We start from the raw sequence: 144,179 nt of genomic DNA, 5'->3' as shown, positions 1-144,179 counted from the left end.
AAATATTAAAGAGCACCTGGGGGTTATTTCTGTTTTTGTTAACTAGGTCGGAGATATATTGTATTTTTGCTGATTTTACTGCTCTGAGATAATCAGACAGACTATTGCGTAAAATGTCCAAGGAAACATGGAGCCGGTCCTTGCACCATTTCCTCTCTGCGCGCCTACACGTGCGCCTGAGAGTGCGCGTGGTGTCATTTAACCATGGCTCAGGGATGGCTTTGGTGCGCCGGTCCCCGAGCGGCGCAATAGAGTCTAATATGTCGGTGCATTTGGAATTAAACATACTGAGAAGTGTGTCGACGTTGGAAATGCAGGGAGAATCCAGAGCAAAAATAGGGGAGGCATTGAAACTGTGGGAAAATAATGATGCGGTTAATGGGTTTATTTTGCGCGTGCGGCGAAGGCGAGGAGCAGGTTTAATTGCGGAGCAGGGAATTGTGGCAGTAAATAAGATGGGGAAATGATCAGAAATACAGGGGATGGGGAAAACATCAGTAACAGAGACAGTTAAGCCATATGACAGTATAAGGTCCAGTGTGTGTCCTTTCTCATGGGTAGCGCCAGTTTTGGCTAAGGTGAGTTTAAAAGAGTCAATTAAATTTAAAAAGTCCTTGCCAAGGCGGTTAGTGTCACAGCAAACATGGACATTTACATCACCCCCAATGTAAACATAATCATATTTTACCATAATTCCAGATAAAAACTCTGCAAAGTCATTTATAAAGTTCTTATTGTATTTCGGGGGGCGATAAACCAGTGCGCACAGGACTGGAGAGGACAGGCTTATTTCGAGCAGCTGGAGTTCGAAGCTGGAGAAGCTAACCTCAGGTTGGATTTGTCGGCATTGAATGTGAGATTTGTATACTAGGGCCAGGCCCCCGCCAGTGCTGGAGGTCCTAGGGGAATTGAAAAAAGAGCAGTGGGGGGGGGAGGAGATCAGTGAATGATGTGAGATCACCAGGAGTAGCCCATGTTTCAGTTAGAAAAAATAAATCGAGGTCGCGGGTGGTGGCGAAATCTTTCAGCCATGGTGCTTTGTGTGGTGGGCCTATGGATCTGGTATTAAAAAGGGCCATCCGAAAGTTGGTGTCCGAGGCAGGGCTGGTTGATGCAGGTGGAGTGGCGCGTCTCAGGGGGCGTAGGTAGGCATGACCAACACCACGTCTGATAGACGGCGGGTAGTTGCGTGGTCTGTTTAAGACTGGAATATGAGAGGGAGGAGCGGTCTGGGTTGAAAGAACAGAATGAACACGACTATTACCAACACAACTAAATAGATTAATTGTGCTAGTAATAGGAGCTGTGAGTGATGTGGTTATAGGTCCAAGCCTGATGGAAACTGGACTGGAATTGAAAAAGGAGGCGGAACTGTATAGGCTGGGGGACGTCAGACAGTGAGGGACGTATCCGGGCTGGACAATGTTATGATACTTCGCTCCAAGCATGGAGCGAGGTAGTGGAGGCTGATGGCTATGTTGGATGCCAGAGCATCGCTTCCCCGTCTGCTCGGGTGTAATCCATCTTTATAAAAGAAGGACGGACGTTCCCAGAACAGGTTAAAATTGTCAACGTAGTCTAGGTTGAAAGAGCGACAGACGCGATGGAGCCAGGCATTGAGACTAAGGAGTCTACTAAATTGTTCATCACTCCGACCAAATGTCGGGATAGGACCGGAGAGGAGGAGTGGTATTCCGTGGCTGCGTACGAGATCTATTAAATGTAAAAAATGGTCTCTTAGTTGCTCGGATGTGCGATGAGCTGCATCGTTGGTACCAACATGGACTATGATACGCTTAATGGAGGATGGGAGGGTCGGGAGCAGATCTTGGAGGGCTTTGGAAACTGACATTATCGTGGCACCGGGGAGACAAACAGTGGTGCAGTTAAAATATCGGACCCGTTTAATAATACTATCTCCAATTAAAAGTGAGGTTGGCTTGAAAAGTGGCCGGGGGGGCTGAGTGGATTTGACTGGGGCCTCTGTGCTGGGGGGCTGAGTGGATTTTACTGGGGCCTCTGTGCTGGAACAGGGGGGAGAGGGCAGCTGAATGGAGTGATCCACAGGGCTGTTTACAGCAGCCTGCAGCATCTGGTGTCGGGCAGATGTAGGCTTTCGCCCCGACCCATCGGCAGCTGCAAGCTGGGTGGACGGAGCTAACGCCTGTGAGCGATCGGTGACCGGAGCGGACAAAGTGGCAGTGGGAGACGAGCCTCCTGGGATCGAGGGCACGGGGGGGACATTATGACCAGGGAGCATGGGGAACTCGCGCTCGTCGAGAGTGGAGCGATGATTTCTGGAGGAGATCAACGGGGCAGGACGAGGATTATTGGCGTGGGACTGGGACTTTTTTCCTGTGATTCTGTTTTTCCGAGAGACCACCCGGGGGCCGGGGGTAGAGCTTGACTGGGGTCGGGTTTTTGGCTTGGCTCCCCTTAAAGCCCACTGGTCGAGCCGCAGCGGCTCCATGGGGACAGTGTCGTCCAGGTCTCGCCTGATCTCGGTTGGGGCGGCGGGGCTTGTGAGCACCGCCACCGACAACAGGACAGCGGGGTCCAGGTCACCAGCTGCTTGGGAGGAGATGGCAGAGACTGTGCCCACTTCTGGATCGTAGTCCATTTCCAGGGCTGGGAGGACGGGGTCGGGACATAAGGAGTCGAGCAGCAGCTCGTCATCTTTAATTTGTTGCAGAGTAGTTATTCTTCGTTCCAGATCAGCTATACGTCGGGACAGGAGGAGGCATCCGTCACAGTTGGAGGTAAGAGGCGGCATGATGATGGTGGTGCTGGGGAAGAGAGAAATCTTTGGCCGGTGTTGTATTATAGTGTTCTGATACTTGGTACTGTGTTCGGATACTCGGTACTGATACGTGCAATGTACTTGTATGTATGGTGTACTGCCTGCCCTAATGGTAACATAAGAGTTAGAGCACGCTGAAGGCCGCGGCTGGCAGGCAGTGATTGTGATGTCTAGTCTGTGACGTCATTAGGACATGAAGTATCCAAGATATATATGCTGCTGTAAGTGGAATAAACCTTGTGAACGTTTTGATGTGACCAAGTCTCGTGTCATGTTAATCTTCTCCCGGGCCGGCCTGTCTGTCTGTCCGCCGCCGAACCATGGAAATGCCAACCGGGTCGTCACACACCAGAACCAGACGAGGGTCCAATACGTAGAATACAGTTGATCATAACAGCCGGTAACAGAGTAATGGTAATGGGCAGGTATTGTTTACAGGCAGGGTGAGAGGTGGCCAGCCGGGCAGCAGTAGTATTAAATGTAAGAGCCTGTGCTAAATGCCAGAAACTTTCTCTTACTGTTCCTATTGCACATACAATATCTAATGTTACGTAATGCATTGTAATGCATAAATGCACTGTTCCCTGCATTAATAAAAAAATATATATATATTTGCATGGATCAAATTGTGTTGGACTAATATGATCACATCATGTAGCTAGAATAATTAATATGACTGAATCATGTTGCCATAATGTATTTGAAACATTTAATAGTAAATTGAATGAAGTTAACTGAATCATGTTGCCCCAACTTGATTGAAACATGTACTAGTAAATTGAATGACCTTAAGTAAATCATGTTGACCCAACGTGATTGAAACATGTATAAGTAACACTGTTCAATTGCATTAGGGTAAGTTCATATAGATGTGTTTAACCTAGACAATTGGAGCTAGTGCTGCCAAAGCAAACCATTCATGTGGAACCAATGTCCATATTTCATTCATGTTAAACCAACGTTTTTTTTTCTTTCAGTGCAAAGTTTGTAAAAATGTCACCTTTGCATCCAAAAACAACATATTTCCTGTGATTTTTTCTAATCAAGGGGCATGTATTCTCACATACTTTTTTGCCCCGATTCCAACGGTGGTGGTCTTATCTCTCTATGACGTCAGGAAGTGGGTGTAAACGCCTACTTCCTGTCCCCAGCCCCCCCCCGAAATGTTGTGGAAAAAACCGAGACCATTTTCGGACTCAGCACAGCACGACGAGCTGAACACGCTGATATCCAGCACAGGGACTTACGGTTCTCTTAATTGGCTAAATCTAGGGTTAGTGGGTTAGAACTGGTCATCCATATATGGGCGTCTTGTGGGATATATGGGCTAAGTGTGCATGGGTTAGAACTGGTCACCCATTTCTGGGTCCTTTATGTTATTTATGGGGTTAGTGGGCATGTGTTAGAACTGGTCACCTATGTATGGGTCCCTTGTGGGATATATTGTAACGTGCCGCTCACTCACACAACAAGTAGACAGTCTTCAGGCGTGCTGCATTTTCAAGTAGAATGTATTTATTTTGTAATCATGGCTTGCGCGCCAACCGGGAGCTCCACCGCTGCCCACAATAACAGAGTAAATCTGACAGCTTACACTTCCTGTGTCCGCTTCTATAACCAGTCGTGTCGCCTCCTAATGTGTCCGGCCGGGCACACACATTACACTACTCCCTTCTAAGACTGAACACACAGTCTGCGATAACATCACTTGGCATCAGACAGAAATACAACAAAACACATTTCCATGACACTAAAATACACATTTTTCCATGACACAAAAATACACATTTTTCACATTTTCTTTACACAAAAATACACATTTTCATTACACAAAAATACACATTTTTATGAAACACAGTATTCTTCACCTCAGTACAAAATCTTCTTGCCAAACTGGCCGTCTGACATTTCTCTGTGGCCTAGCCACCTGACTCCTGGTCATGTCACACGTACTTTCCTTTACCATTACATTGGGAGACTCATCAGGGCCCTGTGTTACTATTGTCCCTCTCCCCACACCCTGTTGGACCACGTTTTCATCCCCTAAATCCCCAGGGTACACATCCTCTTCTTGGGTTGCTGCTAACTCTATTTCCCTTGCTACAGGCCTCCCCCAAAGTGGCAGCCTGGTGTGCACCCCTCGGGCACATTGCCTCCTGCCTCTCCCTGGTGCATCCTGACCTATCTGTGAATCATTAGTTAACACAAAATCAGGATTCTCATCATCATCTCTTGTCATTGGGTTATCCCTTGATCTTATGTTCTGTGTATTTCCCATGTATGGCTTGAGTCTGTTATAATGTACCACAGCTTTGTAAGGACCATCACACTGTACCACCTCATACAGTACATCCGACAGTTTTCTCATTATCTTGAAGGGTCCCTTGAACTTCTTTCTGAGCTTCGGTGATAGGCCCTTCTTCTTTTGATAATCACGAAGCCACACAAACTCATTCTCCTCATATCTTTGAGGGGTTACCTTCAAATCAAAGTACTCTTTTTGTTTATTTGTGGCCCTTTGGTGATTTTTCTTTACAGCCTCCCTCACTGTGCTTAAGTAACCCTGTATCTTTTGCACATATTCACTCACATATTGGGCCTCCTGCTTTTGTGTTCCCATAACTACATCAACAGGTAGAGTAATCTCGTTACCAAACAGCACCTTATATGGCGTGAACCCTGTGGAAGACTGAACACTGCTTCTATATGCCATCATGACATATGGGAGCATCTCATCCCAGTTGCCCTGATTATCTTCCACAAAAACTTTAAGCATGCTGATTAAGGTTTTATTTAGCCTTTCCACTAACCCGTCTGATTGAGGATTATATGGAGTGGTCCTTGTTTTATTCATTTGTAGCATTTTGCACATTTCCTGAAAGACTTTTGATTCAAAGTTGGCACCCTGGTCGCTGTGCAGAGTGCGTGCGACCCCTAATCTCAACACCCATTCCTCCACCAGTTTCTTGGCCACTGTCACAGCCTCTTGGTTAGGTATGGCATAAGATTCTGCCCATCTAGAAAAGTAGTCTGCTACAACCATGATGTACTTGTTACCTCGCACTGAGCAAGGGAAGGGACCCATTAAATCTATGGCTATCCTTTCAAAAGGACGGCCTGTTACAGAGCTCGTCATTGGTGCTCTGGGGGACGGACCTTTACATTTGTAAGCACCACAGGCCTCACATGTCTTACACCACTGTTTTATGGCCCTCTGCCAGCCTGGCCAGTAAAATCTAGCTCTGATTTTGCCTGTGAGCTTTTCTATTCCTAGATGACCAGCAGTTTTGTCATTGTGCATAAAGGTTAGTATCTCATTGACTAGTTCCTCTGGAACCACCCCCCTCCACATAGTTTCATCCGTCCCATAATCTTGACTCTTTAAGCACAATACACCATTTCTCATGTGTAATGCACCCCAGACCTGCCTAAATGGCTTGAAAGTAGGTCCTGCAAGTAATTCAGCAGGAGGTTCAGTGTTATTCCCCTGTTTCCACTCCTTCAACTGATAAATCACAGGATCCCTATTCTGCGCTTCTATGAGGAAGTCCATGTTTGTTTGACAATCAGCACTTGCTACAGGTGCCATAGTGACCTCATGTGGCCCATCTAAGTCCACTGACGGTGTGACTGCCATATCATCTTGCCCTGTGCTATCTGACTGAGTATAGCGCCTGGACACCCCATCTGCATTACTGTGCAGTTTCCCGGGACGGTGAACTATATCATAGTGATATTGGTCGAGCTGCTCCAACCACCTGGCTAATTGGCCCTCTGGTTGTTTGAAGTTACTGAGCCAACGCAGTGAGCTGTGATCTGTCCTCAGTAAAAACTTCCTTCCTAACAGGTAATGTCTGAAATGTTTCAAGAACACAACCATTGCCAGCAGCTCTTTCTTAGTTGTAGAATACCTCTTTTCTTGTTTCGACAGGGCACGGCTGGCATACGCTACAACTCTCTCTCCACTGTCATACTTTTGTGATAGGACAGCGCCAATACCTGTGTCACAAGCATCGGTATCCAAAATAAACCCCAATTTCGGGTCAGGGAAGGCCAATATAGGAGCTGCGGTTAATCTTGATTTCAGCTCCTCAAAAGCAGACTCACATTCCAGAGTCCACTGAAACACCTTCCCCTTGTCTGTCAACCGATATAGTGGCTCAGCTATTCGCGCAAAGTCGTCTATGTAACGGCGATAGTATGATGCAAGCCCTAGAAAGCTTCTAGTCTCCGTCACTGACTTAAGTGTAGGCCAAGACCTTATACTCTCCGTCTTGGAGGGGTCAGTAGCCACCCCCTCTGCCGAAATAATATGCCCCAAATAGTTGACCTGGGATCTGAACAGGTGGCATTTCGATGGCTTCACTTTAAGGCCTGCCTGCTGCAACCTGCTCAGAACCCCCTCTAACCGTGACATATGTTCCTGAAATGACCGGCCCACCACTATAATGTCATCTAAGTACACCAGGCATGTTGTCCATTGCATGTCAGCCAAAACCAGGTCCATGAGGCGCTGAAAAGTACTCGGTGCATTGCACAATCCAAAACCCATGACGTTGAACTCAAAAAGCCCCCTCTTGGTCAAAAATGCTGTTTTACAGCGCTCCTCAGGATGCATGTCCACTTGCCAGTACCCGCTGGCCAGGTCCAAAGTGGAAAACCACTTGGCACCAGCCAGAGAGTCTAGCGTCTCATCGATTCTAGGAAGAGGATATGCATCCTTCACTGTGTTCTCATTAAGTTTTCTGTAATCGACACAGAACCGCATTGTATTGTCTTTTTTTCTCACTAACACCACAGGTGCCCCCCATGGACTGGTAGATGGCTGAATGATGCTCCTATCTAACATGCTCTGCAAATGGCTGTCAAACTCTGCTTGCAGATGGACAGGAACCCGCCTCAGAGCTTGCTTAATTGGCCTGGTGTTCCCTGTATCTATCCTGTGCTGGACCAGCTTTGTGCGGCCCAAATCAAAATCCCCAGTACTAAACACACCAGCATGTGCCCTTAGCATTTCTATCACCATCCTGAGCTGGGTTCTGTCCAACTGCTCACCACCAACATCGAGGACTTTTAGTAATGACTCTATTTCCCACTTGGGTTGCTGAGTGGGTGTTCGGGATTGCTTATCATTGCTTAAACAAGTAATAATTGCCGTTTCACAGCCCTCTGCAAAAATGGAATACCCACCCAGTTTTGTACCCTCTCTGAGACATTGGGGGTCAGGTGATAAATTAATCACACGCACAGGTAGTTTCCCTTTATCAGACCTGCCCAGGCTACGGGCTACCATGACACTGTTTTTCTCTGTGACCTCATTACATGGTTCCATGATACCCTCTGTGCATTCAATGTTAAGAGTACCCTCCACTTTACCCGGAATGAACATTTCAGACCTGGCAGGAATTACAACATCACTCATTACAACCACCCTGCAAACACTTCCCGTCCCTCCCCGTGAGATCAAAGGTACATGCTTACCCAGGATGGTGCAAACACGTTTCTGCATGTCAATCACTGCTCCGTATTTGACTAGGAAATCAGTTCCTACCAGCGCACGTTGGTCAGCGTCGCTGGCAACCACAAAGTCAGCAGCAAGGTTCAGTCCATCAATGTTCATGACAGTAGACCACCTCCCCATCACAGTGAGAGGCTGTCCGTTGGCCGCTGTGATAGGTTTGTAATAAGGTCTCAGCAAGTCCATCCTGCCTCCTGTCGCCTCTCTCCATATCCTTTCCTGCACCATCGACACCTGGGCCCCAGAATCCACCATCACCTCGTATTCCACATCTGCGATGCCGGCCTGTATGTAGAATCCCTCTCCTACCACACCCGAGGCTACTGTGGCATGATGATCCTGTGTGGCCACCTGGGCATCCTTGGCCACATATGGGCAGTCTCTTTTCATGTGCATGGTGCATCCACAGTGCCAACATGCTCTACTGGGCGCAGATGAAGACTGCGTCCGGTCACTCCCCGGGAAACGAGATCTTCCTCTCCCCTGTGTCTGCTCACCGGCAGGTCGGCGTCCGCCTCCTCCAGTGGGTCCTGTCGGTCCTCCCATCACTTGTCGTCCATCCCTGTCAGTTAGGTTTCTCACCTCGGTCCGTAACTGTGCAACGCTCTCACACAGTGACTCCAACAGTTCTTTAGGGACAGTCATTTTGTCATCTTCAGCAGCACCACACACATTAATCTTGTGGTGGGGGACCTGCTGGCCCTCAAGCTGCCTTATCTGCTCCAATTCACCTGCCACGGCCATAGCCTCTTCCATTGATTTGGGTTTGCTGCTGCGCAGGTGTACACGGATGTCAGTATTCCCAATATTAGCAATAAAATGATCACGGGCAAGGGAATCACGAGTAGCCCTACTGTAATCTGGATACGCCTTATCAGCCAGTCGACACACATCATAGCCGAAATCCCTCAGCTCCTCACCTGCTTTGCGTCTGCGGTCCATAAAAGCTGCACGGTTCCAGTCAGCATGCACAGGTGGTTCAAAGTGCCTCCGCAGAGCCTCAGTCAGATCTGCAAAGTTCCCTTTCAGATGCTGTGGTAAATTGCTGCAGAAGATCCTGGCCGATCCCCTCAGTGACAGGATTAGAAAGTTCAGACACTCGGCGGATCTCCAACCATTAACCTCGGCAGCTAACTCAAACTGCTCCATCCAGGCAGTCCACTCGCCCACTTTTCCATCAAAAGGTTCTGGCATAATAACCGGGCGTCGATCCCGCGCCGGTGCCGTTGAAGAGGCTGTGCTCTCCGGTGCCTCATTATCCCCCGTACCCGTTGGCATTGTACGTACCGGTACGTTGTTATCAAGTTGCCTTGAAGACGTGAGTGGCTCGCTAGCCGTTTAGCTTCTTAGCTTCTAGCTAGAGCCTGTGTAGTGCGTAGATTAGAACGTCCCGTCGCTGCCACCAATTTGTAACGTGCCGCTCACTCACACAACAAGTAGACAGTCTTCAGGCGTGCTGCATTTTCAAGTAGAATGTATTTATTTTGTAATCATGGCTTGCGCGCCAACCGGGAGCTCCACCGCTGCCCACAATAACAGAGTAAATCTGACAGCTTACACTTCCTGTGTCCGCTTCTATAACCAGTCGTGTCGCCTCCTAATGTGTCCGGCCGGGCACACACATTACAATATATTGGCTAAGTGGGCATGGGTTAGAACTGGTCACCAATGTCTGGGTCCTATATAGGTTTTGCATGGGCTTAGTGGGCATGGGTTAGAACTGGTCACCCATGTTTGTGTCCTATGTAGGTTATGTATGGGCTAAGTGGGCATGGGCTAGACCATGTCACCCGCCCATGTCTGGGTCGTGTATAGGTTTCGTATATTGGTATATAGTAACAAATAGTAACAGTTAGAACATATATTGGTAAAGAACTGCAGAAAGTATGCAATTGACAGCAAGCTATCATAAAGGAAATCTGTACCAGCTTTTTCTTGAATGCAATGGTAAGTTACAATAAGTGCACATGGTCCTTTGATGATCTTGGATGTGAACAACAGTGTATAAGTCTAGATGGATATGGATGGACGAACAGTCAGACGGACGGACAAATAGAGAGAGAGGACCTGGCCATTGTATAACATTTATAAAATTGTGTTGCAGATGGAAGCTTTTCATTGATTTCATGAGCTTGTAGATCTGCTATTCTGGGCAAAATGGGAGGATATTTCCCTAGGGAGGGAATTATGTATAAAATTATTATCTGAAGTAGGCAGCCCATGCACACACGTCAACTAGTGAATAGCAGTTAGGCGTGCACATTGTGTATAGTGGGACTAATGCCTATGTCCAGCGATGTGCTGTGGATATTTCAACTATAGGGGCTATGTCGCGATCACCGATTGAAATAACCTCTTAAATGTAGACCTAATATACCCACATACTGTATATCAACTGTATGGGAAAACTTTTGTGTTAGTGTTTTAGTGTTTAATTGTGCATTTACCTTGCAAACGTCATCTCTGAAATTGAATTGGTGGTTTATCAATCCATCAGCCATACAGTCGACTCGATCGACCAATATGGACCTGGCATCACCATTGATATGCATCCAAGGTCGGTCATTCCTATTGTTTCAAGCTGTGACAAACGTTAGAAAACTCTGAATGGCTGTGCAGCGGGCAACGTGCGTCTTCAAACTACTAGGGCGGCCTCCAGGGCAGCCCTACGTACGTCATTACATTGAGTGCATGCCGCAACATCGAGCAGAAAAAGAAGTGTGCATGTATATTAAGGGTGCGTTCGGAAATGCGCCCTGAACGCACTGGTGTGCTCTCTTGTCGTTCGTTTATTCAGTGCACTCAGTGCGTTGTCGTTCTAAAATCCAGTGCACTGCACACCGGGTGTGCCGAGTGCACGCACCCTGAGCAACCCTACCCTACCCGTGTTGTAACTGCATGGTCGTTCGTAAATAAGGCACACTGAACGCACTCTGTGACATCAACAAACTGACCACATTGCGCACGGTGCGTATAGCCAAACGCGCCCAGGGAGGGAGGGAGGGAGAGAGAGGAGGGAGGGACGGAGAGAGAGAGAGAGAGAGAGAAAGAGAGAGAGACAGGAGGGAGGGACGGAGAGAGAGAGAGAGAGAGAGAGAGAGGAGGGAGGGAGGGACGGAGAGAGAGTGAGAGAGAAGGGGGAGAGAGAGAGAGAGGGATTTACACCTTTATGTTATTGTTTCATAAAGTTGTTTTTATTCCACTTTTGCTTTGGCAATGTAAACGTATGTTTATTATGCCCATACATGGTCGTTCGCCAACAAGAAAAAAGGGGGGGAAAAAGTCCAGTACGTCACACACACACACACACACACACACACACACAATTGCTACCTGTGGTAGCTCAGTGTGAATGGTGTGTTAATTGTAACTGGTCGTTCGTAAATAATTAAGGCACACGTTCGCACTCTGTGACATCAACAAACTGACCACATTGCGCACGGTGCGCATATCCGAACGCGCCCTGCAGGGAGGGAGGGAGGGAGAGAGAGAGAGAGAGAGAGAGAGCTAGAGAGAGAGAGAGAGAGAGAGAGAGAGAGAGAGAAGGGGGAGGGGGAGGGAGAGAGAGAGAGAGGGGGGGAGTGACGGAGAGAGAGAGAGAGAGAGAGAGAGAGAGAGAGAGGGAGGGACGGACGGACGGAGACAGACAGACAGACAGATCTGTCTGTCTGTCTGTCATCTGTCTGTCCGATTTGGGATGGGGGAGGAAGGGAGAGAGGGGGCCGGGCGAGAGAGAGAGATGGATGTATAACGATCTCTGACAGAAAATGCATACTCTTTATAGTTTCATAAACTCAAGTGTTAATGTAACAGCTCTGGTGCACCCAATTTGTTTCATAATAAAGTTGTTTTTATTCCACTTTTGCTTTGGCAATGTAAACGTACGTTTATTATGCCGAACAAGAAAAAAGGGGGAAAAAAAGTCTAGTAGGCTACATGCACACACACACACACACACACACACACACACACAATTGCAGATTGCTACCTGTGGAACCAGCTGCAACTAATTATAATTAAGCCTATATAGGCAAGATCATTATTGCGCTTGCTTCATTCATCTCAAATCATTCGCTGCGACACCACGTACAAAGACAAAGACAAAGATATCATGGACAACGCCAGCTGCATCAAAGAACTCCACGAGGAGCTCATTAAAATTAGGGTCGACATGGACTTTTTGCTAAGCGTCGCCCTAAAATCAGCCCAGACCATTAGTGAAATGGAGAAAAAACTCGCTGCACTGAAGCTGCAGGAGCAGGAGCCGGCGAAAGCCTGCACATCCGTGCAGGCTTGCACACGCGACCAGGCCACGCAGACGGACCAGCTGGCCACGTGCGATGTCACCTGCACGGCCCGCATTCCAGCGCTGGGGCAGGGGGAGAGAAACCGCCGCTCTTGGCCAGACCTGGCCACAGAGCGGCTGATTGCCCGGGCCCGCAGCTGTGACATTTCGAGTTTGATCAGTTTCGAGTTTATTTTTATTTTTATTAAATTACGAGGCTACGAGCTAGTGATTTGTATATTATTTGTATTTTTCATTTGTGTGTTTAAAAAATAAATAAAAAAGTACATGTAGTACTTTTCTTGTTTAACATGAAGTTTGCTTCCACGTCTATTTATTTAATGCAATGTTTTTAATTGTGTGCAAAATATCGATGCTGTTCCGTCGAGCTGTTTAAGCTGAAGTACATCTGATTGGGATATGGGATAATTAAATATATATTTGTTTAAAAATATAGTATCTCTCCATATGTAAATCATTAACTATAAAGGCATGGCAAATGAATGGGTTAATTAAAAAATAAGTGTGAAATGTATAAACGTATATGGTCTGTTAAAAAACTAATATATTATAAAATATCGCTTATTAGTTAATTTTGTCAGGCATTTTTTGTCAGGCATTTCACAAGTCAGCTAATCATATGATGGAAGGGTCCTAGCCAGCCATTTTCTTGGATTGAACGCTACACACGTTGTTTCCTGAGAGCTCAGAAAACGGCGCTGCATGCTGGTTGTTGGAGGAAGGAGTGACGTCGGACGCCGGTTTGACAGCTAGCTGTCAGAGAGCGAACGCTAAGTCGAACCCTTTCATGAACTGTATTCTGGCCGTTTGCTATAACGGAGCTGCTATATCTGATCAGGGTAGAAATAAGCTGCATTGTAGGAGGAGGACAAGTGTGAGAATTGTTCATGGCTTACGGCCAGGGGAGGGGAGGGGGGGGTGAGAACTGGAAGTAAGCGAAGCGCCTCATTAGAGAGCGCAACTGGAGGGAAAATGAGGAAGACTGACAGTGCCGAGTTTAAAGTAATATTTAAACTGAGCGACCCAAAGGGAACGGGGGGGTTTAGAGCATTGCATCCTCTTAAAATTGCAGATTCCCTGAAAGGTGTTGAAATACATGTAGAGGCAAGAATACTAGGTGATGGCACGCTCATGGCAAAGTGCACGAGTGCGGAAACGCAAAAGAAAACCCTTAGTATCAGAAAGATAGCAGGGCAAAAAGTAGAGGCGGCTATCGGGAACAGAAATGAGGGAGTCAAAGGAGTGATATATGATGTCAGTATCGCCATAACCGAGGAAGAAGTGATCAAGCTAATGAAGGGGGGGAAAATCAAAGAAGTGAAGAGATTCAAAGCACGGGTCGGGGGTAATCCGGACACCCCGATTATGATAACGTTTGAAGGTGACAGCCTGCCGCCCAGAGTGTTTATTGGGTGCTTATCATTTCAAGTGAGAAAATATGAGAGGCCCCCGCTAAGATGCTTTAAATGCCAGAGATTTGGCCACATTGCTGCGTCGTGTCGCGGCAATCAGAGATGCTCAAAATGTGGAGGGGGGCATGATCTGCTAAAATGCGAAGCAACGGATGGCGAGCCGAAATGTTGCAACTGCGGGGGCACGCATATGGCATCCTTTAGGGGATGCCCACACTCTGAGAGGGCAAAACGTGTGCAGGACGTTAAAGAACAGCATAATATCTCGTATGCGGAGGCGCTAAGGAAGGTGACGGGAAAGGTGACAACAAGTCTGTGTATGTTGGCTCTGCTCAGGGGTCCCCGGGAGCAATCCCATGCTCCCCACAACCTGCAGTACCTGCGGATTCAATTGTGATAAAAAAAGAAACCCTAATGGCATTTATAACTGATGTGGTGGTGGCTACTGTGGGTACAAAGGATAAGGTAATCAAGGATCTAAGCAGGTCTGACATCCTGAGGGCGGTGGCTGAGGCAGCTGGGAGATACTTGGGAGGAGAAGCATGTGATCCTTCAGCGCTGCATAAATACATGCAGGAGAGGGGGTGTCCTATGACAGAAAGTAACAACCGCAGCAGGTCTAGGACAGGCAGCCAGGCAAGGGTGCAGCCTCCGCCTAAAACGTGGCAGAGGGAGGAAGAAGCAATGAATGACGATGACCTCCTACGTGGTGTTGATGGAGATGATGATTAAATGAATTATCATGTTTAGTATTTTGCAATGGAATGCAAGGAGCCTTATTGCAAATGGACAAGAGCTTAAGAAATGTGTGGACATTGGAGAGGATAAGCCTGATTTAATATGTATTCAAGAGACCTGGCTGAAGCCATGTCTTGACTTCGTAATGCCAGGCTATGAAGGTGTAAGGAAGGATAGGGAAGAAGGAACAGGTGGAGGGTGTGCAGTGTATATCAAAACAGGGACCCAGTACAAGGCAGTAGACATACAGACCAACCTTGAATGTGTGTTAACAGAGATATGGAGCTCGCAGGGGAAAATCACGGTAGTCAACTTCTACAACCCATGCAAGGTGTTAACCCTTGAGGAGCTAGACGCTATCATGGAGCAAGTCAGCTCCCCAGTCATATGGGTGGGGGACTTCAACGCCCACAACCCACTGTGGGGGAGTGAAAAGAGGGATAGGAATGGAAACACGTTGGAGGAGTTTCTAGAAAGGCACGGATTGATAGTCATGAACGACGGTAGGCCCACTAGAATCCAGATAGAGACAGGAAAACTGACATGCTTGGATCTAACACTAGCATCCCCAGCTCTGGCCAGAGTTGGGGGATGGGAAACCATAGAGGAATACACAATGGGCAGTGACCATTTCCCTATAATGAGTGGGTTTGGCAGGGCTCTGACAATAGAAGTGGAGGGCAGGCCCAAAGTGTTTAATTTCGCCCGTGCAGATTGGGAAAAGTTTGAAGCAGAGACAGCAGCCCTAGTGGGGGAAGTCGAAAGCCTTTAATGAGTCATTAAGCTCATTTATACTAACGGCAGCACAAAACTCAATCCCCATAAGGCAGAGTCCTAAAGACAGAGTAGCTGTCCCGTGGTGGAACAAGGACTGTGATGTAGCGCTAAAGGATAGGAATAGGGCCTACCGAAAGCTAAGGAAACTTCATCTGCAAAGTAATGCAATTGAATACAAAAGGCTAAGAGCAGTTGCAAGAAAAGTTATTAAGGAAGCTAAGAGGAATTGTTGGAGGAAGTATTGTGGCACAATAGGACCTGACACCCCCCTTAGGGAAGTATGGTCAAGAGTCCACAGAATGGCAGGGACATTTAAGAGGTACACAATGCCAGTTCTGAATGACGGGGTAAGGGAGGCAGTAAGCAGCGGAGAGAAGGCGAGCATGTGTGTCAGAGTATTCCAGGCTGTGCACAACTCAACAGCCTTGGGAGAAGAAGGGGTGAGGAAAAGAGCGGAGGTGTTGAGGAACGAGCAATGGAAGCTTAACCACTGCCACGAAAATAGCGACCCTTTTAATCTGCATTTTTCACTCAAGGAATTGAGAGATGCTATTCAGGACGGGGCCAACACTGCCCCAGGAAGAGATAGGCTGTGCTATGGCATGTTTAAGCATTTAAATGACCTTGTGCTTGATGAGGTGTTAGCACTGTTTAATGAGGTATGGGAGGCAGGTAGACTGCCAGCAGAATGGAAGCGCGCAGTCATAATTCCAATACTGAAGCCAGGTAAAAATGCATCAAGGCCTGATTCATATCGCCCTATAGCGTTGACGTCAGTAGTGTGCAAAATACTGGAACGCATGGTAACGAACAGGCTGGTGTACTATCTAGAAACAAGAGGAGTGTTTGTGGACTACCAAAATGGGTTCAGAATAGGAAGAGGCACAATGGACTCTGTAGCAGTCTTGGACTTGGAGATTAGAAAGGCAATAGCTAATAAGGAAGCTATGGTAGGAGTATTTCTAGACATTGAAAAAGCCTACGACTCCATGTGGAAGGAAGGGGTACTAATTAAGCTGCATGATGCAGGGGTAAAGGGGAGGATGCTCAACTGGATCAAGGATTTTCTCATGGGTAGAACAATCCAGGTTAGAGTGGGCGGGGCGTTCTCCGAAACAGTCCATATAGAGAATGGTACCCCCCAGGGCTCAGTAATCAGCCCAGTACTATTCAATGTTATGATTAATGACATCTTTAAAAATATAGGGCAAGGATTTGGCAGGTCCCTATTTGCAGACGATGGGGCCATTTGGAGAAGAGGCAGGAATGTGGAGTTCCTATTTAAGAAAATGCAAGAAGGGCTAAAGGCGATAGAAGAGTGGGCAGACAGGTGGAGGTGTTTGGGCTAAAACGGAAAGTACCGCAAGTACAGCTAAAGCTATACGGGGCGCCCTTAGAGCGAGTCAAGGAATTGAAATTCCTTGGAATGTGGCTGGATGAAAGGCTAACATGGAAAGTCCACATAGGGAAAGTGAGAAACAAATGTGAAAAAGTAATAAACGTCCTCCGGAGCCTGGCTGGGTGTGAATGGGGAGCTGAGAGGGGGACAATGGTAATGATCTATCAGGCAATGGTCAGGTCAGCAATCGACTATGGGAGCTTTGTCTATGGATCCGCTGCAAAATCCACTTTGGACAAACTAGACGCAGTGCAGTCAAGAGCGCTAAGAACCTGCTGCGGGGCGTTTAGAACGACCCCCATCCCAGCCCTTCTGGTGGAAACGGGAGAGTGGCCACTCAGAATTAGACGCAGCAAGCTAGGACTGCACTATTGGGCCAAACTGAAAGGATCTAGCCTGAGTCTGTCAGCCAAGTGCCTAGTGAACAAGAGTTGGGAGTTTGCCGATGGGAAGAAGAAGGGAAACTTCCTAGCTGGTGCTGGAGAGTTGGCTGAAAGAGTGGGAGTAGATAAAGACAAAGTAGGTCTAGTGCATGCGTTCTGGTCAGCGGTGCCAGTGTGGCTACTCCCAGAGCCCACTGTAGACCTAACGCTGTTAGACTGGAAGCAGGAGGGGGGCATCACGAGCTCCCAGGTAGAAGGATACATAAATGTGGCATGGGGGACACACATGCAGATCTTCACAGATGGGTCTAAGGACCCAGATAGCCAAAGGGCAGGGTGTGGAATCTACATGGTGGGGCCCCGAGTCCAGCAAAGCTTACGAGTCACAGACGGAGCATCTGTTTTTGCCACAGAGCTAATGGCAATCATTTGGGCACTTTGGTGGATTGAACAAGTTAAGCCAAACAGAGTTATAATCTGCTCTGACTCAGCTGCTGCCCTGATGACCTTGAGGAGTGGGACATCTAGAGCCAGAGCCGACCTGGTGAATGAGGCCATGATAAGCATGTATAGGATGCAGAAAGTGGGGGTGGATATAGGTTTCCTTTGGGTCCCGGGGCACGCAGGGGTAGAGGGGAACGAAATAGCTGATAAATTGGCCAGAATGTCACTCAAGAGGCAGCACATAGACGTAGGCATTCTGCTGGGCAAACCTGAGTTTTACTGTGCCATAAAGGAGGGGCTTGAGAAACAGTGGCAAGAGGAGTGGAATAATGAAGAGAGAGGGAGACTGTATTTCTCAGCACAGGCATCTGTCAAAAGGAGGAGTGTGTGTACGGGAGGTGAAAGAAGAGACTCAGTCAAGCTGACTCGGCTAAGGCTTGGGCACTGCGGGCTAGCCAGTTGCCTGAGAATAGTGGGAAAGCACCCGGACGGCCTTTGTGAGTGCGGAAGAGCAGAGACTGTTGTCCACGCCCTATTTGAGTGTGAGAGGTACAGGGCAGAAAGAGCCCAGCTATGTGAGGAACTAGCCAATATTGGAATACCCACTGTGGAGTACAACACCCTGTTCAGCCGGGGAAAGGAGCAACATGCTGTGGAGAGGAGTGTCTTAGCCTTCCTCCACAATACAGACCTCTATAAGAGGATATAGAGCACAGAGCGGAGTATCATCATGAACGGTGGAGGGCAGTAATACGCGAAAGCGTCTACACTGCCGGAAATCCCAACAGAAGAAGAAGAACAGCCATTTTCTTCCAGTCTGAAATTCATGTGTCGATCGAAAGCACGTACGTACCCCGGCACCGGCAAGGAAGTCAGTTTCTTCTTATTAAATCAAGTAAGTTCTACATGGTTCATTGTACAGCACTGGCTTGTGTTTTTCTGCATTTATGTGCGTCATGTCGGCACATGAGCGGTTTTATAGAGAGGATGTAAATATAGTATAGCTAGCTATAGCTATAGATATAGATATAAAAGTTCCCGCGTCCCCCCTCTCTCATCTCATCTTATTGCTACCGGCATTCGTGCTAACCTTTTTTTGTCTAATTTTTTTGGTTCCTAACACCATTAAACGCATGGTGTGTGTTTTTAGTGCATTTATGGGGTTCATGTCAACACACGAGATGTTTTATATGTGCGTGTTTTATATGTGCGTGTTTTAAACCTAGGACCTAATGAAATGTAAGCATGCAAAATTGCTAATGGTAGCTAGCACAGGTCTAATGGTGACACACTAGCCAAACGCTAGCATAGCAAAACGCTAGCATAGCATTATTAGATCTCCAAGACCACATTGGCTTAGCATAGCCATTTGCTTTGGACTTGTAGCTTTGCATTTTTGTGCCAGCGAAACAGCTAGCAGGGTCTGCCCGCGGGGTCCGCGGCTGTCCCCAGGCGTATCTCGGCCGTCTGTGGTCCGTTTCGGACGGGGAGAATCTCGTTCGGAATGGGACAAAATTAAGCTAAAATTGTGAACAAAGGAATTCTTATGCCGTGTTTATGTAACTCTGGGAGTGTACAAATGGAACCAAGTGCACCCCACAAAGTGTCCATTTGGTTCCTTTTACACTGAGTTATTATCTTTAATAATTATTTGCTCATTATAAATCAAGCTAAAACATGTTTTATCTCTCTGCTCTCGCTCTCTCTCTCTCTCTCTCTCTTTGTGTGTGCGCGCGCGAAACAGATAGCATTGTTTTCCGGCTACCTCGTGGCAGCACAAATGTTACCCAGAGACATATAGGGGTGCAGTACTTAGTTTAGACAGTTTTTGGTTTAGACTAGTCATTGGTTAGACCATTCATTAGTCCTACAAGTTAACCTATCTCAAACCCTCACCCTAAACCTAACCTCCCACGGGGCCAAAATGGGGGACCAAAATGGGGCTTTTTGGGTATTGAACCCTTATTGGGTGTTGTTTTGATAAGTTATTGGGTCTAGGGGTTGGTGGGTTATTGGGTTAGGTTGATACGAATTTGGGTATTGCCCTATTCATTTATTTTCACATGTTTAATCATGTTATAAAAAATCATTGACAGGTGAGATATTATGTTCCCACCCCTGTCTATCCCCTAAAAATACAGAGGGGTCTTTATCTCATTTCTAGCCAGAGATATGATTTTTTTAAACCTTTTTGGTTAGGGAAAGTTAGGGGTGCACTACCCATTTTACAACACACTGTTGAGGGGGGCGTAACGGCTGGATTTGAGCACCCAATGTCCCCCGAATGCCCCCTGACCCAATCCTTATTAATTGTCCCTAAACCCTAACTAGACCCCCACCCCAAAACACATCAAGGACCACCCCCCAATGCATATTAATTGTCCCTAAACCCTAACCTAGACCCCCACCCCAAAACCCATCAAGGACCACCCCCCAATGCATATTAATTGTCCCTAAACCCTAAGCTAGACCCCCACCCCAAAACCCATCAACGACCACCCCCAATGCATATTAATTGTCCCTAAACCCTAACCTAGACCCCCAGCCCAAAACCCATCAAGGACCACCCCCCAATGCATATTAATTGTCCCTAAACCCTAACCTGCTCCTTAATTGTCAACAACAACATTACAACAACAACAACACCATTACAACAACAACATTACAACAACAACAACAACAACAACAACAACATTACAACAACAACAACAACCACGACCTCCTGAGGGACCGCGGACAGCAGGTTGAAACTCGCGACCTCTTGAGGGACCGCGGACCGCAGGTTGGAAACAGAGACCTCTTGATTTACATTAATTTTTCACCCAATAAGTACATACATTACAACAACAACATAACAACAACATTACTACAACAACAACAACAACAACAACATTACAACAACAACAACAACATTACAACAACATTACAACAACAACAACATTACAACATTACAACAACAACATAACAACAACAGTGCCTCCCCAGACACTGGTTTCAGATTTCAGAACAACATAACAACATTACAACAACAACAACCACGACCTCCTGAGGGACCGCGGACCGCAGGTTGAAACTCGCGACCTCTTGAGGGACCGCGGACCGCAGGTTGGAAACAGAGACCTCTTGAGGGACCGCGGACCACATGTTGGAAACAGTTGGGGTTACCCAATATCTTATCATTTACATTCATTTTTCACCCAATAAGTACATACATTACAACAACAACATAACAACAACATTACAACAACAACAACAACAACATTACAACAGCATTACAACAACAACAACAACAACATTACAACAACAACAACAACAACAACATAACAACAACAGTGCCTCCCCAGACACTGTTTTCAGATTTCAGAACAACATAACAACATTACAACAACAACAACCACGACCTCCTGAGGGACCGCGGACCGCAGGTTGGAAACAGAGACCTCTTGAGGGACCGCGGACCACATGTTGGAAACAGTTGGGGTTACCCAATATCTTATCATTTACATTCATTTTTCACCCAATAAGTATGACTTCTGGTATTAGATATTGGGTGAAAAATGAATGGAAGTGATACGGAATTGGGCCCCCAATATCTTATCATTTACATTCATTTTTCACCTAATAAGTATGACTTCGAAGGTATTAGATATTGGGTGAAAAATGAATGGAAGTGATACGGAATTGGGCCCCCAATATCTTATCATTTACATTCATTTTTCACCCAATAAGTACATACATTACAACAACAACATAACAACAACATTACAACAACAACAACAACAACAACAACACATTACAACAACATTACAACAACAACAACAACAACATTACAACAGCATTACAACAACAACAACAAAAACAACATTACAACATTACAACATTACAACATTACAACAACAACAACAACAACAGTGCCTCCCCAGACACTGGTTTCAGATTTCAGAACAACATAACAACATTACAACAACAACAACCACGACCTCCTGAGGGACCGCGGACCGCAGGTTGGAAACAGAGACCTCTTGAGGGACCGCGGACCACATGTTGGAAACAGTTGGGGTTACCCAATATCTTATCATTTACATTCATTTTTCACCCAATAAGTATGACTTCTGGTATTAGATATTGGGTGAAAAATGAATGGAAGTGATACGGAATTGGGCCCCCAATATCTTATCATTTACATTAATTTTTCACCCAATAAGTAGACTTCGAAGGTATTAGATATTGGGTGAAAAATGAATGGAAGTGATACGGAATTGGGCCCCCAATATCTTATCATTTACATTCATTTTTCACCCAATAAGTATGACTTCTGGTATTAGATATTGGGTGAAAAAATGAATGGAAGTGATACGGAACTGGGCCCACAATATCTTATCATTTACATTAATTTTTCACCCAATAACAGCAACATAACAACAACAACATTACAACAACAACAACAACATTACAACAACAACAACAACAACAACAACATTACAACATTACAACAACATTACAACAACAACAACCACGACCTCTTGAGGGACCGTGGACCGCAGGTTGGAAACAGAGACCTCTTGAGGGACCGCGGACCACATGTTGGAAACAGAGACCTAACCCTAACCTTTAAAGCGCGATAGCTCCTCCCACAAAGGTCGACACGGTCCCATCTTTTAGTATGTTATATAGCTTGTCAAGACGAACATTTTGATATGTGTCTCTCCGCACACGGTCGCACGGTCGCTAACCCTAGGGTTACCCTTTGAAGCGCGATAGCTCCTCCTACAAAGGTCAGAAATAAAGGGGTTAACCCTAACCCTAACCCTAACAACATTACAACAACAACAACATTACAACAACAACCACGACCTCTTGAGGGACCGCGGATCGCAGGTTGGAAACAGAGACCTCTTGAGGGACCGCAGACCACATGTTGGAAACAGAGACCTCTTGAGGGACCGCGGACCACGTGTTGGAAACAGAAACCTCTTGAGGGACCGCGGACCACATGTTGGAAACAGAGACCTCTTGAGGGACCGCGGACCGCATGTTGAAACTCGTGACCTCTTGAGGGACCGCGGACCACATGTTGAAACTCGCGACCTCTTGAGGGACCGCGGACCGCATGTTGAAACTCGCGACCTCTTGAGGGACCGCGGACCGCAGGTTCAGAATCAGAATCAAACTTTATTGTCACATCACATTACAGGTAACATGGGTGAAATTCTTGTTTGTGCAGGCTCATCATTGCAGTTCAAAAGAAAGAAAGTGCATATTACATGGTTTGGGCCCCAATATCTTATAATTTCCATTCATTTTTTCACCCAAAAAAGATCACCTCCGGGTTTCAGATATTGGGTGAAAAATGAATGGAATTGATATGAAATTATCTGCATGTCAATGCAAACAATAAACAATAAAACATAATGAATAAAAGGCCCAATAAGTGCAATAAGCCCCTTACCCTACCCTTCCCCTCCCCCGATGAAAATTCCTTGAGGGGGATCTGAAACAGATATTCACTGGATGCCCTGGAGCTAGTTTGGGAGAAATTATGGGTATTTGCTGGGTTATTGGGCTTTTCCATGTTAATTGTCCCTAAACCCTAACCCTAGTTCAAACTCCTCTTCTTCATCATCGTCCTCCTCATCCTCCTACACCTTTAGGGGATTAGGTGCAACCTCAGGAGGGGGGTTAGGCTGGGATGTTGGGGTAACCCCTCCTCCTCATCCTCTTCCTCTTGGTCATCAGGTTAGGGTGGTAACTTGTAATTGGGTGAACAGTAAAGGGAAGTTGATAGTTAGCTGGGTGGGGGCCTCAAATGAAGCCTTACTAAATTTCCGTGATCGTAAGTACTTTGATTGACCTCTCGTGAACCGTACATTCTAGGATCATAATGAAGATGTCTACGCGTTCAGCAGAGAATTCTGCAAAGAATGGATGGTGATTGAACACGCCTAAGGTCAAGCGTTGACCTTTAAGGCTTTTTTGCGGCCTTCCAGCTTTAAAATTCAAAAAGAAAATTCCTGTCTTCACAAACAAGACTGTTCCTAAATGTTTGAAGTATGCCGATTCCGATGAAAGTGGTTTCGTAGCTCTACGACACTTCTAACTTGCCACCAAATCAAAAGAGACACGTTTTTTCAGCCCCAAAAGCTCAATTCCTTTTTTTGTTTTTCAAACAACACTTTTTCTGACTGACTTTTTCACACTGGATGTAATGAAATTGGTCCCGTTCAAAAAAGAAGTTTCGTTATTTGTCTAACATCTTTAAGGCTTATAAGTCAAAAAACGTTGGATATTACGGGCCCATCTTTTAGTATGTTATATAGCTTGTCGAGACGAACATTTTGATATGTGTCTCTCCGCACACGGTCGCACGGTTCCTAACCCTAGGGTTAGCCTTTAAAGTGCGATAGCTCCTCCCACAAACGTCAGAAATAAAAGTTAGTCGCGTCCACGCGTAGCTATCGATAAGACGAACGCGATGATATGTGGCTCGCTTCTGGTACTCAATTTTAAATTTAGCATTTCAACCAAAAACACATTCTTAGCATCGGTAACCCTATAAGCCTTGCGATCAGGTAAAACTAGGGTTATCTAGGGTTAGGATTAGGGGCTACGGGGGTCGCACGACAATGGCGGACATATCAGATCGTAGGCCTCGGAAAGCTGGAAACGCCAACGTCAATTACTTGTCTGACGGACGTATCGTTCAAGAGCTATCGCGCGTTGAAAACTAACCCTAACCCTAGCCAATTAAGAGAACCGTAAGTCCGTGTGCTGGGAAACACATATCAGCGCGTTCGCCTCGTCGTCCTGAGTCGGAAAATGGTCTCGGTTTTTCCCAGAAGATTTCTGGGGGCTAGGGACAGGAAGTAGGCTTTTACACCCACTTCCTGACATCTGTGTGCGCAGCAACACACATGGGTGCGTTCGGCTCTTCACACTGAGTCGGAAAATGTTCTTGGTTTTGCCGAGACGTGTGGGGAGTCTTGAACCTTTTTGGTTACGATCATAAAAAGGTTAGGGTTGTAACTAGAAATTGGGCGAAAAGTAAAGGGAGGTTGATAATTAGCTGGGCGGAGGCCTCGGATGAAGCCTTACTAAAGTTTTGGGGTCATACGTATTTTGCTAGGGGGTGGTGTCTGGTTTCTAGGGGGTTGTGTCTGGTTGCTAGGGGGTGGTGTCTGGTTGCTAGGGCGTGGTGTCTGGTTGCTCCACCCCTAGCAACCAGACACCACCCCCAGACACCACAACAGACACCACCCCCTAGCAACCAGACACCACCCCCTATCAACCAGACACCACCCCCTAGAAACCACCCCCTAGCAACCAGACACCACCCCCAGACACAACCTCCTAGCAACCAGACACAACCTCCAAGCAACCAGACACCACCCCTTCTAGCAACCAGACACCACCCCCTAGCAACCAGACACCACCCCCTAGCAACCAGACCACCCCCTAGCAACCAGACACCACCCCCAGTGCTAGTAGGATCCCCTCCAGTGTCCCCCCAGTGCCTCCCCAGACATTGACCCACCAAGTTCCCCCCCAGTGTCCCCCCAGTGCCTCCCCAGACAGTGCCACCCAAGTGCCTCCCCAGACAGTGCCAGCCAGTGTCCCCCCAGTGCCTCCCAAGACAGTGCCCACCCCCCAAGTGCCCCCCAGTGCCTCCCCAGACAGTGCCCCCCCAGTGTCCCCCACTGGCCCCCAGTGCCTCCCCAGACAGTGCCCCCCAAGTGCCCCCCTGTGTCTGGGGACAGGAAGTAGGCGTTTACACCCACTTCCTGACATCTGTGTGCGCAGCAACACACATGGGTGGGAAACAAACTTTATTGTCACATCACATTACAGGTAACATGGGTGAAATTCTTGTTTGTGCAGGCTCATCATTGCAGTTAAAAAGAAAGAAAGTGCATAGTACATGGTTTGGGCCCCCAATATCTTATAATTTCCATTCATTTTTTCACCCAAAAAAGATCACCCCCGGGTTTCAGATATTGGCTGAAAAATGAATGGAATTGATATGGAATTATATGCATGTCAATGCAAACAATAAAAAATAAAACATAATGAATAAAAGGCCCAATAAGTGGAATAAGCCCCTTACCCTACCCTTCCCCTCCCCCGATGAAAATTCCTTGAGGGGGATCTGAAACAGATATTCACTGGATGCCCTGGAGCAAGTTTGGATGAAATTATGGGTATTTGCTGGGTTATTGGGCTTTTCCATGTTAATTGTCCCTAAACCCTAACCCTAGTTCAAACTCCTCTTCTTCATCATCGTCCTCCTCATCCTCCTAGACCTTTAGGGGATTAGGTGCAACCTCAGGAGGGGGGTTAGGCTGGGATGTTGGGGTAACCCCTCCTCCTCATCCTCTTCCTCTTGGTCATCAGGTTAGGGTGGTGACTTGTAATTGGGTGAACAGTAAAGGGAGGTTGATAGTTAGCTGGGTGGGGGCCTCAAATGAAGCCTTACTAAATTTCCGTGATCGTAAGTACTTTGATTGACCTCTCATTTACCGTACATGCTAGGATCATAATGCAGATGTCTATGTGTGCAGCAGAGAATACCCGAAAAGAATGGATTGGGATGAACAACTGCGGGACCCCATGACCTGACATATGGCAGGCCAAAGGTCAGGGTCAAGGTCCTGTTATGTAGACAGCACTATAATTGCATTGTATGTAGTCATAGCACGTCATAGTACATATTTATAGCATAGTAGTATATATGTATAGTTTATATGTATAGTTTCATTATATAGATATTCCACTGTTACTTTCTTAGATTACGCAAGTTTCATGATACATGCTTTTATGTGATGTATTCCCATGCTTGTTTTGTTCTTGCCTAATGTAAGTCGCTCTGGATTAAGAGCGTCTGCTAAATGCCTAAATTGTAAATTGTAAACTGACATTGCCTCACACATATCCCTGGCCAACCCAAGTCCAACCCCAGTCTTGAAAGAAACAACCATAGCTCAAAGTTCAAACATTTATTAATTGCACACACACACACACACACACACACACACACACACACACACACACACACACACAGGGGCGCTCAGGGTGTTGAATCTGTAGGGGGGGCTTCCTCAGCCTCAGAGGCCTCTTCCCTTGTGATCGGGGAGGTAGTGGGAGGAAGGGGGGGAGCTTCCTCAGCCTCAGAGGCCTCTTCCAATGTGATCGGGGAGGTAGTGGGAGGAAGGGGGCGGGGCTGGATCTTCATGAGGAGCTGATTTAAACGGGATCGGGGAGGTATTCTGTTGAAGTGGTGAGCCTTTTCAGCCTCATATCGTTCACCGTGGATGGGCGATGGAAAGTAGTTGGCTTCATCCTCTTGGTGGATGGGAGAGGTAGGGAAGAGGTAGGGGAAGGTTGTGCTCCAGTGGTTCCCTCCACTGCTGGGGGAGCTGTATCTGTTGAAATAAAGATTATTGATTTAGTTTTACACACACACACACGCACACGCACACACACACACACACACACACACACACACACACACACACACACACACACACAATTATTCATCAATTCCCCTTGAGCTATTGTTCTCACCTTGTGGCTCTGCTGGGGGACACTCATGCGACATCCGTTCTTCTGGAGGTGTTGAAACAAATAGAACATATAGGTATTTAGGACCAATTTCACATCAAGTCCAATTAATCTAGTCACACACAAGTATTCTTACAATTTGAAGAGTAATTGTAAATGTCTTACCTAAGCCTTTGAACAGGCGAATTTTGGGATTAAGATTCCCTTGCGGCATCCTTCGGAGGGCCCTTTTCGTTTCCGGGGTGAATATTATTTTGGGAATTAAGACTGTTACAGGGGAGGAGGGAGAGCGTTGCCGCTTTCGCCCTTTCACCTGTTCCACCTCCTGTTCCTCCTCCTCCTGTTCCTCCTCAGACAAAGTTGAAGACTCTGTAATCACATCAAACAAAACATAAATAGTCTGATAGTGTGTTGTCTTTAACTGGTCAACGGAATTGCTGAATATCTTGGTTCATGAGAATCTTGCATACTGTACGTGTACAGCATTGGCACTCACCGGAGTGATCATCCAAATGGACACTGCAGTCACTGTTGCTGGTGTCTAATTCCTCCTCTTCGTCCTCGTCTTCCTCCTCCCGTTCCTTCTTTTTCTTTTCTTCCTGGAACTTTTTATACCCCTCCATGAGGAGGACCCGGGCAGCCATAACCTCCTCCTCACCTGGGATGCTCACGTAGAATTTGTTGGCTGTCTCCTCGGAGTGTTTCATCGCTGCGCTGACCTTTGCCCGGCTGGTCACATCCAGGGTCTTCCGTGACTGTGAATGGAAGGGAAAGGATCTAAATAATACTACTTAGCAGCTTTCTGAGTAAAGCTCAAGGTAAAATGAAGGCATGGTTTGACAGGAAGGCTGTGCATAGAGTGTTTGCTGTGGGTCAGAGGGTGTTGGTGCTGCTCCCACTGCAAAGCTCAGCCTTCCAGGCCAAATTCAGTGGTCCTTATGTGATTGACAAAAAAATAAGTGAAACGGATTATGTGATTTCGACGCCCGATCGTCGCAAGAAGACAAGGGTTTGTCATGTGAATATGCTCAAGCCGTATCTGGCTCGCACCGAGTCAGATACTCCTGTTATTCCCGCAGTTGTCGCCTCACTTTCTGCAGCAGCGCCGTCACTTTATTCCCCTGAGAGTGATGGGCTGCGTGTAAAAGGTTCGTCTGGGTCACGTATACAGAACTCTGAAATATTGAATGATTTACCGGGGTATTTAAAACATTTGGGTCCCCAGGCGCAAGCAGACATTATTGATTTGATGGAAAATAATGTGAATCTGTTTTCAGATAACCCATCATGCACATCAGCCCTTTCTCATGATGTAATTGTACAGAAGGATTGCCCTCCTATTAAGCAACATGCCTATCGGGTTAATCCAACCAAGCGTGCTTTACTACGAAAAGAGGTTGACTACTTGTTAGAGAACGGGCTGGCTGTTCATAGCAGCAGTGCGTGGTCTAGTCCCTGCTTGCTGGTGCCTAAGGCTGACGGGAGCCAGCGGTTTTGTACAGATTTTCGTAAGGTTAACAATATAACGCAGGCTGACAGTTATCCGCTCCCGAGGATGTTGGATTGCGTGGATCGGGTGGGGTCTGCTAAATTTGTAACTAAATTGGATTTGCTAAAGGGTTATTGGCAAGTGGCTTTGACACCCCGTGCATCAGAGATCAGTGCATTCGTGACACCAGACGGTTTATACCAATATACAGTGATGCCATTTGGCTTAAGAAATGCACCAGCGACATTTCAAAGATTAATGAATAATGTACTAAGAGGCGTGGACAATACAGAGACTTATTTGGACGATGTTGTGGCATATAATGATACTTGGCTTGAGCATATACACACTTTGAGACAGATTTTTCAGCGGTTAGGAGAGGCTAACCTGACATTAAATTTGTCAAAATGTGAATTTGGTTGTGCGACCGTAACGTATCTTGGGAAGCAGGTTGGTCAGGGCCAGGTACGTGCTATTAATGCAAAAATCCAGGCTATTCTAGAATATCCTGTGCCAAGGACTAGGCGTGAGCTCTGCCGGTTTTTGGGCATGGCAGGTTACTACCGGGGGTTTTGCAAAATTTTTGCTGCCGTCACTGCGCCGCTGACTACGCTGACTAGCGTCAAAAGAGTATTTATCTGGTCGCCTGCCTGTCAGTTAGCGTTCGAATCCTGCAAGGCTCTCCTCTGCAGCACTCCAGTCCTGGCTGCGCCCGACTTCACCAAACCGTTCAAGCTGGAGGTGGATGCCAGCGCCTGTGGGGCCGGTGCTGTCCTGCTCCAGGAGGATCTTCAGGATATCGATCATCCCATCTGTTACTATTCAAAGAAATTTAATTCAGCGCAGGGTAACTATAGTACCGTTGAGAAGGAAGCTCTCGCCCTGTTACTTGCATTACAATTTTTCGAGGTATATGTTGGCTCAAGCCCGTTGCCTATTGTTGTCTATACTGACCATAATCCCCTTGTGTTCCTAAGGCAAATGCAAAATTCAAATCAAAGACTGATGAGATGGTCCTTGATGCTACAGGACTTTGAAGTGGAAATTCGCCACAAGAAGGGGACGGACAATGTCCTTGCGGATGCCCTTTCCCGGGTTTAAGGTGCTCTCTTCTGTGAGAAGAAGTTATTTGGGGATATAACTTCTTTTCGGGAAGGGGGGTGTCACGACTATGGTCGTGTGTGGTTATGATTAATTATGAGTGTTATGATTTATGAGTGTTATTTTGGATTATAAATATATATATATATGTTTATTGCTAATAGTATATATATATTTATATGGTGGTATATTGTTATAGTATATATATATGTATGTGGATTATCTTAGGCCTAGATGTCTTCTAATATATATCTATATCTGTGCAGCAGTTGTTATGAACCTGTATTAGACTAACTCTCCTCCCATGCAGAGTATACTAATGGGTCTTCAGACAGACTGATTGTCATCAGCTGTGTGTCTGGCTTAACCCTGTCGGTCATGACCATGGAGGTCTGATCAACCTCCCTGATTGGCTGACGGTCACGTGAGGGAGCGAACGGCCGTAGCTCCCACACTACTAAGCCCATTCATGCCCAGCCCGGCGCTGGGGAAACACTTCTAAGGTCTTTCCCCCATCCGCCGTACTGCTACATTATGCCAACTGTTTTCGTTTGTTCTTTAGTTTGTGAAGTTGAACCTTTGTGTTGTTAGCCGTTATTCCCTTCGGAAAGGTATAACGTGCTATAGTTTTGTTTTGGTAATCCGAGTTTGTATTTAATTTGAAGTTGAAGAGCCATTTATTTGTACTATTGTTAATTATTATATTTATTCCCTATACTACTGAATAAATACTTGCATTAAGGCCTTGGTTTCCGTTTCTCCTATCTATCTTACATTACCTTTTACCCCTAGACATATGGTTTTGTAACATATTTGGGTCTGCTTATGAGTCTGTTAAACGTGCTTGGTCTGAAAGATTTACCTTGCTGGATGCTGATGACCTTGAAGGTAGGCTTCCCTTCCAGGTCATGTCCTACCCACACCCTCTCAACCCTTTTTCCAAGGTTCCGCAAGGCCTTCCCCCCGCCAGTGCAAAATCCAAGGTTTGAGCTGATGCCCTGTGCCTTTGTGACACTTGATAGATCAAGTAGCCACTGCAGCTCCTCCTTCTCCAATGCCAGGGGGGCAGGGCCGTGGCTGCTGCACGACTTGTGATCTTTAACCTACCACAGGTGGATATCATTGTTTGATGTTAGGCTTGATAAGAAGTTGGGAAAACCATTTCTTATCAAATCAATTAAGTTTTCCACCCAAAAAAGTGTCGCCATACTAACCCTGATCACAGAAACCTCTTTAGTTTAATGAAATGTGGAACAGGGACCCCAATAATTCTACCAATATAATGGTAACACAAAAATACACATTGATAATGGAATCGTTAGAAGTCTTGACTCACATAGATCACAAATCCGCCCTTGCAAGCTTTTGCTGCATGGACCTCGGACACCTGCATGTTTTTGAACACACCGGCCCGATGGCCGTGTGTGATTGCGAGGTATCCGGCCAGGAGCCGATGTATCTCCTTCAACGTGGTTATTTGGAAACAGGCCTGGAGTTGTTCTAAAAAGAAAATAGAGTTTAAACTTGGCATTTGTTTAACAAGCGGTACACATATCAACTTGTGTTGAATATTCCTTTTGTTGCAGGTCCACTGGTAAGTATCATTATTTCTTTCTTCGAAGGCATATTTCTTTACAAGTTTACTTACCGAGCAGCACCGGCAGCTTGTCCTTTGCGATTTTCAGGAACCGCAGCTCAGAGTAAACATCGAGTTCCTCGTCTGTATAGAAATGCATACAATTAGTTTAAGATAAAGGTCTTACTGTGTGCTGTGGCATTGTGTTTCATAGTTTTTTGGTTTGTCCAAGACACAGTATTCTCTATGACTTTACGGTCTGTAAATACACTCACTCGAAGACAATATATGAGTTAAAAACTAAGGAGTTAGTCTTTGGTGGAAACTCTGTGAACTCTACCTACTTTCTGATCTTGTCCAGATCAAGGAGGGGGCGGAGGTGGCCTTTCCCCAGACAACCCAGGCTGTTGCACACCTTCGCTGCACGCCTGCCTCTCTGCTGCTGGTTGTCCCGGTGTTTCGGGTCATTCTGTCTCAATGAGATTAGGTGTTCCACCCAATCCTCAATGATGACGGCTGTTGACAGAAACACATTTGTGAGTGAATACAGGATTATTTTTTTTCCATATCAAAAGGACACACGTCAAGATGTCGTAAATCGTCAAAGTTACTAACAAATTCCAGTTAAAAAAATGTAAAAATGAAAAGGATACTTACAAGAGAGGCCCTCCCCCTGTATGTTCTTATTCTTCTCTGTGGCCTTTCTGCCTGCCAGCCCCTTGACCGGGGTGAGGTGGACCTTTTTAAATGTTTCCAGCACATCTAACCTCCTCCTCATCTCCACGTTCTCCCCTAAAATCCGCTGAAACTCGGCCCGCATTTCTACGCAGGCCGACTGCGAGCAGACTGGGGTTGAGTTTGAAGAAACATAATTAATATAGATAGATATCTTAGCTGTCAAACATCCTTATTATTCAATATTGATTTTGTCAGGCACAACTTCTATCTGGGCCTGGGCCTGGGCGCTGGGTGCTGGGCCTGGTTTCTGGGCCTGGGCGCTGGGTGCTGGGCCTGGTTTCTGGGCCTGTAGCTGAGCTGCAGCTGTTAAAAAAAGCATTATTAATGTAGTTGACCTTAAACAACACAAGTATACATACAATTGGAACGGTAATTGGACCTACCTCCTTCAAATATGTCTATCCGGCTGACCATGTCCACACCAGTGGCCCGTAGGTCACTCAGTTTGGACATGGTCAGGCTGCGCTTGGCTGCTGTCGCCAAGCGCTTTTTTTCGTCCCCCTGTTGAAAAGCAACAGGTTAAAATTGGCCCAATAACAGTGCAATGTACCCTAACCATAACATAGCAGACGTTTTTCAGCTTTCTTCGCAAAACCAATGGTAAGGTTTAAGTGGCAAGCACACATAATTAACTTACTTCTACACCTACCTCCTTCAAATATGTCTATCCGGCTGACCATGTCCACACCAGTGGCCCGTAGGTCACTCAGTTTGGACATGGTCAGGCTGCGCTTGGCTGCTGTCGCCAAGCGCTTTTTTTCGTCCCCCTGTTGAAAAGCAACAGGTTAAAATTGGCCCAATAACAGTGCAATGTACCCTAACCATAACATAGCAGACGTTTTTCAGCTTTCTTCGCAAAACCAATGGTAAGGTTTAAGTGGCAAGCACACATAATTAACTTACTTCTATCTGGTGTACATCGGCCAGGTGCTTGTCAATCCTGCTGACCTTCTTCTTATCACATATTGGGCATGTGGTGTAGTCCTTGTAATGGACTCTACAGTTGCAATATAAATGTATACAAGGTAAGCAAAACCAGTGTAGAAAGCGTATTACACCATTACACAATATTAATTTTCTCATTAAACAATAACACTGCAGGAGTCAACTTTACCTTCCATATGCGTAGTCTTGAAGGAGAAGCCTCTCCTCAGTATTGACAATTTTGTGTCCTTTTTTGAGGTGGGAGGTGAGAAACACCACCTTCTCACATGTTGGACATGCAACTTTATCCACGGAAGCCTAAAACAAAAGTAAAAAATTGGGATTAGTACAGTTAATTGAAAGGTTTTCCATTGTTGAATTCTTCTTCCAGAAATCCATCCCCTTTTAAAACCATTTATAATATAATTATTATCTGCTCCCCAAAATGTACACACATGTTGAAACTGAAAATCAGTTCTACTTGTAAATACAGCACCATCCAAGAAACCAAGAAGTTGCTAAGCAAAAACCTAACCATGGCCCCAAAAATATAGAATATTAACTCACAGGCATGTCGATGAGTTGATGCAGTTGATTCAATTGTTTGTACGTTGAGTTTGTATGTATCTAGCTCTCACTTGCAGCTCTGTCTCTCTCTCTCTCTCTCTCTCTCTCAGTGCAGACAATGAATGAAGCACATGGCACTTCCCCCCCCTTATATACTCTTCCAGCAGGTGAAACAAATTAGGTTTAATTGTTTATAATATGGTTAGGGTTGGTGTCAGTAATTGGGCTATATTAAAAAGGGAATTGATAAGATGTTGGGAGAAGGCAAGTGTTTGGATTGGTGTGGTCGACGTGGAAGAATGCATGGATTTGATATGGAATTGGGTACCCATGATCTTATCAAATCCTAACCCTAACCCATGATATCACTACATGATATTACCATTTCTTTGGAGAGGAAAAAACAGACTAATCCTAAATGGACGACTCAGATTTAGGTGTAAAAGGAACAACATTTATTTAACAAAAGCAAAAGAAAACAAAAAAACAGAAATTTCATATTTTTTTAGGCTGCTCCAGATCCTCCGGAGGCAGCACGTTGACGGCGTCTCCTCAGGGCTCGCTGTCTGGCCTCCAGAAATCGGAGGTATATGAGGAGTACCTCATACCTCCTCCTGCCTCTGACCTGGAGTTCAAATTCCTCATTGTCGTCCTCATCGTCCTCCTCATCGTCAGGGTTAGGTATGGGGGCTGGGAGAGGGTCGGGTATTGGGGCTGGGAGAGGATCGGGTATGGGGACTGGGAGAGACTCGACCGCTTCCTCCTCGTGCTCCGGGGGATCTGGGCGCGTGGCGGGGGGAGCCAACTGCTCAGGAGGGGGGTTGGAGTGGGTTCGGGGGCGGCGTGGTGGTGGGGGTGGTGGTGGTGTAGGTTCCATTCTGTAAAGTTATTATAAAGATAAAGATTTCAGATTGCAAATAAGACACTTTTTATAGTGCATTTGAAACATAACATAATTAACATAAACATAATTTTACCAAAAACTAACCTCTCGATTGGTAGCTCTCTCCTCTCAAGATGATCGAAAAGAACACCATGTGCTCCCTGCTTTCCTTAAATACCCTAACCACAGGTGTACCCAATCAGTCTTGACGAGTAAGGGGAATGTCTTGGTTTTGATAGGTTGATCGGGTTAGGATAAAATGAATGGATTTGATATGGAATTATATGCATGTCAATGCAAACAATAAACTATCAAACATAATGAATCAAAGGCCCAATAAGCAGAATAAGCCCAGTCCCCCCAGTGGCTCCCCAGACATTGACCCCCCAAGTGCCCCTCCAGTGTCCCCCCAGTGCCTCCCCAGACAGTGCCACCCAAGTGCCTCCCCAGACAGTGCCAGCCAGTGTCCCCCCAGTGCCTCCCAAGACAGTGCCCACCCCCCAAGTGCCCCCCAGTGCCTCCCCAGACAGTGCCCCCCCAGTGTCCCCCACTGGCCCCCAGTGCCTCCCCAGACAGTGCCCCCCAAGTGCCCCCATGTGTCTGCGGACAGGAAGTAGGCGTTTACACCCACTTCCTGACATCTGTGTGCGCAGCAACACACATGGGTGTGAATCAAACTTTATTGTCACATCACATTACAGGTAACATGGGTGAAATTCTTGTTTGTGCAGGCTCATCATTGCAGTTAAAAAGAAAGAAAGTGCATAGTACTTGGTTTGGGCCCCCAATATCTTATAATTTCCATTCATTTTTTCACCCAAAAAAGATCACCCCCGGGTTTCAGATATTGGGTGAAAAATGAATGGAATTGATATGGAATTATATGCATGTCAATGCAAACAATAAAAAATAAAACATAATGAATAAAAGGCCCAATAAGTGGAATAAGCCCCTTACCCTACCCTTCCCCTCCCCCGATGAAAATTCCTTGAGGGGGATCTGAAACAGATATTCACTGGATGCCCTGGAGCAAGTTTGGATGAAATTATGGGTATTTGCTGGGTTATTGGGCTTTTCCATGTTAATTGTCCCTAAACCCTAACCCTAGTTCAAACTCCTCTTCTTCATCATCGTCCTCCTCATCCTCCTACATCTTTAGGGGATTAGGTGCAACCTCAGGAGGGGGGTTAGGCTGGGATGTTGGGGTAACCCCCCCTCCTCCTCATCCTCTTCCTCTTGGTCATCAGGTTAGGGTTGTAACTAGAAATTGGGAGAAAAGTAAAGGGAGGTTGATAATTAGCTGGGCGGAGGCCTCGGATGAATTCTTATCAAATTTTGGTGGACAGGAAGTAGGCTTTTACACCCACTTCCTGACATCTGTGTGCGCAGCAACACACATGGGTGCGTTCGGCTCTTCACACTGAGTCGGAAAATGTTCTTGGTTTTGCCGAGACGTGTCCGGGGGGAGTCTTGAACCTTTTTGGTTAGGATCATAAAAAGATTAGGGTTGTAACTAGATATTGGGCGAAAAGTAAAGGGAGGTTGATAATTAGCTGGGCGGAGGCCTCGGATGAATTCTTATCAAACTTTGGTGGTCATACGTACTTTGATTGACCTCTCGTGAACCGTACATTCTAGGATCATAATGAAGATGTCTACGCGTTCAGCAGAGAATTCTGCAAAGAATGGATGGTGATTGAACACGCCTAAGGTCAAGCGTTGACCTTTAAGGCTTTTTTTTGCGGCCTTCCAGCTTTAAAATTCAATAAGAAAATTCCTGTCTTCACAAACAAGACTGTTCCTAAATGTTTGAAGTATGCCGAATCCGATGAAAGTGGTTTCGTAGCTCTACGACACTTCTAACTTGCCACCAAATCAAAAGAGACACGTTTTTTCAGCCCCAAAAGCTCAATTACTTTTTTTGTTTTTCAAACAACACTTTTTCTGACTGACTTTTTCACACTGGATGTAATGAAATTGGTCCCGTTCAAAAAAGAAGTTTCATTATTTGTCTAACATCTTTAAGGCTTATAAGTCAAAAACCGTTGGATATTACGGGCCCATCTTTTAGTATGTTATATAGCTTGTCGAGACGAACATTTTGATATGTGTTTCTCCGCACACGGTCGCACGGTTGCTAACCCTAGGGTTACGCTTTGAAGCGCGATAGCTCCTCCCACAAAGGTCAGAAATAAAAGTTAGTCGCGTCCACGCGTAGCTATCGATAAGACGAACGCGAAGATATGTGGCTCGCTTCTGGTACTCAATTTTAAATTTAGCATTTCAACCAAAAACACATTCCTAGCATCGGTATGTCTATAAGCCTTTCGATCAGGTAACACTAGGGTTTTCTAGGGTTAGGGTTAGGGGCTATGGGGGTCGCACGACAATGGCGGAAATATCGGATCGTAGGCCTCGGAAAGCTGGCCTGACGCCAACGTCAATTACTTGTCTGACGGACGTATCGTTCAAGAGCTATCGCGTGTTGAAAACTAACCCTAGGGTTAGCCAATTAAGAGAACCGTAAGTCCGTGTGCTGGCAAACACATATCAGCGCGTTCGCCTCGTCGTTCTGAGTCGGAAAATGGTCTCGGTTTTTCCCAGAAGATTTCTGGGGGCTAGGGACAGGAAGTAGGCTTTTACACCCACTTCCTGACATCTGTGTGCGCAGCAACACACATGGGTGCGTTCGGCTCTTCACACTGAGTCGGAAAATGTTCTTGGTTTTGCCGAGACGTGTCCGGGGGGAGTCTTGAACCTTTTTGGTTACGATCATAAAAAGGTTAGGGTTGTAACTAGAAATTGGGCGAAAAGTAAAGGGAGGTTGATAATTAGCTGGGCGGAGGCCTCGGATGAAGCCTTACTAAAGTTTGGGGGTCATACGTATTTTGCTAGGAGGTGGTGTCTGGGGGTGGTGTCTGGTTTCTAGGGGGTTGTGTCTGGTTGCTAGGGGGTGGTGTCTGGTTGCTAGGGGGTGGTGTCTGGTTGCTAGGGGGTGGTGTCTGGTTGCTCCACCCCTAGCAACCAGACACCACCCCCAGACACCACAACAGACACCACCCCCTAGCAACCAGACACCACCCCCTAGAAACCACCCCCTAGCAACCAGACACCACCCCCAGACACAACCTCCTAGCAACCAGACACCACCCCCAGACACAACCTCCAAGCAACCAGACACCACCCCTTCTAGCAACCAGACACCACCCCCTAGCAACCAGACACCACCCCCTAGCAACCAGACCACCCCCTAGCAACCAGACACCACCCCCAGTGCTAGTAGGATCCCCTCCAGTGTCCCCCCAGTGCCTCCCCAGACATTGACCCACCAAGTTCCCCCCCAGTGTCCCCCCAGTGCCTCCCCAGACAGTGCCACCCAAGTGCCTCCCCAGACAGTGCCAGCCAGTGTCCCCCCAGTGCCTCCCAAGACAGTGCCCACCCCCCAAGTGCCCCCCAGTGCCTCCCCAGACAGTGCCCCCCCAGTGTCCCCCACTGGCTCCCAGTCCCCCAGACAGTGCCCCCCAAGTGCCCCGTGTCTGGGGACAGGAAGTAGGCGTTTACACCCACTTCCTGACATCTGTGTGCGCAGCAACACACATGGGTGCGTTCGGCTCTTCACACTGAGTCGGAAAATGTTCTTGGTTTTGCCGAGACGTGTCCGGGGGGAAGGGTTATGGTCTTAAACCTTTTTGGTTAGGATCATAAAAAGGTTAGGGTTGTAACTTGAAATTGGGCGAAAAGTAAAGGGAGGTTGATAATTAGCTGGGCGGAGGCCTCGAATGAAGGCTTATCAAACGTTGGGGGTCATATCTACTTTGATTGACCTCTCGTGAACCGCACATGCTAGGATCATAATGCAGATGTCTACGCGTTCAGCAGAGAATTCTGCAAAGAATGGATGGTGATTGAACACCTGCGGGACCCCATGACCTGACATATGGCAGGCCAAAGGTCAGGGTTAGGGTTTCGAAACTAAAATGGGTGGCATCTTTGTGATACTTGGGGGCCTCTGAATACCACCTGGATGGCGTCTATGGTCTGTTTTTCGGATCAAACGTACCCAGGGCTGTGATCTCTGCTATATTCTGAGCACTAGGCCCGGGGCCCTGCACAACCGGCCTGAGCCCTCAAAACATAGGAGCTTGGTTAGCGTTATATGTTAATGTGTCAATCCCTTTTTTATAACCATTGGAGATAGAATCAATCTCTGCTCAACAACCTTTATACACTTGTTTGCTGAACCCCAGGGAACGTGCCCTTCGAAGGACGGGCCCCTTGGACCCTCGCCCCCTGAGTTCTGAGCTCTTAGACAGCAGAAGGCCGTAATCAAAGCGTTGGTTAGGAGAGGGGCTTGCTCTTTCGAAACCACGCGACAACCGTGCCCAAACCGGCTCGAGGCCGGTACCGACGGATTGGGCTCGGCTTCACGATTCAGAACACGTCCTGTCTGTGCGAAAAGGTTCCCCCCATTTATGATATATCTTTGTTCAATCTTTGTCAATCTCCATGATAATCACGCCCAAAAGACCCCTGACACACTAACCCGTCTATAAACGGGACGACAAAGGTCGAAAGTGGAAGTGCTTTACATCCACGCATAGCTGGCCCCCGTGTCCGGGGGGCAGGGTTATGGTCTTGAACCGTTTTGGTTAGGATCATAAAAAGGTTAGGGTGGGAACTAGAAATTGGGCGAAAAGTAAAGGGAGGTTGATAATTAGCTGGGCGGAGGCCTCGGATGAATTCTTATCAAACTTTGGTGGTCATACGTACTTTTATTGACCTCTCGTGAACCGTACATTCTAGGATCATAATGCAGATGTCTACGTGTTCAGCAGAGAATTCTGCAAAGAATGGATGGTGATTGAACACGCCTAAGGTCAAGCGTTGACCTTTAAGGCTTTTTTTTGCGGCCTTCCAGCTTTAAAATTCAATAAGAAAATTCCTGTCTTCACAAACAAGACTGTTCCTAAATGTTTGAAGTATGCCGAATCCGATGAAAGTGGTTTCGTAGCTCTACGACACTTCTAACTTGCCACCAAATCAAAAGAGACACGTTTTTTCAGCCCCAAAAGCTCAATTACTTTTTTTGTTTTTCAAACAACACTTTTTCTGACTGACTTTTTCACACTGGATGTAATGAAATTGGTCCCGTTCAAAAAAGAAGTTTCGTTATTTGTCTAACATCTTTAAGGCTTATAAGTCAAAAATCGTTGGATATTACGGGCCCATCTTTTAGTATGTTATATAGCTTGTCGAGAAGAACATTTTGATATGTGTTTCTCCGCACACGGTCGCACGGTTGCTAACCCTAGGGTTACGCTTTGAAGCGCGATAGCTCCTCCCACAAAGGTCAGAAATAAAAGTTAGTCACGTCCACACGTAGCTATCGATAAGACGAACGCGATGATATGTGGCTCGCTTCTGGTACTCAATTTTAAATTTAGCATTTCAACCAAAAACACATTCCTAGCATCGGTATGTCTATAAGCCTTTCGATCAGGTAACACTAGGGTTTTCTAGGGTTAGGGTTAGGGGCTATGGGGGTCGCACGACAATGGCGGACATATCGGATCGTAGGCCTCGGAAAGCTGGACACGCCAACGTCAATTACTTGTCTGACGGACGTATCGTTCAAGAGCTATCGCGCATTGAAAACTAACCCTAGGGTTAGCCAATTAAGAGAACCTTAAGTCCGTGTGCTGGCAAACACATATCAGCGCGTTCGCCTCGTCGTTCTGAGTCGGAAAATGGTCTCGGTTTTCCCCAGAAGATTTCTGGGGGCTGGTGACAGGAAGTAGGCTTTTACACCCACTTCCTGACATCTGTGTGCGCAGCAACACACATGGGTGCGTTCGGCTCTTCACACTGAGTCGGAAAATGTTCTTGGTTTTGCCGAGACGTGTCCGGGGGGAAGGGTTATGGTCTTGAAACTTTTTGGTTAGGATCATAAAAAGGTTAGGGTGGGAACTAGAAATTGGGCGAAAAGTAAAGGGAGGTTGATAATTAGCTGGGCGGAGGCCTCGAATGAAGGCTTGTCAAACGTTGGGGGTCATACGTACTTTGATTGACCTCTCGTGAACCGCACATTCTAGGATCATAATGCAGATGTCTACGCGTTCAGCAGAGAATTCTGCAAAGAATGGATGGTGATTGAACACCTGCGGGACCCCATGACCTGACATATGGCAGGCCAAAGGTCAGGGTTAGGGTTTCGAAACTAAAATGGGTGGCATCTTTGTGATACTTGGGGGCCTCTGAATACCACCTGGATGGCGTCTATGGTCTGTTTTTCGGATCAAACGTACCCAGGGCTGTGATCTCTGCTATATTCTAAGCACTAGTCCCGGAGCCCTGCACAACTGGCCTGAGCCCTCAAAACATAGGAGCTTGGTTAGCTTTACATGTTATTGTGTCAATCCCTTTTTTAAAACCATTGGAGATAGAATCAATCTCTGCTCAACAACCTTCATACACTTGTTTGCTGAACAACAGGGGACGTGCCCTTCGAAGGACGGGCCCCTTGGACCCTCCCCCTGAGTTCTGAGCTCTTAGACAGCAGAAGGCCGTAATCGAAGCCTTGGTTAGGAGAGGGGCTTGCTCTTTCGAAACCACGTGACAGCCGTGCACAGCACCGGCTCGACGCTGGTACCGACAGATTGGGCTCGGCTTCACGATTCAGAAAACGTCCTGTCTGTGCGAAAAGGACCCCCCATTTACGATATATCTTTGTTCAATCTTTGTCAATCTCCATGATAATCACGCCCAAAAGACCCCTGCAACACTAACCCATCTATAAAATTACACTTTGACGCACGATAACTCCGCCCACAAAGGTCAAAAAGGGGCATGCCACACGTCCACGTGTAGCTCTCGATCAGACGAACGCACACAGACTCATGGTTCTCAAAATTAGGGTTAGCATTTTCACATTCACTATGGTGTTAGAGGGTATACCTCTATGTACCATTCGAATGACAGGCCATAGCTCCCCGAAATGTATACACGTGTTCTGCAAACCCTAGGGGACGTGACCGTGAAGGACGGACCGTTTGGACCACCCTTCCCCGAAATTAGACAGGAGTAGGCCTGCAAACACAACTTTGGTCAGGGGTCGAGCTCTCTCTTTCGATTCCACCAGTCCCATGACCATGGAGGTCAGCAGTGAGGTGCCACACATGTGAGAGCTTGATTCCTGACTCATGTAGAAAAAGGTTTGGGTGGTAACTTGTAATTGGGTGAACAGTAAAGGGAGGTTGATAGTTAGCTGGGCGGAGGCCTCGAATGAAGCCTTACTAAAGTTTGGGGGTCATACGTATTTTGCTAGGGGGTGGTGTCTGGGGGTGGTGTCTGGTTTCTAGGGGGTTGTGTCTGGTTGCTAGGGGGTGGTGTCTGGTTGCTAGGGGGTGGTGTCTGGTTGCTCCACCCCTAGCAACCAGACACCACCCCCAGACACCACAACAGACACCACCCCTAGCAACCAGACGCCACCCCCTAGCAACCAGACACCACCCCCTAGAAACCACCCCCTAGCAACCAGACACCACCCCCTAGAAACCAGACACCACCCCTAGCAACCAGACACCACCTGGGGTGGGTGTCATAGGTTAGGGGGTTAGGGATAATTTATGTGGAATTAATATGTAATTGGTTAGGCTCTTGATGGGTTTTGGGGTGGGGGTCATAGGTTAGAGGGGTTAGGAATAGTTAGGGATAATTGATGTGGAATTGATATATCATTGGTTAGGCTCTTTAGGGTTTTTGGGGTGGGGTCATAGGGTTAGGGGGTTAGGGAAAAGTTGACTGTTATTGATAGTATATTGGTATATTGGGTGGATATTGGGTGAATTATAGCGCCCCCTACTGGATTGGGGTGAAACAGGGTGAAAAAACAGCACCCCCTGGTGGCGGTTTGGGGAAATTGGGTGAAGACCCAACAACGTATCACCCAACACATCCACAGACATATCAATTCCATTAATCCGGGATCTCATCACCTTGATAAGAAAATGGATTTGTTGGGGGGAAATGGGGTCTTCCACCGTTTCTCATCAATGTTACATCACCCAATTACCCCCGAACGGTATCTAACCCTAACCCTAAACCTAACCCTAACCCATTAGGTGCAACGAAACACGCTCTTCTGCTTACTCGTTTCTCCATGATGTGAATGTCTCTATACGTCTCTCCACTCCCTTCCGTGACTCCATATTCTCATCACACAGCAAGTCCCGACGACGGACAATTAACAACCAGAAAACAACTTTCTCTTACAGCCCTATCGCTACTGATATGACGATTACCACCGACTAACGGTGACCTGCGTCGGGTCTGATTTGAATAATTTTGATGACCCCTCCGACTATCTCACCCATGTCTCATCATATCTCCACTTTACTCACCTGCTAGCCCCCCCTCTGCGAACATAATGAAGCAACTCAAAGTATTCTCACAACTAGGACTTTTCACTTTGGCCCCCTTGTGGCGGGTCACCAAACTCATTTCACTCTATTCAAGGCACCCGCTTTAAATTAAATCAATCTGAAAAAGAAAAGGACTCGCAGACTCTCGAACTGGACCCGGGACTCCAACTGTACTGAGTGGGATGAGGCTACGTGTCGCTGCGCGACACCTCAGATTATATAAAACTAACATAGAAAAGAAAGGAGAGCCGACCTACCCTTGTTGGATTTCATTTGATTTCATTTGACTCACCTCTCAATTCACTCATTTCACTCTATTCAAGGCACCCGCTTTAAATTAAATCAATCTGAAAAAGAAAAGGACTCGCAGACTCTCGAACTGGACCCGGGACTCCCACTGTACTGAGTGGGATGAGGCTACGTGTCGCTGCGCGACACCTCAGATTATATATAAAACTGCCCTGTCGGACCGTTTCGATCTCATAGAAAAGAAAGGAGAGCTAGGATTTCATTTCATTTCATTTGACTCACCTCTCAATTCACTCATTTCACCCTATTCAAGGCACCCGCTTTAAATTAAATCAATCTGAAAAAGAAAAGGACTCGCAGACTCTCGAACTGGACCCGGGACTCCCACTGTACTGAGTGGGATGAGGCTACGTGTCGCTGCGCGACACCTCAGATTAGATATTATATATACATATACATATAATTATTTCCCTACTCATTCTGGTTTCTAGGCATTGACAGGCAGGCGGGCTCTCTGTCAGTAATCATGTGTATCGCAGCGCGTTCTAGCTCCGTTTCCATTTAGATCGGTGGCCGGTTGGTCTCAACTGCCACCTTTCTGTTTTTCCCCCGGTTTCCCTACGGAACAACTCTCTGAACAAAAACCTACCCAGCCCAACGATGACATGATGAGCGCAGAGCGCCCCCTCCGTCGGTTCCTCTTTACCCTTTTGAGACCCTTGTTTTACTCACACATATTAATTTTCCCACAGATACACCACTACCGTCCTCCTCCTCCTCCTCTCTCCTTCCCCCCCCGTGACTACTAGTCCCGTCAGATCGCAGGGCGCCGCCCACGGGACACAAAGTTGGTATACCGTCCGACCGATTGACTGATGTGCCACTAAAAATGCCGGCCGCCGCCTCTACTCTTAGATTTGAATGCTTTAAATCTAAACTCTAACAGGAAACAGTCACTCAGTCTCCTTGTTAATTGCCTCAGGATCCCCCCCGCTGTAATTTGACATTATTGCCCCTGAAATATTATCGCCGTGAACTTTCATCGACTGAACCTAACATCACACATGCCGTTGCTAGGATCTGCTCCCATTCTGATAGGCTTTTCCATACAGCATTGATTTAATGTGACTGTCTCAGAACCACATAACTGTAATACCCACACCTGCCAGCAAGAGGTCACTCTAGTGCCACTTTTGGATCTCTGACACCCTCTCTGCATGAGCACTAACTGTTTAGCTCCTTCACACACATGTCATTCTGTCCTGCGCCCCTGAGTAACTAACGTTTCAGACTCCGTGCTCGTATACCCCCTGGGGACTTCTGTGACTCCGTCTCTGTGATAAATAAACCTCCCCCCTCCTCCTATCTTCTCTCCCTTTCCCCACACTCTCAGCGGTCATCACAAGAATACACGCACAAACTCGGGCGACGGGACCGTGGAACCATAAAACCCGCGGGCGGTGGACCTCATCGATGCTCACACCCGCACGCGCACGCGGCTTCCTGCGTCTGTGTCTCTCTCTCTCACACACACCTTCCCCCCATTTTCATCAGAATAAGTTCAATAAATAAATATACATCATTCTCCAGGACGGCCTTACGTCCTTAAGCAACGGCCTCCCGATGAGGTAGATTGATTTGAGTCCTAGTCCTTTTCTTATTCTCTTAAGTGCCCGCAGACATGGGACCGGCGGAATTGCGTTTGCTGCCTTAGTGAAAGTTTAAGATGTTCCTGATCTTTAATGGATATATATATATATATATGTGTGTCCTGACACTTCTCTGCAGAAATGCCTGGCAAGTGAGGCTTGGCCCAGTGTGCCACTTTGGATTTTCTCCTAATTTGGATTATAATTAGTAAATATTTGGACTGTGGCCCACAGCACAATGACCGCTGGTCTGGTGCTTTTCAGTTGATGCACACATGTGGGCTTTTCCTGGTGCGACCTGTAGGATGGAGCCTTTTTTGATTGACCTGTTTGTTTATTTGTCTACATGTATACACATATGTGCAAAAAAAAAATATTATAATAAAGCCTGACTGCTGCTGTTTCTTACAGGGACATTTGGACTGTCCCCTCCCATGTGTTTTTTGTAAGGACCCCTGTATCTCTCTAGAAGTGCTTCTGTCAAGTGCATTTGTGTATGTACCACATCATTCCCTGACTCCACATAAGACAGTGTGGCGCTGATCCGACTCTCCTGTCTCCGCTTACTAGTGACATGCCACTCGTGTACCTTTCTATCACCTTTGCCTGATGTCTTTCCCCATGCAAGCAACCTTGCTGATACTCTCCCTAATTGATGGTGACGCCCCCTTGCCCTCACTGGACCAATGGAGGCCTGAATAGCCCTGACAGCCACTCCCCCTCCTCCCCCCTCCTCTGATTCCACCTCATTCGGTGGGAGACTGTTGCCAGAGCAGGACAGGCAGAGAGATCCAATACTTGCGTGCTTTTTCCCTGCTGTGACTTTGTCACCACATTATCACTGATAGACTTCGGGGTGGCTTGCTTTTTCCACACTCCAGGTATGCTATAACTGAGAATAAAACAGAAGACTAGTTCCTGACTAGCTTTTATTTGTCTAAACTAACTGAGCAGACTGATGTCGCGCCGTGTGCGCTGGTCCTCTCTCAACTATATTCTGCATAAGACTCTAGGACTAGCCATGTGCTTTGCCTGTGCGCGCGACGTTGTTCATCTTTGACATGTTTCACGGGGATAGTTGTGACATCCTAGGGACCGCATGAGAATGACATTAATGCGCTTCTCTGGAGGCACTTTCGGCTGTAACTTGGACCGACAACTGTCTAAATAGACCTTAATGTTAAACTAATGACTGCATCACTACTGGGAGAATTCTGACAGTTTTGTCGACCGTATGGGAAATGCATTGAATATATCCCTTGGAGTTTTCAACTTTAGACAGTAGCATGCTTGAAACCTTAATTAACTCAGCCAACTGACGACAGATGGCCCAAATTGAACCACTGAGTGGACTGAGTCCAGTGGACATGAACACATGCTTCCACATGCATCCATGTGTAGTCTTTCCAACAACTATGCTCGTCGTGTCTTAAACTTGTATCACATTTATATAACTTTATGACTGCCTTCCTCAGAAGTATCCTTGGCCACGTGTGGATTAATGATATATATATGTATATTGGATTTAAAACAGAATAAAACAAGAACATTTTTGAACTCTACTCTACTCTACCCTGTCCTAACCACTGTGCTCTTAAAGGCGCAGTGAAACGGAAATGGTGAACAACATGAAAATGGTATTTCCACATGAAACACCGGTCTGAAGTTTCTGAACCAATCAGAGTGTCGCATCCCTTCAGGCGATGGGACGGTAGCTAGGGACGGCAGCTATGCTATGCGCTACAGCGTGGTATGTGTTTGTTTACAAATCAGACGGTCGCCCAGCACAACCAGTTTACTGTTATGTGGCTTATTTCTACCCTATAATGTTTTCAGAAACATATTTTAGCGTGATGATTAAGTTGAAACCGAGTAATACACTGTCTGAATGTTATCTTGAATGGAAATAAAAACGGAGTAATCTGTAATCAGAAGCAGCTGTGTTGCATGGATGCGCAGACATGGGGAATTAAACTGGTGAGCTTCATTTTTATTGCCTTTTATTGATGTGTATCTCTACACGTCATCACGCAGCACGTTTTCGTTTTAATAAATAAATAATACAATCGTTTTTATGGACCTTTGATATAAACACACAGAAATGAGAATTTTCCCATTTTTTTGGCATCCATTGTTAGGTATGCCCATATGATGACCACGGATATGGTCTAAAAGTGTGAAAAACCTCTTTTTCATTTCACTGCGCCTTTAAGCTGGACTGAACATAATCTGTGCCTAAAAAGATGTACACATCCTCTCGTTAAGTGTTCCATATTGTCCCGCTTGGACCCTCCTGCACCTCCTCCGGCCGACGGTTGTCACGGGCGACAGAACGCACTGCGTCCTACGTGAGGTGAGTCAGGGCTGTCGCTCCGCTCAGAGGCGCGCCTCCTGTAAACCCATCTCTGTGTGTATCCCTGCCGCCTGCATGCAACCTACATGTACTACCTCTTCTGATGGTCTCGCACTTCATGCTTAGACTAGGTCTGACCACATGACACTTCTGTTTGGACGCAAGTCATACCCGAAATGGCAACGCCTCGCTATTCGGCACACAACCACCCGCAGAGCGGTTACATGGATTTGTATCCTTGTACATGTATATGTAAAAAAACACGCGCGCTTATAGACCGACTGTTTTCCCCTTTATCATCACGCAGTGTCGCTACGCGACACCTCAGGATAGCTGATTCGACCTGTCAAAGCCGGACAGACAGCGCCTCATTCTCAACGCGCGCGCTTGTGGATCGACTATTTTCCCCTCTATCACCACGCAGTGTCGCTACGCGACACCTCAGGATAGCTTATTCGACCTGTCAAAGCCGGACAGACAGCGCCTCATTCTCAACACGCGCGCGCACTTGTGGATCGACTATTTTCCCCTCTATCACCACGCAGTGTCGCTACGCGACACCTCAGGATAGCTTATTCGACCTGTCAAAGCCGGACAGACAGCGCCTCATTCTCAACGCGCGCGCACACTTGTGGATCGACTATTTTCCCCTCTATCACCATCTTGAATGGAAATAAAAACGGAGTAATCTGTAATCAGAAGCAGCTGTGTTGCATGGATGCGCAGACATGGGGAATTAAACTGGTGAGCTTCATTTTTATTGCCTTTTATTGATGTGTATCTCTACACGTCATCACGCAGCACGTTTTCGTTTTAATAAATAAATAATACAATCGTTTTTATGGACCTTTGATATAAAAACACACAGAAATGAGAATTTTCCCATTTTTTTGGCATCCATTGTTAGGTATGCCCATATGATGACCACGGATATGGTCTAAAAGTGTGAAAAACTTCTTTTTCATTTCACTGCGCCTTTAAGCTGGACTGAACATAATCTGTGCCTAAAAAGATGTACACATCCTCTCGTTAAGTGTTCCATATTGTCCCGCTTGGACCCTCCTGCGCCTCCTCCGGCCGACGGTTGTCACGGGCGACAGAACGCACTGCGTCCTACGTGAGGTGAGTCAGGGCTGTCGCTCCGCTCAGAGGCGCGCCTCCTGTAAACCCATCTCTGTGTGTATCCCTGCCGCCTGCATGCAACCTACATGTACTACCTCTTCCGATGGTCTCGCACTTTATGCTTAGACTAGGTCTGACCACATGACACTTCTGTTTGGACGCAAGTCATACCCGAAATGGCAACGCCTCACTATTCGGCACACAACCACCCGCAGAGCGGTTACATGGATTTGTATCCTTGTACATGTATATGTAAAAAAACACGCACGCTTATAGACCGACTGTTTTCCCCTTTATCATCACGCAGTGTCGCTACGCGACACCTCAGGATAGCTGATTCGACCTGTCAAAGCCGGACAGACAGCGCCTCATTCTCAACGCGCGCGCTTGTGGATCGACTATTTTCCCCTCTATCACCACGCAGTGTCGCTACGCGACACCTCAGGATAGCTTATTCGACCTGTCAAAGCCGGACAGACAGCGCCTCATTCTCAACACGCGCGCGCACTTGTGGATCGACTATTTTCCCCTCTATCACCACGCAGTGTCGCTACGCGACACCTCAGGATAGCTTATTCGACCTGTCAAAAAGCCGGACAGACAGCGCCTCATTCTCAGCACGCGCGCGCGCTTGTGGATCTACTATTTTCCCCTCTGTCATCACGCAGTGTCGCTACGCGACACCTCAGGATAACTTATTCGACCTGTCAAAACCGGACTGACAGCGCCTCATTCTCAGCGCTCGCGCGCGCCTGTAGATCGACCGTTTTCCCCTTTATCATCACCCTCGCTCAAGATCGCGCTCGCCTCTGCCTCCCGCGTGACAACACGCCCTAACACCTAACCCTGGATCCTAACCCTAACACCTAACCCCAACACCCAACAACTAAACCTAACCCCAACCCTAAACCTAAACCTAACCCTAACCATAGACCTTGGATTGAAGATACCCCCACCCTGACCCTAACCTCCCACGTGACGTACTTTGATTCCTACCTGGAAGCGCGATAACCTCATCCCCAATCCTGACTCTGACCCTAACTCAACGTCTCAACCCTAACGTCCTGTACCTTAAACCCACTCTCTTCCTAACATCGCACGGAGCAGCACGTCTGAAAACCTAACTTTGAACCGAGCTTGTGGATCTGCTACTTTCGCCAGTTACATTTTCGCAGTTACAGTCCCCACAGGTGTCATGTGGTCAATTACTATGGGAGGTTCTCACCTTCGTCTGTCAATTTAACAGTGTTTTCTCTCAGGACACACTGTCTCTCATCGCATTCTCTACACTGTTTTTATGATGCCCCCCCCCCCCCCCCCCCTCCACCATCCAAAAACAAGCCATAATACAAACCATTGGACTACAAATCACACGCGAAGAAATGGGCGTCGTTCTTCGTGGGGACCACCTGTGTGAGAATCGCGTCTGGTTCTTGGTCCGAAACGTGATGTGACCGCAGGAAAACCACTGATGATTGTGATTTGAATTGACACGCATTCGACCTTAAAATACAGGCCTGGGACCTCCCGTGCTCCATGAAAACCTCCTCATAATACTAGGTTCCCTCCCTATCGTATATCCCAGTCTAAAAAATGGAGCCGGGCTTTCCCTTTCGCCTTCACTCTGTCCACTAATGTCGAACACTATGACCAACGACGTGTCGTTGTTAACCTACTACCTGACCAGTACCTGTCTCATACACCTTTCATTATATGCAACGAAACACGCTCTTCTGCTTACTCTACTCTTTTCTCCATGATGTGAATGTCTCTATACGTCTCTCCACTCCCTTCCGTGACTCCATATTCTCATCACACAGCAAGTCCCGACGACGGGCAATCTTCCTGACATGATTAAATATAAATGTTCCCAGGGTTAGCTTTCCCTTTCTGGAAAAGTATGGAGATATATATATATATATATACATTTTTTTTAAATACCACAAGACCGTGCCATCAACTTATCTGTTTATTACATGCAGACATTCATTTCATCATCCCTGAGCAGGACACGGAACATGCAAAACCCCTCCCGTACCCCACGGAGGACACACGACCACTCGCCACGGTGGGATCGCCCCTATCGCCAGGATGAGCGGTACTACCCAACCCGATGGGAAGCGAGATCTCGTTCTCGCTCCCCCTCCCCCCGAAGGCGCTATCATGAAGTGAGAGATGCGCGGAGACGAGACAGATTCGGAAACTGGCCAAATCCCTCCCGCTCACCTGCCTATGACGGCTACTACGACATTCCCACGTACCAGCGTTGGGACTACCCCGCCCCTAGAGAATACCGCCCTCCCCCTGCACTTGGTAACACCCCTCGGGGTAGGTACGGTCCCTACAGAAACCCTGGACGAATTAACTTCGAACCCCTCACGGCCTCCTTTTCCCCGACTACCCCTAGACCTTTGATGCCGTCTACTGGCAAACAGTCCACCAATACCCCAGTAGCAAAATCTATGGATTTTGTCGACCCTGTGACCCCTGTCAACTCTAAGCGACCCCCCTCTTCTCTCACGCGCTCCACACCCACAGGTGACACCCCCGCTCCCCCTCCTGAATCACCAGCTCCGGCGGAACTAGACGCCACCGTTACTACGCTCGTCACATTACTCGGAACCGCCCTTTTCATCTCGGCCCCCTTGTGGTGAGTTACCACTACCTCTCCTTCCCTCTGCCCTGTAATTCCCCCTTGGATCGAACCAAACAAATGTGTTATACTTAGACATTAATTTTCTCACTGCCCTGTCGGACCGTTTCGATCTCATAAGAAAAGAAAGGAGAGCTGACCTACCCTCGTTGTATTCCTTCATTCATTTAATTTGACTCACCTCTCAATTCACTCATTTCATTCATTTCATTTGACTTACCTCTCAATTCACTCATTTCACTCTATTCAAGGCACCCGCTTTAAATTAAATTAAATTAAATTAATCTGAAAAAGAAAAGGACTCGCAGACTCTCGAACTGGACCCGGGACTCCCACTGTACTGAGTGGGATGAGAAAGCACCCGCTTTAAATTAAATCAATCTGAAAAAGAAAAGGACTCGCAGACTCTCGAACTGGACCCGGGACTCCCACTGTACTGAGTGGGATGAGGCTACGTGTCGCTGCGCGACACCTCAGATTTATAAAACTGCCCTGTCGGACCGTTTCGATCTCATAGAAAAGAAAGGAGAGCTAGGATTTCATTTCATTTCATTTGACTCACCTCTCAATTCACTCATTTCACTCTATTCAAGGCACCCGCTTTAAATTAAATCAATCTGAAAAAGAAAAGGACTCGCAGACTCTCGAACTGGACCCGGGACTCCCACTGTACTGAGTGGGATGAGGCTACGTGTCGCTGCGCGACACCTCAGATTATATAAAACTAACATAGAAAAGAAAGGAGAGCCGACCTACCCTCGTTGGATTTCATTTCATTTCATTTGACTCACCTCTCAATTCACTCATTTCACTCTATTCAAGGCACCCGCTTTAAATGAAATCAATCTGAAAAAGAAAAGGACTCGCAGACTCTCGAACTGGACCCGGGACTCCCACTGTACTGAGTGGGATGAGGCTACGTGTCGCTGCGCGACACCTCAGATTAGATATTATATATACATATACATATATTTTTTTCCCTACTCATTCTGGTTTCTAGGCACTGACAGGCAGGCGGGCTCTCTGTCAGTAATCATGTGTATCGCAGCGCGTTCTAGCTCAGTTTCCATTTAGATCGGTGGCCGGTTGGTCTCAACTGCCACCTTTCTGTTTTTCCCCCGGTTTCCCTACGGAACAACTCTCTGAACAAAAACCTAACCCTAACCCTAACCCTAACCCTAACCTCGCACGGAGCAATTTGCTTGAACCTGACCCACGGTCGAGCTTGTAGATCTACTAATTTCGCTCATAACTGCAGGTGTCATGTGGTTAACTATGAATGGATCGCACCTACGTATGTCATTATAACGCTGATGTCCTTTGTCTATGACACTATGGGCTAGATTTTGAAGGTGCGTTTTACCTATTACAGTAATATGAGCTGGGGGCGTGAGGTATGTCATATTGCAATTTTAAGCATGTTAAGAAGCGCTTTCGACACCCCGTGGAGTGCGCAAAACGGCCTTGAATTAGTCATGGGAGTGTTTAAGGCGTGTTTGAGAGTTACCCAATCAACATGTCCGTACTATTTTCTTTACCAGTCAGCTGATGTCACATACGGAATGCGCACTTTGGGGATCGTTATTATTACATTTCTTCAGGCTGGCACCATAGAAGACATGACATATGACTTTGTCACATTTGGGTTAATTATTCCTATTGCACTGCATGCTGTCACCTTTATGCCTCAAAATAAGTTGTTTCTATTGAGAAACACCAGTAAAATTATATTTTAATTTAAATTATAATTATATTATATTTGAAATGAGTAATGAGTTGAATGCGTGGTGCGTATGCCCGTGATGGTATGGTCTTCGCTCGTAGCATTTTATTGAAGAAGACTTGGATCGAGTGTGATACAGCGTATGAAAGCAAACCTCTCAAGGATTATGGAGATGTTTTTATTTATTTTTAAGGTTGAGAAATGAAATAATTATGGTCGTTTCTAATCTCAACCTTTCAAAAAGAATGGATGCGTCTTTTGCTGGCTGTTGCCATGTCTCATAGAAACAAGTAAATAGGTCTATAAAAATAATCCCAAAATAAGCGCATATAACAGGGGTCTGTAACCTATTTTAAATGAAGTGCCATGTTTTTATTTTCTAGATAGTGAGTCTGCTATATCCAGATTAATTTTAATGACACCACATTAAAATAAAAAACATATTTTGATTGTCCACAAATATAAAGTCCTTCCATCTTTTTAAATATTTTCTTGCACATTGTTATAATGATCATTATATATCCGCCTGCAGTCAGAGTTCATAGTTTTAATGAATGAATGTGATTCATTGTGAGCTGGTAGATCTGCTATTTTCAAAAGTAACATTTTAATTACATTTTTGTATTAGCCGTCCTTAAGTTGGGCAAATGCATTAATCTGGGGATCCTTGACATGGGAATGTGCTGTGTGAGGATCACTGGTTTAAACAACATTAGGAGAAACCTTTAGAAACAAGAAAAGCAACCACAACTACCAATATTTACAAGCAACTTTACAGAAAAAGAAGCCGCTTATAATAAACAGACTTGGCAACACTCCAGCAGCGTCCCAGAGCCGCTCAAGTGTAAAATCAAACAGTGCTTTAAATTCTTTTTGCGTTTATGAGGTGCCTAGACCCACGTCTAATCGTTATGCGCAGGTCAAGGGGCTTAATAGCAAATTGCGCAAAGCGAAAATAATTAACATATGGACACTCCCACAATGCTAAAATATTCAGCAACGTCGTATTCCATATGTGTGTGCGTTCAACACGGGACGATAAGGCTTTCATAATACGATTGTGCGCAGAGCGAGGCCAATTTATGTATTACCACATGGTAAAACGCACCTTCAAAATCCAGCCCTATGTCTCTCATCGCACTCTCTGCAGCAGTTTCACGATGCCCCCCCCCCCCCCATCCAAAACAAGCCATAATACAAAAACCCATTGGACTAAAATCACACGTGGGGAAACTTGGTACTTCTCCCCGCGGGACCGCCTGTGTGATCGCGTCTGGTTGGGTCCGAAACGCGACATGATCACAGGTCAACCACTGAAGAATGTGATTTTGAATTGACACGTTTTTGACCTTAATACAGGCTTAGGGTCTCCCGAGCTCCATGAAGAAATCCTCCTTAAAATACTAGGTTTCCTCCCGACCGTATATCCCAATCTAAAACATGGAGCCGGGTCATCCCTGTTGCCTTCATCCACTCTGGCCATTAATATCGAACGTCTGCTTTAACGGGAAGCACCCTATGATCCGACGGACCATTGCTCCGAAGGAGCATTGGTCCGAGGTGCGCTGGGGGTCGGGAGAGGGTGGGTGGTTAGGTTTAGGTGTCTGCCCCGGGGGAGGTTAGGGTTAGGGTGAGGGTTTGAGGTAGGTTGTCGATCGGACCAATGGACGTTTCATTTTCTTCGCTGGACGAATATCGGTCTGGAGCACCCGTTACCTTGTATAACGGAAACACACCTTATTGCTTCCTTATTCCTCTAGGAGCTATATGGGAATGTGTGTGTGTGTATGTGTGTCTCTTTACTCTCTTCAAGTGACTCCATAATTTCGTTACACTAGCAAGACCCGGAGACGGGCAACTTCCAGTCCTGATCGCAGTATATATATGTCGGTCCAAATAGATGTTTTCCTGGACGCTTCCCTCCCGTACGCCACTAATATTTTAGCTCGGATGACCGCCCCCTGCTGGGACACCGAGAAGGTCCTCTTAGCTTTCGGGCCCAGTTTGGATCTGATCCTCTCGTCACGCGATACCGAAAACATGATAAGACATACATGGTCCCTCGCGAGGATACAATTCCCACTGGCCACCATTTACTTTGCCCTCACCCCATGCCCGGACAACCAATGACGCCTACTCCGCAGCTATAATGATGACCAATGAACACCTCAGTCGGTACAACCACCTACCCACCGTCCCGAGCAACCGTCTGTTCACAGAACAGGACGGCATAGGATGGAAGCCTGCTACGGGCTATGCAGTCTGGCAACTGTGGCAGTCCGCACTACTGGGATAATTCCCCATCTCTCAAGTCCTTCTATTTAATTATTTTCATTTGCTCCACTGACATATAAGCCTAGATGGGATATCGCAAAACTCCACCTTCGCAACACCGGGTACTGGCCCGGTGCCGCTTCGCGGCACTCCGGGTTAGTCTAGCTCTCGCCTCCGGGACCATAGGGCACAAAAAGAAACAGGTGCTGCTAAAAAAAAGTCCTTCTATTTAATTCTTTTCATTTGCTCCACTGACATATAAGCCTAGATGGGATATCGCAAAACTCCACCTTCGCAACACCGGGTACTGGCCCAGTGCCGCTTCGCGGCACTCCGGGTTAGTCTAGCTCTCGCCTCCGGGACCATAGGCGCGAGCTGGTAGATCGGCTATTTTCGCGCTCTATTGCCTCCGTCTACAACCATACTTCGAAAGGAAAAAAGCGCTCCCTTTGACATCACGGACTGGCCCTCATCCACCCACCCTTATACTATATCATATACATTATATATTAATTAATATTATATTTTATATTATATTATGTTACATTATACATATCATTATCCTCGCCCTCATCCTGGTGGCCAAGGGGCTGACAGGCTGGCGGGTTCTCTGTGATTAACGCATGTGTATTGCAGTGCCTTTTTTCCGTCTCCATTAAGAGCGGTGGTAGGTTGGTCTCACCTGCCACTTGCTCTGCTTCCCCCGGTTGTCTGACGGAATGTCTCTCCGAATATCCCCTACCCGCCTAACGATGACATGAATAAAGCAGAGCGCCCCCTCCGTCGGCCTCTTTTCACCTCCTCGATGAGGTCCCCCTCAAACTAGCCATTTATACAGCTCTCACTCTATGTGGTGGATTCAGAACACATAGCCGCACCACCGGCACCTGCCCGCTAGAGGCCGCCCTAGGACCCCTTTTGAATCTCAGGCTTACCCATGTCAGAGTCATCTCCCTGCCTACACTCAGAAGATTCACTCTACACATGTCTTTCTGTCCTGTTCCCCTGTATGAGACTACCCCGATCGCTCGGCTCTTTTTGACTAACATCTCAGACACCATGTCCTCCGCCGGGTCTGCTCATGATATACCTGTCCTCCTTGGGACCTCCTGTCATTCCGTCTGTATTTTAATTAAGCCGTCTCCCGTTTTCCCCCCTCTTCCTCCCTCCTTTCTCTCCCACACACCCGGCGGTCAGCAAGAGTCCAAACGCACACGTGCCCGCTGTTGCTACAACACTGAATGGGTGTTCGGTTTATCCTAAAATCCAAGGGAATACGGGAAACACAGATTACTCTCTCTCCAGAATGTTGGCCTCAATTAAAACCCCGCCACGGTATAAGAATGCACAGGAACACACAGGTGGACTGAATTAGCACTAAACTGGCATATTTATTGATTACATGGGGTGTTCCCCTGAAATGAGTAGTAAACAGCATATGAATATGAATAGAAAAGAACTCACGACCTGTTATTTTCACGAAGGATCACTTCTTCGCTCGATATCAAGTCCGCGGGGCGCCCCTCGGTAAACAGGCCAGATTGATGATCTGTCCTGGAGAATTCTGACGTGTGTCTTTTTGCCCCAGCGATATATAGGAATCGCTATGTCACTTCTGTGACCTTGCATGAGCTCAGCTCTGTGCACACTCTTAAAGTAATAGTACTTACTTTAAGAGGTGCGAACTATCCCAACACCGCTCTGCAGGACCGTGCAGATAAAATCCCCGGTGCCTTGGAAAACCCGTCACTACACACCTGTAACCGCACGCGGACTGCTGTCTTTCTCACACACACCTTCCCCCTAGTGTCATCGTCATTTTGAAAAAACTGGATTCTTTGTTTTCCCAGGACCGGCTTATTATTATTGTTAATATTATTATTGTTATTATTTCCAGACAAGGGACCTTAGGAACACTGTGTAGGGCGGTGGATTTGTCTCGCTCTGTCGTGCTTTGTCATGTGGCAGCTTTAGTTTTCACCTTACTAGTAAGGCCTAGTTTAGGTCTGATCTTGGACTGATCTGATTTGATTTCGCTGTTTCTACGTCCCTGCACGTCGCCACGGGACCGCTCGACACCAGAGGCCTTGCCCACGATGCCCCGTCGACGCTGGTTAAACCGCTCTAAATGGAAATATATTTCTTTGTGTGTGTCTTCTTATTATCACTACTGTTACTGTTACCGTTATAATTCGAGTAGCCCACAGACAAGGGGCCTTAGGAACATTGTGTGGAGCAGTTTGGATTTGTCTTGATTTGTTTTGTGGTGCTGTGTCGTGTGGTAACCTTAGTTTTCACCTTACTAGCGAAGCCTAGTTGAGGTCTGAATTTGAACGGATTTGACTTAGCTTTTTCTACGTTCCTGCACGTCTCCACGGGACCGCCTGGCATGAGAGGCCTTGCCCCCGATGCCCTATGGACGCTGGTTAACCGCTCCAAATTGAAATATATATTTTTTTTGTGTGTGTCTTCTTGCTATCATCAGTATTGTTATTATTACCATTATTATTACCGTTATAAATATTATTCTTGATTGAGGTGGTCGTGATCATCATCAGTGTCATTATTACCATGTTATTACCGTCAGTATTGTCATGACTGTTTTCTGACTACAACATAAAAGACGGTGTTGCACTGGCTGGTTCTCCTGTCTCAAATTCCTGACAGAATACTAACTGTCCCTCATTCACTTGTAACCAAATTGAGTGTAACGCCCCCTTGCACATATTGGACCTGTCGAGGCCCTGCTGGCCACTCCCACCTCCTCTAACTCACAGGAGGACGGTCGCGTGAGAGAAAAAAAGACTGATTTGAGAGGCGCAACTTTTTCCTCCTGCTTTAAACAGTTTCCAAAACAGATTCCAGCTGAACTGCTAATTCTACACTCGAGGTATACTATCAAACAATCCGACCTGATGCTCTAGGATATAACAGGATATAGACTCCTAATTGTTTTTAGCCTGTCTAGCTGGCCAAATTGACACACGTGCCGTTGGGCTATTTCTGCTACTGTTGTCGCACTGCTCTTGAAACTAACCACGGAGATTTGCTGTCAATTACTATTGTGGTTGGGGTCTGGGATAACTTGAGTGACTGTGACTCTGTGGTGTCCGGATTATAATGATACAAATGCACTTTTCTGAAGGGACTGCTTTAGTCACGGCATCCACCTACAACTGGTGAGCCCCGTTACGCACGGGTGGTAGCCATATGCGCGGCCCTGTCTCAGAACTACTATAACTCTGCACTGTGCTGCTAATGGGTAGTATTTGGGCACATTAGTGGCCGTGTGAGAACTGTGAATAATTACACTGTCTTGGAAGCCGAGTCACTGTAAAAACTCGGGACGTTAGCATGCGAATAGACCATGATTATTCCACTGACTCTGCGGCGCGTGGTGTGATGCTCGTCTTAATTGCCATGCTAATTGCCTTGCTCTGCACGCGTGTACAAAAAATGCACTATGCTATACCACACTGTTACACGAACGGATGGATTTATGGTTAGTCCTTTTAACCACTGTGCGTAGCCTGCTTGCACTCTTACACGGCTCCCTGTCGACTCCTTTTGAAGGCTTGTTTTTGACTCAGTGTCCCTGATTTATTCTATTACTGTTGACTATGGTGGATTGCGTGCTCCTCTTGGCCTTCATCTGAGATCCCTGACTAACTCCTCACTGCAGTACCTATACATGAGTCCCGTCTGTGTCGCCGTGTGGATCATTTATTAGAATATTTAAAATGGATATATATACTGTATACACATGCGTGTGTGATATGATACATACATGACAACATTTCGGCTGTTACTGTGCTTTAATGGTGACGCTTTGGGTTGTTATCAAGAGTGACCTAATGTTCAAATCCTCTCATTAAGTGCCTCCGATACTGTCCCGCACGGACCCACACGCCTCCCTCATCCGGACGGTGTCACCGACGGGCGGCGCCCTATACGTGAGGTGAGTCGTTCCGGTTGCTGTCGCCTCTCCTGTTGAATCCTGCCTGACTCTCCGCGGTCTGTATCTATATGCCACCCTGTTATGTACTAGGATTTAACCACATGACACCGTTGCGGGACGCGGTCCCAGCTAAAAGTGACAGCGCCTCACCGTCCGGCACGCATCCATATGTCACTTGTTTAAACTCACCTGAGGACTCTGCGTGCTACGCTTGGGACTGGGTTCCGCCACGTGGTTCCTGATGCGGCTCCGTCCCTACGCGCGGCGTCGCTTCGGGTTGGTCGGCGTGACCTGTCACGGCCTGAGGAGCCAAGTCTCTCTCTCCCAGCGCCTGACCCTAACTCCAAACCTACGCCCTAAAGGCGCCCTTTACCCTAGCCCTACCTTTAACCTAACCTCCCACGGAGCAATTTGCTTGAACCTGACCCACCGTCGAGCTTGCGGATCTGCTAATTTCGCTCACGACTACAAGCGTCAGGAGGTTAACTATGAGTGGATCGCACCTACGTTTGTCATTATAACACTGATGTCCTTTGTCTATGACACTCTGTCTCTCATCGCACTCTCTACACCAGTTTCCGTCGCTTCGCGACGCCGCCTCAGATTGGTTATCGTGACCTAAGGAGCCACATCTCTTTCCCAGCACCTGACTCTAAACCTCTACCTAACCCTAACCTAACTCCCGTGTGGCGCTCTGACCCTAAGGACGCCCTTTACCCTAGCCCTACCTTTAACCTAACCTCGCACGGAGCAATTTGCTTGAACCTGACCCACGGTCGAGCTTGTAGATCTACTAATTTCGCTCATAACTGCAGGTGTCATGTGGTTAACTATGAATGGATCGCACCTACGTATGTCATTATAACGCTGATGTCCTTTGTCTATGACACTCTGTCTCTCATCGCACTCTCTGCAGCAGTTTCACGATGGATCTGATCCTCTCGTCACGCGATACCGAAAACATGATAAGACATACATGGTCCCTCGCGAGGATACAATTCCCACTGGCCACCATTTACTTTGCCCTCACCCCATGCCCGGACAGCCCCACCAATGACGCCTACTCCGCAGCTATAATGATGACCAATGAACACCTCAGTCGGTACAACCACCTACCCACCGTCCCGAGCAACCGTCTGTTCACAGAACAGGACGGCATACGATGGAAGCCTGCTACGGGCTATGCAGTCTGGCAACTGTGGCAGTCCGCACTACTGGGATAATTCCCCATCTCTCAAGTCCTTCTATTTAATTATTTTCATTTGCTCCACTGACATATAAGCCTAGATGGGATATCGCAAAACTCCACCTTCGCAACACCGGGTACTGGCCCGGTGCCGCTTCGCGGCACTCCGGGTTAGTCTAGCTCTCGCCTCCGGGACCATAGGGCACAAAAAGAAACAGGTGCTGCTAAAAAAAAGTCCTTCTATTTAATTATTTTAATTTGCTCCACTGACATATAAGCCTAGATGGGATATCGCAAAACTCCACCTTCGCAACACCGGGTACTGGCCCACTCCGGGTTAGTCTAGCTCTCGCCTCCGGGACCATAGGGCACAAAAAGAAACAGGTGCTGCTAAAAAAAGTCCTTCTATTTAATTATTTTCATTTGCTCCACTGACATATAAACCTAGATGGGATATCGCAAAACTCCACCTTCGCAACACCGGGTACTGGCCCGGTGCCGCTTTGCGGCACTCCGGGTTAGTCTAGCTCTCGCCTCCGGGACCATAGGGCACAAAAAGAAACAGGTGCTGCTAAAAAAAGTCCTTCTATTTAATTATTTTCATTTGCTCCACTGACATATAAGCCTAGATGGGATATCGCAAAACTCCACCTTCGCAACACCGGGTACTGGCCCGGTGCCGCTTCGCGGCACTCCGGGTTAGTCTAGCTCTCGCCTCCGGGACCATAGGCGCGAGCTGGTAGATCGGCTATTTTCGCGCTCTATTGCCTCCGTCTACAACCATACTTCGAAAGGAAAAAAGCGCTCCCTTTGACATCACGGACTGGCCCTCATCCACCCTTATACTATATCATATACATTATATATTAATTAATATTATATTTTATATTATATTATGTTACATTATACATATCATTATCCTCGCCCTCATCCTGGTGGCCAAGGGGCTGACAGGCTGGTGGGTTCTCTGTGATTAACGCATGTGTATTGCAGTGCCTTTTTTCCGTCTCCATTAAGAGCGGTGGTAGGTTGGTCTCACCTGCCACTTGCTCTGCTTCCCCCGGTTGTCTGACGGAATGTCTCTCCGAATATCCCCTAACCCTAACCCTAACCCTAACCCTAACCTTAACCCATGTCTAACCAATGACTAGTCTAAACTAAGTATGCACCCCGAGACATAGCCTTGTCTGAAACGCGGCCCCGTGGGTCTCTGCTCTCTCTCTCTCTCTCTTGTGTGTGTGGGAATGGGTTAGAACAGGTCACCCATGTCTGGGTCCTAATATAGGTTATGTATGGGGTTAGTGGGCATGGGTTAGAACTGGTCACCCATGTCTGGGTCCTATATAGGTTATGTATGGGGTTAGTGGGCATGGGTTAGAACTGGTCACCCATGTCTGGGTCCTATATAGGTTATGTATGGGGTTAGTGGGCATGGGTTAGAACTGGTAACCCATGTCTGGGTCCTATATAGGTTATGTATGGGGTTAGTGGGCATGGGTTAGAACTGGTCACCCATGTCTGGGTCCTATATAGGTGATGTATGGGGTTAGTGGGCATGGGTTATAACTGGTCACCCATTTCTGGGTCCTATATATGTTATTTATGGGGTTAGTGGGCATGGGTTAGAACTGGTCACCTATGTATGGGTCCCTTGTAGGATATATATTGGCTAAGTGGGCATGGGTTAGAACTGGTCACCCATGTTTGTGTCCTATGTAGGTTAAGTGGGCATGGGCTAGACCAGGGGTGTCAAACTGGCGATCCGCGGGCCGCTAAGTAAGGCTGCATGATATATCGAACATGTACCTTCATCAGACCTGCCAGACAGACAATCAGATGAAATGAAGGCAGGTGTAGAGTAGAGTGTAGAGTAGTGAACTGAACATGTTCTCTTTATATCAAGTACTTCATACCAGCCCCTTATGAAACTACTTCTCCCCAAATCCAAATGGATTTCATTTTCCATCCTGAATGGCAGTAACTAGCATACAATGAGAACTGAGAAGATCTCCACAAAGGTTTACTCATCAAAACTGATTATAAAACTGTAACCATCAAAGCATGCACTCAACATATAATGGTTATGTGACCATGGCATGTGCATAATATAAAATCTTATAAGTTGTATCTGATATTGATTAATATGGGGGGTGGGTTCAATGAATCGATTATTAATCGGCAGAGCTGTCGACTATTGTCAACATATTCCCCAATTTCCAGTGAGATTATGGGGTGAATGAATGTGGCCAGACCCATCTTCTCTTTCTGTCATAGTGACATTGTCCTGCATCAGATCATGTCCAAATCAGGTTCTCCAATCTCCAGTAGCCTCTTCAGTTTTTTGAAGATTTTTTGAGTGGTGCAACCACTCCCTTACGGAGCTATGTGTGTGGCTGGCTGGCTGGCTGGGTCTGAGCATGCATAGACAGATAGATTATAGCAGTGACTGACTGAGACATCGAGCGTGCGTGCACAACTGGTTGTGTTCCCCATCAAGTGACCTTTTGACCAATGCGGCCCTCGCCCCAAGTTGAGTTCGACACCCCTGGGCTAGACCATGTCACCCGCTGAGTGTCACACTGAGTTATTGTCTTTAATAATTATTAGCTCATTATAAATCAAGCTAAAACGTGTTCTATCTCTCTGATCTCTCTCTCTCTCTCTCTCTTTGTGTGTGTGTGTGTGTGTGTGTGTGTGTGTGTGTGTGTGTGTGTGTGTGTGTGTGCGTGCAGGTTCACAGCTGCAGCACTGTTCCAAGGTTGTGGAGAAAACTCGAACATTAAGGTAAAACTTAAGAGCAATGCTGGTCTGTCTAAGTTATCAGTTTGTAACATATGTGACCAGTGCCAGTATTTTCAACCACAAGTCGGCACTAATTAAATCTCACAATAGACCAAAATAGAATTATTTTATTTTTTTGGTGGTTTTCGGTTTTAGCCACATTAACACAGTTGGAATGTTAAAGAATGTTTTTATTACATCAGAAAGTCGTTTTAGTGTCATTAAGTCGTTGTATTTACATTGCAAAAATGTCTCTATAATTACAGATTATTTGCCGTATTTTGGGGGTGTGAACATTCCTGCACGTATTTACATAGAGTCGTTTCGATTGGCCGTAGCTATCTTTGTTCTCCAGTTACAGTAGCCGTGCAGTGTGTTTCTGTGACAATAGTAAATAGCCTACAACATCAGCATTATTGTTAACTTGATATGATGCTGTTGGATATTGTAATAAAAGTATAAATTAACTGATTTACCCGTCGTCCACTGAAGAAAAAAAAGTTGCTGCCAGTTTAATGTTTGTTTGAGGTCTCCACACCACACGCGTTCTGACGAGATTGTCTTAGTTGTAAATCCATTCTTCTGCCCTTTATTTCAGTGCACACATGTGCATGTTTATCACTGTGTTTTAATCTTTGTAACTTTATTAGGCTACCATTGGATGCTGCTGCCTGATGATCAATACATGAATGAATAACATCGCGTGTGATCGCGCGTCGCGGTGAAATCCGTCTTTTATATAATTTGATCAATCCATGACATCCATGCATGATCACGCGTCGCGGTGAAATCCGTCGTTTATATAATTTGATCAATCCATGACATTGTTGTTAGAAGAACAGCTCAAATATTGAATGTGAAGACATAGTGTAGTACAAATCCTGGTGTGATCTTCTTAAAAGTGGAAGGATCATAACACACGTCTAAGGTATTTTTTCCCCTGACTTTCTGTTGGTAAGGTTTTGACTCTTTCACATCAGTGCATGGCTGATTCAAGCCATGCATTTAGGGGTAAAAAGGTACCTTTGTACATATTAATAATGTAATGTAAACATACATTTTTTTATTTAGCAATTAAAAGCATGGGTCTAAAACTACAAGTAACTTCATGGAATAAATTATAGCCTACTTGCTGCAAGTAGTTTTACTCCAGCATACTAGTTACTTTTTAGATTGTATCATTACCAAAACATACACTAAACAACGTCCGTCCTATATTTCTATATTGCAATATTGATACTTTCTCATCTCTATTTATTTTTATTCTAAGAGTTCTAGATGTCCTTATTCCTCTTTTACTAAGTGTCAACTCAAGTCATTCTGTGCAGTTGACAGTGTGGAGTGGTTAGAGGATGGGGGGAGTGTTTATGCAAGTATCTAGGGGTGGAGACAAGTATCTATTGTCACACCCCATTCCTGGGCTCAGAGATGCTAAATACTATGAAATCTTAAAATGGCAAATTCTGTACTTTGGTGTTTCCAGTTAAACAAGTTTCAAATGGTCATATCTTCTTCATTTCCCCCCCAATTTCAATGAGCAATAGATCGTATGAAAGGTTACAGTGTGCAGTTTCATAATATGTAAAGAACTGAAAAATGACCATGTCCCCCTTGTATATCAAACCACTGTCCCTGGTCACATATGTGACACAGGCCAGCACTTTGGTCCTCAACTCGATTTTTACAGATTACAGATTATTACAGATTAATTGTTAAATAAATTATTAAAGTACAGAATGTAAGCTTTCATATGATGTATCATTCAATGAAATTGGACAATAATTGAAGGAGGTATGACCATCTAAAACTTGTTGAAACAGATAACCGATACAGATGCAAAGTAGAGAAATTACCCTTCAAAGATTCTTCAGATTTTAGCACCTCTGGAATGGGTGTGACAATAGATGCTTGTCCACACCCCTAATGTCTTGCATAATCACTCCCCCACCCACTAACCACTCCCCCACTAGGTTACCTGTCAATGACAGTTGAGTGGACACACTGTTTTACTTGAGTTAAAGTAAAGAAATGTAGGACTAAGTTGTTTAGTGTATGTTTTGTAATAATACAATCTAAAAAGTAGTAGGCTAACTGAGTTTTCAATGGATATAGGCTATGTAGTTTTAGACCAATGCTTTTACATTGTGTTGTAAATAGCTGCAGTAGGCTACACCATTTTATATACATATATATAAGCAATCAAAGTCAGACAATTGACCCAGTATTTTAGATAAATAAAACCGACGCATCAGGCTATGATGCGTTGTGCGCTTGTAGATTTGCTATTTTTAATAAAAATCCGTTCACATGCCTGGTTTCTATTTAGTGTGCAAGGCTTACATCCGGTCTAAAGCCCACCCACTGTATGCGCTGATTTCCATACACAATCCGTATCCTCCCCTCACCGGATGTTGAATTAACAGTACTAACGGCCATATTTTGAGCGAGTTATGATTTAAAGAAAAGACGAGTGGTTTTGGCTCTTTGCGTGTGGAGGAGAAAAAAAAGAAGCAACGCGCAACACTCTTCCATGGCTATGAAGCAATACTAACGGGCAACGTTTCATTAGTTTTATACATTTTAGGAGTGAAAACATGTGTTTAGTAACACACGACACACAGACAGCTAGCTAACTAGGCTAGCTAGCTGTTAGCCTGTTGTTGTGTGATGGTGGAAGTCTATTCTCCAGGCTGGGAAGCGTATTTCAGTAGCTACGTGGTTTTGTTTATTTTCCTGTAAAGTATAACCCAAAAGCTTCTCCATACTATAGCCATGTTTACAAACACAGAAGCACGCTAATGGGCGGTGACCAGAGCGTGAAACCTCAGGACAAAGAGATCCCAGGACCAATCGAAAACAACATGCAAATCTCAGAACTGCGCTTCCCTGGCCCCAAAACATTGTTAAAAAACAAGCCTACTTTGACATATAAATGTATACGTTTAATTTGCCCAAATGAACAATCTGTTGGAATAAAAACCTTCTTCAACATTCAAACTCTGTTAATATGAAAAAAAAAGAAAATCACATAATAAAAAAAAACGATTTTATTTCGACCATTTCATTCTGGCGAGTTGAGGACCAAAGTGCTGGCCTGTGTCACATATGTGCGTGCTTAGGTGGGGAGTAGCCCTAGAATGGCCCTTGTTGTTACATACAGTATGTACAGTATTTCACATACAGAGCCATAGATGATAAATGATCCGTTTGTACTCACCCATTAAATAATTCCAAAGACGTGGAGTGAAATACGGTCCTCTAGTTTTATATCCATGTGAAAGTTCTGGCACAAAACGTGTAATTAGTCAATTATCTCCACTTTTTCACGAGATGCACACGGACGTCTTTCTCTCCGGGCGAGGGGGAGCCGGAATGATCGCTGGACTGATTTTACGAATACGTCCTGTTTACCGCAGACGTCATCACCAATTGACCAGGGAATCACAAAAGTTTGGGTCACACAATTGGCAGGTGCCTTGCGATAGGTAGATAGACTGTTTCTTCGATCACCTGGTCAGCTGGAATCTTGGCAAAAGGATTGGTTGGTCCCAACTGTACTGAGAATCGACCCTGGCGGAATTCACCAGCAGCACCTGGATGAGTTGTGTCAAGCCTAGTCATGGAGGCATAATAGTAAGGCAAATATCGTGCACAATTCACACGGTCATATGCAAACAACCATGGCATCATGGCACGCACTGATTGGAGATGTAAGTCCCAGTTGCCTTCCCGAGCTGCACAGACCAAGCCAAGCACAATGTCAACCATGTCTATATACGACATCCAAAATGCTGCCAGTTCACCAGCCTCACCATTTCTTATTTCCTGTGTGTACACATCAAAAAGATGCAGTACTTCCATGCATACTTTATTCTGCAAGAGGTCGTTGATTGATTCTTCAGTAGTTTCTGCACTGATGTGGGTTATCATTTCATCAAGGATATGTTGCTTCTGAGGGTGGGTGGTCTGAAGCCACTGGGGAAACTCTTTCCATGCTAGACGCAGTAGGGCTTCATACACGAGTTTGTGAAACCTCAAAGTTCTGTTGTACAGCCTCCCATCCATTACAGCCTGTGATAGATAGATAGATAGGTTTATTTGTCATTTTTACAACTGTGAACAGCAGAAAAACGAAATTTCGATGTGCTAGTGCACGAGCCGCAACAACATAAGTCGCGCCGATCCTTCAGCGATAACGCCAGCTTCTACAGCAAGATCTCGAAGGCCAGCATCCTGAAACCTTTTGCCAATGCTGGCCATAAAGTTAAACACAGTGTGAAAGTCACCAACGACGTCGACTCTGTGGGGGCTATGGGGCTACAGCCCCCATGAAGAATTAAATAGCCCCTTTTAGCCCCCATGAAGATTTTCGTGGACATTTTATATTAACATTACAGACCATTAGACCATTTGGGAAATAAATAAATCCGCGGCGGCGGCCTCGCGGTCCCCCCCCCCCCCCCCCAACGCAATGCTGCTGTAGCCTGTCCCAAAGTACCAGTGAAAACATCAACTTATTTTTTTCCACCGCTGCGGGGGGGCGGGGCTGCGGGTAGCCCCCATGAGGATCATCAGAACTCGACGGCTCTGAAAGTCACCCATGCGTAATATGAGGTCCTTAAACAAAACAGGATGTTTCCAGGTCAGCTCAATTGCTTTTGCATAGATGGCCTGGTCAAACACGCAGATGATGTATGGGAGCTGGAGCTGTTTCAGTATAATATTTGATCTCTGCAGGATTTCAAATACTGTGGCAATGTCTGTTGCTGGTGCATTGATAGTTGGGAGATAACCTGTCTCATCACTAGTTATGTCCATGCTTTGTCTTTGAATTATGTTGAATCCAGTCGAACTGGGAACATGATGTTTTTGTTGCCTGCACAGAGACCAAAAGGTTGTTTTTCTGCTTTGCATCATTGAATTCCTGGCACAATTGTGGCTGAATTGCTGCCATTAGCGGTGGACCTACTCTATTTCCAGCATTGCAGCTGTTCTGGTTCAGAATCAATTGAGCGCCTTAAGGGTTTCCTTCTCCCTTGGGAGTTTTGGTCCAATGAACTTGGGTTGTATCACGATTCCATTTACACGATGTGATGTGCCTCCACCGCTGAGGGTCTCCTCTATACGATCAATGTTATCCCATACTAGAGTTGTGGAAACATTGGGGTGTATGTTGTGTGGCAAGGCTACATTGAAATCACCAAAATACTCTAGCTTTTGAATGCACAAAGCTGTTTCAATTTGCTGTGTCATGGAATATGATACACCATGACCAAGACGGTTTAGCAGCTGGATAAGTTCCACATTACCAGTTAATGTTTTCACCACCATAGGTAACAAAATGTGTTTGAGTGGCTGCTTCCTCCCATGGGAGACGGTGTATATCAAGTCCTGGCCTATAGAACTGATGTGACGTTCAGTCTGTATAGTTCGTACCTGTTCTAGGTTCCCCGTCAAAACCATTTGCAGGAAGTCACTCACTGATTTGGGGATCATGTTTTCTGACTTGCTCATGTTATCTAGAGAGGGGGGCCAGTTTATCCATGGACAGATTGTGTGGGTATAATATCACTCTTCCATTGAGATCATATATTATCTCCATATCACTTTTAAACTCTGTCTTAAGTTTGGAACCAAAGTTTTTCTTTGTTGATTGAGTAACGGTAACATTTTTGACATATGGGTTATCAACATATTTCTCAGTTCCGTTAGAAAAACCGCACAGGGATTTTGAATTATATCAGATCGTACTCACAGACCTTATTGAATGCCATTGCTTCTATTTCTGAGTACTCGTTACTTTGTGCTGCATCAGAAGTTTGGGAAGACTTGGTCTGATCTGTTTTGGTGTACAATCGATAACATGTTCTGTGAAAGTGCACCTCGGCACCTATCGCATTACGGCTTAAGACAGCAATGACTCTGTCCATTTTAGAAACAGCAGCCTTGCGTAATGCACAGTCCGCTTCCTCTGTGACACATTTTATTAAAGGCTCCCGTGTTTTTGTGCCTTTGATACAGTTGTCAGCCATTCATAGTGTCTGAAATCCTCTTTACCCTCTTTTGATTTTGCGAATATTGGAAAATGTAGTCAACCAGCAGGTGGAGCAGTTGAGTATGTTTTTTAAAATAGGCACTATAATTTGGAATATACTGTATGGCCTACTGTACCAATAAGTCTACACAATTAGAGAATGTTATCTTGATAGTTCAGCGTTTTTTTTTTTTTTTAATTCATTCTTGGCATGATTATTTGGTATGACATGTTGTTTGCTTTATTTCTTTACTTTTTCACTTTTTTCATACAATACATACTTTCTCATAAACAGTTGAGCTTGACCCTGGTTGTCTAATTGATCGTCGTATTTCGTTGGATTGTTGCTGCACAATGGTGTCTAAATCTCTTTTCATTGTGAAAATTTTCCTGCACTTAGCATGATATTTTATTTTGGGGATTTCATTTGGAGGCAAGTTATGTGCAATATCCACGAGGGGCTGAAATTCACGGATCTGGGCGGCTTGTAATAACGTAGCCCATGAATTTAAGTCCCTCGGTTCTACTAATGGGTCCATTGGAGATTCCAAAGAACTGTGTACAACACAGTCAGTGGACTCCTGCCTATTGATTACTGGTCTCTGATCTGGTTCCATGCTTGCTTGCTAATGCTTGCTTGCTTGCTTGCTTGCTTGCTTGCTTGCTTGCTAATGCTTGCTTGCTTGCTTGCTGACTGACTGGCTTGCTCACTGCTCTGTCTGAGTGGAGAAACAAATCTGAACTCCAGTCAAACTGGGGCTTAAATAGGGCTGGCTTGATTGTAGTATGATTGTCTCCAGGTGGTGTCCACCTGCCAGGCAGGAGGCTCAGACACGCCCACTCCCAGAACTAGGTCAGACTGTGAGATTCTCAACAAACATCTAACATAAATTACTATCAGTGAAATGAAAGATATTAATGATATTTACATGTGAACAGTAACTTGTAACTTTCTGCAGGGTAATTTCCCAGGGGTGGGGGATCATTCTATGCCATACTTACCTACTTTTTGTTTAATAATAGTTATATTTCAACATCAGGGAGTCTTTTGGGTACACTGTAATGCTAAATGCAAGTCTCTAAGTCTAAATGTAATATGGTGGGAAATATAGCCCATTTTGTGACCAAAGGAAAAAACGAAAATACTAATTTGACCTATTTTTTGAATTATTAATCTTGTATACCTTTATTCTATATTCCCAATAACCATTTTTTGTCATTACAATGTTTTATAATTCAGTCCCCATCAATTCCAGGCATAGTTTAATGTATTAACTTATATTATAAGGATATTATATGTAAATTCTACACGTATATACGGTGGAAATGGCTATAGATATATTTTGAAATTAAATAATATCAAACGGGTTATTGGCTATAAGTCCAAAAAGAGTGGAAGGCATCCGTTTCTTTCAGGGTTTTTTTAACAATTGGATTTCAGAAGATTCATGTGTTTGTTTGTTTTTCTTCGTGTGGTTATCTTATCCCAATTCCTTATTTTTTCGTTGGATTTCGCTGCCTTCAGTTTTAATTTGCATGGCCTATACACCAGGTGGTGTAATGTGGGAGAATACACATCTCGGTAACATAGCATGGCTAATAAATAGTATAATAATGGCCAATCTCACAATGAGAAATCACATGTGGATCCTATATAGCCTATAGCTAACAACATTTACCCATTGGAAAGGAATGAGACACCACCACACAAATCTCCAAAATTAAATGTATTGCAACGAATGCAGTGAAACAATGCAGCTAATTTCATTCATAATATTAATTCCACAGATGGCTCCTCGGCCGCCTCCAACGTAGCTGCTTCCGACCAGGAAGCTCGAGCGCAGCGCTAACGTTATGGAGCGCTGCACTGTAACGTGGGAGCGGCTCGCTCATCTGGGGTCGTTAAGGCACCCTCCTCCGACGGCCCAAGCCCCTCCACCTCCGCCCGCACCTCCAGCTCCACCATCGGCACCAGCCGCACCAGCACCACCGGCACCGGAACCTCGCTCTTCCCCCAGCACCAACACCAGAGTGGCCCGTCTCCGACTTTATAGTTCTCCGACTCCTGGTCGTTCCCGTGGCCGAGGTCCACGCCTGCGTGGGCCGAGGCGGAAAAAATGATTGACCTCATGCACGAGCACCCTTTTTTTTCATGTTTTTCATATTATTTTATTTTATTTTTATAAGTTTACAGCAATACCTTGACTGTCATTATTATTTGCAATAAACATTTCTAAATACAAGCTTACCCGTTTTCTGTGCGAGTGAAACTCAAGTTCAAATGTGTTCAAGGAAAGAACAGGTCATCTGTCAACAGATGACCATGTAGACATGCGCATGCGTCGGTGCCGCACCCCAAACGCCGAACACCACTGACAGCCTCGCCAAAACTGGCCGTTTTAAACCATTTCCAGGCATTCATTTTACTTAATTTTGTTGGTAGTTGTAACGGTCTACTTTAAGTCTACTACAAGATTGTAGCAATCGGCAACTTTGTAAACTAATTACACGCCCGCCATCATCCGATGCCTACCTGTGGCCACCGGCCTAGCAGCGTTTCCTGCAATGACAGCCTGACAGCTAGTTTGACAGCCACCCACCCAGCTTGACTAGTCATCCCAACCACCAGAGAGGAGAAACCACCTCCCGGCTTACCCGACGCCAACTCAACGCAGCAGGCCCAGTCTCTGGGCCTTGCGGGTATGTTCCGAACCTCAACGGGAACTACTATACTGCCTACTGTCATACCAATTCAACGCTGCGGGCCACTGTATGTGGCCCTCGCCGGTGCGTCCCGCACTAAAACTCTGCCTGTCACCCAATACCTCACTGTAACTTGCATATTTTCATCATCAAAATCACTTTTACTGGCCATAGTTCTTTTTTTTTAATCCCCAGACAACATGACATATAACGATATGGACAAAAATTCATATCACGATATATATGGCAGATATCTCGATATCGATACGATACGATATAATTCATATCACGATATATATGGCAGATATCTCGATATCGATACGATACGATATGCTTCGATATGCTACGATATCGATACGATACGATATATATGGCAGATATCTCGATATCGATACGATATGACTAAAATAAACAGTGAAAACTATAAGCATTTTTCAAAGAAAACTGCATAATGATACCAAATGGACATGGAAAAGTGCAGTTTTATTGATCAGAACAGACCAATCACTGTCAAATGTGTCAATCAACATGAACATACTAATGCCACAAAGTTATACTGTAATAAACATTTTGCTGCAGCTCTGCTTTGACAATTACTCAACAGTATTTTACATCTAACAATGCTAAGCATTATTTCACAAAAACAGAATATCCTATTCCAAAAATGAATATTTTATTGATCATACAGTAACTGAACTGTAAAAGACCAATCACTATCTTAGCCTGCATTTAGATAAGACATATAAAAGATATTTTAGCTCTTCTTTTGACAATAGTGTAACTAACACTAACAACAGTGCAAGTGCTTGCATAAATGTATACAAAATGTAAACAAAATATTTTTCAGATTCAGAACATTCGTGCAACAGTCCAACATCATCATACTAACATTCAGCGAATGTCTGAATGTCTGAATGTCCCTGACAGCGCTTTATCTCAACATTGGCTGGCCCAATCACTCCCACTTTTCACACAGGCATGGACCATAATTATATGGAGGTCTTAATGGAGCCCTTTTTCCAATTTGACACATTAATGATTTATAATGAATTTATTAGTGGATAAAAAAATGCAAAAATGGGTATTGTACTGTCAATATGACATGAATATGAATGCAAAGTAGCGGTCCATGTGTGGACAGGCTACCTGTCGCCGTTGTGCATGGTGAGATGTGTGCAAACCGTGTAGTTTATCAGGAGAAGAATACCAAAGGATGCAAGATTTATTAGTGAATTAAAAACCCACCGGGCGCAGTACCCCCCCACGGCCACAAGAGGGGGGCAAATATCTCACAACGGGTAAGGGCTAGTAACATACAACAGAGAATCAGTAGTACCTCTTTCTCTTATTGTATTGGACAGTATAAGTAAACATTGGACAGTGTAAGTAAACAATCTTTCCCTTTTCACATTCAGAATAGAGGTAGGTGGCGCGTCTTGGTACTGTATGTGTGCATAAAAATACATTAAACAAAAATAAAAAGGAGGCAGGCACAGGCAGTGATCACCCAATGTGCATAGTCAGTCTGTGCACCATCTTGTACGATTCATTATCAGTCTCAAGTCCCATGCCCCTGTTTCACCATCTCTGGCCACCCTGTGCATTAATATTTATGTGCACGACTTCTAGAGATTCTTTGCAAGGAACACCAGCTTATTAACCATTTCTGGCTTCAGACAGGATCTCTCACAACTAACAATATTACCCCCTGTGCTGAAGACTCTCTCTGAGGGAGAGCTGGTGGCTGGCACACACAAATATTTTCTTGCCATGTTGCTGAGCCGGGGAAAGTTCACCTTGTATTTACTCCACCACAGAAGCGGGTCCTCTTCAGTGTCAATTGGCGTGATCAGTAGATAGCTGTTCAGCTCAGCTTCTATGGCAGCAGTGGGATCAACTGGTGCTGTGGCAGTGGCACTGGCAGTGGAGGTTTTGAAGAAGCTTGCCAACGTCTTCTTCTTTTTGGTGGGTGGGAGTGGATTTGGAACTTCTTCTACTCTGACTCTGATGGCCCCAGGACTCTAAAATAAAATAGACAAAAAGAAGAAAGCAATTTCATTATTTCATGTTGAAATATTATAAAATAACATCATATAATGATAATCATTACTGTATGAAGACCACCATGTTCAGCTCAGTGTACAATTATATGTACTTAAATATAAGATAATACAATAGAATTAACAGTTTTCTATTTCATACATTTCATTCTAATAATTATATTTACCTTGAGTTCCAGCGTCTTGATCTCTTCCACCAGTCTGGCTTTGATGATGGGAATGCTGTCTTCAGTGATGTACTGGGTCTTGTATCTTGGGTCTAAGAAGGATGCCACATCCAATTAACCTGACGCTGCCAGATCCAAAAAGCTTGCTACACAAATTTGTTTCACAGCTTATTTGGATCTGGGATCTCGGGAGCCAATTCGATGACGGGGCTGTTCCTTTTTTTCAAGATACTTGGTAGATGATTGGATGGGGCCGTCTGTCTATCACCGTGTGGGCGTGCAAACACAACCAATCATATTGACGTGTCTGTATAGCTTCACATCCGGTTTCGCACATATCCCGCCCTTAGCTCACGCTGATTGGTTCGGTACGAAGCAGATATTGGACTGTGTGACTTTATCGTCATACTTGCTATTCAAGTACTCTAAAATTTAATTTTTCAAGGACATTGTCAAGTTGGAGTCCCCCTCCTTTGGTGCTAAGAGAGTTGTGTTGAAAAGGCTCAGTACTGGCTTGAGGAGTGAGACACTTACATACTCTTCCCCTGACAGAGCATCAGTGAACTCAAGCAGTGGTCCCAGTGCCTTGCTGACCGACTCCAGTACATCTAGATCCTGATGCCCTGGAACTAGGTGTCGTGTTTTTGGGTCCTCTGAGAGGACATATGCCAGTGCTGTCCTCTGCTCCAGGATCCTGTCAATCATGAGCAGCCTGGAGCCCCATCGAGTTTGGCACTCAGTGATGAGTTCATGATCTGGAAGGTCGAAGCGCTTCTGGGCCTTCTCAAGTGCCACCTTCTTTTTCCAGCTGTGTGAAAAGTGGCACACCAACTTTTTGCAGACGGCTGTTGTACGGTCGATCCGCTTCTCACTTTTCACTGCATTTTCTAGAGAAGATATGTACAAACAAAATATATAAATTAACCACACATTAACAGTACACATATTGTTCCATCTCTCTCCCCCCCTCTCTCTCCTCCTCTCCCCCCTCTCTCTCTTTCTCTCTCCTCTCCCTCTCTCTCCTCTCCCTCTCTCTTCTCTCCCCCCTCTCTCTCACACACACTCCCCTGTCTCTCCCTCCCTCAGGTTAGCCCAGCTATTCTGTTCCATAAATTACCAAAAAAAACACCCACATAATCAATCATGCAAGTAGTCTATTAAAACACTAACTCTGCAAGTTCACACAACACATTGCAACAATACAATCAATCAACTTTGCCGGTGTACTGTATAATAAAATGTAAGTGATGAAAAAATAAATGATTTTCTCTATTTCAAAATGTGTTCTAAACAAAGTAATTAAAAATAAACAGCAAAACGTACCTATTGCCAGGTGTAGCCTATGCCTGAAGCACTGTAGTCGGGTCCACTTATTTTCTTCCAGTGCTTTGATCATGTTTGATGCGTTGTCAGTGGTCACACACACCTGCTGCTCCTCCAGCATGCTCCAGTCTGCTAACGCAGTTTTCATCTCAAGCGCTATGTTAACTCCAGTATGCTCCACGGGGAAGAAGGAAGTCTGCAAACATCGTGTTTTCAGCTCGAAGTTCTTTGTGATGAAATGGGCAGTTAAACTCATGTAGGGTTCAGTCGTTCTGCTCAACCACAAGTCGGTCGTTGTGGCAAAATAATCAACGTCATGTAGCTCAGCCTCAACACGCATCTTGGTCTGATTGTAAAGTTGGGGAATGGCTGTATCACTAAAATAGTTTCGAGACGGTATTTTGTAACGTTTGTCAAGTGTCCGAAGCATTTTGCGGAAGCCCGCTTTCTCGACTGAATACACGGGCATCATATCTTTTGCAATATAGTACGTTATGGCGTCTGTAATCTCTTTGTGTCTGTAGGACGTCTTCTCGTATGGCGTTATACTACCGAATGCATCGTCAATCAGACCTTAATTGCTTGGGCTTGACACGGGAGGATGGCCCTGGCTTGGCTCTCCTCATACAGTGTTCTGTGGTGTTTTTGTAAGTGATGAAACAGGTTGGTTGTGTTGCCTTGCTTTGTCGCGACAATGCGGAGGCACGTCCTGCACAACACCTAGCTCTGTTTAACATCCTCCTTTCTGAAACCGAAATATCTCCAAACAATAGAGCTTGATTTACTTTTCACGACCAAGTTTACAGAATCTGTACCCGATTCTGCACCGGTGCTGATATCTTCCCATAGAGTATCTTCCTCATTCATCTCTCTCCCCCTTTTTCTCCGCCTCCGCGCTGTTGTGTGTGACTGTGTGTGTGACTGAGAGACATGTGGACTGGAACACCATGTTTCCTGCTTCGCTCAAGGGGATGTTTGTGATTGGTTGACTTCAGCTGTCGATCTAAGGAAAGCATGAAATGAGCGTTGTGGTTGGCTGGCCAGCGGTAGCTGGGCTTTAGCTGGTAATTTAGGACAATCTGAGCTGTATGCATGCGGAAATGTTATATCGTCAACATCGTTGCCTTTTGCGATACGGACATTGCGCACGTTCATATCTAGATATCGATACGATGACGATATATCGTGCAGCCCTAATGACCATGCATAAACTGTCCAGTGCTTAGAAGCGACTTCAAGCGAGACAGAGAGAGAGAGAGATTCGCTGTACTGTAGGTCTACGACTGAGTGAGTCTGTGACAGACGTGACTGAACTGTCCCTTTAAATGTGTAGCGCTACTGCTCATGCTCGGGGCTTTGTGCAGGAGTTTCCCCCCCACCAGGACTCAGGAGCCAGCTGTGGACCCAAGAGGAAGAGAAGCATCCACCAGCGGAGCGCTGTTGTCAGCTGTCACTGTCGCAATCTGGGCAGAGATGATGCGATTTTCACACACACACACACACACACACACACACAGGAGACAGCAGGACAGTGGAATGCACTATAGGACAACACATCTCCGAGCTGTTTAATAACGGGGATTGCGTTTTCATGGATGATAAAAGATCCCGTTCGTTCACGTTGCCCGATTATCACTGCACTGCTGAGTGGCGATAAGACCACAGATCACGGTCGTCTGTTTACATTGGAATGAGTCCACCGGAACTTCTTAATAAGTCTTGTTCTTTTTAGGACATTTATGGATCTTTTTCCTTGCTGCTCAAAAACGCTTCCCAGTTCTGTAAAGTTGGATGCTTTCGCTCTGCCCAGTTGTCTGGCGTCTGACATCGCGGGGCGAGATTTTGACTGCGTCGATCGGCGCGTAATTACTGTTTTGTGCGTTACTTGCGTTAATGTATGGTTGACACTGACAGTGAATAAGGACACGACACAACACAGTTGTGCTATTCCAACGGGGGAGCTGAAGGCAGGCTTTCATCTAAAAGGAACTCCGCGCTTACACAATGGGAGATGATGGACCGGTACATGCGTGCACTTATTGGACCAAGACCTCTAAAACGGATGTCATGAAAACACATTTGGGGATTTTTATTATGCTTCATTTGGTTCTTCATACGGAAGCATCGTTATCAAAGGCCTGCGATAAAAACTGCTTCTCGGGGAAGTGCGTCAATGAGACCTGCGTCTGCGACCATGGTTGGGTCGGGGACCGGTGTCAGCACTGTCAGGGAAGATTCAAGTAAGTTATAATAATTGATCTCAGTACCCTAGTTTTATTTATTTTATTGTTTATTAATGTCTCACTCCCAACATCTGACATGTGTTGGAGCCTAATAATTGCTGTAATTGTTAATAATGATTAGTTCAGTTGCAAACAGCACTTGTGGTATAATTACCCTCATGGCTATTGAGTTCCAGATGCAAAGAGAAAAACAGAAAGGAAAGAAGAAAGGAAGTAAAAGGATGACCTGGCTCAACCAGGTGATAGAATAAACTGGTGCAACACTTTTACACTCTTAAAGTATGTAAGACTAAGACTCTCTACCCGATAACTCATGTGAGACTCAATTGACTCAATGCCCTTAATTGGCCCTGTGTTTCCGTTCAGGAGAAGCAAAGTAGGCAGGGCCCGGGTCATCAATATATAGGCTACTGTATACAGTACGTTGTCCTCGTCTGTGGCATATTTTAGATTTTCAGTTTTACACACCATTATAATGTTCTTATTTTGATCATACACTAGACATTATGGTACATTTAGGAGTCCACTAGTAGTGGTTCTCAAAAGTTGTATTTGCAAGGACCCCTTATATCTCTGAGTTACAGACTCGTTATGGTCATTCAGGGCCATCTCTTTGTGTTTCTTCTGGTAACATTATTATTGATGTGCAATTGTACTAGACTCGGTAGAACTCTGGTTGGAGTGGACGTGGCTCAATGCTTGGGCCATGCAGCCATTGTTCCATTGTTCTGGGATTCTTTCTCTTCTCTTAACCCATTCTGACCTGAGATCAGATTCTAAAAAAATGTCTTCTATACATCCCTATGCACGCACGCACACACACACACCAGCAGTTAGGCTAAGTTGTGTTTGCCAATCAGTAGTTGAGCCATTAAGTGATTGTGAGGCTGTCTGTGTATATAGTACATATAAGGTATTCATGTTGTCTGTATAGACACAAGACAGTTAACTCAATATACACTGTATCATTCTCTATATCACAACACGGGCCACAAAACGTCACAGAGCCCATTAGGTCTCTTACTCAATATCCAAGATATAAGTGTGCAATTGTGGTGGTCAAGGTCAACTATATGCACAGCTCTCAGTCTGCTCTTGTTTCAATTGAAGTTAACTTACCCTCATGCTTGCAGTTGATGATTTACTATACCTGAAAAGAAAGCTTCACTTTCTCACCATGACAAGCAGCCAAACCGTAAGGAGTTCATGACCCCATCACTGAGCCACGTGACCAACCAGAGGCTTAGTTCCACGGAATCTAGTACAGTTGTAAATCACATCCATGTACTAAGTGAAGCTCCGACAGTTCATAATTCATTGCGACCTCAGTCAGTCAGTCTGTCCGTCAGTCAATCACGCCTTGTGACATGCTCCATATATGGCCAATACAGAATTAAACTTAAACCCTGAAGAAGGCAGTTGTACCTGCCGAAATGTTGGTTTCTATTCTACTCTGCATCCACATAAATATCAGTGTGTGCGGCCACTTTTGTCTTTTTAATAGTACTGTAGTTTATGCATGTGGTTTCTGTCCAGCCCCAGATACAGTGCGGTGCCAGTGGCCGTTGGTTTGGTGTCTGACTTTCATTCATTGCTTTGACACGCCGATGTTCCTGAGGTGGAGGCCATGCACAGGGGGGGGGTCACGTCGCCCACGGTGGCAATTCAGCCACGCTGATTGGTCAACCGTCGTGGAGTACTGCGAGCGCGGCCCTCAGGAAGTTTAGCGCGGCAGCTTGACCAATCGCTGCGAGCCTGCCACCCGCTCGGTCTCTTTGTTATCACCGCTGCTCCCCCATGGCGAGGAAAGGGCTGTGTGTGTCTGCAGACTGTGGGTGCTATGGAGGGGCTGGCTATTTAGAGGGGGGGCTAATGAATCTTGGTTTACATAGAAGTCAGTCAATTTGGCTTGTTTGGAGGGGGGGGCTTAGGGGGGGGGGGGGGCTAAGCCTCCACCAGAGGGGGATAAAGCCGTCCCTTGCCCCCCCCTGGAGCCGTCCCTGCTGCACGGGTGCATGTGTGTGTGTCTGCAGACTACACGTGTGTGCATGCGTGCGTGAGTGTTCACTGGCCAAAAAAGGTGCACAGACAGACAGATACGGAAATATGCCTGATATAGGTTATTAATTGTACCCAGTCTTTCAGCAGCTGTCACAACGTTCCCCGAGGGAGTTGGGTTGGAACAAGTTGATATGTGACAGTATAGACACCTTTATGAACACATTTGAGAAAACAGCTAGTGGTATTAAAGCATTTTATTTGCAGATTTGCCACACATTTTGCGAACCTTCTCTAACTAGATGCCATGTTGTAGTTTTCGGTGATCAGCCTATCACTGAATATTCTTATCTCGCCCCGTATCTTTGAGGGTGCGCTAGGACGTACAGGTACGTCCATTGTACCTCTCGATTCTAATCCTTAAGACGGCCTCATGCGTCGTATGAACTGAAACGGTTAACAGGCCTTTACAGGCCCGTTAACTCTGTCAGAGTTGTGGGTGTCCGTCCGTCCGTCCGTGGACTATAAAAAGGTCCTTGCAGACTGCTGCCCTTTTTCTGGGAAAACTGGTGAACTCTGTTCTGAGTTTAATCCTCTGCATCATTTGTGGACCGGCCGGCAGCAGCATCAATGTGTATCATCATTCTCTCTGCTGTTGTTGCTGCTGCGAACGGTCTGTCTCAAAAAACAACTCCCTCTATTACATGCCTCGATTTCCACTTCTCTTAGAACAATCTCCTCCGTACAGCACAGCATCTCACAGGAGAACACACACAGTCTGTCTTAATGTAACTGCCAGCATATTACAAAATTCATCTCCCCCCGCAAAAAAACACTGTCTGGAAATACAACACAACTCCACAACAAACTGCAGCTTGGAGTTGTGGTGCTGCAAGCACCTCTCAGTGAGAGACAAATGTTTGTATGCTGCCTAGTTAGGCCTATATATATCCCTCAGGTGTGCAGATTATCAGCCCCACCCACACCACCAACAGGCAACCTGCTACTGCTCCGCCCGCTTGTAGCGCGGCACTATGAGCTTGTAGATCTGCTATTTTTCAATAGCTAAAGTATAATTGATGCTTAAAACACCAAAAGGGGTCCAGAATGGGTTAAATGAGCATTTGTATAGCAACACAGATTGACATTAATATAACATTACCCTCAGTTAAGTATTGAATTAAAGCTGCAATGAATACACAGGCCATTCAGAAAAAGTTACATCCAACCAACTATGTTCAGAGAAACAGCAGAGACAGTTTTTAAATGAGATGGACATGTATATGATAGAAAACATTAAAAGCATCTTAACACAGATGAAATAGTGAATTTCATATTTAATGTAAACATACAGCAGGACTACGGTGAGGCAGGTCAGCAGGTTACAGCGCTGTAGGGCTTCGAACCCTATATCCAGGCAGGATAGCACACTACCAGCGCTTTCTTTTGCTTTGCAACACCATGTCTTTACTTGCATGTGAATTCAGAAATATAAGATAGCCGATATACAATATGCTCACTATGGAACAACTCTCACATCCTAATAATTAACCCTATAACCTTAACCCAATTTGCTATTGTACATGGTCATTACAGGTCAATCGGTAAACAATGAAGAAAAGCTGTGTTGGTGCTTGATCAAGGCAGGCTATTCTTATCATATTTTATACCTTTTCACGCACAGCGCCTGGAGCATCCACTTGGACTCAAGCCGGTGTCTCATCAGCCGTGGTCGGGTCGCCTGGAGGACGGTGTCCTGTTGCGAGACGCAGAAACATCCAATGATTCAAGATTACAACATTGACAGTACAGGTTTGTGCATCAGCAGATGTTTTATTTTATCATGCAAGTAAGGACAGCATTGTTTTAGCATGGCCAAAACAATCACCGGTAGAAGGTACTTTCAGGTTTCTGAAATGGGGTTCAAGTCCCTGCAGTGATGGAAGGCTTAATGTTTTACATGTGTCCTGCTTGTGTGTTTATTTAGCACAAGAGGTGACATTGCATGTGATTGTCTGCTTTGTGTAACTAAACTATAGACACATGGACATGGCTCTCTAGTCTCTAGGCAGTGTGCATGAAAGGCTGGCTCACGTTGTGAGCTTGTAGATCGGCTATTTGATTAGTTTTATAAATTAATGCCCTGCTTCATCATACCAGAGTGATGATGCCATAAAAGTAGTGAAAATAGCACATTGCGTGCTATCTAGTCGTGTGCAAACCCCTGTGATGCCTCATTAAATTACTTTTACTGGGGACCCCCTCAGTCCCCTGGGAATCCCCCAAGGGCCCCCGGGGGTCCACGGACAGTTTTTTGAGAAGCACTGGGATGCATTCTAAACATTTAAGGTCCGTTATCTTTTATAAATGTAATTTTCAATGTGAAAAGAGTCGACTGTAGTTCACTGCTGTCTATATACTTCAAAAAGAGCTGCATTACCTACGTTTACTGGGGACCCCCTGGGAATCCCCCAAGGGCCCCCGGGGGTCCATGGACAGTTTTTTGAGAAGCACTGGGATGCATTCTAAGCATTTATGCTCAGTTATCTTTTATAAATGTCATTTTCAATGTGAAAAGACTGTAGTTCACTCAGTGGCGCGCGCTATGAGCTTGTAGATCTGCTATTTTTCAATAGCCTGGGTACCGCCCTGGGTAAGTGGCCTGGGTACCGGCCTGGGTACCAGATTCTAAAAATATCTTCTACATCCTGACAGTTTTCTGAAAAAGCTATTTTTCTTCCATTTTTCAAAAATAGCAAATATTCAAGCTCATAGCGCGCCACTTGGTGGCGCGCGCTATGAGCTTGTAGATCTGCTATTTTTCAATAGCCTGGGTACCGCCCTGGGTAACCGGCCTGGGTAACCGGCCTGGGTACCGGCCTGGGTAACCGGCCTGGGTAACCGGCCTGGGTAACCGGCCTTGGGTACCAGATTCTATTATGTTTGATTCTGTTATGACTTCTCCTCTGCATGCTGTAGTGTTTAGATGGTTCTGTTATGACTGCATGTTGTAGTGTTTAGATGGTTCTGTTATGACTGCATGTTGTAGTGTTTAGATGGTTCTGTTATGACTTCTCCTCTGCATGTTGTAGTGTTTAGATGGTTCTGTTATGACTTCTCCTCTGCATGTTGTAGTGTTTAGATGGTTCTGTTATGACTTCTCCTCTGCATGTTGTAGTGTTTAGATGGTTCTGTTATGACTTCTCCTCTGCATGCTGTAGTTAATGACACACGCGCGCGCACACACACACACACACACACACACACACACACACACACACACACACACACACACAGAGAGAGTCATTTTTTAGCTTTTGCTTTCCTTATGTAGGCCTACTTGTTACAGCAAGGGAGAACTTTCTTTTAAAAGCTTATTGTTTAACAGAAAATATTCTTTTGATTAATTTCACTTACTACCTCTGGACTAGCAGATGTTTCTGAACAACTGTATGCACACTGTGTCTATAAGAAACAACATCTGCATGTCCCCAGAGAGTCAAAGTTAACCCATTTTGGGCGGGAACCCCTTTTGGTTTTTTAAGTATTATACTTTAGCTATTGAAAAATAGCAGATCTACAAGCTCCTTAGCGCGGCACTGAGTGCCGTGCGACAAGCTTGTAGGTCTGCTATTTTTGAAAAATCGTAAAAATGTGGTGCAAATCTTTGAATATATATTCTTTTCAGAGCAAACGTTTTTAACTCATATCTGGAACAACATATTTTCAGATGGGGGTCGGCGGCCAAATACAGATAATTTTTGTGGGTTCTTGACATGAAATACTGAGCATGCCCCGCATGCTTAGAGACTGCCGCTCTCTCACTATAGTGGGGCTAAGAAAGTGGTATCAGCAAAGTCCAATATATGCACATGTACTGTAGGCCTATACCTACAGTATATATAAGAAACATAAACCTGCAGTGCATGTCCTCTGAGAACAGAGGGCCCTGCATGGTGGATATTGTCCATACCAGAGGTTTTGCTGTCTGGGAGTAAATCTAAACTTTTCTAAGCTTATAATGCCATTTCTAAAGGACCGTCTTGTCTGGTTTTTATCCCATTGTATGACCATTTCCCAAATCATATCCGACATACAGTTTTGATTTTCGAGTCATTTGATTGATTTAAATCTTGCTTCAAATATGTAATCCTACAAAATGAACTTTACTACTTTACTTATATATCGTCCCAGTTATTGGTAGCTACAACCAGGCCTGGAATTTCATCCTTTTAGGGGCAAGGCCACTTGGCCTTTAGTGTGGTCAACTTTTTGAGGGCACAAGGCCGAGTGCCAGGGCATGAAGGCCATCAATTAAAACAATGATTTTAAGTCCCCGGTCATAATTATTTTAGCTTAAAGGTTCAGAACATTGGTTCTGAACAGTGCTTCTTAAATAAATAATCACAGCTTTAAATAACAAAAAAAAAAGTAGCTACTGTTACATGTTTTGGGGTCCAAGTCCAGAGATGAAAATCATAATGAAATGGCCTAGGACCCTGTCACCCTAGGCTAATTCATATACATTTAATGTGGGGGTCCTTGAAATGTAAATGGCAGAGGATCACTGGGTTAAACTGTGAGTTATTTATTATTATTTTTACAGTCAGTTTGTATTGGTGGTGGGCAGGGGGACGAGGCGGGGGCCAAAGCATTTCCGGGGGGTCCCCAGGCCAAAACGTTGAGAACCCCTGTACTATAGGCTATACTGTCATGTCCTGGGACCCCCTGTCATGATGTAGTGACAGGGGCATGTACTTCAAACCGCTGCATGGCAGACTCGTGTGGTGTAATTTGAATCATATAGCATATTCATAACTACTTGGTTAGTCATAATTGTTAAACTTGCGAGCCATTTCTCCCTTCATCACCCACCAGTGTCTTAACTATTTGCATATCAATTGTTCCACAGGCAGGAAGCCTCTTTGACTTCTCAAGGGAGTGATCTTTATCTTTAGGGTCGGCTTTAGGCCTTCCTGTTGACTGATAGAGGAGCCATTCTTTAGGGTGGGAGGCTATACAGTTTGTCTTCATGCATTTTATGAGTACTACAGGGACTGTCACAGTTGGGGTTTTTTGATTAGCTGTTTCCACACACACACACACACACACACACACACACACACACATACACACACACACAGGGACAAAAGGTGTCACCACACTGCATGAGGGAGGGATGGATAAAAGGGATGCATTGGGAAGGACTTGGGGTGTGCTCTTAGGCTGGGGAGTTGGAAAATGGAGAGCCCAGGACGGTCAGGCTCACCCTGGCCTGATTGTGCTGCTATACGATGGAAAAGATGACTTTGATATGCTTGTAACCTGATGTAACTATGGGAGATGCCTTGATTGAATAAAGAAGGACTTTGCCTGGGAATCGGAGCTTGTTTGTTGTTCATTCTGCATTAGGAAAATAAGGTACGGATCCACAGGACAATATACGACACTCGCTATATAATATGCAGCTGAAACATGCCACATTATCACTTGAATTTATGTTTCCAAATGCTGCGTGTCAAATTGTGCATCAATTGAAACGTGCAGCTTTCATTTACCATGAAGTGGTGCTGGAAGCCTTAGTAAGGCCATGATGGCACACATCATCAGTTGCAGTGCTTTCTGTATAGGCCTACTGTGATTGTGCAAGTGTGGGCAAGCACATTCTTGCACTGTTGCATACAGACATTTCCCCTTATTTGCAGTTTACCATGGCATGTTCCCTTTCTCCGACAAAACATCCTCTCATTAGCCCTATCCAAACGTTTATTTATATATATATATATATATATATAGGGTGTGTGTGTGTGTGTGTGTGTGTGTTAGTGTGTGTGTGTGTGTGTGTGTGTGTGTGTGTGTACCAGATAGCCTATTTGGAAACAGAAATTGAATAGAATTGTGGTGGACGGTCGGGTATAGTGAGTGACAGTCCTGATACAGTGAGTGACAACTAAGTGCCATGTACATTATTATTACTAGGCCTGCTATACTGCTTACCCAGTCTTCGAAGTGTTTGCTGCCATTGTGCAGGATATCTTCAAACTGGATGATGCAGTTGGCCACGAAGTCGTCGTATCCGATGGGCGCGTCATGGAACACAGACAGTTCGATTTTCCTCCCGTCGTAGACCTCGGTGGTGAACTCGTCGTTCCACGCCGGACTGTTGGTCTTCTGCTTGGTGAACGTCTGGCCCACCCTGGAGTCGTCCACGTTCAGGGCTATGTACGTGTCCAGCAGAAACGTCTGCGTCTTCGGACCGACGGCATGTCGAAGGGACCAAGCCGTCGGTTTCAGGTCCAGCGCCTCGCAAATCTTGATTTTCAGCAGCCCATTGAACACCACCATGGCGGTGATGCGGACACAGCTGTCCAGATATGGAACACCGTTGCTGTAATAACTCCTTCCAGTTTTGGCTAAAATGCGGTCCTTGCTCAGTCACACGGCAACCAATTATAAATGTAACGGTCCAGACAAAGCGATGCTTTTATGGCCTTGTCGCTAACGTCACGCTATAGTAGCCTATTATAATTTAAAGTCATATTTCTATACAGTCACACGAACACGACATAAACAGTAAATTATGCCAGCCCTGTATATACGCCTGAGCCTTGGTTTGGAAGTGCACCAAACCAGAGCATGCATGCAGTAAACAATAGCAACAGTCAAAAAGAAAATATTAAATATTTAAAAACCCCAAACAAAATCGGTGTGTCATGGTCTTGACCCCCCCAAGCAGAAAAACAACTCCGTTAGTTAGGGCTCTGGGCCCCACAAGCAGAACCCAAATGTAGTAAAGTTTCTGACACTTTGATTACTTTACCCATTGGGTCCTGGTTCACGCTGGGCTGCCGCCAGTTACGCACACACAAATACAATGTAAACACGCAAGGAGAAAAGATTCTATGCGCTTTTACCATGTTCTTTCATGTGTTGACTTACGAATGTGCGAACTATAAGTACCTTACATACCATACCGACACATCTCCTGTGTCGCGGAAGCCGTTAAGTATTTTTAATCCATGATTGATTAAAAATGTCGCTTCTTCCTACCTTGTTTATTGACACCTCATTGTACCGCCTATCTGGCTAGCTAGTGGTGCTACAGCTATGACGGAGCAGATCAGAGGCAGGGACGTAGCCCGCAAAGCCAACCGCACATCGGGAGGCGGTACAATAAACGAAACGAAAGAAATCAAAGCGACATTTTTAATCAAACATGGATTAAAAATACTTAACGGCTTCCGCGACACAGGAGATTTTATCAGAGGTATGTAAGGTACTTATAGTTCGCACATTCGTAAGCAAACACAATAAAAAACGTGGTAATACCGCGCCGATCGACTAAACGATGAGTTTTTTTATATCCGCGTTCCAACAATCGCATTAGAAAATCTTATCATGACCAGGAACCCTATATAAAGCGACAATCAAATTTCATAAAAGCTTTATGTAGGGTTCCGAGAGGGGCTAGGGCTCTGTCTGACTCTGACTGCCTGTCTGTGGAAGCACTGTTCTGCACCGCTGGGTGGGAGAGAGAGAGTGGGTGGGAGGCTCCGCTCCGCCGCGTCGCGCATTCGGGATGTTTCTGCAAAAAGTCTAGCCCGCTGCACTGCGGATGAAGCGGCTTGTATATAGGCTTAGGCTATACAACGGGCGACAACCGTATACTGTGTCAATGTTGCCGCTGGGGGCCTCTGATCCGTTCCTCCTCCGTTCTCCCTGTTTCATCCACTGTTGTTGATCTTTACTTCCTGTGGCTGTGTGGTGGACCCTCTACCTCCTCCTGCCTCCCTCAACACTCTCTCTCTCTCTCTCGCTCTGTCTGTTTGGTGCAGGAAATGCGCAAAATACGTCAGTTTTGTGGGAGCCTGACCTGCCTGGGTCTATGATCCAGCTTGAAGTTGTGTTGTGTCAGACTCAGACGGATGGATGACTAGGCTACTACACATACACATATAGCTATAAACGTACTAGGCTATGTAAATCACAGAGAAAACAGGATCGGTGCACACTGCGGGACGCAAGCACGCACGCACGCACGCACATTTCAATTTCTTTATTTGAATCCACAAATTACAATTCATTTTACAAGGAAACAAATATAACGGGGTTGACCGTTCATGTTCACTTAAGGATACACATGGCACCTCCTTCTCCACACAGACAAACTGCCTATAACAGACGAGACAGAACAGTATTTGGCAAGTTGTTTGGCTTTGCTTTTTGTCATGCCAGCTATTCTTAGGCCACTCATGGTCAGTTTATGCACATGGCCCAGGCTTCCGAATATCAGTATGGCAAATCTACAGCGATACCCCAAGTTTGTTATGCTTCCAAGTAATGGTTGATACTTTTACTCCAGAATCAGGACCTCCTTGTGTCTGGTGTCAACAAAGACAACATCAGGTGTATTCGGGATGTTAGCAAAGACATCGCATGCACAGCTAAACCAATCTGGTAACACTCTTGAGTGTTTATACATTGCTGCACTAGGCACATGCTTTCGAACTGCATCAGACACTAGGTCAACAATCCGGTCGTGGCGAGCAATATATAAGTTTTTGTATGCACTACATCCATTTGTCATGTGTGCAATGGATTCTAGGTGTTGTTCAGAATCACGATGGTTTATACAGAGTGGAGTGTGGGTGTCGGGATACCAGATTGACAGATTGTACTTGGTTGGTAATACTTGTAGTCTTGCTTTGATGGTGAATTTTAAAACATCCTCCCCAATAGCAGCATTTTTGTACATCGAATGTGAAACAGAGTGATCAGCTGAATCAACACAGGCCAACTTTCCCTGCAGTCGAAGGCCACGCCAATGTTCTTTGGCTTCAGTCTGTTTCGTGCTAAGCAGAACCCTTCTTGCCGTTTCTTCCTGTAGTCTAGTGTCCCCTCCCTGGTGGGTGAGGGTAGCCTTCACTACCACGCTGGAGTCTGTAATTAATCCATCTGAGATGGGCACATCACACACACACACACACACACACACACACACACACCAGGCACGCAGCATATATGCTACAGTTACATTGACATTTCAAATCCCTCAGGCTCTCAGATTTTATATTTTAGTTACGTGATTCATAAAGGCTACTGTATGATGGAGCTATGCAGCTTCCTCAGCTGACTATTTTGAGAAAAGTTTATTCAGCCTGTCTAGCCTATAACTAGGCTATGTGTTTGTTTCTCTTTACCTGCTATTTCTTTGATTGCTCATTAAGACTGACGGACAGTCTTAAAGTAATATAGGCCTATAGGAGTTTATTCAGTGGGGTGTATTGATAGTCGAGCTGTCTCTAATGAACAAAAAATACATTTCCAGGTCGGCTAAAGGTTGCCAATTTCAGAGAGTAGGTCTACCTATTTATCAGATTCAAAATGTATAAAGTTCCAGTTCAAAATGTGTTTCTTTGTGTAGGCCTACTACCGGTATTTACATCTCTGTCAATCATGATGTAAAATGTATTTTATGTTTACGAAAGAGGAGACAAACAGTCCCATGTTACTGAGCTGAACAAACACTATCAAGGTTCAAGGTTCAAGGTTCAAGTTTATTTAGTGTCCCCGAAGGGCAAATTGGGTTGCAGCATAGACAGTACATTAAACAGTACAAACAAACAAACAGTTCACATAGCAGATACCAGAGTACAGAGGCGCACACAACCGTTAAATATACTATATACTATATACTACAACATGCAGAGGAGAAGTCATAACAGAACCATCTAAACACTACAGCATGCAGTCATAACAGAACCATCTAAATACTACAACATGCAGAGGAGAAGTCATAACAGAACCATCTAAATACTACAACATGCAGAGGAGAAGTCATAACAGAACCATCTAAATACTACAACATGCAGAGGAGAAGTCATAACAGAACCATCTAAATACTACAACATGCAGAGGAGAAGTCATAACAGAACCATCTAAATACTACAGCATGCAGTCATAACAGATCCATCTAAATACTACAGCATGCAGAGGAGAAGTCATAACAGAACCATCTAAATACTACAACATGCAGAGGAGAAGTCATAACAGAACCATCTAAACACTACAACATGCAGTCATAACAGAACCATCTAAACACTACAACATCCAGAGGAGAAGTCATAACAGAACCATCTAAACACTACAGCATGCAGTCATACAGAACCATCTAAACACTACAACATGCAGAGGAGAAGTCATAACAGAACCATCTAAATACTACAACATGCAGAGAAGTCATAACAGAACCATCTAAACACAACAGCATGCAGAGGAGAAGTCATAACAGAACCATCTAAACACTACAGTATGCAGAGGAGAAGTCATAACAGAACTATCTAAACACTACAACATCCAGAGGAGAAGTCATAACAGGACCATCTAAACACTACAGCATGCAGTCATAACAGAACCATCTAAACACTACTAATGTGATCCTGGGCTCTACACACCCTCCACCAACCTAGTCCCCATATATGGGAGACAAGGGGAGAGCAACGGACTTGAACTCATGCTTCCTTCATGCCTGAGTGTCCAAGTTGCTCCTTTACACCTGACAGGGGGGAGTTTCCTTGGTTGGACGTAGCCCGTGGAAGGAACACGTTATTCCAACCAGTTCTGTAGTGTTGTATGATATCATAGGCCTACCACTCTGACAAAGGCTACACACTGAAACGCGTACGTTGTGATCTCTGCTCTGCAGCATACCATGCCGATGATTAATTAATAAAATGCCTTTTTTTAAAGTAACTTTCCCGACCATGCACTCTCTGTAAAAAAAAATGCTCAGAGAGATTGAGACAAATTGGAGTCGTGCGTGCTTAGTTGATTTACATTAGTAGTTATTTCACAAGTGATGAGCGACTGGGCAAACATTCTATGTTCATATTTAAACTATGGTTGAAGACATTGATCATTCATTGCAGGCAAAAATGAAAACATATGAGCACACAGGAAACCTACCTTCTCTCCAGGGAAAATTATTCTGTTCTTGCCAAGCATGGCCCTGAATCTATGCGTTAAGTACTCCTTGAAACAGCCCCATATAACATAAAATAACATTATTATAAAAAAGGTTGATGTTTAATAATACAAAGATTTCATAGAATATGGCTCCTTCATTGTGGTATCTTGTTAAATTTGTTAATATTGGAAAAATATGTATAAAACCAACAGAGACTTATCCACTTTCTTCTTCTTTTTGTTGTCAAATAAGCATTTATTAAGAACAAGTTATCAATGATTATATAATTGGTACAGTATACATGGTTTTCCTTTTATGAAAAACAAAAAGAGACTTATCCACATTCAACCAGGTGTTTCTGTGTTAGGCATGTCATTATAGAACACATTTTCCAAAAATAGCAGTTCTACAAGCTTAGCATTGTGAGCTTGTAGATCAGTTAATATCACTATTTTTGTGTGAAGACTGTAGTAGTGATAGTACTGATATAGTACTGATAGTAGAAACACCATCTCTGCCCTACAGCGATGACTTCCTTCAATCATTGTACAGGCCCCAGAGCTTCTTACTCAAAGTCTTACCAGAAGGCATCTCCTGCCCTGATGACCAGAGCTGCTGGGTTTTCTTTGCATTTGACGCATATCTTGACAACACTGCAAAAAGACAGAATGTAAGCCATCAGGGAACCAGGGAGACTCACTCATGTGCGATTGTGCGTTTTATTTTCAACTTTGTCTTTGGGGTTTTTAACATGCAAAGCTGTAACAAAATATTAAAATAAAAGATGCAATTGAAAAATGAAAGGATACCAACAAGCCCACCACCACATAGTCTGGGGGTTCTAATCCACTGTGGTGCATGTTCAGGAAAGGGAAGCCAGGCGGGGAGGGTGATCCTACGGCCCGAGCTGTGTCACCCCCATCAAGCAGGGAGTGTTGGCAGGTGGATTAGGAGTAGGACGGTCACAGAGGCACTACGAACATCCCCCCGGTGGGGGCTCATCACTGGTAGGTGAGCTAGTAGGATACGACAGCAGTGACAACACACAATGGGGAGGAAGTGCAAACTTACCCCGGAACGTCTCGCACTTCCAGCTGACCACTGTATTCTTCATCACACATTCTGCAATCTGACTGAATTTAGTAGAAATCCAGTGACATAGAGATACAAAATATATTATAAGCAGGACTGTTGTGACAATTTCCTGTTAGTTTATTATGGACACCCGAACTCTTATAGAAGGTAAAGAAGCTACCAATAAGTCAAGCAATCACTGTCCTTGGACCTTTTAATATAAGCCCTGCAGTCCACAACTATGCAAGTTGCAGACCCGGGGTGCCTTTGGGGATAATTGTTACAACTAGTACAGTAGATGCACTGTGAATTGTGGTGGACTGGGCGTTAAGGGGAATGGAATATTTCACACATAATATACACAAAGTGTGTAATGGATTCGTAGGGACCTATATAGAAGAAGGACATAAGACTACTGAAACAGCTATAGTGTGTGTCTCATGTGACAGTGACCAAGCATTATCCATGGCAAACTTATTTGCAGTTTTGGCTGCTTCTTTAATGTGTATTTTGTGTATTCCTGAAGCAAGGTGGAACAATAAGCTGGAACAAGTGAACGCGTCAGGGTATTAAGAGAGCATATGACAACAAAAAAATGACAACAATCTTCATCATCATAACATTGCCGTGGCTGTTAAACGAGGCCAAGGCCACCTGACGAAGATCCATAAGGGGTCGAAACGTTGTCATCCTTATACCTATTACCTAATACAATTCCTGTGGGAGCTACAAACAGTGTGCGGACTACTTCTCCTTCTCCTGTAGCCTACATATCCTTATGGAACCATGAGGGAGAGGGGGGAAAACACCACGAGAGTGACGAGTGATCAGTCAAACATGTGTTCTCTCCGCAGTAAATAAAACATCTGTCTGTATGCGATGATCTGACCATTATTATTTTGATTACACTGTCATGCTCGTTTGAGGACAGGTAGGTTCACAGTTCATTATGCATTATACATACTGCATGTCATGCTGTTTACAAATTTGTCCACCAGGGGATGGTCATGTAACACACTTCTAGGTTTAGCTCATGATCAGTTTAGCTGTCATGTTAGCACTAGCAGTAGTCTCTCAACAGACTGTTGACTGGCAAAGAGGGCGCTGTTTTTCCTTTATTGTTTGACGATGGGTTCTCAGATTGTGTTAGCAGAGACAGTGGTGACCCTGCTGATGTTTAACTTCTACATAAAATAGAACCAGAACCTACTGTACATGCCAACGCATGCATAGGCTACTAACATTATAACATAGCCCTGTCTATAGTCCAGAAGACTATATCTCATTTGGCCAGGGGGACTGAGAACAAAATGCATTTATTATCAGATAGAATGAACACATGTTTTGCATATATTTTCCAGTGGCCCCGGCCTCAGTGCCAGGGACCCCCCGGAAGATGATAGAGAGGTATTATGATTATTTATGATTCTTGTTATTTGCTCTGGTGAAACGTGTGCGCTATTGTGATGTCTTCACTCTGCATTCATTGTTTCCGTGTTGCTTTGAATGAAAAAAGTTTGACGAGGCTCTTTCATGGCCAAATCCCTCTTGAAAAGGGTTAGTTTTTTTGCCAATAAAGTATTTAATCTATGTTAAAATATCAGTTTAGTTACCATAGCAGCTTGTCTTCTGCTGCTGCTGTTGGATGCGTTTGTGTTCATGGTAACCGATGGGAGCTTCCTCTACTACACACAACACATTGTGGAGAGAACATTCTTCATTTTCAGGACTTTTGTCTTTATTTCAAAAGGCACAAAGAAAAAAAAATTACATTATCTCATCAATTCAACTGTTTAAAACTGTATGAATAGTTAAGTGACAACCGTCGACTTTACAGTAATGAAGGTGCATTCAGTTCCAATGCGCTTTGAATGGGTTTCATGCCTTCATAATGGACTATATGTACAGTATACCAACTTCAATGAGGTGTTCATCCAACAATAGAGATAAGTAACACAAAGAAAAGGATACAAAGTAAAGTTGCTTAACTGTGATTTAAAAAAAATCTTTAAATCTTTAAATCTTAAAGAAAAAGAACAAAAACATGGTAATATATCACATACAAAAAAATTGTTATCATGAATCATACGTAAGCAAACAACCTAACAGTGGAATATCTATATAATGAAGCTATGCGCATACACTATAGAGTGCTACTGTATGTCTACATAAAATGCTATCTAAGTTACATAAGTTGAGCCTATGCAAAGGAACAATAACCTCCTATTTACACTATGGCTTACTGCTCATAACGGAGGGTTACACTGTAACCCAGGTTCTCTGAGTGGAGAGACTGGCTCTCCACTACATATTGTTCAATATGTACGGGAACTGACCCCACAGGGCAGTGTTCATGGATATCTCTTTAAGACACATCATCTATGGTGGCCCTGCCCAGATGCCAATCAGCGGGCTATTTAAGCCCCATCTGTGCAGTGCCACTTCGATTAATTCTTGATTGACACGAATTTCGGAGAGGCTCTTTTGTGGAGAGCCAGTCTCTCCACTCAGAGAACCTGGGTTACAGTGTAACCCTCCGTTCTCTATCGTGTTCGAGACTGGCTCTCCACTACATATTGTTCAATATGTACGGGAACTCTCTAAGACACACCGCGAGGAAATAAGCAGACCAGCTGCCCCCGCGGCAGCCCGAGGCAGTTTAACCTGAATTCCATCCGAGCCTATAAGTGGATGAGTCACAGGCGCTTGCCAAAATGCTCCAAAACTTCAGTATTCATACCAAGTAAGTAATACTCGTGGCCTAGGCGCAAGACGCCACCTAGGCTCAGCTGGCCCAGCACGATGCTAGGCCAGTGACCACCGGGGTGAAGGGCTGCTCAAGCCAGCCCGTCAGATGCCCGGCCGACCTGACCGGTCAAGGTGCTGGTGACCCTACCGCTGAGTAGCACGCAGGAGCGACTCCCACAGGGGGAGCGGATGCCACCACGTTCCATAGGTAGGACAGGGTGAATGTAGACAGAGTCGCCCATGTCACTGCTGTGTAGATCTCTGTCAGAGATACACCATTCTACAGCAACCAGGGGGCTGTTGTCCCATGGGCAGAGTGTGCCCGCCTTCCAGGCGACCCTGGCACTCCTGCCTGCTTGTCCCTGTTGGATCACCCCTGTGATCCGGTGGGACAGTCCAGCCTTCGACCATGGTCTACCCGAGCATGCACTCTCTGATCAGGCCGTATGGTATAGAGTGCAGGGATTGGTGCCAGCACCACCTAACCATTGCCATGTAGGAAGTGGCAGCCTCCTTCATGCACTGATAGGGACATTCTTGTGGCTGACACTGCTAACAACAAGAATGCTGTCCTGCGAGAAGCCACCCAAGTGTCCACGCTTAATTGGCTCATGCCGCAAGGCAGACAGTACCACCTCCCGTGGGGGGGCTGCCGACCTAATGTGCGAGCACCCGGTGCACCGTGGTCTCCCTCAGCCCTAAGGGGCGGAGGCACCAGCTGGCTCACTGCCAAGAGATGCCAGCCAGCAAACTAGTGCTGTGGGATCCAACAAACGGGCACCGGTCACGAGGACGTCCCACGCCAACATCCGTGGATGTACTCAAGAACGACGCAGGAGCGCAAAGTACCAACAAACTGGCCAGATGGAGAACCAGGATCACCGGAAACGACAATGGAGGGCTCGTCTGAGGACGACCTCGAGAGAGATACAACCCATGACATGGTGGAACCTACTCAGGGGTCCACCTGAATTGACCGCCACTGTCTCGAGAGACAGCATGTGGGGGCTGGGTACCCTGAACTGTCAGGACTGAGGAGTGGGCTCGGTGTGCTGAGCACCTCTAGCCATACCCCGCCGGTTGGCCCTGGAATTGTTTGTTTACGCTCTCTGCCGTGTGGTCTGGCCGGACCGCGGCGGCAACGATCAGCGACCGTAGATGGCCTCAGAGTACGCCGACTAGGTCAGCTCCTCTGGGTTCTACCCCGCTACCCGCCGCAACGGTTTACAGCCGCGATGATCAACCAGGAGGTTCACCGACGAGGTCGGTTTCGCTCGGGGTCTCACAGCGCTTCTGCAGCCAGGGAACCCAGGCTCCACCAACGAGGTCGGCTTCGCACTTGGGACCCTTTGGCCGCACCGAGCGCCGTCTCAAGGTTTCCCCCGACGAGCAGGTTTCACCAGGGAGCGGACGCACGGACCGAACGCCGTCTCAAGGTTTCCCCCGACGAGCAGGTTTCACCAGGGAGCGGACGCACGGACAAGACTGAGGCTTCCTCCGCGAGGCAGATTCGGCACTCAGTCTTGTTGCTGTTGTTGTTGGCTTGCTGCGCCTAGATAGCCACGACTTCGTGACTTCTCTGGATGAGAAGAGCTTTCTCTGTGGTTTCAGACCGGTAACCGGATTCTACCCTGCAGAGTCACACCTAGGTGCGTAAACGGCTCGCCGTGACACACTGTATACTGTATCGTGTGCTCTGCCCGACAGCCACAGCACGCTCTGCTGTGTCACTGAGCCCGGCTCCACCGTGAAACTACACCACGGACGCATGAGCTGACCCCGTCAGCAATACGCCGTAGTGTGCCAATGGCTGAGATTCAGGCATACTTCCTGGCAGACCCAGCATGTCATGTCTGTGTCACTGGGGAACCAGATCCACAGACAGAACTACACCACGGTCGCGTAAGCAGGCGCCCAGCCAGCAATACGACAGTATAGTGCGCTATAATGCCTGCATAATTTGCCTTCAACCAAACGTCGGACAGACACAGCACGTCCTGTCTGTGACAGAACTACCCCGCTACACGGACGCATGAGCTGACCCCGTCAGCAATACGCCCTATAGTGTGACAATGGCTGAGATTCAGGCATACTTCCTGGCAGACACAGAATGTCCTGTCTGTGACAGAACTACACCACTGTCGCGTGAGCTGACGCCTCGCCAGAAATACGACAGTACTGTATAGTGCGTTATGATGACTGCCCAACATAAAGGGAAACATTCGACTGGCCCCGCACGTTCTGTTTGTGTCACTGAACCCAGATCCACAATACCGAACTACATCACCGGCGTGTAAGCTGGCGCAACACTAACCATACATGTATTCATGTACTTTTTGTATGTCTATTTCATATGGACCCCAGGAAGATTAGCTGTCGCTTCGGCATCAGCTAATGGGGATCCATTCAATAAACAATAAACCATACCCTGTATAGTGTGCTCTAATGGCCGTCTGACCCCAAGGAATTGTGTTAGTCTCACCTACAAACGAGACAACAGCTAACCCGAGAGGGCGAGTCAACGCTCGCTCCCTAAACTGCACACTGTAGTGCATTAATAGGCTGCTGACACTCGTAAGTAGTCTCACCGAAAACTTTCACTAAATCCTTCTTTACAGACCTGTCCATACCAGGCAGGGCAGGAAAGAGGTAGAGCTATAGCCTGAGCTTAGCTCACCCAGCTCTGCCAACCTGGGACAAGGTTCAAGGTAGTCTTTATTTGTCTACCTTGAGAAAAAATTGTCTTGGAGACAGAGTCACAGCTGTATACAAATAGCATCCACGTTCACATAACAATGACATTTTTATGGGACATTTTAGTCTGTCAGTGGAAACGACTGGTCTTTTGCCTCTAAAAACAGGCCCCCATGGCCCCTCCAGCTTCAGCTGGAAGGATGAGACCCTTCGTACCGAGGGCGGGGTCCTCATACCAGGGCCCCCGCAGGACACCCCCTGGTCATGGCCATCCTCTGTGGGCATGTGAGCTCCACATGCAGCCTGAGAAACCCCTGCTATTTCCATCTCCTCTTGTCTCTATATAGATATATTCATATGTATACCTATATATTATTTACTATATGTGTACCTATATATACATATATGATACATCTTGTATTGTACCCCATATTTTAACTGTTCGGACTGTGCTCAACAGGGAGTGGGCACATAGTAATTGCTTGAACGTGCTGGGTCATAATCTACCCTTTGCAGAATCTCACAATGCTGCATAAACGAATCAAGGCAACATGGTACCCTAAGACATCCCCCTGACACGGATTCTCCGTGTGCTTTCTCTTTGTTAGGACAGAGTCCATACCAATCCAATGTCCACAATTTGTTTTGTGTCACAAGCAGAGTTATGGACCTCTGGAAGAGGTTGTGCATAAACTGCTCAGCCGCTCTGAGGCGCTCTAGCCCAAAACAATCTGACATTAAGCACACTGGAGGCTTCCAAACTTTTGTATATATAATTCCAGTCGGCCTACAAGTCCACATGCATATAGTGTGTTGTTGTAGCCTTTATCATACTTATAAGCATATAAGTATATATTAACCAGAACCAATTGTGACAGAGTAAGCTATTTAATTGCAGCGCCTAACACGGTGGGTCATCAGGAGTTTTTGTCTCCTGATCTTTGAGCCACACCGCCCTCTTGTGACCCATAAGGCACAGTGCAGTCTGGGCAGCCGTCCCTGACGGGCATACCTCCATACACTATGATGCTCATGTCAACCTGTCAATGAGGAAGTTGGAACACGCTGGAATTGTTTGTTTACACTCTCTGCCGTGTGGTCTGGCCCGGACCGCGGCGGCAACGATCAGCAAACGTAGATGGCCTCAGAGTACGCCGACTGGGTCAGCTCCTCTGGGTTCTGCCCCGCCGATCGCCGCCGCGGTGTACAGCCGCAATGATAGACCCGGAGGTCTCACCGCTTCTGCAGCCAGGGAACCAGGGCTCCGCCAACGTGGTCGGCTTCGCACTTGGCTTTGGCCACACCGAACGCCGTCTCCTAGTTTCCCCCAACGTGGTCGGGTTTCACTAGGGAACGGACGTACGGACAAGCTGAGGCTTCCTCCACTGTCTAGCGGATTAGGCCTGCAGCTTGTTGCTGTTGTTTTTTTGTGGAGCTACGCGGCGCCCCGAGAGGAGTCGTCGAGACGACCAGCTCTCTTCTTACCTAGGTAAGTGGACTGCGTGCCACGCAGCTTCATGTTCTAAATATATATATTTATATATAATGTTTAATAGTGTCAAAACTGCTGAGATACACGAACGTCTGCTCTCGTGGAAATCAAAAAATCGAAGTGGCACTGCACAGATGGGGCTTAAATAGCCCGCTGATTGGCATCTGGGCAGGGCCACCATAGATGATGTGTCTTAAAGAGATATCCATGAACACTGCCCTGTGGGGTCAGTTCCCGTACATATTGAACAATATGTAGTGGAGAGCCAGTCTCGAACACGATAGAGAACAAACACTGTTCTGTAAAGAAATATATAAACAAAACACAAAGCAAAAAATGGAGGGATTACACATTAGCTTGAATGACAAAGCAAGATTATTCATATTAATACCCTAATCGCATAAAATATGTAAAAATAACAATTGTATAGCAACCACTGACTATAGCCCTTCATCAAGTTGACTATTTTAATTATCCTACACGACTATTTACGTGTTGCTGTTGCCTGCTGGGGATATTAATTCTCGGGGCATGGTTCCATAGAGGAACCACAGAGAGCATCGTGACTGGATAGGCGGCGGTTGAGCCTGACGTTTGGGACGGCTAATATTTGTAGTATTATACAGCGCCAGCATGGATGACTGACCGTGACACTAAATAAATTGATTTAACCATGCCCCCATAACAAGCTAAATAAAAACGCAACAAGGCTTCCGTTTCAAAATCACATCTTCTGTCTGTCCTCGCTTAGCTTTGGTCTGTGTGGACTGGGAGGAATTATTTCTATTTACAACCACAAACACCAGGTAAAGTACAGTACTTGTTCTTCTGTCTGTCTGTTCCTGTCAATCATTTTTTCCTTATTTATTTTTTATTTTTTGCCCCTTTTTATCCCCAATTTCTATTTACAACCACAAACTTCAGGTAAAGTACAGTACTTCTGTCTGTCTGTTCCTGTCAATCTTGTTTTCTTTTCTTTTTTTGCCCTTTTTTTGCCCCCCACACACATTTCTGTACATTGTCACAAGCTCACCTGGAGATCATACCGGGAGGATGTAGAGCCTTCATCTTACTACTACTTAGGATTATGTGCAGTGACTATATACAGTATATATCACCCTCCCCGCCCGGCTTCTCTACCCCGAACATGGGCCAAATGTGTTTGTGTAGATGCTCGACAAAGCCAGATGAGGTGGATTCGAACCCCCCTAGACTCCGCAATGGTGGGCACAGCTACTTTACTGTGCCACCCGAGCGTCTCAAGTGTCTATGGGGCCTGGACTCCTGTCTCAGCACTGGGTCCAGCTTCAACAACTCCTTGTTGATCTATCTCTTCATACTGGTGGTATTCTGTCTCCTCACTGGGTCCAGCAGCTTCAACAACTACTTGTTGATCTATCTCTTCATAGTCTGAGTCGTCTGCCTCTTCAATGGGGCCAGATTCAACAACTACTTGTTCATTTATCACTTCATACTCGATGCCAGCTTCAGAATCAGAACCAACAACATTATAATACTCGATATCAATGTTCTCATTTCCGACATTATAATGAACCGTCGCAGTGTCCCACACTCCTGCATTATGTCTTCTGCTGGCCTGGAGAAACACAGAAACACCCAACGTTAAGTCACTGAATCACATCTGGCTGAAAACCCTCCTATCTCTCTCCTAACTCTGGTTTAACTGTCATTTATACACATTCCAGTCTTGTTGTGTAAAGATGTATTACCTGCCAGAGACAATAGAGGGCATGGATGGGTACCAGCAGCACCAACAGCAGCACCAACAGCAGCACCACCACCACAGTGACTGTAACTCTGCTGCTGTCGTCCTCAGGTGTCGGAGGGACTGTAGGAGGGACTGTAGGAGGGACTGTGAAAAATAAAACATCATCAAATCATGTAAGAACATTTGATAAACCTTCATGTTTGATTGAATCATGCCTGACGGAGATTCATATTGTGAGTTTAACCCATTTAGACCTGAGGCCGATTCTAAATCAGTTTTCTGAAAAACCTGTGTTTCTATGTCAGTGGTGCTCAGCCTTTTTCATGTCAAGGACCCCCCTCCCCCTGCCACCAGAAGCAAAGATTTGAGTTAAAAACATTCACTCTGAAAGAATATATATTCAAAGAATTGAGCCACATTTTCAAGATTCATCAAAAATAGCAGACCTGGAAGCTTGTAGCGTGGCACTCGGTGACACGCTACAAGCTTGTAGGTCTGCTATTTTTCAACAGCTAAAGTATAACATTAACGCTTAAAACACCAAAAGGGGTTCCCGCCCAGAATGGTTTAAAGGTAATTTCATTCAGGTTACCTGTGACGGTGAGAGAGAGGATGTCGCTCTCAGAGGAGACATTGTGAGAAAACACGTCGGTGTGATTTATAACAACGTTGACGTGATAAGCACAGCTGTAATTCCCTTGGTGGCCGGGGCCTGCTTCGAAGAACAGGAAGTTGGCAGAGTGATTGACAGCTGGCTGGGTGTGGTTGTGTGTGCTGTTGGCTCCAGTGAAGGTGAGGTGGAAGGAGCCGTCTGGGTACTGTGGCAGGATGGAGCAGCTGATGCTGAAGTTGGAACCTTCCAACACCTGCTGCCCCTGCTGCTGGCCCTCAGAAACCCTGTTTAGAGACACCTGATGCCCCTGCAGCTGGCCCTCAGAAACCCCGTTTAGAGTGGGGAAGACGCTGATGTTTGGCTTAAACAGAAGATCTGTAACAAGACACGAGTGATTGAATTATAGTACAGCAGATATTTACATTTACAGTATAGAGTAGCCAATGAGATGGAACCAAGATTAGAGATCCTGTATGGCTTTTGCTTAAATTAGACGATGCAAAAAAGTTATTTTAAATTAATTCAGAAAAAGAAACATCCTGTTTCTATGCTGTAGATAGGTATAGGTTAAGTGAGTAGGCAAGTAGACGGACGTCACTGTTTGTGTTACCTGAACAGATCACCTCCAATGTGACAGTGGAATTCTCAGACAGTGTCATTCCACACTCCCTCAGTGAAGCCTCGGTTCCAACACAGTCAGCTGTGATCCACCACACAGGTTGAACCGTTGAAGCAGGACTCCTTTGTGTTGAAACGTCAGAGCCACAGTCCATCTGCCTACACACGACAGAGGATGACTTCAGGTTCCAGTCGGACTGACCATCCACGGCTCTCCAGTCTCCCTGGTGTTGCATCTCCAGTACACCACTACAGTTACTGCTTCCTCCCACCAGCCTGACGTCATCAGGCTCTGTACAGAGACAAGACCGTTAAAAACCATTTAGAGCAGACATGCCTTGTGAGCCGAAAGTGTTCAGTTCTCCCACTCCATGTTAATGGATGGTGGTGTTCTGTTGGGACGCATACTTTGGTTAGACATAGCATTGGTTAAGGTTGGTGAGGGGTGCGTTAAGACGACCGGATTAAAGTTGGTGAGGGGGGCGTTAAGGGTTGGGAGAGGGTTAAGGTTAGGTTTAGGTGTGCTGCCCCGTGGGAGGTTAGGGTGAGGGTGAGGGTTTGAGATATCAGACCAATGGTATGTCTAACCAAAAGCATGCACCCGTTCTGTTAACAGATGGTGGGGATCTATTCAGATTTCAGATTTCAGATTTTTATTGAAGGGACAGCCTCTTGAGATGCAGCATCTCATTTTCAAGAGGGACCCATAAAACCAAATACAGAAAAGCATAGTTTCCTAACACTGTCTAACACTAACACATGGTGAGCTGTCACTCCCAAGACGGCAAACGGGTGAACTTCTTGTAACGGAAATGACCAAACGTCAAACTCAAAACTCAAAGTTTGAGCACGGAATATCACACCCGTTATGCCATGCTCAGCCAATCACAGCGCATAATGGGAATAACGGCACAGCTTCCAGCAAATCACAACGGCCAACCACATCGCCAATGTCGGCGCCATACATGGTTAATTTTGCTGCAATTCCGTCCTCAAATTTTGGCGGCATAGATGGTAATTTTTCCTCCTCATATTTTGAGGACATTACTAAAATTATTAGATTATACCTGAGCAGGCGAGTCCAACAGTCTTGTCTGGTGAGCAGGTGGTGTTTCTAGTTGAGTCTGAGGTTCTACAGTCCAGGAGAGCAGACTCGTTGCCTTCACACTGGAACTCTTTGGTCCACATCGAAGCGTTCAGGCCTCCATAGAGCGCCCCCTGGAGGACTGAAGGAGCCCCGCAGCCAAGATCCCTACAGACCACCTCTGCATCCTGCTGGTCAAAGTCATCTTCACACACTGAGACCCACGACTGGTTAGATTTCACCTCCACTCTGCCTGAACACACACTGGTCCCATTCACCAACCTCACAGACTCTGGAGAGAGAGAGAGAGAGAGAGAGAGAGAAAGAGAGGGGGGGAGGAGGGAGGGAAGGGGGGTGTCAATGTACATGTATCTTATTAAACACGCATGTGCATGCACGCACGCACACACGCAGAGTTGTGGAGGTGAAGTGGAGGTCACTGTTTATGTGTTTTACCCGAACAGAACACCTCCAGTCTCTCAGTGGAATTATGAGACTCCTTTGCTCCACACTCCCTCAGTGAAGATTGAGATCCAACACATGGAATCTTCCACACAGGTTCAACGGTTGCATCAGACCTCCTTTGTGTTGAAACAGCAGAGCCGCAGTTCAGCTGTCCACACACTACAGATGATGACTTCAGGTTCCAGTCATAAATAGAACCTGCTGGTCTCCACTCTTCCTGGTGTTTCACCTTCAGGATACCAGAACAGTTACTGGTTCCTCCCTCCAACATGACGTCACCAGGCTCTGTACAGTGGCAAAAAAGAAAATAAACTACTATTACTTTCATTGTTAAATAGGAATGCGAATTACAAGTATAGTTGGTATTTTACTGTTTTATCTCAGGCTAGCAATGTCATTTTCATGTTTTAAACTAGAAATATGTGCTCCTCTGAGCACAGGACAATATAGTAGAGGTCAATCTTATCCAATCAGGATGACATGTGAAATATTGGACAAGTCTCCCTTGATGACATTACTATAGAGGTAATCAGGGCCGCTGCTGGCCATTTGGGTGCCCTAAGCATAACATATTTGTGGTGCCTTGTGCTTTGTGGTGCGGTGCTGGATTACTTCTTCAATTCGACCAATTCCACAATTCAATTGGACTACGGTGGCAGCAGGAAGTACAAGGTAAATAGCTCCAGTTTTTCCACCTTGGTGATTCACAACCATATGCTTATATTGGATGTGATTTCTCATCCCATCAGAATCAAAGTAATCACAGACATGACAGTGTCTGCAGCTAGAGTACATTCCACTCACTGCACAGGGAAGTGAATGATGCCAGGCTGCAGGTGACCACAAACCAGTCACATTATGTGAAATGTTCTTTTCTAGTTATGATTATTATTACCTGAGCAGGCGAGTCCAACAGTCTTGTCAGGTGAGCAGGTGGTGTTTCTAGTTGAGTCTGAGGTTCTACAGTCCAGGAGAGCAGATTCGTTGCCTTCACACTGGAACTCTTTGGTCCACATCGAAGCGTTCACCTCTCCATAGAGCGCCCCCTGGAGGACTGAAGGAGCCCCGCAGCCAAGATCCCTACAGACCACCTCTGCATCCTGCTGGTCAAAGTCATCTTCACACACTGAGACCCACGACTGGTTAGATTTCACCTCCACTCTGCCTGAACACACACTGGTCCCATTCACCAACCTCACAGACTCTGGAGAGAGAGAAAGAGAGAGAGAGAGAGATCATTTTAATCATAGAACATTACACTTTTCCAGGACTGCTCCGCTCATCTCTGAAATGCAATTTTTTTAAGAGTGGGGTTGGTGGTACTTTATTTCGTACTTTAGGTTAATACAAGTAAAGAACGTGTAGCCCTCAGTGGCAAGGGAGGTGTGTGTTCTGTGAGACAGACAGACAGACAGACAGACAGACAGACAGACAGACAGACAGACAGACAGACAGACAGACAGACAGGTGTTACCTGAACAGATCACCTCCAGTCTGTGGGCTGAAGTATAAGACGCATTTGTTCCACAGTCCTTCAGTGAAGACTCAGAGCCAACACAGGGAGATGTTATCCACCATACAGGTTGATTTGCGGAACCAACCAGTCTTAGTGATGAAACAACAGAACCACAGGCTAGCAGTCTACACACTACAGATGATGACTGCAGGGTCCAGTCAGAATCATCCACTGGTCTCCACCCATCATGGAATTTCATCTCAAGTTTTCCAGCACAGTTACTGGTTCCTTCCACCAACCTGACATCTTTACAGAGATGAAAGTAAGCAGTAAAAACAAAAGCTAAATTAGAAAATGCATTACTTTCATTTTAAGTAATCGACACAAAAGATGCATACTCGTAGTCGGATCATATAGGATACCGGATAAGTTTGTGAAAACTGTGGCCGAGTCTTACACACAGTCTGTCCTGCAGGGGACACAGAAAGCACCACCGGTACATTCCAAAAAGATCTGTCAACCTAAATCAGAGTAAGTAAAGGGGCAGTGGATCAGGGGTAGAGTGGCCGGTAGAGTAGCCGGTTCGATGCCGGGTTCCCCCAGAGTTAGTGTAGGTTCTAAGTAGATTAGACTAAAGGTGGTTGCACACCGGCCGCGTTTTTCGGAAAATCAATAGAAACGCAGCTAAAAATCAGAGAAACGCGCTCGGTGTGTGGGGACCTTAACTCTGCCATCGGTGTGTGAATGTGTGTGTGAATGGGTGAATGTAATGCACAATCTATGTAAAGCACTCTGGATAAAAGCACCATTTACCCTTTAAAGTGTGGGGAAAGCATTTGCAATCGTGAGATTCAGCTGATATAGGAAAGTGACCTGGTATCTGTTCTATTCTATTTGATGTTGTTCGTTTCATTAATGTATTTAAGTATTCTTTTTGTTTGAGTATATATTGGCTTTACTGCATCATTGCACTGGTTACAATTTGTTCTAGATCCTAGTGTTCATTTAAAATGAGATATTCCTCTAAATCTGGGTAGTAAAAAAGAAAAGAATCAGGCCACAGCCCTGGCTCTCCTGGTCCCTCTGCACGTTCCCGATTACCTGAGCAGGTGAGTCCAACAGTCTTGTCGGGTGAGCAGCTGGTGTTTCTAGTTGAGTCTGAGGTTCTACAGTCCAGGAGAACAGACTCGTTGCCTTCACACTGGAACTCTTTGGTCCACATCGAAGCGTTCACTTCTCCATAGAGCGCCCCCTGGAGGACTGAAGGAGGCCCACAGTCAAGCTCCCTACAGACCACCTCTGCATCCTGCTGGTCAAAGTCATCTTCACACACTGAGACCCACGACTGGTTAGATTTCACCTCCACTCTGCCTGAACACACACTGGTCCCATTCACCAACCTCACAGACTCTGGAGAGAGAGAGAGAGAGAGAGAGAGAGAGAGACAGACAAAGTGTGTTCAACATTTTCATTCATTAAAGGTAGGCTACAACAGATGAAAACATGACACACACACACACAATTTATAATGTAGGCATTTAGCAGACGCTCTCAACCCATTCAGGACGGGAACCCTTTTGGTGTTTTAAGCATTGTGTTATACTTTAGTTATTGAAAAGCGCAGCACTAGCTTGTAGATCTGCTTTTTTTTAATCGTGAAAACGTGTGCAAATCTTTGGATTTAAATGATTTCAGAGCAAACGTTTTCATTTCATATGTTCGCTTCTGGGGGGTCCCTGGAACAACATATTTTCAGATATGCCAGCCACATACATATAATTCTGGGGGTCCTTGACATGAAATAGTTTGAGAACCACTGACATAGAAACGTAGGTTTTTCATTTGTAAAATAGTCCTCAGGTCTAATTGGGTTAAATTAATCCAGAGCGATTTACAGTAAGGTAAGCAAGAACAACACTGTAATACTAATACAGCAAATACATAACACACACACGCACGCATGGACGCACACAGATTGACATGAATCAACGGATGGACAGACGTATGGGGGCAGACAGACAGACAAGCCAGATCAATTTAATAGCAGACTGTACAGATTACTGTTATTGTTGAAGTATTGTTTGCGTTACCTGAACAGATCACCTCCAGACTGTCAGAGGACAATTCAGATTGCTCCATTGCTCCACACTCCCTCAGTGAAGACTCAGTACCATCACAGGAAGATATAATCGACCATACATCAGTAAGACGAGCAGAACTCCTTTGTGTCGACAGAGCAGATCCACAGTCTAGCTGCCGACACACTACAGATGCTGCCTTCAGGTTCCAGACAGTCGACTGATCAACCCCTCGTATCCATTCTCTCTGGTGTTTGATTTCCAGTCCACCAGTACAGTTACTGCTTCCTCCCACCAACCTAACATCATCAGGCCCTGTACAGAGACAAGTGAGAATACCGTAAGTACAGTTAAACAAAGTACTATTACTTTTTCTTACAAAAAGATCCTAACAAAGAGTGTAGATTGTTATGTCAGGCTATCGAAACCACATCTTTGTGTTTGTTTTCTGTTTTAACTGATTCTAGCCCCTTCCTGTGTCTGTGTCCATAGTCGTGTCATAGTGTCTGAGCAAATAGACAATGTGTCAAATTTTACGTCATGCTGATGTGCCCCTCACTTCACATGGGTGTGATTTTTCAAATAAGATTTTGGTTTGTAAAGCATGTAACCTTTGTCCTATTTTTGTCCAGCTATGTCCAGCTTTCAGTGTTTACACAAACAGAGACAAAAGTGTGTAAACCCAAACATTGAGGACAAAAGTGTGTAAACACAAATATTGAGGACAAATGTGAGGACGCAAATTGTAATTGGCCGGAATGTGAGGATGTATGATGATAAGAGCGCCCCTCACTTACACACAGGTGTGATTTTTATTATTACCTGAGCAGGTGAGTCCAACAGTCTTGTCAGGTGAGCAGGTGGTGTTTCTAGTTGAGTCTGACCTTCTACAGTCCAGGAGAACAGACTCGTTGCCTTGACACAGGAACTCTGTGGTCCACATCGAAGCGTTCACTTCTCCATAGAGCGCCCCCTGGAGGACTGAAGGAGGCCCGCAGTCAAGCTCCCTACAGACCACCTCTGCATCCTGCTGGTCAAAGTCATCTTCACACACTGAGACCCACGACTGGTTAGACTGCACCTCCACTCTGCCTGAACACACACTGGTCCCGTTCACCAACCTCACAGACTCTGGAGAGAGAGACAGAGAGAGAGAGAGAGAGAGAGAGAGATCATTTTAATCAAGAACATTAATGAGAATCGAACGAAGTATGCCATTGTTACAGGAGGCTATTGATCTGTTATCAGCTAGGCAAAGCAGTAACCATGCAGTGGGAAATCAGCTTTTGATGGGCACAGTCTAAGATGAAATAAATATCACTTTTGTGAGGCAGGTTGTCGCAGACCCCCAGTGAATGGGCTCCAATTTTGACAACCCGTGCCCTGCACGGTCCATAGACCGTCCAGTCACCAGCGATTATATCAGAATACAAACCAGACCCGCCCCACCCGTCAAAACCCGTGATTACATAAATAGCCTACAGCCAGTCACTCAATTTAAAACTGTGTTAAAATGCTTTTGACACAAGACAGCAGCCGTCAACCATAGCGCTACATTCAGTGGTCAAGTTCGTTCATAAATCTACACGTCAAGTGAAGAACGGAGGAGTGAGTGAGTGAGTGATGTGAGTGATGATATCCCAAAGCGCCCTCCCGCTCATAAAACATATGTTGGACTCGGGCCGTAAATTAAAGCCATTTATAAGTTTGCAGCATGTGTGTGTGTGTGTGTGTGTGTGTGTGTGTGTGTGTGTGTGTGTGTGTGTGTGTGTGTGTGTGTGTGTTGTGGCGTTCACTGTGAACAGACAGGAGTGACTGCCTGACTGACCGGTTTCCTTATTATAGTAGGATAGGATAGTGAAGGTAGCAGATCTACAAGCATCACATCGGACCATGTTGTGAACTTGTAGATCTGCTATTTTCACTGTATTTGAAAGTGCATTTAAGTGGTTAAACTTTTCCCTTCCTAGAGATGTCTTTGAAATGTAGTGGAGTAAAAATATACAAAAATAGAAGTACTCAATAGTACTCAATACAAGTAAACATACTTTGCTACTGTCCACCACTGTGCATAACAGACACGGACATGAGTTTCAACAAAGACACAGACAGACAGACAGACAGACAGACAGACAGACAGACAGACAGACAGACAGACAGACAGACAGACAGACCAATTAAATGAACTGTACAGATTACAGTCATTGCTGAAGTGATTGTTAGTGTTACCTGAACAGAATACCTCCAGGACCATTTCGGAAGTATCAGACGTCTTTGTTCCACACTCCCTCAGTGAAGATTCAGATCCATCACAGGACACTGTCATCTTCCATACCGGTTGTGTTGAAGCAGAACTCCATGACCATCGTGTTGAAACAGCAGAGCCACACTCCATCTGCCTACACACTACAGAGGATGACTGCAGGTTCCAGTCAGACCGACCATCCACAGGTTTCCAGTCTCCCTGGTGTTGCGTCTCAAGTCTACCAGTACACTTACTGCTTCCTCCCACCAGCCTGACAGGCTCTGTACAGAGACAAGGGAGTAAGTAGTAAAACAACGTTTTATTTCATCAAAAACTAAAGGTGTCGTTATCTCAGAGAGTTCAGTGTCTTTTTGAATATCTTCAATATATTTAAGTTGATACTTTTTGAGTGGTGCAACCACTCCTACAACCAGCAATGACATTAATGAGCACAAGAATGAGTACCAGTAGGGGCGCTGTTGTGCCAGAAACAGAGAGAGAGTGCTGCAGTTGCCTGCTAATGAGATAGAGAGGGGGGGGGGGGGGGGGGTTGCACCACTCAGTTCACACAGGTGTGATTTTTTTCCTCATGTATCTCGTTTGTGTTATATTATAGTAAAATATGTATCTTGTTTTGTCAAGCCCAATATGTCATGACATGAAATAAATTGATTTAACCATAATAACAGTCACAAAAAGGCCAATATAACTGCATGAGGAACGCTTAAAACTATTTATTTATGAACGTGGAAACCTCTCCCTCTCTCTCATCTGTGCATAAACCCTTGTTTCTCTTCTGTCTGTGTGTATAGGCCAGAGGCGCAACACTGACCGAACGCTAGGGGGGGATATAGAGCGGCGCCGCAAAGCGGCGCCGCCGAAAAATCCGTCCCCCCCGTCCCCCCCACCACCCTAGGGGAGGGGGGGATGGGGGGGTCTAACCACCAAAACGTGGGGTTATGGTTAGGGTCGGATTACAGAGAGGTTGTTCCAGTGACTCAATGCACATACAAAACTGCTTTGGCACAGTTATTATTATTATGAATTACCTGGCTGTGATTCCTCCTCCCAAAACGTAAAAGTTTAACCACATTATCAGCAACGCCTAAAACAGGTCAAAACTCACTGACCTCATGTAAGTTAGCATATTCTATATAAAATGTACAACACCTGGGCAGTTTTCAGGAGAGGAGAGGGTTCGCATGTTTTAAATATGTAGTTGCACCATACCTGGTGTTGACAGTTGTGCTTTCATTAGTGGCTAATATAATAATATAAATCCCAAAGTGGGGTCCGGCCGTCCGCGGGCTAATACGTGTCCATTTGGGGGTCCTTGACACGAAAAGGTTTGGGAACCACTGTACTAGAGTAGAGGATAAAGTATATTCATTCATCTCCTATCGATCTAGTCAATACGCGTTACCAAAAGTTGTGCGTGACACCAAAAGTGCTGACCTATTGAATACTGTTCCTGTATTATTAGAATCATTACGCAATCACCACAGAGTGCAAAGCACATTGGGTCACTGATGGCGGTGTAACAACTTCCCGAAGGTAGATGGGCCAAACCATTTTGGGATTTAGACAGGGGTGGATCAAATATACCCTTCAAAATATATCGCGTTTATGAACGCAGGATTTCACAAGTATTACTCCTAAGATAACTTTGGAGCCAGGGGGGATAAAGGGGGGGACCCCCAAGCCAGAGGGGGACCCCCAAACTCATTTGGGGGGGAACAATGTGACGCTGGCAGGGGATTCGTCCCCTCCGTCCCCTAGCTTATTGCGCCCCTGGTATAGGCTGTGGGCCTGTGGGCTGTGTGTTATTTGCAGAGCCCTCCATACCTATTGTGCGGTTTTCCTATGGAGATTATAGATGTTGGCTATGTGTGGACCAGTGATGCGCTCTAGGGGTGAGAAAGGGCATCACAACAACGTCATTTACTGTAGATGTGCGCATGCACGAAGACCCGTGGTTCCATTATATTCTATTTGTGTCGCTGTGAGCCTCGACGGTCTGTCGGTATGTATATAGATGTGCCTGTAAATGTTGTTATTGTGTTATTATGATCCTTATTGTACTCATTATATAGTGTGTTTTAGTTGCTTGTATGTTCTGCGGTTGAAGTTGTGTTTTGTGTATTTCTTTCTATTGCAGTAACATTACCTGCTGCTGCTAGTACACTGCTGCTATTACACTGCTACTACTACGAAGAAGCTAACAAACAAACCATTGCTAGTAGAGGATCACGCATCGTGCGGACTGGCCTAGTCTATAACAAAGTTTTAGATTAGTGTATGTGTGTGTAATGTGTGTTTTACTATATTTTCTATATAAACAACAAAATCCATCTTCAGTGTGGTTTGAGTGTTATTGTAAAGTTGAGTAATTGCACAGTAAGGTCGGGTTCCAGCGAGCCTTTTCAGAGGGAAATCACTTAGTCAAATTTCTAGATCGAGTGATATCTGAACAGTAATTTTACGCTACCAGTAATTCTACGTGGCTAGTAATATTACAATATATAACCCTGTGATCAAGTGATAACAGTGAAGTAAGTGAGGGTATTTAGCATTTGGCCAGTCCGTACTCGTGAAGCCGAGTGTGAATAGCCATTGTTATACCAGTGGGATAGCCTTTTGGGAGAGGAAGAGGAGCGGGACTGGCGACGTCGCTTAAAGTACCGTGTCAACCCCGTGCCAAGCCGAAGAAGAGTCGGGATTTGGATCGGGACGTTAGAGGGACTTCCCAACTCTCCAGACCAAAGACAAGAGGCTGCCAATCTAAGGAAGGACGTCGATGCTAACCCCGCAGCCTCGAGTGAAGGACCTCGTCGCACGGCACAGTGGAGCGTCGCGTACAACCGCACCACACAATAGTGTTACAAAGGGTCGGACGTTCTCATGAGCCGTTCCCTGAAGTGAAGTGTGTTGCGTTCATTGTCTATGTGCTTGCATTGCTGAGATACCATCGTTGTTCATGTCTGCTAACTGGATAACATCAGGGGGATCTAAAGCTAAGTGCTAACATTGCTATTTGCTACCAGCTAAAGTGCATTTATTTGCTGTTCTCCCTAACGTAAACAAGAAGACCTGACGACGTCACGTGACGGAAAGGAACGGTGAGTCAGTCTGGGGTGTGTTGGCAGAGAACGGCCACTTGGCGGCGGTATTGACTCTTTTATTGACGTTGCATTTTCTAAGTGACATTTGTGAGTGTACTGACGGGGGTTGACCATAGTGGGTCGCCATGCCACCACTTGATGACTTGAAAAATAGGCGGACCAATGCACAAAGGGATTTTACCAGGAGAGTCAATAAAATAAATGACAGTTTAGACCTGTTAAGTGGAGAAGAGCTACTTAATGAGCAGAGGGGACTTCAGACAGTTTATGATGTGTTCTGGGGCATTAATGATGATTACCTAGATGCACTGGAGGAGAATGCAGACTCCGACCAAAATGAAGCCACTGATGTGAAAGATAAAGCAGAGAACTGTCGGCAAAAATACAGAAACACCATGCTGCAGCTAAAAAGCACAGTATGGAGAGACATTGTGTCAGACCAGTTCCAGAAGGCTAAAATAAGACTTGATGGTGAATTTGCAAATGCCAAAGGTCTTAAGGGTGAGATCACATCAGATCAGTGTGAAGAAATGTGTGATCGGTTGAATACCACTGCCACAGACCTTGAGTTGATAGTGGACAGGTGGGCCCCTTTTGTCCCCAAGGAGGAGGGTGCTACTTTACGGGAGAGCATGAAGGACTACGACCGTACTTTGAAAGTGCATATTCGAGCATTGAGACGCCAAGTGCGTAAAATAGGAAGTGAGGGAAGTGACATTTTTGAGGATACGCTTCCTTCACCTGCTTATGGAGAGCAGGGTGGGGACATGAACCTGAACACCTATACCAAAGCGAGGCGCCAGTCACAGGCGGGGCTTCAGGTGAGCAGGACGGTGTGCTGGGCGCAGGCGCTGCGCTGCTAAATCCCCCGGGCCTGTCACAAATGCCATCACTGCAGGACGTGAACGTCAAGGGAGAGGCAAGGCATACGTCGAGCAGCGGTGGAGTGAGGTGGGCGGGCGCTGGGCCTGGTGTCGTGCCAGGCGCGTCAGTCCAAACAGTAAGAGTGGTGGCGCCAAAGCTGACGCTGGCTCCTCTGAGTCTTCCAAAGTTTTACGGGGACAGGAGGAACTACATGCGCTGGAGAGAGAACTGGATGAAACTGCAACGCCTAGCTGAGCCATCGGGCTTACCGGAATTACAGCTTTTCCACCTGCTAGACAGTCTTGACAAAGCGGTAAAAAATGAACTCAGACTGGAGTATTATCGTGATGTGACTGACGTTTTCAATGCGTTGGACGATCGGTATGGGGACGTCTCCTTGATCGCTGACGACATCGTCATGGAGTTGCAGGAGATGCCGGCAGTGCGTGGAAACCAGCCAAGAGAGACTTTACAGTTAATTCAGAAAGTGGAACGCGCTTTGGATGACCTGACTGACTTGAAGTGTGCCGGGGTTATTAATAACCCGTTGGTGGTCCGTGCGCTTGAAAGCAAATTACCGCATGACCTGCAGACACGGTGGCTTGTGTTTCAGTCCGATCCATTGAACCGGATCTCTACATTGAACCGGTTTAGTGGACTGTTGCACTTTCTTCGGTGTCAAAAGACAGTCCTTTCACGGCAGGAGCAACTGCAGGCTAAGCGGCCGGACAACGCCAGGGCAAGTGAGCCACAGTCTCGCAGTAAGCAGACGGGAGACAAAGCACAAGATCGGCGGGCATTCACCAAGGCAACAGTGAGTGGGGAGAAGGACAGCTCGTCGCGGGGCTCCTGTGTAGCATGTGGGGAGGAAGGACATTCGATGCAGTTGTATCGGTGCAAAACATTTCGTAACGCCAGTGCTCCTGACAGAAGAGCTTATGCAAAGAAGGTGAAGGCATGTCTGAAGTGTTTGCATCCCCATGAGGGGACATGTCAGAGGAACTTTTTATGCAGGAACGACGAATGCAAAAAGGGGGATAATCCGTCGGATCACCACTTCCTTTTGTGCTTTAAACCACGGCCCGTCAAAGACACTATTTCCAGTAACAAGGTGAGGGATGGTGCGAGAGGGGGGCCCAGAATGGATCAAGACAGAGAGCCTCGGAGCTCGGCTGCACAGCAGGAGAGTGTCTCCGAGAAGATCAGCTCACTGGAGAAACAGTTGGCTGAACTCAGGCAGGCTCACACGCATCAGGTGAAGACAACTGTCTGTGTGGGGACGAGGGGGCCAAAAGTACACCCAGTCCTCATGATGTTAATCAATGTCGAAACCATGCGAGGAGACTGGATCGGAGCGTTGATTGATTTAGCGTCCGATACCAACTATATAACCCACCAGGCTGCAGAGAGGCTGGGGTTATATGGGGAACCTGTCACACTATCTGTACATGGTGTGGCTGGGATGAAGACTACAGTGAAAACGAGGAAGTACACTGTGGAGTTGAATGTGGCAACAAGAAAAGGGTCTCGGCCAGTTCACAAGATGGACTGCTATGGACTAGATGAGATTGCCAGGATCGGTTATGCAGTGGATGTGAGGCGTTTGGAGAAGCTCTTTCCACGAGCTGGAGATCTCAAGCGTCCACATAAAGTGGAGCTGCTCATCAGTGCCAGGGAGGGTCGCCTCGCTCCTCAGCGTTGAGGAGGCGTGGTGATTTAGTCCTGTGGGACGGCCCTTTGGGGAGAACGGTTACAGGCGTGCATCCTGACCTGACTGAGGACGTGGAGGTGACGGCACAGGTGGCTACACATTGTGCTCTGACTATGAGAGCGGAGGCTGTGCGGGTGGAAAGACCTGTTAGCTGTCCAGAGCAGAGCTGTGGAGAAGGCTCGATCTGTGGGGAAGGCTCGACTGCTGCCTGCAACGCTGATGTCATGGAGTGGCTGCGATGGGACAGTATTGGAGCTGCCTGCAATCCTGTGTGCGGAGGTTGTCGGTGTGGGAAGTGTGCTCCAGGGGGAAAGGGAATTACTCTTGCTGAGAAGTGAGAGAGCTCGAGATAATAAGGAGAAGCCTGACCTTCAGATTGAGCGACGCGCACAGTGACAAGCCACATTGGGATGCCAGCTACCCATGGAAGGAAGACCCGTCTACCCTGCCAAACAATCGCAGTGCAGTCAAAGCTACATTCCTGAATTCCGAGAGGCGTCTCGGTCGCAACCCGGAGTGGAAGGAGGCTTATGCTAGGCAGGTGCATGGAATGGTCGAGAGAGGAGCTGCTGTCAAGCTATCAAAGGTTGTGATGGAGGAGTGGAGCGGGGCTGTGTGGTATATCAACCACCTCATGGCGCCTAATCCGCATTCAACTTCCACGCCGATGAGGATCGTGTGGGACAGCAGCCAGGAGTTCCGGGGGGTGAGCATGAATAGCATTCTGCTGAAAGGCCCGGACGTTCTGAACCCCATCCGCGCGGTGTTGCTGCGGTTTCGTGAGGGGGAGTATGCTGCCATTGGCGATATTTCCAAAATGTACAATTCTGTCTGGTTGGAGGAACAGGAGGTGCACGTGCATCGGTTCTTCCAGAAGAAGAGATTGAGGATTACGCCGTGGTGCGTGTGAACATGGGAGATAAACCTGCCGGGTGCATCGCGCAGGTTTGCATGCGTGAAACTGCTTGTTTGCCACAGTTCAGCAGCATGATTGAGGAGAAGAGCGTCATAACGGACGGCTCGTACGTGGATGACCTGCTCCTTTCCCACAATGATCCAGAGAGACTGAATGACATTTTGGCGGGGGTCAAGACCATTCTGGCCACTGGGGGGTTTCACCTGAAGCCTTGGGTGCGGTCTGGCCAAAGTGGGAGGCAGGGAGTCGGCGAGAGCAAGCGAGAGACTGTCTTATTGCCAAACCAGATGCGTGAAGAGGACAACAAGGCACTTGGGGTTGGTTACCACGTGGGGGAGGACAACCTCTACCTCATGGTGGCTATCAATTTCTCTGCTCGGAAGAGGAAACTGCGCACAGGGGTTGACCTCACCGTGGACGAAGTGGAAAGGGAGACACCAGACCCTCTTACTCGTCGTGAGCTACTGAGTCAGGTGGCTGGGTTGTATGACCCTCTTGGTCTTGCAACGCCTCTCAAGCAGAAGGGTGTCATTCTGGTGAGAAGAGCGTTTCAAGAAGCTGGAACATTGACAAAGGACACCTGGGATAAGCCTCTTTCCGACGAGCTTCGAGGGAGAGCGATTGAACTTTTTAAAGAGTACGCTCGGTTGAGCTCTGTCAGGTTTCCCAGGTCCATTACTCCACCTGGCTGGGTGGGTAAGCCCTGGGGAATCACCTTCTCTGACGGAAGTTCAGAGTCGTATGGAGCAGTGCTTTACTTGCGCTGGGAGACAGCGAGTGGAATCGAGATCCGGTTAGTGGAGTCCAAGGCTAAGCTGGCTCCCCTGGATCAGAAAGGTGACCCAGTGAAGGCGGAGATCTGCGGGGCTGTCTTTGCCTCCAGGTTGAAGGGGCACGTGTTGAAACATGGCCGGTTGGAGGTGGAGAAATGGTTCCATTTCGTGGATAGCCAGACAGCGTTGGGAGCTATACAGAAGGACAGTTATGGGTTCCAGACCTTTTTTGCCAATCGGGTTGGTGAGATTCAAAAGGCCGGGCCTGTAACCGACTGGTGGTGGATTCCCGGCGAGGAGAACATAGCTGACCTTGTCACGAGAGGCAGCACTCTTGAACAGCTGAGCAGTGGTTCTTTGTGGCAGCAAGGTCCCAGGTTCCTTACAGCACCAGTGGAGGAGTGGCCAATGAAGTCCGCTGCGGAGGTGGCTGCTGGGTCAAGGGAGGCTGTTGGAGCACTGCAAAGGAAGGCGTTTACTGCTGTCACTACTAGGGCTCAGGCTAAGCACCAGGGTCCTACGTCAGGTAGTGATGGTGGCTCTGACTCGTCTCCAGGCGGTGATGGGAGGTCTTCGCCGATCAACGACGGTGGTACACCAGCTGCTGCTGATGTGGAGTCTGGGTCGGACTTGGATGAAGAACCTGCGGTGGCGTCTATTGACTGGACGAAGAAGCTGTGGGGGTCAGCTCTCATTGACCATGTGGACTTGAAGCGTAGTAGCACGCTAACCAAGCTCTGCGGGGCGGTGGGCTACTGGCGCCGACTAATAAAGAATTTGATGGATCGTGTGGCCAGACAAGGAGAGCAGGAGGTTGTACTCTCAGTCAAAGAGCGCGAAGCGGCGTTCCTTGACTTATGTCTTGCAGCCCAGGCAGGAGCGTCTTTTGCCACGACGACTCTCAATCGTCTGGTAGTGAGCGAGGATAAGGAGACAGGCCTGTTGCTGTGTCATGGTCGCGTTCAGGCTGTGAGTGGAAGAAGAGATGGGGTTCCATTAATTCCCTACGGAGAACACGTCGGTTATCTTCTGGGTGAAGAGGCTCATCGTGCGAATCACGAGGGGATTGCTGGGACGCTCCTTCGAATGAGGAAGAGAGCCTGGGTGGTGCAGGGGTCGAGAGTCGCTCGCAAAGTATGTGACTCGTGCCTGCTTTGCCGTAAGAGGAGGGCTAAGTTGGGCTCTCAAGTGATGGGCAATCTCCCTACGGAACGAACAACACCAGCGGCTCCTTTCGAGTTCACAACCCTGGATTTGTTCGGCCCCTACATGATCAGAGATCTGGTGAAGAGACGGACAAAGAAGAAGGTCTGGGGTGTCGTTTTCAGCTGCATGGCTTCACGCGCTATTCACGCAGACCTGATTGAAGATCTATCTACTGAGGGATTTCTGAAAACGTACCTGCGCTTCACAGCTCTGAGGGGTCACCCTCGGAAGCTTTGGTCTGACATGGGGACTAATTTTGTGGGGGCTAGACCAGCCTTAGAAGCTCTCTATAGTTTCCTGGCAGAGGTCGACAAGGATGATATCCAGAGGAAAGCGGCAGTGGCTGGAACTGACTGGGTTTGGGTGTTTAGCCCAGCAGATTCGCCACATCGGAACGGAGCGGCAGAAGCAGCTGTCCGAGTTCTGAAGAAAGCCATGAGCAGCGTTGGGAAGGACGAAGATTTGACTTCCCTGGAGTTTCAAACGCTTCTTTACCTCGCTGCTAATCTATTTAATGAGAGGCCCATCGGCGCCAGAGCTCAGGTCCAGGAGGAGTCGGTGGATGTCATAACTCCCAACTCTCTGCTGTTGGGGCGGGTGAGACCTGAAGGAGATGTCTTGGGGTTTCCGGAACGTTGCTGTCGGCGACCTGGTGTGGATGGCGGATCAAAACGCTCTTCGTGGACGGTTCCGGTTGGGTCGAGTCGAGGAGGTGTTTCCGGATGGCCAGGGCGTCGTGCGGGATGTCGTGGTGCGGACGTGTCCGTGTCAACCAATCAGCTGGTCGCAGGTGCGGAAAGATGGAGCGTCGGGCCCATCAACCTTGCTCCGGAGAGATGTGAGGCGGCTGGTGGTCCTAATTCCCGTGGAGGACCAACAACAAAGTCCTCACTGAGAAATACCCAAACAAAAGACTATTTGACTTTGTGTGTGTTTCATTTCAGTGAGTGGGTGTTTCTCTGTGAGGTGGCTGAGAGTGGGTATATCTGCTCTCAGTTAAGGAGTTAGGTCGTCGTACTGAACTCCTTTAGTTAGTTTTATACTTACTGATGATTGCATGTTGGATAACATTTGTTTCTTTATCTATTTTCTCTTTTTGTGGGTGAACTGTTTAAGACTTGCTTATTTTTTACGTGTGCCAATTGAAGTAAATATTCTGAAGTAGGGTTGTGTGACCTACTTCGTTCGGGTCACTCGTAGGTCAAGTGGGAGGTGTGCGGTTTTCCTATGGAGATTATAGATGTTGGCTATGTGTGGACCAGTGATGCGCTCTAGGGGTGAGAAAGGGCATCACAACAACGTCATTTACTGTAGATGTGCGCATGCACGAAGACCCGTGGTTCCATTATATTCTATTTGTGTCGCTGTGAGCCTCGACGGTCTGTCGGTATGTATATAGATGTGCCTGTAAATGTTGTTATTGTGTTATTATGATCCTTATTGTACTCATTATATAGTGTGTTTTAGTTGCTTGTATGTTCTGCGGTTGAAGTTGTGTTTTGTGTATTTCTTTCTATTGCAGTAAAATTACCTGCTGCTGCTAGTACACTGCTGCTATTACACTGCTACTACTACGAAGAAGCTAACAAACAAACCATTGCTAGTAGAGGATCACGCATCGTGCGGACTGGCCTAGTCTATAACAAAGTTTTAGATTAGTGTATGTGTGTGTAATGTGTGTTTTACTATATTTTCTATATAAACAACAAAATCCATCTTCAGTGTGGTTTGAGTGTTATTGTAAAGTTGAGTAATTGCACAGTAAGGTCGGGTTCCAGCGAGCCTTTTCAGAGGGAAATCATTTATCAAATTTCTAGATCGAGTGATATCTGAACACCTATAGCGTAATGAACAGTGGTGACAGTTGCAAACATTTTCTTTTTAACAGCAAATTATGAAGTGGTCATTGTGGCAATTTATGAACTTAACTAAGGTTTATTTCATGCATGGTCCTTTTTCCATTATAGATTACGAGAAGGGATGAGGGGAGAATATTAAAGCTGAATATATATATAAATTTACCTGAGCAGGTGAGTCCAACAGTCTTGTCAGGTGAGCAGGTGGTGTTTCTAGTCGAGTCTGAGGTTCTTACAGTCCAGGAGAACAGACTCACTGCCTTCACACTGGAACTCTTTGGTCCACATTGAAGCGTTAACTTCTCCATAGAGCGCCCCCTGGAAGACTGAAGGAGCTCCGCAGTCAAGCTCCCTACACAGCACCTTTGCGTCCTTCTGGTCAAAGTCATCTTCACACACTGAGACCCACGACTGGTTAGACTGCACCTCCACTCTGCCTGAACACACACTGGTCCCATTCACCAACCTCACAGACTCTGGAGAGAGAGAGACAGAGAGAGAGAGAGAGAGAGAGAGAGAGAGAGAGAGAGAGAGAGATTTAATTAGAAGAAGCTCTTGGTCTATCTATAATCTATGATGATTTGTAATCTTTGTTTACCTGTTGTGTTGTGTGTTTGTTCAGCCTGGAGAGCTGAAGGGAAACAAATAAGTAACACAATAAATTAGCTTCACAACAGATAACGTGGATTGTCTCTATTACTACATTGTCTCCACCAGGTCGGGTGCTTTGTGCCTGTTCCTGGAATATAGCTATTTTAACTAAGTTTCAAATGGCATAGTGGACGGACGACACATTTTGTTTCACTAATCAACAATCCTCAAATATGAAGTGCGTCAGGAACTTTGTTCCTGCCGCACTTCATATTTGAGGATTGTTCACGGTACATTACGGACGGTATAGTATTACTTCATAGCATATATATATAGTTCAAACGGCCACCATCAAACAGTATAGGCTACAGTGAGTACAAAAAATCTCTGCTGTGTGTCATTAAAGGACATTTATTATCACCTGGCTTTCAGACAGAAGTATTCTACATAAACTGATGTCTTACCAGATAAACCGTGATGGCATGAGGCCAGCTGCTGTGCAAGGTTACGACTGTTGTTGGACCAATCATCACTAAACTCGCAGGATGACATAAGTACCTAAAAATACCCTGAAAGATGTATTCTAATCGGCCACCAAGGGTTGCTACAAATGGAAATACAAATGTGACTATGCAGAGGCAAGGAAGCAACCCGGTGCTCAGGAGGTGAGCAGGTATATGTCGACAGGCCGGCAGTAGGTTGTGAAGTTGGCTGGGGTCAAGGGTCAAGGGCCAGTGGTTTCACAGGGCAATCCTCAATCGAGGAGAGGCCGCCTCCCCAGCAGATGACGCAGTCTTCAAAGTATGAGGAAAATGTCCCCAGAATGCAGACCGGGCGATCCCAGAAGAATGAATATGGGCAGTGGGGTCGCAAGAGATATAATGCTTACCCAAGGCGTTATGAGTTTCTTTCAAGAGAGCATGTCCAGAAGAATGAATATGGGCATGTTTACATTCAAGAGAGCATGTACAGAAGAAGGACGTTCTGGCCAGACACAGATCTGATAGCTGACCACATGTCAAAAGGACCAGTACCTCACCCCAGGAGAAGATTCAAAGGCGGCGAGGCCAGGGCGGACTGCAGGAAGGGGGACTTTTGAAGTTCCACATGGCCCACTGATATATCAGGGAAGACAGCGGTTTAGTGGTGATTGATGTCATAACCATGATGAGAACTTTGGTGTTGTTCGCCAAAGTGTTTTTGTATAAATCTATTGTAAAGTTTGTATGGTCAAGTTTATATGGGTACTGTGAGAAGATATTTTATACTCATTTGGATAAAAAGAAAGGAAGCAGCTGACTTGCATGTTGTCCTCCTTATCAGGATATCAGTGAACTGTCTGGCTGACCTAGTGACCTCCCTTGGTTTGGAGATTAGCAGCCACCCCTCTCCCCCCCCTAGTTTCACCCCATGTTGGATGTTGAAGGAAGACACTATGAGTTCATTTTATTGTGTGTTGTTTTTGTTTTCACCTCTGAAACTGATATAATGATTATTAACTGTTTTGTTTTTAATAGTTTACAAATTGAATTGAAAAAGGGATGATTGTTTTCGCCTCCCTATTAACTAAGTAGAAGTTTGATTCCAGGTTGCTCATGTGATCATATGACAACATGAGGTGTAAACCTAAACAGGTTAAGTAAAAATACAAGTTTTAATATAAAGTAGGGATGATGTTATTTTAGCCTCCCTGGATTCTTAGAGACAGTATTGTGTTTTGATTTAGTTTTAATGCTAAAATGTAATGTTTGTAGGAGGTGTGTTTGTAAGGGACATGGTAAAGGGTCCTTAGATCTCTTTAGTTGATAAGTAAAGGCCCATAAATAAATAGGAGTTGGCATAAGAATGTGTGTCTGTTTTTCCCTCACTAAGCCATAGTGAGTTATTTGGCGCCAGCCATCTTCCAAAAATATCAAAGCATGGTAAAAAAAAACAGGAAAACAAACAAAGGTTACCTCCCCCTCAGGAACATACAGTATAAAACCCCTCAGGGCAGAGGGTTCAAGGTTCCAGTCTTCAGTCCGGAGGGGATAGGAGAGGTACCAGATCACAGAGGATGCTCTAAGCTTTTCAAAGGAAGTAGATAGCCCAGTTTTAGAAACTTAGTAGTAATTTGCCGAATATCTCCAGTTTTGCTAAACTAGACTTTTTATTTTACTTTATTTTTTGGATTATATCATTTTTGTGTGCAACTACAACTGTATAATAAATCTTCGATTTTTTGGAAAAACAACACCCTGGTCTTGTATCCGTCTATTTTTGGTGAGTATACTGTTGTAACTAATATTGAATTATGTTTCCAGGGTATAATTATGCAGTATTGGGTGAGCGATGTGTCAGCTGCCTCAATTGCCATGCACTTGCACAGTCAGGACAAAGAGAAGAAATCTACTAAAGTTTGCATTTCAACCCAACTCATGTCACAGGCGAGACGCTATGACCTCTGTGTTCAACGGCCAGACTCCTCAGGCGAAGCGCTGAGGGGCCTGAGGCCTGGGCCTTAATAACAGAGGCCGCACTATCCTTTAGGCGAGACGCTGGGGGTATAGGGCGGTGCTCTCTCTTCATCAGCAGTTCAATAGATACCCAGGATATACAGGCGAGTCGCTGTAGAGTCCTGGGATCTGAATCCACTATATAAATATACTTGGAACTCAGCTTCATCGTACTATAACAGACAGAAAGAGTGACCGACCGAACTTGAACCGGCAAAAGGGGGACAGAATGGTCAAGAACACTCAGACTGTCTAACAGTATACAAAATATAAAATTAGTAAAAAGGTGCTCCTGGATCAATCGGGATAACACATGTATGAAACCGACAAGACCGGTATAGGTCTGTGTGGCGCAAATATAATTCTTTCAGAACGTTTTTAACTCAAATCTTTGCTTCTGGGGGGTCCCTGGAAAGACATATTTTCAGATGGGGGTACATGGCGAAATACAGATAATTGACCTGAAAAATGTTGAGCACCACTGACATAGAAACACAGGTTTTACAGAAAACTTTTAGGATTTAGAAGCCATTTGTTTTTAATTGTTTACATTAGTAGGCTATTTTATTAATTAGTTTTTTGTTTTTTTTACATTGTTTGTATGGTCTGTTGGATGTTGGTTGTTTTAAAATGGACCTCTATTTAATTTTTACCAATAGATTGTACTCAAAAAGGACTCGTAGCACGACACAGAGTGCCGCGCGCTATGAGCTTGTAGATCTGCTATTTTTGAAAAATCTTTAAAATGTGGTGCAAATCTTTGACTATATATTCTTTCAAAGTGAAAATTTTTAATTCAAATATTTGGAACAACATATTTTCAGATGGGGGTCATTATTCTGAGGGTCCTTGACATGAAAAGGTTTGAGCACCACTGACATACAGAAACAGGATTTTAAGAAACTGTCAGAATTAGAAGACATTTGTAGTTATAATTTAATGCAGGTGTCAGAAACAGTTAAAGGACATTGGAGTACAAAGTAATAAGTGTAATCAGTGTAAACACATGTATAAGATGTGTTTCAGTCTCTGAGTCTCTACTCACAGCAGTCTGCAGGTTCATCTGAGCCGTCCCCACAGTCATCTGCCGTGTCACACTTCCACCACAACGGAATGCACTTGTAGTTCTTACAAGCAAACTGACGGGAGAGACGACACACATCTTTAGAATGACTATCGACAGCAGACACGAGACCTATAAAGACATAAACGCGTATAACACAAGTGAACTGGAGGTGAATCACCTGGCTGGCAGTGCAGCTGGACATGCACTGCTTGTTGTCCGCTGCCAAGTAGAAGTAGGTTGGACAGGAACACTTGTAGCCTCCTCCAGGTGAGAGCAGACACAGGTTACTGCATCCTCCATTGTTGGTCTGACACGGATGAGCAGACACTGCAGGAAAACATGTACACATGTAATGAATATGAGAGCCCTGAATACTACTACTATACTACTATGATACAATACTACTACTACTACTATTATGTTACAATACTGTTTAGGGGTGCACAGTTATGAAATTATAATGACCGATATCCAATCTCCCATTATTTGCAGGGTCATATCTGCCGATACCAAATCTGACCAATTCCGATATTATACAGAGGGCCACAATGGAAACAAGCCTATAGGTCCTCTAGGGGCTTGGCCACAGTGTTGTTTTTGGCAGCAAATTTCTATTTTAGTCTAGTCATAGTCTTTGGACTGAAACTTCATTTAGTTTTAGTCACATTTTAGTCACCTGGAATGTCTTAGTGTTAGTCTAGTTTTAGTGGACTAAATGTCGTAAGATTTTAGTCGACTAAATCTATAGTTGATTTAGTCGACTAAAATGTATTTTGGCCGTCTTAATGAGTGTTTTTACACTTGCTGAAAATAGCCGATCTACAAGCTCACAACGCGTCGCAACAAGACGCGCTGTGAGCTTGTAGATCTGCTATTTTAAGCATGCAACCAAGTGTAAAATGACTTATACTGGATCTCTTGTCCACCACTAGTCCCTTCCTAACATTTTAGTCTAGTTTTTATTTGTCGACGAAATTGTCAGTATATTTAGTCTTAGTTTTAGTCATCGTAGCTTAGTTTTCATTTAGTTTCCATTTGTTTTTGTCAGTGAAAATAGGTAGTCGACAAACATTTTTTGTCCTAGTTTTAGTCGATGAAAACAACACTGCTTGGCCCAAAGCCAATCAATACATAGCCTATACTCTTTTTCCAAGTGTGAATGAATTCAATGTAGAATTTTTAATTTCTTTTGCTGATGTAAACCGATGAAATAATCTGGATTATTTTGAGACCGATCCGATACCAATATGGCATTTTTATGGCCGATGTGGCCAATTCCGATTATACTATACTAATACTATTACTACTACTATGTCACAATATGACTATTATTATTGTTGCTGTTGTTGTTGTTGTTATTATTATAGGGTGTATTTATACTGTATACTGTACGTAATGCTTTTCAAAACAGATCAGATAATAATACAATGATAGACAGTTAATAGAAGTCATAAAACATTATGCAGAGTCATAATGAGAGTGTTGTGTACAGTAGCTGGTACAGACCCTCAGGTTGTTGATATGGGTGGTAGATCTCGATGTCCGATGGATGGTTCAGGTTTCTGATGAGTGTGGTGGGGTTGGTTCCCTGAGTCTTGTGAGCTCTGGAGATGGACCTGATGGAGCTGTAGCTCCAGTACATGTACTCCTCAAACAGGGTAATACTATATATACTATAGCTGTCCTGACGCAGAACTACAGACACACAAAACAAAACCAAAAGTGTCAGAATATTATGAAATAGCAATAAGACTATTTATAATAAGATATACAATGTTTTAGTAAAGTGTACTCTGAAGTAAATCATGTTCTTACTGCTTTAATTACTTTTTCTTCCACTACTCATGGACAACATTTACAAAAGCTGTTCTTGAACACAGTCAAATCTGGAGCATTCCTTTAACACAGAGTGTAAAATGGACCTGGAATCGTGTAATTACAGTGTCAAAATGTTGCCCACAATAAATATGTATCAGTATGTGAGTATGCGTGCGTGCGTGCGTGCGTGTAACCTGTGTGTCTGTTGGTTCCATCCAGGTTGGCAAACTCAATGTTCCCCCATCCGGTGCTCCAGTATATGTGATCATTGATGTAGTCTAACGTCAGGCCAATGGGCATGGTGATCCCATCCTTCATTATGATGCTCCTGTTGGTGCCGTCCATCCCTATCCTCCCTATGTGGGGGTTGTTGGTGGCCGAGTCTGCCCAGTACAAGTAGCTGTCAGAGGAGACACTGTCAGGTCACTATTCACAACAAATCACACATACAGTACTGTCTGTACAGCAGTGGTTCTCAAACATTTTTGTCTCAGTGCACCTCGATCGGCAAAATAACGTTTTCGTCAACCCCTGAATTGCATTGTTACTTTATAGAACCTTTATGTCATTTCACTGTACGTAAACTAGTCATTTCCATGCAAATAACTTCATACTTGACGTTTACTTTAAACACTTCAGCATCCCTATTCTGGGGGGAACATACACCAAAAATAGCTGATCTACAAGCTCACACAACACGTCTCTGTGAGACGCGTTGTGTGAGCTTGTAGATCGGATATATATACTCACACTCATGTGATACATCCTAGTCTTATACAAAAAAATAACTAATGTGACTTTTATTTAACTAGATCTTCAAGACTGTTAATTAGACTAAAATAGGACTAAAACAAAATGCCGTGTTGTTCAAAAGACTAAGACTAAATCTTTAAAAATGTACACTGCATTAAGAGTAAGACTAAGATTAAAATAATAAAAAACCCCAACATTTTGATATTTAGTCGACTAAGACTAAACAATTTCAGAAGACTAAAATAGGACTAAAAGAAATGGTGTTATTCAAAGACTAAATCAGAATTTGCTGTCAAAATGAACAGTGCTGCAAGAGGTACAAAAAATAAATATGATGCAATGTCATCCGTTTAGCTTTTAGATGTAAATTCAGTCTTCTTGTATATGTGGTGTTTCACAGGACGGTTGATAAAGTCAGTGTAAGGTTCATAATCACCACACCACAGTACACTTACCCGTAGCGTACATCCACAGCCATGGAGAATGGCAACTCCAGGCCGGTGTTGACCAGGACTGTTCGGTACGCCCCGTTTAGTTTGGACACCTCTATGGTCTCCTGCTTACCGTCACTCCAGTAGAGGTTTCCTCCCACCCAATCAACAGCCAGACCGTATGGTGCACTGAGTGACGTGTGGAGGACCTGTCAATGAGACATACATTCACTCTGGATATACTCCACTGCGCAAAAAGCTTGGAATACGGATGTGTATATTACAGGAAACTCCCGTTAATCTTTCCAACAAACAAAACCATAAACTCCCGTATTGTACCATCACAACTGTATATTACCGTATATTACATGTATATGCCCGCTAAACTTGAGGTTTACGGGCAAAATACAGTTCCCGTAATTGCCCGTTAACTCCTCTTTTCACGCAGTGCTCACCACGTTACTATATAGATACGTAGTTGAGTATACGTATAGCAAGTATACATTTCTCTATAAATGTGTACTTGAGCTAAAGTACTGGCGTACTTGTAGCCTATACTGTATAATGTGTACATAAATAATTTGTATCAATGCATTGTTGTATTTAGACCCCCCCCACTCCCCCATCCGGCCCAATCTGGTAGCGAAAATAGCTGATCTACAAGCATCACAACGTGTCTTGATGCGACACGGTGTGAGCTTATAGATCGTTAATTCAGAATGTACCTTTTACCTTCCTAGAAATGTAGTGGAGTAAAAATACTTAGTTACCACCACACTGTCTAACAACAGTGATATTACAAAGCATTTTGAATACAAGTATAACCATTTTCTGACATTATTTCACTTCCCATCTGTGTATTTGTCACACTGACCTGGACGTCACTGCCATTGATGTGCATACGACTGATCGTCTTGGTGGGGAGATGTGATGAGAACCCTTCTGTCCAATAGACCATATGCTGCTCGTAGTCAAAGTCCAGAGCCCTCGCTCCATTCAAGTCCTGTCACAGCACAGCAGTTAGTTAGTTAGCAGTTAGTCTCTGACAGGTCGAATACATTCCGACATGTCAAAAGCAGTGTGTGAATTGTATCAAATCAAATCATCCTTTATTTATAGCACATTTAACACAACCGAAATTGACCAAGGAAAGAAAAAACATTTAGAGCAAATAACATTTAAAGCAATTTACATCAAGTAGAACCAGTTACATGGCAAATGAGGCAAACATGATACATGGACAATATAGGAATATATGAGCACATTAAATCAGATTACATTAAAATCCAGGTACGTTTTAAGTAAGGATTTAATAATCTCTATGGATTGGGCAGCTCTAATAAAGGGGGGGAGGTTGTTCCACAGCTCTGGGGCCGCCACCGCTAAAGCGCGGTCACCTCTTGTTCTGAGGGTTCAGATGGTTGGCACGGTCAGCAGTGATTGGTCAGCAGACCTCAGAGCTCTGGGAGGGTTGTAGCGCTGTATACGTTCAGCCATATAGGGCAAGAGATTGAACCCATTTAGACCTTATAGACCTCTCAGTGTCTCTCAGTGGTGCTCAACCTTTTTCAATGCAAGGACCCCCATCTGAAAATATGTAGTTCCAGGGTCCTCCCAGAAGCAAAGGCATGAGTTAAAAAACATTCACTGTGAAAGAATATATTGTGGGATGTCACATGACAGCGGGGCGTCAGAGCGCCACCCCAACGAGAGTCAGTGGAGAGTCAGAGGCGGAGCACAGCTCAGAAGACAGCGACCCGCCCTGGGTCACGTGACTGACCACACGTATCTACCCGTCTTCCTCCTCAATCAGAGCAATTACGCAACAGCCGCGCTGCGCGCGTAATATTTGAAAGGTAGGAAACAGATGAACGCTCTGCCTCATTCTCCACTGACTCACGGAGGGAGAACTGACGTGGCAATCTGGCGGTATAGGTCTCCACAAACACACATCCCCTCACTGTTGCCACTTGTTCAGACTCTGTGCTAATAGTGTTTCTCATTACACAGGCAACCCCGGGAAAAAAATAGCAGATCTACAAGCTTGTAGCGCGGCACTCGGTGCCGCGCTATGAGCTTGTAGATCTGCTTTTCAATAGCTAAAGTATAACATAATCCTTAGAAACACCAAAAGGGGTTCCTGTCCTGAATGGGTTAAAAGTAAAAAAGTAGGATCTTAAAATCAATTATTTGTTTTATCGGGAGCCAATGGCGTGATATCAGGACTGGTGTGATGTGGTCAAACTTTTTAGGTCCGGTGAGAAGGCGGACAGCAGCATTTTGGACTAATTGGAGTCTTCGGAGTGAGGATTGGTTGATGCCATAGTATTAGTACAATAGTCCAGCCTTGAGGAGATGAAGGAGTGAATGACCATTTCAAATTGTTTGAGGGGGAGGCAGGGTTTAACCTTGGCGAGGAGGCGTAGGTGATAAAAGCTTGTTTTGACAACAGAGCTTATCTGCTTGTCAAATTTAAAAATATTATCGAAAATAACAGCAAGATTCTTTTGCGCCTGTGTTGATATTGGAAGTGAGTTGGCCGAGGTTGTTGACAGGAGGGGTGGAGCCACTGGAGCGTTGTCCAAAGATGATGTTTTCCCTTTTATTGTCATTGAGGTTTTCATCCATCCAGGTTTTAATATCGTCTATGCAGTTCATTAGGGGCTCAAATGTGTTATGGTTGGTGTAAGCGTGTATAGGATGTGTTGTTACATTATGTTCAATGGTTTTCACCTGTTTGAGCACAGTGTGGTTGGAGCCGTTCAAGTTCATCTTATTCAGTCCTTTGGGGGTGGTGAAGATGAGGAAGGGCTCCACATCTATAGAGAAAATTTGACATTACATTTATTTAGCGTAAAATGCAATGCTTAATTTGTTTGTTTGGGAGAGACAGAACATATTCATGAACACAGAATCATTTATAAAACTACATACAGTAGAGATGAGAAAGCAACGTAAATATTAGAGTTACCAAGAATGATAATTTACAACCGTAGATTGTATTAGACCAATAACACACAATATTAGTACAGGAAGAAACAGATACCTGTTCCTGCCATGTGACATCAGACAAACAAACAATAGGCCAATACAACAATAGAAAATGCAAATAAAACCAAACTCTGTATCTATGTATGTTAACCCATTTAGGACTGAGACCAGATTCTTTGAAATCATGACAGTTGTCAGTGGTTTTCAAATTACTTCATGTCAAGGGCCCCAACAATTATATGTTATTGGCCGCCGAACCACATCTGAAAATATGTTGTTCCAGGGACACCCCCCCCAGAAGCAAAGATATGACTTCAAAATGTTCGCTCTCAAATAATATATATTCAAAGATGTGCGCCAGATTTTCATGATTTTTCAAAAATAGCAGATCTACAATGTCTTAGCGTGGCACTCGGTGCCGCGCTATGAGCTTATAGATCTGCTATTTTTCAATAGAAGTTCAAAATTATGCTTAAAACACCAAAAGGGGTTCTCGTTAAAATAGACAAAAATAACAGTTACAAAGAGATTGACAAAAAGAGACAACAAAAAGATTCATGAATGAATTAAAATAACCAACTCAGAGAGACGTCAGACTCAGGCCTCCTAAGGTACTGCGTTTAGCAGCAAACCCGTTTCCCCAAAAGGTTTTGAGTTCATGCAGTATCTTCAGTAGTATAGCAGCTGGTTCTCAAATGCACAGCATTACGTGCTGCTACCTAACTGCTTTCAGGAAGCACTACTTAAGTTGGTTCTCAAGAGCACAGCATTACGAGTCTTCTTATCTGGCTTCGGGAAAACACCTCCTGGATGAATGAACTTAGAAGCAAAACAATTTCCTGAAAGCCTTCTTAGCTTCAGTCTACTGTCGTACGCAGCAGTTTGTAAGAGGGATCTGGGACGATCTGGGACGCTACCCTTCGTAGCGAAGGGTGTTACCCACTGATACTGATGTCGACAGGTTATTGACCTGACAGAGACAGCAGCGCAACATGAAACCAATGCTTATAAAAAAATATATATAATCACTGATTATCCAATCATCTTATAAAAATGTTAATCACATGCCAAGTTAATTCAAGTTAGATGATGCTGAGCTAAACATGTTTGTTTCATTTAAAAGTTTCATCAGTATTTATATTTAAACAAGATGAAGAAAGTCCTCACTCCCCACACAGTGACAGCAGCTGTTGTGCTCGACAGACAGACAGACAGACAGACAGACACTAAACTATTTCACAGCGTTGGCCGCTCGGCGTAGTGCGGCCTCTCTCTCTCTCCTGAGGCCGATTCTACAAATGTCTTCTAAACCCAAACAGTTTTCTGAAAAATTTCGGTGGTTCTCAAAAGTATTCAGGTCAAGGACCCCCAAAATTATCTGTAACTGGCCCCCATCTCAAAGTATTTGCCCGCGACCCGCGAAAAGAAATTGTGCTATTTAGTTTTGTCTCTAAAAAGAGACAATTTTATAATAAAAACAAAATAATAATATATATATCATAATATATATATATATTATTTTTAATATTTTTCAGGGGCCACCCTAGTCGGGGGCCCCGGGCTGCAACCCACCCTAGCCCAACGGTAAGTCCACCTCTGGCTATACGATCTCATAGCTCGGCACATAGTGCCGCGCTATGAGCTTGTATAATGTACGTATATCTGCTATTCTTGGAATAGACAACCAATGTGCTTTCAGTGCTTTGAGCTCCCACTGTTTCCTACCAGATGTGGACCTGCAGATGGTGGGGTCTTCAGGGCTGAGCTGGTAACCCTCCACACAGAGACAGTGGAAGCTGCCCTGTGTGTTGTTGCAGTGCTGGGTGCAGGGATAGCTGCTACACTCATCTGCGTCCACACACGTCTTCCCATCGTCCTTCAGACGGAGGCGGCTGGGACAAGTGCACTGTAAGGAGACAGGAACAGAGCGTGATGCTGACCAGGTGTTTCATCAGTGTCTTGGTGGAATCTGTGTCAAATGGCGCTGTTGATTCCATACCTTGAAGCCTATCTTGAGGTCTTTACAGCTGAGCTGGGAGGAGCAGCCACTCAGCTCGCTGTTCAGACACTCGTTAACAGAGCAGCTGCTGAGCTCATCAGAGCCATCGCCACAGTCGTCCTTGCCGTCACACAGCAATGTCTCCTGGACACAGTTCCCGTTGTGACAAACATAGCATTTTTTCTCTGTCGGAGTGGAAACTTAGAGAAAGGAGGAGAAAGCGAAGAACAATGGAAGCAGAGGAGGTTTAGATGAATGTGATTCTGATCGTGTAAAAGTTTACGACACAAAGTCTTCATTGCTGAAATGTATTTGGAGATGTTAGAGTTGCACTCATAGCTGTGTGTGTGTGTGTGTGTGTGTGTGTGTGTGTGTGTGTGTGTGTGTGTGTGCGTGCGTGCGTGCGTGCGTGCGTGCGTGCGTGCATGCGTGTCTTACCTGATTTATTACAGTGAGCCTCATCTGAGTTGTCGCGACAGTCATCCCTTCCGTCACACTCCCAACGCTTGGGGATGCATCGTTTATTTTGACACATGAACATGAACTCGTCGCTGCCACACAGGTTTGCTGAGACACAGGAAGTAGTTGTTTAGGTCAATCCATTATTATAGAATAAGAGCAAAAAGCCAGTTCTATAGTTATGTCTATGGATGATGTTTGACGTTCTCTTATTAATGTATCTGTTTATTAATTTAATGTGTGACTGATATCTTCAATATCCTACCTTGTAATATAGAATAGTGTATTCTCTATTGTTTACATAAGACCTTGATGGAAACAATCCATCCAGTCCACTTTTTGTGTTTGACTGTACTCGTGCTGTTTGCATTTCTGTCTAATATTATTCAATCAATCAATCAATCAATCAATCAATCAATCAATATTGATATATCTCTCCACAACGTATAATATGTATTGGGAATGACCCCATAAACCTCACATGAGAGTATTTCTTGAAGACACACCAGTAGTTCTGACATGCACAGGTACAGTATGTACAGTATATACTGTAAGAGACAGGAGTTTGACAGCCATCTATTCCACTACACTGAGCAGCAAAGAGAGCGTGTGTGTGCGCGTGCGTGTGCGTGCATGCGTGCATGTGTGCGTGCGTGTGCGTTTCTTACTTGGGTCTTTACAGCGAGTATTCGTGGGAGCTTCATCTGAATGGTCGTGACAGTCGAGCTCTCCGTCACACTCCCACGCTCTCTGGATGAGACAGCGGCCGTTGGCACAGCGGAACTGGTTGGAGTCACATGGTGGATACTCTGGAACAGGAAGTATAGAGCTTGACATTGTGAATATGTTTGAAACGTTTTAACAAGATCTCGCATTAGGCACAACATATTTTCCTATCCGTCTGAGACCAAATGAATTCATATCCATATTCATTCAGTATGAGAAGCGTCCACTCACCACACTCCTTGGGCTCATCTGAGCCGTCACCACAGTCGTGGTCATGGTCGCACACAAAGCTCTTGGGGACACATATTTTGTTTTGACACAGGAACTCTTCGCTGTCACACGTGCTGTTGAACACTGAGGCACAGGAAGTAGTTGTTGGGATATCATTACACAATAAGAGGAAAAAGCAACAGTTCTATCGACAGTTATGCGTGAAGTTCATTTATGAAAGTCTGTGTTTATTATTGTCAATACCACACCTGGGATATATCGTTAACCTCTTATTTCCATATTTCAACTTTTTTCCCTGCTTGTTCCTATATATCCGATCTACAAGCACACAACGCAATAAAGTAAGACAGTGAAAATAGCAGATCTACAAGCGCACAACGTGAGCTTGTGGATATACTATTTTCCTATCTATTAGGGCTTGTAAGTTTTGGTCTCTGTAACGCATCGCAACATCGCATCGCATGTAGATCGGCTATTTTAGCTATTTAAAAATAAATCTAAATAAACATATATAAGTGAAAGTTTTATGAATATCTAACCAACCAATGCAAATGTATTAACAATATATTGTGAATGAATAATAACTACAGTGGATCCATTGGACAACAACAACAACAACAACAACAACAATAATAATGTGTTCTTTGTTTACCTGTTGTGTTGTGTGATTCAGTCTGGAGAGCTGAGGAGACAAATATCAGAATAAATGAGTTCCACTGTAACAGAGAACATGGATCGTCTCTACTAATACATTCTGCTTGGGTCTAGTTGTGGTTTATCTGTTGCACCAAATGCACTGGAGAAAAGTAGTTCATTTGGCAGCCATGCATTATGCCTACTTGCCTACATTATGACCTACTTTTGAACCTATATTTCAGGTAAGATTTCACTATTTGAATATTATATTAAGCATTGCAATTGATTTTTGTATACTGTATACTGTAAGGTTTGCCCTTACAGATCAAAATGTCCTCATTTAAGTCTGTTTTCTGTGTTTCCTTAAATTTAGAATTTTAGACTTGTTCTTTAGAACATTGTTTCCCAAATAGAGGGTCGGGACCCATTTGTGGGTCATGGACACATTGTTATGGGTCCCTTTATGTTTTGTTTCAAGCTCACAATGCGGCGCGAAGCCACATGTTGTGAGCTTGTAGATCGGCTATTTTAACTAGGCTATAGTTTGGGTGTCGGGGAGGGGAGACATCATATTTTTATTTTTGGGTCACAGGCTAAAAAGGTTTGGGAAACACTGGTTTAGAAGAAAACCTCTTTATTGCATACGGACGGTAACTATTAATTAATTTCAGTAAGTGGACCCTGGCCATTTTAACCCATTTAAATTCTACAAAATATCTTCTAAATCATGACAGTTTTCTGAAAATCTATGTTTCTATGTCAGTGGTGCAACCTTTTTCATGTCAAGGACCCCCAGAATTATCTGTATTTGGCTGCGGAGCGGACACCCATCTGAAAATATGTTGTTCCAGCGAAAGCAAAGATTTGAGTTAAAGAACATTGGCTCTGAAAGAATATATTCAGCGAGCTTGTAGATCTGCTATTTTTCAACAGCTAAATAATAACATAATGCTTAACGCATTTAGACCTGAGGACGATTCTACAAATGCCTTCTAAATCCTGACATTTTAGAAGGCATTTGACATTCTCAAACATTTTCATGTCAAGGACGAAGGACCCCCAAAAAACGTTTGTTCTGAAAGAATATATATATTCAAAAATTTGCGCCACATTTTCACGATTAAAAGAAAATAGCAGATCTACAAGCTCGTGGATGGGGGGGGGATCTATAGTCTGGGGATAAAGTTTGCGCGCTTCTGTTACTTCTCTGCCACAACAGCCACAGTGCAGTAACTGCAGTTCAACATCAGCCATTCAGCCAGTCAATAGGGACTTTAAAGGCGCAGTGAAACGGAAATGGTGAACAACTTGAAAATGGTGTTTCCACATGAAACACCGGTCTGAAGTTTCTGAACCAATCAGAGTGTCGCATCCCTTCAGGCGATGGGACGGTAGCTAGGGACGGTGGCTAATGCTATGCGCAACAGCGTGGTGTTGTTTGTTTATAAATCAGACGGTCGCCCAGCACAACCAGTTTACTGTTATGTGGCTTATTTCTACCCTATAATGTTTTCAGAAACATATTTTAGCGTGATGATTAAGTTGAAACCGAGTAATACACTGTCTGAATGTTATCTTGAATGGAAATAAAAACGGAGTAATCTGTAATCAGAAGCAGCTGTGTTGCATGGATGCGCAGACATGGGGAATTAAACATGTGAGCTTCATTTTTATTGGCTTTTATCGATGTGTATCTCTACACGTCATCACGCAGCACGTTTTCGTTTTAATAAATAAATAATACAATCGTTTTTATGGACCTTTGATATAAAAACACACAGAAATGAGAATTTTCCAATTTTTTTGGCATCCATTGTTAGGTATGCCCATATGATGACCACGGATATGGTCTAAAAGTGTGAAAAACGTATTTTTCATTTCACTGCGCCTTTAAGCAACGACTGTTTTCAGGACGAACACAGCATAAGAGAGGTGATGGAGCAATCGGTGTAAATGTATGACAGCTATAATTTCAATAAACATGGTTATGACATGGCGTTGTAGTGTAGGTTCTCCCGTAGTAAAAAGGGCTGCGACGGAGAGCAGGTTTATGTATCGAGCACTGATCCATTTCCGGTTGCCGTAGCCGACTGCCGTATCCGTCGTTGCTTAAAGTCGCTAATAGTGGGACACCGCTGAGAGCCACACACAGATGCAGTTAGGTTCTTAATTAAGGGCAAGTTCTGAGTGCGCTCCGGTACGCTATGCAAAGGGAATTAGGAATGACTTCTGTCCGTCACAATAACCAATCCTACAGTTTGAATTATGTAGGCTACACACGCACACAGAGCAAAAAATATGATATGGGGAAAACAATTGAAAATATATATATTTTTTCATTCTAATTCTAATTTGAATCGACTTGTGTTAATGAAATCGATGCAACAATGCATCGATTTTTAAATGAATGAGACGTTTTATTTGTATTTTACAAATGCGTGCGGTCGTGCATGCGTGCACAATTCAATTCAATTCAATTCAATTCAATTGGCTTCATTGGCATGAGAGAAAAGTGAACACTGCAGGATGTTTAAAGGGATATTTCACTTTCAAACATAGGTCTACCCCAGACAGTATTTAACCTGTTAATGATTCATTCAATATTTTGATATTTGATGTGCATTTTATCCTCATTACTTCAAACAAGATAAAAACAACAATTAATTGTCCCTCTAATTCTAGTTCATGAGGGGCTGTGTTTTTTCAATTATACCTTTTTATTTATTTATAGAAAGAAAATGCATGGCCCCTGACGTGTTACAGTATTCAGTCACCTGAACCAAGGACGGATGTTTTAGATGAATCCATCATGGTATTCAAATTTGAGTTTGAAATTACAATTAGTGTTTGTAATTGAGGGGGCGTGTCTGATAAAATCAAATTATGAATCGAGCATCTCACATGTTTGAAATGCCCCTTTAATGAGTCATGCTAATGACTGCTAATGATTTGTGGCCATATTATTGTAAAGCGTTACCAAATAATGTATCTATCGTCACTGTCGGGAATAGTCACAATATCAATTTTGATGAGGCAGTGTGCATTATTTAAAATTGTTTTTTTAATGAACATTTTGGAGTTCTTTCTCCCCGACAGCAGAGATATCATAATAAATGTCCTATAGATCTAATATCTAGACGTCATGAACATGTGTCCTGCATACCCCAGGGACATGCAGAGAGTGTTAGAGGGGCAGGGCACTTTTGGACAAAAATAGCGAAAATAGCAGATCTACAAGCTCACAACGCGTCGCACCGCGACACATTGAGAGCTTGTAGATCAGCTTTTTTTGGGGCGCAACCCAGCACTCTTTAGCCAGTGGATTTCAAAACAAATATGTTCAAGTTCAGGAGACTTCGTAAAAGAAAAGCAATTCTCCTGAATGCGCTGCCTTTCAGCATGTTGGAAAGGAAAGGAGTTCCATTTGCATTTCTTTCACCACAGAAAGGGCAGTTATTTTACAGACGGGCAAAAGGGCAGGGGCTGAAGCCCCCTTTGATGTTTATGTGTGCACGTTCCATACCAGACCCACCTGTGGTGTCCACCTGGCTGCTGAGTCCTGCCTCTTCAGTGGCTAAGGCTGGGTTAGTGGTCACAGCATCCGCCTTGGCCCTTCCACCTTAGGATATTGTCAATAGTATTGTCACTTTTCACACATCTAACATGATCTCGCACTGGCATTTTTCTCTTCTTGACCCTTATCTTTTCTGATGTGTTTCTCACATGTGTTCTTTGTAGATTAAACTACGGTCAAAATTAACATAAGAGGACGTCGTCTGGTACTAGAATGCTTGAATTTTATATAGGCAAAAAAATTGGTACAGAATAATGCAATAAATTAGTTTGGTTAGTCAATTTGGCACATACAGCCATACTAGGCTGAGCCTTTCTTTTTCTCAATGTAAAAAACAACAACAAAGCCCGCCTTGGTTCCCCGGATATCCGGTGCTAAACACAAATGCATCATGGGATATGCAGTTCAACTTATAATTTGTTTCTTAGTAAGCAATATCAATCAAATAAATCATACTGTGAATTAAATCGACTTTTTTTGTTTATAATCAATTCTCCTTTTAACTGTAATAATAATAACAATATGCAATGAGCACATTTGACTGTTATGCAATATAAACATTACACAAATGAACTGTAACCTAAATTAAGTTACAACATCCTCCCACCCATGAACTATTTGTTCATCTAAATCTCAAGACAGTACAGTAACTGAATAGGTCTTCTCAGCAAAGTCCCTGTGGGAGTGCGGACCATGCACGACCTGACAAGTCCATCTCGGCCTGTAAACAGTTCTGCGATTCTCCCCAGTTTCCAGGTTTGTCTGGGGGTATTGTCCTCTCCAATGAGAACAACGTCACCCACTTTCAGTGGTGTGGGCGTTGGTGTGTCGCAGTGGTGTGCTGACTTCAAGTCCATGAGGTAATCCTTACGCCAAGCGTTCCAGAAGTGGGTTGTGAGCTTCTGCCTGTACTTCCATCTTCGAGTGATCTCTGCTTTGTTGACAGTTGGGTGCTGTGTGTCGGCAGGGAAAGGCTTGGGTGGCAGTGAAGTCAGTCGTTTTCCCACCAAGAAGTGGGCTGGGGTGAGTGGCTGTGGCTCATCCACTTCGTCAGAGGCCTTGAGTTTATGATAGCCTCCACTTCTGTCAGTACTGTGCACATCTCTTCAAAGTTGAGTGAAGCTTTCCCAAGAACTTTCTTCAGGCATGCTTTTACTGATCGGACCATTCGCTCCCAGAATCCGCCCCACCAGGCTACTCGTTCTGCGATGAACTTCCAGGTGATGCCTCTTTCTGAGAAAAACTCTAACAGCTGGGGTTCTTTGATAGCTTTCCACAGCTCTTTCAGGTCCTGGTCAGCTCTCTTGAATGTTCTGGCGTTGTCTGAGTAGATTATCTTGCATAATCCCCTCCTGCAGACGAATCTTTTCAGCGCTAACAGAAAGGTCTCTGTTGACTGATCTGAGACCAGTTCCAAGTGTACTGCTCTGGTTACAGCACAGGTGAAGAGAGCTATGTATGACTTCTTCACAGAATCATCTGCTTTCACATAAAGCGGCCCTGCTAAATCCACACCTGTGACTTCGAATGGTGGGGATTCCGTTATTCTGTCTTTGGGCAAGGGCGCGGTGATCTGCTGTCCGGCCTTTGCCTTGAATGGTTTGCAGACTGTGCAATTGGCCACAATGCTCTTGACCAGCTGCCTGGCACGCAGGATCCAGTATCTCTCTCTCTCACTTGTACGAGAGTGTCTCTCACTCCTGAGTGCATCACTTTAGCATGACAACTCTGTATCAGCAGCTCTGAAAATCTGTGCTTGTTGGGCATAATCCATGGGTGCTGCTGTCTGTATGTGAAGTCGGACTGCTGGAGCCTTCCTCCCACGCTGAGCAGCTCGTGTTCATCCAGGAAAGGTTTCAGTTCTTTAATGCAATCATTTAATTGCAATCATTGTTCAGGCTCTTTCCTGCCTTCAGTTGTTTTATTTCCTGGCTGAAACTGTTGTTGTGTAGTCTTGAGTCTGCTGTCAAACAAACACTGCTGCTGACAACGAGATGAGAACGTTGACGACTCAACCAACAACACCCTGAAGCCTACACCACTTCATGCTATTCCAGATCTTCGCAACGGGCTCCTTTCGGAGCCCTTGTGCGTAAGTACAGTTCTGGACCCTCCTCTGAGTATTCACCTTAATCGCTACACCAGATCACCGCATCGGGCTCCATCTGGAGCCCCTGCGTGTACGTACCGCTGCTTCTCGCCTGCCTTTTGCCTAAATGGTCATAGCCACCGGCTGATAAACAAACAACACCACTGCTTTCTAGACCTGTGTACTGGCGATTCATTTCTTTTCCCCTAGAATGGCGCCACTTACCACGGTTGTGAGCGGGGATGAGCTGTCCAGTTTGAGGTCCGAGCTCCTTACCATCGAGGGACTCCTGGGCGACGTGCTCCGCAGAAAATCTGCGGTCCTCTCCCGGTTGGACGCGCTGACTGCCAACGGTCCAAGCAGTTCAACCCCCGTAGCCGGGCCATCGACTCCACTGTCCCCTCCCTGGGCCACCGTTGTGAAGAAGGGGAGAAGGGTCCCTCGACTCGCTCTCCCACTGTTCTCTCCATCGCTGCCAAACTTTTTCTCCCCGCTCGCAGCTCACCCCGACTCCGAGTCTCCAGTTAGCTTAGCGCCTCCAGCTAACATTCCAACGGTAGACACGGGCGAGCTGGTAGCTAATGCTAACGTGGAGCTAACGGCTCCAAATCCCCTTGCTGTCCAGGCGCAAGTTGCGCAACAGATCCGCTCCGGAAAAACACGCAAGCGCTCCTGCCCATCACTGTCCCCAAGAATCATCCTCAAACGTACACGACTCCGCTCACCCCCACTGCCCATCCAATTTCCCCCGTGTCCAAACACTACCAACCTAGACTCACTTTCACCACTTCCATCTCCACTAGCCACTCTAGAAACAGCTGTGAAATGTGATGACGTCACCACCAGTAACAGGGGTACCCCTGTCCCTGAATCATCCATATACTCACTCCTCTCCTCCACTGGGTCAGTCATGGAAATGCCTGACCTGGAACCAGCTCCTGTGCCCCCCCCACCCCCCCTGATCATTAACCCGTTACTTGCCTGGCCAAAACTTATTGTCTATAAGGGCTTGTTATTTAAGGACAATAACCCAGAGCTCATTATAATTGGCGATTCAACCACAAGAGACATTGTAATCCCAGGCGGCATCACCTTTTGTCTCCCGGGCGGTAGAATTACAGATGTCTCTAAATTAGCACCCATTATCATCGACCTCTACCCCTCGGCCCATACTGTTTTTGTGCACATCGGAACGAACAATGTCCTGGAACGGCAATCGGCCAAACACAGACTAGACTTAGAAGCAATTGCCACCAACATCGAGTGCCTCAACAAAACTTGTGTCTTCTCTGGTCCCATCCCTGCCCCATGCAAGAGCGCCGAGCACTTTAGCAGGCTTCACAGTCTGCAGGAATGGCTAAGAGCTTTTTGTACTGCAACGGGTCATGGCTTCATTGACAATTTCGATACTTTCTGGACTAGAAAAAACCTATACAAACCGGATGGTCTTCACCCAAATACTACAGGAATCAGACAGCTCACCATGAATTTCATCCGCCATGTGGCCTTCAAGAAATGATGCCTATCACAGCATGATTCCACTATAGTCTCCATACCTTGCAATAACGAGCCCCATCTTGAAAATCATGCTGATATTACTCTCTCCCTTTCCGTCCCATCTGACCTCTTGACCCCTGACTACACATCCCTCTCCTGCCCCCTGCCCATCACCGTTCTCATCACGACTAGACCCACTTCATTATATTTAATTCCCACTCCACGCACAGTCATTCCATCTAACCTTAGTCTCATTCCTTGCCTCCCCTTAGCTCCTCCCACTAAGTCTGTTCCACTTAAAATGGCCTTAATAAATGTAAGGTCAGTTTGCAATAAGCCTTTTGTTGTACGAGACTTTTTTAACTCTCACCACCTTGATTTTCTGTTTTTAACAGAGACGTGGCTGAAAGAAAATGATAATGTCACAGTAAACAAGCTCTGTCCCACTTCCTGTAACATCATTAACTCCCCTAGGACCTCCGGCCGTGGAGGCGGCATAGCTGCTGTATTCTCTAAGCGGTTTACCTGTCGCTCTGTGGACATTGACACTTTCAAAACCTTCGAAGCACTCCTAATTAGAATTGGCTCCACAAAATCCCTCTATGTTTTACTGTGTTACCGTCCACCAGGCCCTAAAAATGAGTTTTTAATTGAATTTTTTGATTTTCTAGCATCGGTTGTTGTGAAAGTGGATAATTTGTCACTGATTGGTGATTTTAATTTTCATATTGACAATCTCAATGACAACTCAGCTACTGAGTTCATGAGCATGACACAATCACTCAATCTAAGTCAGCATGTTTCTGGGCCGACTCACAATCAAGGCCATACACTTGACCTTGTTTTTTCACTAGGCCTGAACCTCAATATCCTAAGTGTAGGTGAGTTTTTCCTTTCTGATCACAAATATATTATTTTTAACATTGATTCTATTGCTGAGACCCAACCCATCACTCGTTTAACCTCCTCTCGTCATTTAAATAATCTCTCTGCCACTACGTTTTCCTCTGTTTTCTTAGACCTCTCTAAGGACACTTTAATGCCAACCAACACCAACGACCTTGTCTCTCACTTTAATACTCTCTGCTCATCTGCTCTTGACTTAGTTGCCCCACTTAAAACAAAAAAGAAATGTGTTAGCTCTGTCAATTCTTCCCCTTGGATCAATGACGACATCCGCAGCCTTAAAAGGGAATGTAGACAGGCAGAACGGAAATGGAAAAAATCCAGGGACACTGCTCATTTCACTCAGATGAAGGAACTCCTGACTGCCTTTAATCAGAAGATCGAGGATGTAAGAACCTCATACTACTCTAATTTGATCAACATAAATAAAAACAAACCAAAAGCCCTTTTTTCCGTCATCAACACCTTGGTCAACCCAGCCCCTCCACCAGTTCCTGTCTTCTCTGATGAGGACTGTGAACATTTTTTATCATTTTTCCTAGACAAAGTTGATACCATAAGGTCAAACATCATACCACCTGGCATCAACATAGCCATCCATCCTCCTCCTGTTCCTGTTCTTTCCCAGTTTAATTAAATATCATTAGATGATCTCTCCCCCATTGTATCCCATATGCACCCCTCCTCCAGCCCTGTAGATCCCATCCCGACTACACTTTTAAAGGATGTTTTTAGCTGCCTCAGTCCCTTTATTCTGTCTATCATCAATACATCACTAGCCTCAGGCTGCGTCCCCGACCACTTTAAGCATGCAATTATTCAACCTTTATTAAAAAAACCAAGTCTAGATCCATCTATCCTCAGTAATTATAGGCCAATTTCCAAACTCACCTTCATATCTAAAGTATTAGAAAAAGTTGTCAGTAACCAACTCCTGCAGTTTCTCAATAACAATAACTCATTTGACAAATTTCAATCTGGCTTCCGTCAAAAGCATAGCACTGAAACAGCACTACTCAGAGTCTCCAGTGATATTCTCATGAGAGCAGATGCCGGAGAATGTTCGGTGCTGCTGCTCCTAGATCTCAGTGCAGCATTTGACACGATCGACCACTCGCTGCTGCTCGAACGGCTACAGCGGTGGGTGGGCTTAACCGGGTTGGCATTAGACTGGTTTGCCTCCTATTTGTCAGGGAGAAGTGTGGCTGTCGCCCTGAACAATTACACCTCTTCCTCAGCTCCTTTGCCCTGTGGGGTCCCCCAGGGTTCCATACTGGGTCCAATCCTATTCTCACTATACATGCTCCCCCTGGGCTCCCTTATTAGTAGCTTTGAAGGTATCTCATATCATTGCTACGCTGATGATACTCAGATATATCTGTCATTCAAGAAAGACAACCTCTGTAAAATTTCAATCATGCACGACTGCCTATCTGCCATCAACAATTGGATGGCACAAAACTTTCTACAGCTCAATACAGACAAAACTGAAATCCTCATCATTGGCCCAGAGGCTAGTTCACACACCATTCATCAGTCCCTTGGCCCACTGGCAGCAAATGTCAAAACAACAACCAAAAACCTGGGTGTACTTTTTGACAGTAGGATGACCCTTGAGCCCCATGTCAAAAAAGTTACGCAGGCATGCTTCTTTCATTTACGCAACATCTCTAAAATAAAATCTATTCTCACTCCCACTGACCTAGAAAAAATTATGCACGCTTTTGTTTCATCCCGCCTTGACTACTGCAACGGACTATATACCACTCTATCCAGCTCCTCTTTATCCAAACTTCAACTTGTACAGAACACAGCAGCCAGAATTCTCACCAACACCAACCGTCGAGCACACATCACCCCGGTCTTAGCCACACTCCATTGGCTGCCCATCAAGGCTAGAATAGATTTTAAAATCCTTTTAACCACTTTTAAAGCCCTACATGGACTGGCCCCACCGTACATTTGTGATCTTCTGCCCCCCAAGGTCAATGTGAGATCCCTGCGATCCTCAGACAAAGGCCTCCTAATAGTCCCTGGGACTAAGAGAAAGAAAATGGGTGACCGTGCCTTTGCAGTAGTTGCACCTACTTTATGGAATGCCCTGCCTTGCACTTTGAAAAATGCTGAGTCTGTGGATATTTTTAAAAGTTTGCTGAAAACCTTTTTATTTCGGGAACATTTTTCTGATTTTATTTGATTTGATTATGTTGTTCTTATTTGCTTGTTCTACTGTCCTGTTTTAATTATGATTGATTTTATTATGTCACTGTACAGCACTTTGTAACATTGTTAAGAAAGGTGCTTTATAAATAAAATTTACTTACTTACTTACTTACTTGATCCAGTACTTTTCTGCCTCGAAGAGCTCGTCAGCCGTCAGTTCTCCATTTGTCTTTGTTTGTGCATTGGCTATGAATCTCTTTATCCAAGCTGTCACTCTGAGGACTCTTTTCAGCTTGCTGTATCCTTCCAGCTGTAACACTGGTTCAGTGGGGTCTGTGTCGTTTACAGCGAGCTGTACAGTGATTTGTTGACTGGACTTGAGTTCTGCATTCACGTTGCCTTGAACATGTCAGTCTCCTCTGACTGATCGGGTATAGTCAGAACGCTGGGTCCATTCCACCATAGCTGGCTCTGTATCAGTTTTTCGACACTTTGTCCTCTTGTTGGTAGGTCAGCTGGGTTGATTTTTCCTGCTATG

At 45.4% G+C, this 144,179-nt stretch overlaps 1 protein-coding gene across 1 annotated transcript; it reads right to left on the bottom strand.

Annotated features, from left to right (window-relative positions):
• Positions 1–100,867: 100,867 nt before the first annotated feature.
• Positions 100,868–103,260, bottom strand: LOC308333703 (CD5 antigen-like; the record flags this gene model as incomplete). Its single annotated transcript, XM_080790157.1, has 4 exons — positions 100,868–100,921; positions 100,959–101,197; positions 101,433–101,732; positions 102,981–103,260. The coding sequence occupies 4 exons, from the start codon at positions 103,258–103,260 to the stop codon at positions 100,868–100,870; spliced, it is 873 nt and encodes a 290-aa protein (XP_080646283.1).
• Positions 103,261–144,179: the final 40,919 nt, after the last annotated feature.

The sequence above is a fragment of the Protomyctophum bolini genome (genome assembly GCF_963924005.1).
Source record: "Protomyctophum bolini genome assembly, chromosome: 18".
NCBI lineage: Eukaryota > Metazoa > Chordata > Actinopteri > Myctophiformes > Myctophidae > Protomyctophum > Protomyctophum bolini.
This window is presented reverse-complemented; position numbering and strand designations above follow the sequence as displayed.